Genomic DNA, 119,202 nt, shown 5'->3' with positions numbered 1-119,202 from the left:
CGTTTGGTTCGCCGAATGTAACATTATGACTCGTGATGTTACATTCCAAAATGAGATTATAGTGTTTAGATTTCAACATCCTGACATCCCCTAATCTCACATTACAATCATCTCATAATATAGGGTGTAATCTTATTACGGCTCATTCCTTAGATAATCTTAGATTACAGACGTAATCTTAAAATTTGGACCAATTTTCTATTTTTTATATTATTCTAATCAATTTAAGTTTTTTTTTCCTTAAATAAAGTTTAAGACTAATTAAAAACATATATATATTCTTAATAGTGAGCTAGTAGATATCATACATTCAATTGTAATCATTATATTTTATTTAATAAACTATTTATTAATATATTAATTATTATTAAAACTATAATTATGGTTATTGCTGCAATCATTTTCATTAATTATTATAATTATGATTTATATCCCTCAACGACTTGACTAATGATTAAACTCGCTTCAGTAAAATCCCTATTGTGATGAGCATTTTTTGCTGCAGAATAAACCAATTTTAAAATGGGATAACATGCTCGATAAGGCATGAGTTCTAATATCATAAGTGTTTCTTCGTAGGAACGTCCACGAATCTAATCAATTATTCTTCGTGCTTTGTGAGCAGACAGACATATATATTGACCTAAAGCGTATACTTCGTCTGAAGTTGTATATGAGAATTTATTTCAACACAATATATTTACTTATTAATATATAAATTGTAATAAAAAGTAATGATTGTAATAATTTATCATAATTTTAACGAAATTGAAACTAAAAAATATTAAAGAAACTAAATTTGTTAAAAAAATTTCAAACAAGTACAATTGAGTAAAATGTGCTTCTAGGTAACCTTACACCAAACATCTGAATCTTACATTTCGACCAAATGAATCAAATAAAGTAATATCACATTCCACCTGTAATCTTACCTTCACGTAATCCTATTATGGAACACAATCTACGATTCGATGAATCAAACGCCCCTTATTGAATTAGAGTTAAAATTTTAAGTTATATATAGATATAATTAAATAAAAAGCCAAGAATAATGTTTTTACTCGGTAAAATTTTTTTGGGGATCAACCCGTATAAACAATGAACAAGAAAAGTAGAGAAGAAATTAAAAAGATCGAATACAAATATTTTACGTAAAAAACCCTCAAAGAAAGAAAAACCACAGGCAAAAAAGGCTTCAGCTTTTCACTAAAAGATTAAACAAACAAGAGTACAACATGGAGAAAATAAACCTAAATGTACATTACCCAAAATCCCAAATACAAAACTCAAAATCCCCAAGAGCAAACCAGTAAATAAAACCCTAAATCTTCATAATACACTCACAAAACTCTTACCAAAACTCATATGCGACTACATCTTATTGCCCCCAAAGAAAAACCATTTTTCTGATTGGCATCACAAAACAATGATACAAGATTCCTTTAAATAAGCTAAGATTGGGAGAAGACCCCACACAGCTTATTTTTTAAAAGTTGTTTCTTTTTTCTTTGAAAGCAAATATTTGAACTAATTTAAAATTGAAACTAATAATTCTATAAAAATAGATACAAGTAACAACATTTTCTAGTAGAATTACTAAAAAAAAATATGAATTTCTTTAAAATGTAATTAATTAATTAATTAAATCTATAAAAACATCATTCCATCTGGTAAAAGAGACAGATTTAGTTACTACTCAAAAGCAAGTTCTGTTGGATATTAGTTATTGTTAAGTCTATATAACATATTATTTATTATAAAATAAATTTCAATTGCGGAATAAAAATATTTCTATACTATTTTTGTAACAAATATATTTTATATTATCTTTATTTCATTAAAAACAAGTTTTAAAAAGTGATTTTAGAAAAATTTGCTAAACAACTTAAAATATTACACATAAAATTATCTAAATACCAAAAGATATAAATTTAAAAAAACCAATAAATTTTCAACCATTATTTTCAGAAGAAACAAATACAATTAATATCAACTTTATTTTAGACACACAACCACAATGTAAAATAAGAGGGGTAAACTTATAATATTCAGGGAATGTAATTAAAGCTTTGCAATGGTAAATAGATATATTTTATTGCCAAAAGTGCTTTTGAGTTCAAATACAAAAACAAGTTGTTTTAGCAGTCAAATGCCTTCATTTATAATCTAATGTATTTTATGTCATACTTAAATTATATTTACAATTATTTTCTTATCATATGGTTAAAAAGTGCAATCACATTTTTACCCTTATCAAAACTGTCTCAGAAAATGTTAATGAAAACATATGATGATGTCTTAAAAAGCATAACATTTAAAAGAAATATTCAATCTAAGAATGTTATTTGGTATTTAATGTGTGATTCTATCATTCAAATTTGACGGCTGAACCGTACAATGAGTAATGAAAAAGAAAGGTTAATTAACAAATGACCACACCAAGTTCAACATGCATTTTTTATTTTATCATAAAAGTATAGTAGAAGTAATTGTATTAGGAGTACACTTTTAATGGTTACGTTTGGAATTTAAGAAAGTTTGATTTAAAAAATAAATTTAGATAAAAAAATAAATTAAAATCGTTTAATCAATCCAACTCGTTTTTAAGTTATTAATGTTTTATTTTATTTATTTTTATATATTATGTACTTTATAACATATAAAATATTAAATCTATATAATAATGTAAACATTAAAAAATGTTAAGATCACTATATATAAAAATTTAATAAATATTAAATATTAAATTAAAAATAAATAATATGGACTGGCCTAAAACAAACTTGGATTAGCCATTTACAAATATGGACGGACTTGTGCAAAATTTCAGGCTATATTTTGGGCCAAGCCAGGCTTGAACAAGTATAAAGTGTGTTAATATCATGTATAGGCCCAACCCGAACTCGGCCTAACTCAGCCCATGAACACCTCTAATTAGGAGTTGGATTGCATTTTATCCATTTACTTAAAAAAATAAGAAAATTAATATTTCCAGTCGAATTGAATTTGAAAAGAATGATAGTGTCTACCAAAATGGCACGTTTCTGTCTGCTCTAGCTAGCACATCTCTTTGTTTTGTTTAGGGTTTTTTTCCAAGTTTTTTGTGTTTTTTGGTCGTTATAGGGTTTTTCCCAAGTCTTTTTAGTTTTTCCTTCTGGGGGGTTTACAATGGAAAGGGAGATGGTAGGGCTACGCATAACGGAGGGTGAAGATGAAGCGTGGGAATTTCAAGATGGTGTTGGGGAACAAAAGCAAATGTTCAATCTTTATTTAGTGGGTTGTTTTCTTACGATAAGTGTGATACACTTACCGTGTAATGCCCCAATTTTTACGGGTATAAGGTTTGGTGAATAGTCCTAAGGTATTATGACTATCAGAGTGGTACTCGCCCAGGTACATTTTGGGCGTATAGAGTAAGCTGATACAGTTATGTGTTTTAGTTAATGAAAATGTTATGTTAGATGGCTATGTCAATTGGAATAAGTTAGTGACCAAGCGGAAGGGTATTGAGAGTGTGAGTTCACGTCAAAAGAATAGTGTGCTTTAATCGTGGTATAGTGCAAGTTATGTTGCAAGGTAAGCCAGTTAGGAACCAACTGAATGTGAATCAGAATAGTTAAAAGATAAATGGATACTCAAGTAGGTTTCTTGGAAGTTGTGGACTTTTGGATAAGGCAATACAGTAGAATGTGACACATGTCAAGTTCCAATAGACACTTAGATTATATTAATAGATATTCAGGATTTGGGATAAATGAGTTCTCTTCTTCCTTCTTCTAGAATATTGTTATCTGGGGCTTAAGAAGCAAAAAAGTATTTCTTTGAGTTGAAGATAAAATCTTGAATTATATGGATGATTCTCCATGTCAAAGTAAGTTTTATGGCTTCGTATGTTATGGAAGATTAGGCTTTTAAAAATGTATGAACCGTAAGATGAAAAAGTAAGGCTTTTTATGTGGGTTATCTAGGTTATCTGGGTTAAAGATGATAACCAAGTTATTTGAAATGAGTTCTAATAGTGATTTTTTATTTTATAAGGTAGTGGTTGTTGCAATCCTTGATTAGATGCTAGATCTAAGGTTCAAGCTGCTATCCGTGGTTGTCAGGTGAGTCTCTAAGCTAACTCTTGTTTGCATATTGTTCATGTGAGAGCTTCTGTGAAAGTTAATTTATCTATGAGATCAAATGTAGAAAAGTATGGCATGATGATTATACTATTGCATAAATGTTTGAGGGACTTACATGTGTAGTTTGTATGAAACCTAACAAGTTTAAGTAAGTGATAGGAATCCTGAAGTTAAAGTATAGGAATCCTGAAGTTAAAGTATGGTTGTATGGGCATGTTTAGAAATAGCTTGAGTGTCTATATGAATCAAGCGTTGAGTCTTGAATGATGTCAGTGTATGAAGAGTCTGTGTCTGTTCATTGCGGTAGAGTCTAAAGGGGTTCATTGGGACTAAAAACACGATATTTGATGTGAATCTCTAGAAGGAAAAGTCCATGGCCATGACACCATATTGTGTAAGATCATAGTTGGGCTATGACATCATATTGAAAGGAACTAAAGAAAGGTGATTACTCAAAATGGGTTCTCTATGTGACCTAGGACGATAAGGGCAAAGCTCACGAAATGTAAGTCTAGGTGAATCTCTATCGTAAACACGCTAGAAAAAAAATCTTTGTGGCAATCTATGAAGGGAAATCCTTTGTGGTGCACCCTAAAGAATGACTTTTGTGGCAACCGTCCGAAGGAAACGCCTCTGTGGCGGACTCTGAGGGAAAGAAATGACATTAATGGCAAACTCTGAAGGAACGATAGTTGTAATGAACTCAGAAGGAAAATCCCTTGTGGTGTATCATGTTACATCTTCAATGAGATATTCTAATGAACTTCCTTTGTGACGAGCTTCGTATGAAATGTTATGGCATATCTGCATGGTCTTAAGACAAGAACAGAGAAATTATAATGTCTTAGAGCATGTGATGAATTCAAAGTATGGATTAATTAGGCTTGAAGATCAAATCTAAGTAAGGGTTATGTCTAGTAAATTGAAAAGGTTATATGTTTGTAAGTATTAGAAGAAAATTGGTATTCTCCAGAAAGGATCAAGTCATATAATTAAAGAATGTATCTTCTATCTAAGATGAACTTATTCATGGATTTCAAAGAAACAATGACTTAGAGTATGTATGCAAGAAAAATAGTATTTTGTCTGTATGGGCCTTTGGAATGGGTACAGTTAAGGAATCACGAAGGTGCAAAATAAATAACGTAAAGTAGTGTATCAAATATGCAGAAAGTAAGGCATGAGTTTAGAGTCAGGGGTGACATCTATGATACGAAGAATGACATTCTGGGAATGTATTCACTAGAGACAAGTTGAAGAACAAAGAACAATGAAATGGTGAATTGAATTAATAAATGCGAAATACAAAAATGATTCAAGTAAATGGGTGTTTATCTCACTAAGTTCTCATGAATTTATATTCAAGATTTGAATATGATGAACCATTTATCCGTGTTCATTTTAGTTGGTTTTCCAAATAATCATTAAAAAAATAAAAATTTATTCAAGAATTATAAGAAAATATAAAAATATAAAAATAAAAAATTTAAAATTAAACTTAATTTAAATTAAATAATCAAAATTAAAATAACTCTCACCAAACAACAAATCCTAAATAATAGAATCCATAACTTTTTATTTTTCGAATAGCAATATTTATATATCATGCTATTTACTTTGATCATACTTCCTTAAATGTTTCTTTTCCCAAATTTGTAACATATTTTCTCATTTTCATCCACTTAGTAGTAGACAAAATGCAGAGCAAACAACTACTTCAAACAAGGGCTTTTACTTACATTAAATTTTACATTAATTTTCTTTTTATTCGTCATTTCAATTTTTTTTAAAGTGATTTCAATTTTGTTTATATTTATAGTAATTCGAATATTTTTTATTAATTTTAATATATTTTTATAATTATTTGAAAACCACATCCTAAATAATTGTTTGTGGATGTGGTTTTTGAAACAATAATTTTAAAATTTTAAGATTTTATTATTATTTTTAAATATTTGCTAGCGTGTCAAAATATCGAGTTAGTATGAAATACATGTTGATGCTTAGCCACGTTAGAAATAAATAGAATTGTTAAAAGAATAAATTATGAAAGCAAATCAGAATGAAAATACTGGCTATTGATGTAAACTAGTTCATATGTCAACGGATTGGGTTGTTAGTTTAAATGCGAAGATTAATTGATACTGAAATTAAAAAAGTAGTGACATGAATCATCTGAAAATGTCATTCTATAAATAATTTGTGGACTTTAATGCTCATCGTAGGTGGAGATTAAGATAATAACTTAGAATTAATCAAACCACAACTGGTCACAATAAACAAATATCTACTATATTGAAGCTGTATGCGCACCAATGAAATGAGTTGCGTATACATTTATGAAAACACAAATACGGCTTATAACGTCAAAATAGATTCCTTGTACCTCATCATCTTCTAAAACCTAATATTTTACAAATCTGGATGCCACGACTTATAATCATGGTTTCAAACAAGTATTGGGTTAAGATATGATCAGATTTTCCATATCAGCCATTTGATTATGAGATTACAATCTCTCCACCAAATTTGACTTTCAAAAATATAAATATTTGTTTTTGGTTACTAATTCTTCAACCAAAGTAGTTACCTAATTACTTGTGAAGAAGGTAGTAGAGTCAAGCTGTTGGCAAGATTCTTAGATTTTCTCTACCGTTGGGATGTCTTGGAGAGCACAGTTTGAAGGCTTAGATACGGATATTGTTAAGAATTCTGCTTCTTAACCTTTCTCTAAAATATAAGTGTCTTTGCCTCTCTCTCCTTGTTGATCAATCCGTGTACTCACAATTAAGTTTGCAAGTAGCACTCTCCTTGCTAAAATGAGATATATGAGAGTAACTTCCACTAAATTACCATTATATCCATTATTTTCATAACTTCTCTCTCATTACTCATTACAAGTAACATAAATGCGATTTCATTCACTCTCATTACCCAATAATTCATAACATGTTCTTGTGAACTAACCCATATCTCTCCCACGTTCTATAAAATATGTCACTTTGTTTCATATCTATTCTTTGGGATAACTACTTTGGAAAGGCTATAAATAGAATATCCAAAGTTCCATTTAGGGGACTCTTTTTTTTTTAATCTTTTGGGCAAACTTCTCTCTGCAACTTTATTTTTACAATCACAACAACTACCGTAGCTCACATCTTTTTCAGCCCCTTATTGCATCCAATGCCACCACTTACCACAACACTTGTTTTCCAAAAGACTGCTCTAATCTTCCTCTCCACCATCTTTCCACGACACCTCATTTTCTTAAATTGTAACGTATCCTCATCTTGCCAAAAGAACCTTTTACATTTTGGCAATTCCACTGCAGAGGAGCGATTGTTGGATCTAGTGCCTTAAGTGTAGTATATTCATTTTGTATACTTGTAATTTTTTGAACAAATTGGTTTAATAAAATATTCATTGATTACATTAATAGTCTTTTCATGTTTTCCTTAATGTTTTTGCACGTACTGGCTCATTGATTTTCTAATGCTTAACTCATACTAAGCGATATTACGTGGTCAGATCATAATACAGAAAGATAGCTTTTGTAGTAGAAAAACCTAAACATGTCTTTAGCTTAATCGAAAATGAGCAAATCGGCTGAAAGACTAATATGTCGTCTTTTAAGTTCAATTTGGGAGATGCTTTGTCTTGAACATCGAAGCGAATGACTCCCAGAAGTTAAGAATATAGATGTGATTGATTAGACTTATAGAACATCAGACAGGACCTAAGTAGGATGGATCCTAGATCTGTTTATGGATTTATTCACTTATGACATTCATAGTGTGACATACATTAATCTTAAGTGGATGATAGACTATGTATATGTGACTCATATATATACTTTGATGTAAGTAAAAGCCCGAGTTCAAATAGATGAGAAACCGAAAGTTGATGCATTGAGCATACGACTTTTACAGTATGTAGAATCATTTACAATAGTGAAATTCATAACCTAACTAATGGGTAAATGACATCATCTTATCGACATTACAAAATAGATGAAAAGCAAACACAACCATGAGTAGTTTGTCTTTATGATAAATGACTTAATTACTATCTTATAGTAATTGACTTTTCATGAAGGAAAATATAATTGTTATCATAAGATAAAATAGGATCATATTGGGACAACAAAGTTATCCCAAAGAGATTAAGAATATCTTATGAGGGTAACGCACTTATGACAGTGTCATTAGATGAACACTTATTAAGTAGTTTTGTAATGGTATGTAATTATAGAGAGCTCAATCACGATACTATAGTAGAATGACTTCATAACTAAATAAGTTTATAATTAATAGGCAAAAGGCTGAAACATAATTATGAATTATTTGAGCCCTAATTATATATGTCCAATTGGTCCCTTCGCTGGCTCGTTGAATCCAGAAATGAATTGCATGTAGAACCAAATGACAAAAATGAATGAAAATAATGAAGTTAGAGAAATAAATCGCATTCACGAACATGTTTTCTCACAAGTATAGAAACGAATTGAGAATTAATTTAAAGTTTTTAAATTATTATTTAATCAATTATGTATAAAGTTCGAATCGTTGAGTAAGGAAATTAAATTATAAAGTTCTAGATCAAATGCGCGATAAACATATATAATTGGACCATTCTTTGAGATAATTAATTTGCAAAGACTATAAATAGAAATAGAAGATCCAAAGTTGCACTTAAGAGACTTTTTCTGATTTTTTGAGCAAACTGAATATGCTAAACCTTTCTTTTTTACAATCAAAATAACCATGTAACTCTCATTTTTTTAGCCCCTCCATCACCAATACATGACACAACACTTATTTTCCAAAATCTACTCTAATTTTCCTCTCTATCACCACATCTCGTTTTATTATATTGTAACATCTCCTTAACTAAACAAAAGAACGCTTTATACAAAGAAAATTGTTAAAAAAGTAGCGAGTACAATGAATTGAGCTCAGTTCTTGGAATCGTTTCCATTGAATTATCATTCTGTAACACTTCAAAAGTATAGTACAACTGTCATTTATCCAATGACTTGTAAGACAGCAAGTCGTTAAATTTTTAATTACCTGGGAGTCCTTCCTTGACATCTTGTCTATTTGACATGCAAGTACGAGTTCTCTAAGGGAAATCCTTTGATGCTTTTCTGCATATGAAGGCAATGCACTTGTAAAGCACGTAGGCCAACTACCAAATGCTAAATTATTGAAACTTAGAAAAAGACCAATATCTTCAGTCCAGGCTATGTACAAACAAGTGTGTAATGACACTGTCGAGGAAACAAACCTTCAACCCAACTCGCTGCTGCATATGGGTGGAGGAAATATGATGCAAAGCTGCAATTGGTGTACAGAAAACTATTGTGAAGTATAATACAGATAGGAATCTTGATCTTCAACCCTGCATCTATAGAATTCATGATAAAAGTATTATTACAGTAGACGAAGATGATATTATCATCCCATTCATGCGGACATTACTCTTATTTTAGAAAGTTCCATCTTTCATCTTCAATTTTTATGAAAGCATAAGGACTAAGGAGTACATGAAAAACATGTCAATGCAGTATTGAATTGAGTTAGTCTTTTTAAACGCATAGCAAACAGTTCATGCCTGCAAACCATAATCTAAGTTGCTTCTTTGATTCTCTTCTTTTCTAAACCGTAATCAGCTTCATCAATCTCTCCAAGGGAAAGAAAACTTGCCTTCATTATAATCAACGAGGTAGCATAAACAATGACACAACTGAACACATAGAAATTAAAACTCTCTCTTGTGGTTTCTCCTCTTTGAAAATGGAAGAAATTCTTCTTGTCGCTGTTATTTGCGAGGCCAGACATGTTTGCAGAGCTCTAGTTTCGGCTGCTGAAAAAACGGTAACAGAAGAGCACTTTGCGTAGTTTTAAGGTTTTGGTTCTTTTCTGCAAGTCGTTTTGTCCTATACGCTGTGCCGTTTCACACTATTTTCGCCTCTATTTTTTTGTGGCTTTTATTTAGAGCTAATAATTTCACCGCCACACATTGATGACTGATGATTCACATCAATCGCCCACCAAAATCCAGAAACCCCCAAAGCCTCAATCCCATAAATAGCCTCCAAAATCCATCCTTCTCTCAATCTCGAATGCCTTCATTTCTCTCCAAATCCTTCCTCCGCTTGCCCCCCAAATCCCTTCTTTTTCCCATGTCCACTGTCGCAGCAGCCAAATCCCGCCTCCGCGGCGTCGTTTTCGATATGGATGGCACCCTCACCGTCCCTGTCATCGACTTCGCCGCAATGTACAAGGCTGTCCTCGGAGACGTCGAGTACAAGCGAATCAAAGCTGAAAACCCCTCTGGGATTGATATCTTGCACCACATTGAGAGTTGGAGTCCCGAAAAGCAGCAAGAAGCTTACAAGATTATTGCTGATTTCGAAAAACAGGGCCTTGATCGCCTCCAAATCATGCCTGGTTAGTTTTTGGTGGCTATTAAAGTGAAAGGGAAATGTCAGGGTCATGTTAATTATTATTTGATTTTGTTTGATGATTTGGTTCTGTCACTTTCAAGTTCAATTTTCAAGTTATATACTTGAATAGGATTAAAATGCAAGGATACCCTTTTGAAGAGGAAATCTGCTTCTTTCGTACATACTCGAATACACACAAATATACACAATTTTGTTAATATATAATATTTTTTTTGAACATATGGAAGCATTTAAAAAGTAAACAAGAATACCCATTTTTATTTTGAACTCATCCTTGTTTGACAATCAATCTGAGTCCATGTAATATGGATATGCAGTGTGGTTTCTTGTTTTGTGTTTCATTGAATTAGTTGGTATCAATTATAGAACATGAAAATCTGTCCATTATTATTTGGAAAATGTACTTATGTTTGTGGGGTTTAAGGTAAAATTAGCTGATGGATTGTTCAGTTGCAGAGTGTTGAAATTCATGTATCCTTCAAGAAGATTAAAGAAGATTGAAAGAATGTCAATGGAGAGAATTGTACTCTGAATTTTATTGATGAAATCTGAAAAACTTGCTTTTCTTTTCATCACTCAATGTATTTGTGAACACAACAATTAAAATAACTGTGAAAAACTTGGGTTTAAGAATATCATTAGCTAGCAACTTCATATGCTTTGTTTTTGGGCAAATGTAGATATCTTTCATAGTTTCCCAATAGTTACAAGGTAGCAAACATTTGGGAGTATTTTCATATGAGGTTTCCATTGATTTATTTTCATTTGATGTTTGTCTTGGATTTTGCCTTTGTGCTTGCTGGGGCTCTCTCCTTTTAAGTTGAGATTTAGCAACCGCAGTTCTCTATCTTTCAGCTGAAGAGCTTCATTTATTTTCCATTTTACATGCTAACCAATTTAAGCTTGTGATATTTGGTTGATAATGTTGTAGGTGCAGCTCAACTCTGTGGGTTTCTTGATGCAAAGAAAATACGGTCAATTTTTGCTCCTACAATTATCTATTTTTCATATTGAGATACCTATTGGTATTATAGTTATTGCCTCGCACCAGATCACTGAGCTTCCATGTATGCTCCATGTGGCTTGACTGTTGGGCTCCCTATTATTTGGACTTAGGTACGAGTGCCCGATACAAGTATGTATCCAACATGGGTATATTCTTTTTTTTTAAGATCCTCTTTGTGTTTGGAGGATTCTTAGAGATAATCGTATCTCCATATCCATGTCCAAGCACAAGTACTTAAAGAAAATTGAAGAGTTGAAACACAATAGGTTGGACCAACCACTATAGCTATAAATAGCATTTTGGTTTGCTGTGTTTAATTTTTCTGTAGTACTTAGGATTTTAATCTGTCAACCTTTCTTTTTTTCATGGTGGTGTTTTTAGATGCTAACCTTAGTTGCTTCCATTTTTTTCAGAAGGGGACTAATCACTCGCAATGTCAAAGATGCAGTTGATCTGTTTCATCAACGATTCGGAGTAAGTTATCTGAAGCATGAAACTGAACCATTCTGAGCTTTTTTTTGGTTAGATTGGGAGACAAATGAATGTTAATCTAACATTCATAGTTTTCAGATGATGTTTTCTCCGGCTCTAAGCCGAGAGTTTCGTCCTTATAAACCGAGCCCTGCTCCTCTGCTTCATATATGTTCGACTTGGGACGTTCAACCAAATGAAGTCATGATGGTTGGTGATAGTCTTAAAGATGATGTGAGTGTCCTCTTCAAAAGCAAGGATACTAAATAATGAAGAAAAAACTGATTATCCATCTCATTTATCATCTTCATACGACATGTATTTGCAGGTGGCTTGTGGGAAAAATGCAGGAGCATTAACATGTTTGCTTGATGAAAAGGGGAGATATGGCTCTCAAGACTTCGCCAACTTGGATCTAACACCAGATTTCAAAGTGTCTTCCCTGATTGAAGTTCATTCTCTTCTGAAATCTAACTTTGACTTAACACCCTGATTTCCCGGTAAAGGTCCTACACTAGATTTATCTGATAGCCTTTTTTACCTTAAGAAAGAAAGATTTTAACAGTTGAGGAACACTTGAAAAGTGGAAAACAGTAGTGGTAATTAAGGAACTGAACTTTGGTATAAGATGCTGCTTTGTTTATCTGTAGGGAGCAAAAAGAGAGATCTTTTGTAGCTGGATAACCAAGGGGTTTTGTGTGTTGTTGAACAAGGAGCATGCTGGTATGTATTTTATTCTTGGTACCTTTGTTGTTCATGTAGATGTTCTACTGTAAAGAAATATTAGGCAGAAAGTCCCTCTTTGTTAATCTTTTTTTCATTGGTGAATTCAATTATGTTAAAGAAGGAATATCTTTGTGAAATACCCATTACCCTCAAATGCTGATCCCCAACCAGAAAATTAGGAGTGTGAAAGCTGAATAAACCGAATAGACTTAATTTAGGTATTTATAGTTTTATTTTCTTTAATTTGTATTTTTCTTAAATTTGGTTTACTTTTAATTTTGTTTTATATTAAATTCTTTATAAAAAATTATTAAAAAATTTAAATCAAGTAATGTTTAATGAACTCAAAAAGGTACCTACCAAGATATATTTTCCATGGTCGCCATATATGATCATATTTTTTACTGCTCTTGACGAGTATATGTTTATTTAGATGTTTTATATATATTAATTATTAAAATATTGATGAATATTGTGGATTTAGACTTTTAATAAGATTAAGTTTTAATAATAAATATTTAAGTGTATGAAAATGGGTTGTGCAATTTATTCGGTCTGATTCACTTCGGTCGGGTTTTAGAATATCTTTTTTCACACCCCTACAGAAAATGCTGCCAAGTCTCATATTACAGGAGTTCTACACTCTCTCATCTACTTTCTAACCTGAATCATTAAGCAATACACACAACAGATACAAAGCAGCGAATAGCAACAAATATAGAAGGAACTTCAAAGAGTTCACAAAGCAAAACTACATTTTAAAAAAGGCAAGTTCCAGTTCAACACTATGGTACTTCAAACCCTAGACCCTGTTACAGCAGGGCCGCCCTTAGGCACCGGCTGGCCCTCATATTCGGTGTCTAGATACCCTGGTCCATACCTACTGCCAAATAGACCAGCATGGATCAAACAAACGTACAAGAGTTCGGTTAATGTGAGAATTATTATGAGAGCTTCAATTACTCTCAATCTCCACCCTCTCCACCCTCCTATATTTATATGCTTGCAAGCAAACCTGTCAAGGGAAAACAGTTGTTTTCAAAAATGAAAAATGGAGTAATTGGTCGAGTTCGATAAATACATAAAATGGGTAAAATGCGAAGTTCACCCAAAGGCTAATGCAGTCAAGGCCCAAGCTATTAACGAAGATGAACCAGCTTCAGCCAAACTATCACTTCTCCAAGACCTAATATGACCCCCTCCTGCTAACTTTGAAACTATGCCGGCTACAGCAGCCAAGATTGAGATTGTCAAGAAGAAACCGGTGGCTCCATTTCCACCCATACCTGAAACACTTCCCTCGGGTTAAAACCAAGCAACACAATGTTTTCTTTTAAACGTAACAATAGGGTTATCACTTACTTGGGTGAGCAGTTTGGCCATCGATAAACCTATTAAAACACCAGCTAGCGAATCCGAGCACAATGAAATACATGATCAAGTTGAGAAACAGCAATGGAGCTGCTATATTCCTTCCAACTGTAGCCATAGTTAAGTCAGATAGAACAGTTGAAGAAGCAGACAACCCAAGCAAATTTGCTGACTTGAGCCTAAAGATTTTGAGCAATGACAAGAGACTATGGCTATGGATGGTTAATCTAGGGGAAGTTATAAGGTGGATGGGATCTACGTGTAAAGCAGTGAGGCAATGCATGCAAACGCAGGGGAGTGGATACAGGTGGAAGGACACCTGTCGAAAATGGTGTTTACGTCTTACAGTGATCCTTGTCTTCTGGAATCTGGAAGCTTTAGAAATTCTGCTGACGGTGTTCATATCCAGTGTTTCTGAGAATGTATTATTAGTTTATTACCCAGCGTTTAATTTCCTCGGTTTCAAATTTCTTATTGTTCTATTAACCCAATGGGTGCATTTTCTAGAATTCCTAAATTTGTTTAAAAATTTAACTCTCTATATTTAATTACGTTAATATTATTATTTCAACTCAAATTAAATATTATTATTTATGAAATATTTGAATTTGAAAAATTTTCGTTGCATATTCAAATCAGTAAAAAATTTAATAAAATAATTAAATAACAATTCAAACAACTATACTTAACAATTTAAATATAAGGATTACAATTGACTGAGCCTTAACTCGATTGACATTGATATTTTTATTGTCGAAATCATTTTTTTGTATGGGCCGACCTTTATATTTAAAATGAAAACGGAAGTCGCCACCAATCTTTTTTTTATGAGGTGTAATCGGGTCACCTCGTAATTTGGTTATTTTAATAAAATATTTCGATTCATCAAAATAACGATTTTAGTCTACGGAATTCAAGAAAACGGGTTCGAGAGTCGGTTATGTGCGAGGAAGGATTAGCACCCTCGTCACGCCCAAAATTTGTACCTAATTGATTAATTAATGTCTTAAATGTCAAAAATTGAAAACTTCGAAAGAATTTGAAATACGATCCCTCCCTTTTATTAACGTTAATTTTAAAAAAAACGTTTGAATGAAGTTGAAACGAGCATCAATGGCCCACTCGTCCCGCGATAACAATATGTCACATCTCGTAAGTTAGGATGCGACACTTGAACCATTGAGAATAAACTTGCCTTTAATTTTTATTCAAAACTTAGGTATTTTAAATTTAGAAGGATGTTTAGTTGTTTAGATTGAACGAGAAAATCGAAACCCCGTAAGTTAGGGTACGACTTCTCGAATTTTTAAAAACGAAACATAGTCTTATTTTAAAATTTTCTTTTTTTGAATAATAGCGATTACAAAACCTAAACGATGTGTGCTATTTAGTTGAAATATAATAAAATAGCCCATTATGGATAAAGAAAAAAAAATTAAACGCGACCTTTGAAGTGGTTTTAATGATATGTGATGGAGTAATAATATACAACATGGAGTAATAATTTACGAATAAAATGTACACTAATGAATCACAATAACATGAAAATACGAATAAACGAATTATAATACACATAATGACAATAATCACACCACATGTCACTTTAATAACAATATTAACAATTAAAGAAAACGAAACAAAAAATATATAGAACAATTTGAAGTAAATAGTATAAAACAATTTAAAGTAACTAATATGTAAAACAAATTAAAATAAATAATAGACAAAGCAATTTAAAATAAATAACATATAAGACAATTTAAAATAATATATAAAAAGTTTAAAATAAATAATATGTAAAAAGAAGTTTAAAATAAATAATGTACTAAAAAGTTTTTTAAAAAATAAATGATATATATAAAAAACAATTCAAAATAAATAATATATATGACAGTTTAAAAATAAATAATATATAAAAAATTTAAAATGGATAATAGTTTGAAATAGTTTAAAATACATTATATGTGGAAAACTTAAAATAAATAATAAAAAAATAATTTAAAATAAATAATATATGAGAAAAAGGTTTAAAATAAATAAATAAATAACAAATTTGTGAAAATAAATTGAAATCAAACAGATTTGGGACTAAATCAGGACAAAAATGAAATTAAAGGTAAAAACTATAATAAAATAAATAAAGAAGGACCAAAATGAAAGGGCACGAAAGGGCAGAGGGCCAAATGGGTAAAAAAAACAACCCCTGGACACATGTCCATTTTCCAGCGCGTCAGTGGGCCCGGGACCCGATTGAAAAACAAACAAAATTCTGTGGTCAAATTAAAATAGAAAATAAGAAAAAAACCAAAGGGACTAAATTAAAAAAAATAGAAATGCGGAAGGGCTAGGGGTGTAAATAACCCATTGAACAAAAACACGCGGATCCCCCTTGGAGTGGGTTGGGTCACATGCGGATAGGCCCTAAATGGCGTCATTTGGGCATCTGTGGTTTGAGCCCAAAACGGCGCCGTTTTATATCCTTATAAAAATAAAATTGTTTTCCTTTTACTCATTTCTCCACTATTTTAAAAGAAATAAAATTCAAAGGGTTCCTCCTTTCTCTCAACCCTCTTTTTTATGCGCCCAAAGGCTGGCCATGAGGCCACCGCGCCTCCGCCGCGTCTCTACCGTAGACGGTGACTGGGGCTACCAAAAGTTTGGTTTTTCAATCTTTCTCAAACTCTTTTTTATTTGTTTTTTTAAAAACTTTTTGAAAACTAGATCTATGTTTTAAAATAAAACACACAACAAAAAAGGAATAGATCACGAAGGGTTGCCGGAGCTCTCCTCAGTGGTGAGGAAAAATGAATCGATGGTAAGCTCTTTCTTTTTATTCTATGTTTCTTTTATTAAAATAGATTCGTAAAAAAATAAAAAGGATAAATAGAAAACGAAAAACAAGAAAAGAATAAAAAGCAAACACCTTTTTAACTTCAATTCTGTTTCTTTTTTGATTTTCTATTGTGTGTTCGTAAAAAAATACAAAGAAATCGTCTTGGCTTTTATAGCCAATATTAAAACTTTTTACTTTTTTTTATCTTTTTGCGTTTGTTTTTACTGCTTGTTGGCGTGCCTTTTCTGTTGTTGCATTCAATTTCTCCAGGTGTCAGATGAGTGTGGTGATGGCGTGCGGTAGTAGTGGTGAGCGTGAGGAGGTTGGCGTGCATGGGAGGAGCGGCAGTTGAAGAGGGTTAGGGAGGCTAGGGTTTTCTTGTTTAGTTTAGGTGTTGGGCTGATTTGGGCTAGAGTTAAAATTGGGCTAGGGTTTTGGTAAAAACTTGGACTATAATGGACATGTAATTTTGGACTGTTTATTTATTGGTTTGGGTTTTTGTTTTATTTTGGTAATTTGGGCCCTGGCCAAAATTGGCCTATTACAATTATTAATGCAGGAGGATGTGGGTTTAAGTGCACTGAAATGCATTATTCTTCTATTTAAGGGTTGGAGATGAATTATAGATAATTTTAGACATAAAAAAATGATAACAACTAGTGTTTAATTTTTATAAACCACTCAAATGAAAATGTTATATTTCTGAAGCATTAAAATGGATCACCTCCAAACCATTCAACACACATTTACAAGTTTAAAAATCCAGTAATTCTTTGAAAAGAAAATTTTTGTAGACTTGAAGCTCCCTCCAAAATCTCGAAATTTTTTTGAAGAAATCCTGAAGAACACCGTATTAGTTTTGAAGAAAGTTTCCTTCTAATCTTGTTCAACTAACAAAAAATAGGCTAAACTTGTTTATTCAAGATCAAACCTAAAAGTCCCTTGAAGCGGAATCATCCATCTATAGGATTAAGTCTAGAAGACCCTTCGATCAAACCTCTTTCAAATTCAGTTGCATCAACACTAGAGATATAAAAATTATTTTAAAAATCATGTCTCGACAACCCTTAAAGTGGACTCGACCATCCAAGATAAAGTCTCAAAGACCCTTTGTAATGACTCGATTTCCAGTGTTATTGAAAAATACAGTTTCGGGATCCATTTTCGTAAATTGAGTCCATAAATATTAAATAGTGATATTTACAGAGTTAATATTTAGACAAATTGAAATTTAAATTGTCAATTTAGCCGAAATTTTGTTTAATTTAGGCCTTGAGACTAAATTATAAAAGTTGAATCGCTATAGATTTTTAATTAGGAAATGGTTTGGGGACTTAAATTGCAATTATCTAAAGGGACAAAATGGTTAATAAATCATTTTTAAACATTCTTTATTGGATGGTGAGAGTATTATTGATTTAATAAGTAAAATTAAGATTAATTATAACTAAAACATAATTAAATAAAGTTAATTAAGTCATAATCCAAGTATAAAAATGAAAATTTGGTGGATGGAGAGATAAATTTTATCTCCTCCAACCAACTATTAGAAAAATAAAAATAAAAAAAGAAGAAGAAGCTTGACGACATTTTAGGTTTTTGAAGCTTTTGGTCCTTAATTCAACTAAGTTCTTACCAATTTTTTTTATTTGTATAATTTTTTTAGCTTGGAAGCTTGAATAAGCTAACCCAAGGATCAATTTGATCAATTGGTGAAGTTTTGATAAGATTTCGTTTTTGAGAATTGAATGATTTAGGTGCTAAATTGATAGAAATTAAGCATAGTTTAAGAACATAACTTAATTGTAAATTTTAATTGTTAGTTTCGTACATTAGGGACCAAATTGAATAAAATATAAAATTATTATGAAATTTTGATAGGAATAGAAAGTAGAAGGTCCCTAATGAACATATGTGAAATTGGATTTTAACCCGAAGTTCTAGATCAAAAGTTATGCTTGTACTAGTTTAGGGACAAAATTGAATAAATTACAAAATATATGACTTTATATTTGAATATGGTTTGATATGAAATTTGATTTTGTGTACTATTGGATTATTATTCTTAGCTAAAGATTACGCGGGGTCGTTGAGAGTAAAAAGGAAGATGAGAGCTGACGACAAGTAAACCGAATCTTCAATTTGTATTTCTATGATTCGAATCACTATAATTGTTGCATATTTATATTTTTTTTGCATAGTGTGATATTGAAGTAAGTAAAAAATGATTATTTGAATTGAATTGATATGATTGTTGTAACACCCCTAACCCGAATCCGTCGCCGGAACAGGATTACGGAGCATTACCAGAGTTTACAAATTAGTTATCAGACATTTCATTTCATCTAGCATTCATATTTGAAACCAATCAAAATTAAAACATTAATGAGCCAATGTTGGCCAAATTAACTTATACATGTCATTATAACCAAAATCAAATCATCCAAAATTACAGATAGAACCAATGGATAGTGTGATATATGTAATAGCCCGATTTTAGGCTTAGTCGGAACAGTGGTTTCGGGACCACAAATCCGACGAAAAAAAAAATGTAATGGCTTGAATTTTCAGAGGTGTCGGAACGGTGATTCGAGATCACTAAATTCGACAAATGGGTAGAAAATATTATTAATTTAGCAAGTATAAGTTAAATATGAAGTTAGGAAAATTTTTTAAATAGTGAATAGTGCACTAGAAATAAATATTAAAATAATTAGAATCGAAATGAGGTATCAAGACCTCGGGGATTTTAAACTGAGCCATAAATATTTTTATAAATATTTATGGAGTGTTAAAAAGTTAGTATTAAAGTTTCGTTAAGAAATTTTAAAGTTCCGATAATTAATTGAACAAAAAGGACTAAATTGTAACAAATGCAAAATTTTGGGAAATGATTAAATAGCTTAAATGATAAAAGGAAGAGGGCTTAAAAGAAAATAGACCCAAGGTCTATTTGGGCTGGACGGCAGAGGCATGAAATCAGCAAGAAAGTAAGGAGAATTAAGGGCAAAATTGGAAAATTGCAAAATTTGCTTAATAAAGTTAGGACCCAAGTGGAATTATCTAGATTTCTCTTCATTTTTCTGAATTCTCATCAGCTAAAACACCATGGAAGGGCTTCTTCAAGCTGGTTCTTCATATTTTTATTACAAGTAAGTTCAATTCTTGACTATTTCTTGAAATTTTTGTATTTTTATGACTTTTACAACTAGGCCCACTTGTTAAATTCATTAGTTTTTGATTTTATGAAAGAAGTTGAAAGTTGATATGAATATGTGCTGGAAGTATATGATGATTTGAAATTAGAGCTTTAAATTGTTCATATGCTGATTTTATTGAAAGAATTGAATAGAAAGTGAATGTTTGGGACCTAATAGTAAAAGAGTTTGAAGATAGAGTTATATGTGGCAATTCTGAATTTCAATAGTTGTGTAACAACTTATAATGTCTAGTAAAGTACTAATTGAGAAAATTAGATTAATTGAGGGGTTAATTGAGAAAGGACCGAATTGTATAAACTGTGAAATTTGGGGCAAAATGGAAATCAACATTTTGCACTAAAGCAGTTTTGGACAGCAGCAGTAGTGTAACTTTGAAAAATCACCAAAAATTGTAGAGATTGAATTAGAGGATGAATAAAATATGAAATTAAAGCTTATTGAGTCTAGTTTCTTATAAAAGAAATGATGTGAGCAATGGAATTGTAAATCATGAGATATAATAGATTTTGTGAGACAAGGTCAGAATGAATTCGGGTTCCCCTGTTCTGACTTTGGAAAATCATTAAAAATTGTACAGAAATGATTATGAGTTATAGTTTATATGGTTAGAATCCTTAATGAGTCTATTTTTAGAAGAAACAAGCTAAAACATCATCCGAATTCTGTACAATGAGATAATTAATTTTTAGTGAAGAGTGGTCGGAACTGTCAGACAGCGAAACAGGGGAAACTTTAAAGAATAAACTGTACTATTTGGCTGAACCAAAAATTATGAAAATTTTATGGTATGAAGATATGTGAGTCTAGTTTGAGGGAAAATTAACGGATCTTAATTTGGATCTCTGTAGCTCCGGATAAAAATAATTTAGTGACTCTGACTCGGATAAACAGCTTTGAATATACATGTTAGTGAATATTGAAATTATGGTTAATGTTGTTTAAGTGTGTTATACACATTAAGGATGTGGAATGGAGAGGAGGAGGAGGAAAATTGGGAAATATATGAATGATTCGTGTATAAATGGTCATATGTTTGATTATAACTCATAAACGATGAAATATGAATGATGCTTATTTTTGTGCATTATTGGTCATGGTTTAAGCTCATGTGTGAAAATAAAGTTTCATAGTATGTGTGTATGGTATATTCAGTATATGATTTGGCATGAAATAATACCATGAATGGTTTATGAATTAACACATGTTGGTAAGCCTGATATATGAATAAATGATCAAATTGAGCGGAACGCCGGATTTGAGTACTTCTGATCAAGTGACAAAGTGATAAGTGATAGCTTCAGCTACACTTATCTGATCAAGTGACAAGTGGAAAGTGATAAGTGATAGCTTCGGCTACACTTATCTGATCAAGTGACAAGTGAAAAGTGAGAAGTGATAGCTTCGGCTATACTTATCTGATCAAGAGACAAAGTGATAAGTGATAGCTTTAGCTACACTTATCTGATCAAGAGACAAAGTGATAGGTGGCTACACTTATCTGATCAAGAAACAAAGTGATAAGTTGCTACACTTATCTGATCAAGGGACAAGTGATAAGTGATCATACGTAAGACCATAGTTATACTATGGCAAAGTGAAAGTGAAGTACTCAATTTTCCGTGACCGTTCCCTAATTTGATTAAGGATGGTAAGTGACAAATGGGCCCAAAAGAATTAAAGTAAATGGATAAGTGGTAGTGTATTTATATCAGGACGATGTTGTTATTCAAACTAAAGTGATATTTTCATTGCTAAATTGAGAATTTCATAAATGTGTTATTGAATGGTATAATCAATAAACATTGAGTTAAATGGTAAATACGTATTAGTTTTGAATTTGATGTCATTGAATTGTACGTGAATTAAATGGAAATTTCTAGTGATATGATTTAAATTATGAGCATGAGAAATTGCGAATTGAATGAAATGGAAATGAAGCATTAAATTGCATGAGTATGTATCGGGTCTCGCAGGCCCTAATTATTATGATTATAATATTTTGAGGATATATTGTGAAAAGTTATAGAAACATGTTAATTATTTTTGAAAGTTTTAATTTTGATGAAATTTTATAACTCGGTTAAATACGTTTACAAGTGTATGTGTTTTGGTAATGCCTCGTACCCTATTCCGGTGTTGGATACGGGTAAGGGGTGTTACAATATATCTCCAACAAGCTTCCAACCCAATCGAGATTTCGATAATCTGTAGTGTAAATAAAAACAAATACGTAAGCAATGAATGTTTAGTAAGCTCGTGTAGTCTTTAATCATATTAGTTCATTTAAAATACGAGATTCGGATGATGTTCCATTTATTTCTATTGAAAATAGACTCATTAATAATTTTAAACATATAAATTATAACCCATAATTATTTTTATACAATTTTTAATGATTTTCCAAAGTCAGAACAAGGGATTCCAAAATTACTCTGACCCTACCTCATAAAAATTCAAATATCTCATAATATGAAATTCTCTTGCTTACACTATTTCTTTTATGTAAAACTAGACTAAATAAGCTTTAATTATTCAACCTCTAATTCAATTTCTACGATTTTTGGTGAATTTTCAAAGTTAGACTACTACTGCTGTCCAAAACTATTTTAGTGTAAAATGTTGATAACCAAATTTATAACACCCTCCTTTCCTTTCTCTACAATATTTCCCATCACTTCCTCTTATTTCCCTTCGCTAACATATCAAGAACATAGAACCTTATATAAATAAACTTTACTTTAACATCAATTTCATACTTTTTGAATAATATCAAACTCATAAATATATTGAAATCTTAATGTTCTTACCTTGTCCTATTGATTTCAATCTTTAACTTGATTTTCTCTCTCCTCCAGCTTCTATTTCTTGAATCTAACTTAATATTCTAGTCTCCTTATCAATTTTCTCTCTTGGTGGCTATGGAAATTTTTTTGATTTCTAAGTGAAAATGGTGGATTTTTGGTGAAAGGACCAAATTGTAAAGAAAAGAAATTTTCTTTCTTTATTTTTCTTCTCACGTTGGAGGCATGAAAAGATGAAAAATTCTCTTCATCTTTCCTCCCTTTTATATTAATCATTTAATAATAAAATAATAGTAAAAATTTTAATAAAATATTAATTAAATAATATTTATCTAATTAATTAATTAAAAATATCACCAACATCATCATTACCTTCTAGAGTTCTCTCTCTTTCTAATTAACCATTTTGCCCTTTATGATATTTTACAATTCCATCATTGAGTCATTACTTGATTTGGTAAAATTGCGATTTAGTCTATCATAATTCTTCACCTATTCAATTTGGTCTTAATTCATCTATTTTCTTTAGTTTCTAGATCATTCCACCCTTAAAATATTTGCACATTGGTCCTTCAACTTTTTCATATTTATACTTTAACCCCTCAAATTTTGAGTATTTACTCTTGGGCAATAAAACTTTTCTCACTTTTGTGATTTAATCATTTCTTGCATTAATATGTCATAATATACTTCTCAATGTTGACATAACTCAAAATTTCCCTTATTGTTACTTTATTTCCTTATTTTACTATATCAAGGATGCTATCTTACTTTCTTACTGTAGTAATTTTCGGGGTATTACAATTGTGATTGGTTATCGAGATAGAGAACTAAATTGAATAGAATGAAAAGTAGCATAGCTTAATGGTTTATGGTGTTTAATATGAAATTGAGTTGAAATATGTTATATTATAAAATGATGAATTGGATTATGAATTGAAAATGATAAAATGTAAATCAAGCTATATAATGAGATTGGATTATTGGTTACCCTATAACTATTTGGGCAGAATTGGATGTAGTTGGCATGTCATAGGATAGATTAAGTACAGGTTACTTCAACTATATGTTGATGAGCACTAGCACATTTTCCTTCGGACGTTTCCTGCTAAACCAAATTCTAGAGTGTTGAATGTTATAAAAATTGGTGCCACAACATTGGAAGAACCAATGGCTTCTCTTGCAAAAGCTATGGGATCTATTACAACAAGCATTAAAGGAATGGATGACAAATATGTTTTCACGATGGCTCAAATTGAACATTTAAGTAGAAACAACCAAACTCCTACCAACAAAATTCAACATCAAACTCTGTAAGTGAAACTAAAGTCATTGAAGGACTTCAAAATGTTTATTTAGGTCAACCTGAAGGAGCTCATCAATAAGGTCATCAAAGATTAAGTTGAAAATGTTGCTCTGCATTGATAAACACACTTAAATCTTTACACTCAGAAGATTAATCATTTGAAAATGCCTAAAATTGATCAATCTCCAAAATTCCAATAGTTTAATGGCAAAGAAAATCTACATCAACATGGACACTTGTAATAGTGCTAATATTGATAGAGATCTCATGGCGAAATGATTGATTTGGTTAGTAAAAGGAAATGTCTTGGATTGGTACACTATTCTTAAGCTTGGAATGATTTACAACTGAGAAGAACTTGAGTGACAATTCCTCAATCGATTGTATAACACTTGTCACATTGTCAGCATGATCAAGCTCACAAGCTCATAAAAATTGAAAATACAAGCCAAACATAGATTGCATTCAGTGTTGGAAGAATCTAAGTTTAAATTGCAAAGAGAAATTATCAACGTCCTCTACTAATAAAGTGGGCTTTGAACAAATATCATTTTAAAGTTGCTAAAACCCAAGCTTAAAATCTGATTGAATTGCAATACAAAAAAGGATTCAAAATTGAACTTAGGGATGACTATATTCTTGGGTTTCAAACTGGAAAATTGGGCTTGAATCAAACTCAAAAGTCAAAGTACAAATAAATCCAATTTAACTCATAAATCAACCCAAATTTTAAAACCCAATTGCAATTTAACTTAACTTTAAAATCAAACATTAAAGTTAATTTAACTCGAAAAGCCTACTCAATAGGGATAAATCTCAAAATTATACATGATTTTTTATTTAGTATGCAATTGTGTACATGAACTTTAATTTGGTGCAATTGTACACATGAAACTTTATTTGTGGTTCAAATATATACTTGAAACTTTAGTTTTGATTTAATCATGCACATTTAAAGAAATAAATACATCAATTTATTTTTATATTGGATAAATAACAGAATTAATATATACTATTTAAAGAAATATATACTATTTAAAAATATCAATTAATAAATAACAGAATTAATATTTTTAAATTTTTTATGGTTCTGCAAATGTAATCTTTTGTTTAAAATTAAGTTGTAATTGAAAAAAAAAATTTCAAGACATTATTTTATACAATAAATGCTAAATTTAAATTTTTTTAATTTTTTTAATAGTGTAGTGAAGGAAAAAAATTTGGTTGTATCTACATGTATACAAGTAGTATTATTATAAACTACATTAATTCCCCAATAATTGATGAAATCTTACCCCAATGCTTTTGACACATAAAATGGAGGTTAAGCTTGAGCATTTTTCTCCGGCTCGTTCAATCTTCCCCTTTCGCCATTCTTCAAGAGTTGCAAAATCCATAACCATTAGTCGAATCGCAACGAAAAAGTTACTGTGACTTGTTTCTTTAGCAACAAACTAATTAAAATGGAAGAAGCTTTCCCTCAAACTAAATTCATATAAGAAATGTGTTTTATGATTGAGAAATAGGTCACCTTTAAAGTTGGTGATGTCAAGATACTGTCCTTTTTAATAATTGATTATCTTTTCCGAATGATGTTTGGAAGCTATACAAATAAAAATAGGCATATGTTAGAGTTGTGTGACCCAAATTCTAAGAGATTGCTTGCAAGTCAAGTTAAACAAAATATATATTCTTTCTAGAAGATTTAGTATTTATGAGTATAATATATTTAGCATTTATTAGTATAATATATTTGACTTTGATTAGAATTAGGTTTTTTTAACCTATAAATAGATGTAGTCGAAACTCCTGTTGTAATCATTCGAATTTGACATAGTGAATTTTCTTCTCCTTTCCTCGTGGTTTTTTTTCGAAAAGGTTTCCACGTAAAAATCTGTGTTCTTTATTTTTATTTCTCTTTTCTTTGTGATATATTGTAATTACCAAAGTTCTATTTTTACAAATTGGTATCAGAGCTTCTGGGTTGTTCACCTCGATCACAGTAATGGCGTATTTGAAGTATGAAATTTCGTTATTGGTACACCAGATTTGTGTTGTGGCAGATTAAGATGCAAGTAGTTCTTGCGTAGATGGATCTGGAGAATGCCCTGCTAGTGATAGATAAGATGCCTTCGACATTAACAGATGAAGAGAAGAAGCGTAAGGATCAAAAGGCATTAACACAATTACATCTGCATTTGTCTAACGAAATTTTACAGGATGTGATGAAGGAGAAGATCACCGCTGCATTATGGAAGAGGCTAGAACAAATATGTATGTCGAAAATTCTAACCAGCAAGTTGCATATGAAGCAGCATCTTTATGCTCATCGTTTCGAGGAAGGTGCGTCTGTGCACGAACACTTAACAGTATTTAAAGAAATTCTCTCAAACTTGGAGGCCATGGAGGTTCAGCATGATAAGGAAGATTTAGGGTTGATTCTACTTTGTTTATTGCCCCCGTCTTATTCAACCTTTAGAGACACTATTTTATATAGCCGCAAATCTCTCAAAATTGATGAGGTTTATGATTTTTTGACCTCGTATGATAAGATAAAGCATCTTGTGGTTAAACCCGCTCTAAGGGAAAGAGTCTCATTGTTCGTTGGAGACAAGAACGGAATGCTGATGATGATCGTGGAAGGACATAGGAACGGAATCTTTGCGGTAAATCTAAGGGTAGATCGAAGTGTTCAAACAGAGGTAAAACTTGTAACTTCTGCTAGAAGAAAGGACACATTAAGTCTGAGTGTTATAAGCTACAGAACAAGATCACAAGGGAGGTTGCGAATCAAAAGGGAAAACAACCAAAAAATCCTGGTGAAGCTGATGTTGTAAAAAACTACAGCGATGGTGAACTTCTAGTCGCTTCTGTCAACAATTCTAAAGTGAGCGAGGAGTGAATCTTTGATTCGAGCTACACCTTCCACATGAGTCCCAATCGAGATTGGTTTACAACTTACAAAACAGTGTCTAAATGTGTTGTTTTAATGGGAAATAATGTTTCGTATAAAATTGTAGGTGTTGGAACGATTAAAGTTAAGATGTTTGACGGAGTTGTCAGAACACTTAGTGACATGCGGTATGTTTCAGAATTGAAGAGAAATTTAATTTCGTTGAGTACTCTTAATTCAAAAGGGTACAGATACATAGCTGAAAGTGGGGTTTTGAAGATTTCCAAAGGTTTCCTTGTTGTGATGAAAGGGCAGAGAAAGGCTGCCAAGTTATATGTTTTGCAGGGTTTTACTGTTACTGGTGATGCAGCTGTCACTTCCTCTTCCTTGTCAGATGATTATATTACTAAACTTTGGCATATACGCCTGGGGCATATGAGTGAGAATGGAATGGAAGAATTGAGCAAAAGAGGACGTCTTGATGGGCTAAGAATTTGCAAAAGAGAGTTCGATTCACTAGAGGAATCCATAACACGAAAGGAACGTTGGAATATATTCACTCTAATCTGTGGGGGCCATCTAGAGTGCCTTTGAGAGGTGGAGCTAATTATATGCTAACTTTTATTGATGATTTTTTCTAGAAAAGTTTGGGCGTTCTTCCTAAAGCAGAAAAGTGATGTGTTTTCTGCATTTAAGTCTTGGAAAACTATGATTGAAAAACAGATGGAAAAATAAATAAAATACCTCCGCACAGACAATGGCTTAGAGTTATGTTTTGATGAGTTTAATAAACTGTGCAAGTCAGAAGGTATCGTGAGACACTTGATAGTTTGTCATACTCCACAACAAAATGGCATTACAGAACGAATTGACAGAACGATTTTGGAGAAGGTTCGATGTATGTTGTCAAATGCCAAATTACCAAATTCGTTTTGGGATGAAGCAGCCTCTACTGCATATTTTTTGATCAACCGATCTCCATCCGTTGCCATTGAGAAAAAGACTCCACAAAAGGTATGGTCTGGTAATCCTGCTGACTATTCTAATTTAAAGATCTTTGGGTTTCCTGCGTATGCTCATGTTGATAATGGAAAATTGGAGCCAAGATCCATTAAATGTGTTTTTTTATAAAGCTGGTGTAAAAGGGTATAAGTTATGGTGTCCTGAAAATAGAAAAGTTGTGGTTAGCAAATATGTTGTTTTTTATGAAACTGCTATGCTACCTAATTTATCTCTTAAAGACTCTTCCAATAAAGAAAATCAAAAGTAGGTGGAGCATCAGATTAATCTAGAATCTACAATAGAGTCAACTCCTCAAGCCAGTACAAAAATTCAGAATAGAGTTGCTTCTTTACCACAATAATCTATCACCAAAAACAAAACTAGAAGAGAAATTAAACCTCCAAAGAAGTATGTCGAGGCTGATTTAGTTGCTTATGCTTTAAATGTGGCTGAAGATATAGATGCAAACCAAGAGCCATCTAATTATTCTGAGGCGGTTAGCTGTGAAGACTCGGAAAAGTGGATGTTTGCCATGCAAGAGGAGATGAAATCACTCCACAAAACAAAACATGGGATCTTGTGAAACTTCCTAAAGGTAAAAATGTTCATTGCAAATGGGTGTTTAAAAAGAAAGAAGGGACTCCAGGTGTTGAAGAACCCAGATATAAAGCAAGGCATGTTGCAAAGGGTTATAGTCAAATTCCAGGAGTGGACTTTACAGATGTGTTCTCCCCAGTTGTAAAACATAGTTTGATTCGAGCTTTTCTTGGTATTGTGGCCATGCATGATTTGGAGCTTGAGCAGTTAGATGTAAAAACTGCATTTTTGCATGGAGAACTTGAGAAGGATATTTACATGTAACAACCAGAGGGTTTTACAGTCTCAAAAAAAGAGGATTATGTTTGCTTGCTGAAAAGTTCCTTTATGGTTTGAAACAGTCACCAAGATAGTGGTACAAGAGGTTTGATTCATTTATGACTTCTCATGATTTCAAAAGAAGTAGTTTTGACAGTTGTGTTTACTTTAAGAAAAACAATTATGGTTCTTTTGTGTATCTGCTCCTTTATGTTGATAACATGTTGATAGCAGTAAAAGATAAATGAGAGATAAGAAAGATCAAAGCCCAACTAAATGAAGAATTTGAGATGAAAGATTTGGGACCAGCAAAGAAGATACTTGGTATGGAGATTCTTAGAGATAGAAAAGCAAGTAAATTGTACCTAAGTCAGAAGGGGTACATTGAGAAAGTTCCTTGCAGGTTCAATATGCAGAGTGCTAAGCCTGTTAGTACTTCTTAAGCAACCCATTTCAGACTTTCGTCGGCTTTGTCTCCACAATTAGATAATGAGATTGAGTACATGTCACATGTTCCATACTCTAGTGCAGTGGGATCTCTCATATATGCTATAGTTTGTTCACGTCTAGATTTATCATATGCAATCAGTGCAGTTAGCAGATACATGGAGAATCCTGGTAAAGAGCATTGGAAAGCAGTTCAGTAGATTTTAAGATACTTACGAGGTACTACTGATGTTTGCTTATAGTTTGGAAGAACTAGAGATGGAATCATTGGGTATGTTGATGCTGATTTTTTTCCCGAAAGGGTTTTCACGTAAAAATCTGTGTGTTGTTTATTTTTATTTCTCTTTTCTTTACGATATATTGTCATTACTAGCATTCTATTTTTATAGCATACAAAAACTACTTTTTGAATGCATGTGTATAAACCCTAATTTAGCTTTCCAAAACCCCTAAACGATCTCAAATCATGAACAAAATCTCCCACCCTCACCTCTATACCATGTCTCAATATCCAACAACTTTAATCTCATTCAAAGAACATACCATTAAACCTCATTTGGGTTGGTTCCTGGAACGAGAAGAAAGAAACCATGAAAGCAAGAAGAGAGTAGCTATGAGATTGAATATATTCAAAGCTATGGTCGTCGCATTCTGGAAAGATAATCTCACTCTCCATTTGCTTTGCTTCCAGCTTTATTGTTCCATATTTTTTATAATTTAATTATATTATAAAACCATATAACTCCTGCACAAACAAATTTGTTCCATTTTTTTTAGGAAAGAGACCCAACTGTTTTTCTTATTTTGGGAAATAAAAATAAAAGCTTGTAATATTGCTATACTTTCATCATTTTAATCATTCTCATTACTTATACCCATTTTAATAATCTAACTTTATTACTTAATTTTTTAAAATTAATTTTATTTTTTCAAAAAAATACTGAAATTTAAAAATTAATTAAATTATTCAACTAGTAATATAAACTCCACTCTTTCACTTATAATTATATTCCATCAAAATATTCAAGTTTTTCCTCAAGTAATTCCTATAAAATCTCAGATTTTTTTCCTTTTAATAAGAAAACTATATTAATTATAAAAAGAAAAATTTTAAAAGATATTTTTCTCTACAATTTTCTTTCTCTCATACCAAAATAAACTAAAACTATTTTTTTAAAAAAATAAAGGAAATAAAAAAGATAATTTTTTTAAACTCAAATTTTTTCTATAAAATCTCAAAATTGTCCTTCTATATTATCCAGAACAAATTGAAATTAATTCTAAAAAAGTAAAAAAAAAATTCTAACTTAAAAATTCGGCTAAATTAACCATATATGATGGTTCTTTTTTAATTAGGTTTATGAGCCGTTTTTTTTAATTTCGGGAAATATACTGTTTTTGGAGTGAGAAACAGAAAGCGCGTCTAATTCCATTTCTCTCTCCTAGGGTTAGGGTATTTAATATTTCTAGGTTTAAAATTTTTAAAATTTAGGTTTTTTAATATTTTTAAATTTAGAGTTTTTGACTGAAATCAGAGAATTTCAAATGTAGTTTTGAGGAGTCAAGGATGTAATAATGCACCTCGTAACACATACATTTAAAAAAAACAATAATATATCTTCAAATTGATATAACTAAATATTATGGGTAAAATATAATTAAAAAAAATGAGATAGGGAAGATGAAGTGGATAAGCAATCTTTTAAACAAATAAAAGAAGATGTAATTATTCAAAACCTTTGGATTTCAGCTGTATTATTTTCTATAACCAAAGAAACAGTAAGTAACTAGTTATAATAATTCTGATAAAAAAAAACCCTTACTACTACTTGGTATTACATATCAATCATGGATGACAAGCTTCTTGTACTCTCCACCAGCAATGGCGAATTCCATTACCTGCTCAGGGTTCACAATTCCCCCCTCGTCCAAGAACAATTTCAGCAAATTCTTGGAATAACCACTCACCAACGCCACTCCATCTTGAGTAGCAACCACCAGAGTTGAAGACGAGTTCCTCAGGTTCCAAAATACAATCTCCGGGACCCTTTTGTGTACCCACACTTATGAAACTTCTCTTTTATAACTTCATAATCTGTCTTCCATATCTCACCCCCCACTCTTTCATCTTCTCTCTTATGACTTCATAATCCGGTTCCTCGTCATCATCATTATACACACTTTCCATATTCATATATTCAGAATAATTCCCACAGGCATCATCAAATTCTATATCACTAAACACGAATAGCCTCCTTATGAGTTTTTCCTCACTGAGTTTTCCTTCCATCACAACTGCTAATATCTCATCGAACACTTTCCTGAAAATCTATGTTAAAACCCACCTCCATTTTACGCACAAACTCAGTCTTGGCATTAAGACTGTCTCTATAGCGACCCAATAGTCAGGGGTGACAGAAAGTGCATTCTCGAGACTCCGTTCTCGTAAATTGGACTCGTAAATATTATTAAAAATATTTACGAAGCTAGTTGTGTAGTTAATTAGGTATAAGGACTAAATTACATATAAAGTGAAAGTTGAATTATAAATTAAAGAAAAATTAAAGGGACTAAAGAAGCAATTATGCTATTATTCTTTAGTGAGGCCGCATAAGGTCAGATATTTATAAATTTAGTATATATTATAATAAAATAAATTTACTTAATATTTAAGTATATATATTATTATAATAATAAACTAATGTATAATAAAATAAAATAAGTAAATGAATGAAAAAAAGAATAGAAAGCCAAAGCCAAACCAAAACAGAAAGGAAAGAAAGAAAAAGAATAAGAGAAAGAAAGACGCAAGGTTTAGGAATTTTTAGGGTTTAAAGCTCAATTGGTTCAGTTATTTTTCTTATAATTTTTATATTTTTGAAATCCCGGTGTTAAGTACTACCCGAGTTATGTCGAAATTTTAGAAATTATTGAGTTTTTAACTGTTGTTAATGTTGAATAATTTTAGTATTAGGGATTAAATTGATAGATTTTTAAGTTAGAAATGAAAAATGATTAAATTGTAGAATGAATTATAAATTTTGAGTAATAGGGACTAAATTGTAAAAATTTCAAAATTTAGGAATTTAAGTGAAAAATTGAGAGTTAAATTTAGTTTAAAGTGGAAATTGTATGAAAATATAGAATTAATTGTGAAGAATAAAAATTAGTCTCGGTTTAGGGACTAAATTGGAATTTAGGAAAATATTGAATAAAAATTAAAATATTAAATATGAAATTGAATTGTGTTATATTGAGGAATTTTAATTGTTTTAATTCCGTAGCTAACATCGTACCAGAATCCTCGACTAAAAAAGGGAAAGATAAAGTCGACATCGAATAGCTCGAAATTTCTTATTTGTATTTCTATAATCTGAACCTAGTTGTTAATTGTTGTATTTTAAATTAATGTATATGATAAGTGGTTAAGGTTAGTATATGGCACTTTGATTATTGAATTGATTTAAAGTTTATTGAATTGGATTGAATTGAAATGAATATATGTGTGTTAATGTGAAATTTGGATATTGAATATTAGTTGTATTTGGAAAGTGAAATTAAACCATATTAAATGTATCGGGATGAGTCAGATATAGATGGCATGCCATAGGATTGGAAGAGTTCAGGGATTTCCTCGACTTCAAGTCGATGAGGCACTGGGTGCCAATTTGCTTCGGTTTAACCGATGAGACACTGGGTGTCAAATTTATATAGCGTTGGGGCACAGTTATTACTTTGGATTTATCTAATGAGGCACTAAGTGCCAAATTGGTGTGTTGGTTGGATCCGTGTATCCGTCCGAGTCTGAGTCGTGTTAATAGGGGTAATTAAATAAAATTGTACTATGATTGATACTGGATGATATTGTATGTGAATTGAAAATGGAATAGTGAATTGAAACATGAAAATGAAACACATGAATTGTGTATTCATGAATTGAATATTATTATTGTTTCAAATGATTTGTGGATCAAATTGTGAAAAGCTATTATATAGCTAGTGATGAGAATTGACTATGGTATAAAATGGTTTAATTATGATTTGAGTATTGAATGGTTAATGCTATTATATAAATAAATATGGATTTTAAATATTCAATTGTGCCTATTACGTTATTTTGTCTTTAAATATTCAGATTATAGAAATACCACTAAGTTTTACTCAGCGTATGGTTTTGTTTTCCGTGCGCAAGTTAGGTACTTCACTTTTTTATCACCGATTCAGCATCCAACAACGATCCTGAACTCAAATGTGGTGATGTTTATCTTTTGTGTCGGCATGTACCTAGGGTGTCTAAATAATAGTCATTTTGTGGATTGAATGTAAATGAGATTATAAGTTTAATATTGGTTCGTTTTATACATATAAATATGTGTTTGTTTTTGAAGCCATATTATAGGATGGTAAAATTAACTAAATCTAGATAGATGCATGTGAATTTAATTCTATGTTTAAGTACTCATGAACTAGGCAACTTGTATGCAACCTAAGTGAAAGTGTAATATGTGTTGTTTCTCTACTGCAAGGAGAAGCATATACCTAGTGACAGTCATTGACACGTCATGTACCCCCAGATCAGGTAAATTGAGAATTCTTCCAAAAGGAATTTGAAAAGAAATATATGGGTGAATTGTATATTGAAGACAGAAAACAAGAGTTTTTGATATTGAAACAAGGTGAAATGTCTGTGGTTGATTATGAACGAGAATTTTCGCGACTTAGTAGGTATGCTATTGAATTTGCGCCGACTGAAATTGACAGTTACAAGCGATTTCTGCGTAGTTTACGCGATGAGTTGCGAGTACAGTTGGTATCACACAGAATTACTGAGTTTGTAGATTTAGTTGAACGGGCAAGAATGGTAGAGCAAGTCTTAGGTTTCGACAAAAAGATTACGAATACTCGTATTTTCAGAAAACGTCCTAGAACTGCAAGTTCCAACCCACAACCGAAGAGATCAAAAGAGTTTTGTGGTAGTTGGAGATCAAATTTTAAGTTAGATAGAACTGATAAAAATTGTGATAGACAATCGACTGTATCTACAGGTAGTGTGTGAGGTCCATCCAAGGATACTGATATTTCGAATTGTGAGCATTGTGGGAAAAAGCACCGTGGTGAATGCTGGAAGTTAACTCGAGGCTATTTTCGCTGTGGATCTATGGAACTTCTTGTTAAAAAGTGTCCAAAGAATGAAAATGCTACACCTGTTACTTCTCAAAGATTTATGCCTACTTCTAGGGGTTGCGAGTTGAGTCAAAGTTGTTCATTTTCGAAAGGTGGTGCTAGAAAAGGAAATGATGTTGTTACTCAACAGTCGGAGGCCAGAACGCCAGATCGAGCTTATGTTGTGCGGACTTGTGAGGATGGTGATGCTAATGATGTTTTGATATGTATATTTTTATTACATTCAGAAATTGTTTATGCTTTGATAGATCCGGGATCTTCGTATTCATATGCTAATACTAATTGGTTAAGTTGGGAAGTTTAAAATCTGAGACGTTTTGGGTATCAATAGTGGTGTCTAATCCATTAGGACAATCTGTGTCAGTGGATCAAGTGTGTAGGAGATGTTCGTTAGTGATACAAAATATAACCTTCCCTGTTGATTTATTGATAATGCCATTTGGCGATTTTGATATGATTTTGGGTATGGATTGGCTTATGGAGCACGGGGTGATTCTGGATTGCTGTAAAAAGAAGTTTATTGTTCAAAGTGAAAACGGTAATATGATTGAGGTGAATGGTATTCGAGCAAGTGGTTCAACTTGTATCATTTCAACAATTCGAGCTAATAAACTTCTTAATCAAGGTTGTGAAGCTTTTCTAGCCTATGTTATCAATTTGAATTCTGTTGATAGCTAGTGCACTAAAATTTGAACTGTTTGTGAATTCCCTGATGTGTTTCTCAAGGAATTATCGGGATTACCACCAGATCGAGAGGTTGAGTTTGCAATTAAAGTGTTTCTTAGTATGGCTCCGGTGTGTCAATGTCCCCCTATCGTATGTCACCCACGAAGCTGAAAGAATTAAAGGTACAATTGTAAGACTTATTGGATCGTTGTTTTATATGCCTTAGTATATCGCCTTGGGGAGCTCTAGTACTTTTTGTTAAAAAGAAAGATGGTTCGATGCGGCTTTGTATTGACTGTCGACAATTGAATAAGTTAACGATTAAGAATCGATATCCTCTACTCCGTATTGTTGACTTATTGGATCAACTAAAATGAGTTTTTGTCTTTTCAAATATCGATTTGAGATCGAGTTACTATCAGTTGAAAGTGAAAGAAAGTGATGTACCGAAGACAGCATTTTTTACACGATATGGTCATTATGAATTCTTAGTGATGCCTTTTGGATTGACGAATGCTCCGGCAGCATTTATGGATCTCATGAACTGTATTTTCCAACCGTAATTGGATCATTGTGGTAGTTTTTATTGATGATATTTTGGTCTATTCGAAATTCGAATCCGAGTATAAGCAACACCTCAGAATTGTTTTGCAAGTGTTACGAGAGAAACAGTTATACAGAAATATTAGTAAGTGTGAATTCTGGTTATCAAGGGTTGTATTTTTGGGTCATGTTATCTTAGCAGATGGAATTAATGTTGATTTGAAAAAGATAGAGGCTATTGTTTAATGGAAAGCACCGAAGAATATGTCAGAGGTTCGTAGTTTTCTTGGATTAGCTAGTTAATTATAAATAGATTTTTGAAGATAGCCTAGCCGATGACAAAGTTATTGCATAAGAATGTTCAGTTTGTTTGGGATGATCAGTGTTAAGAAAGTTTTGAGAAATTGAAATAGATGTTGACTGAAGTGCCAGTTTTGACTCTACCAGAATCGGGAAAGGATTTTGTTGTTTATAGTGATGCTTCCTTGAGTAGTCTTTATTGTGTTTTGATGGAAGATGGGAAAGTGATTGCTTATGCATCTTGTTAGCTAAAAATGCATGAACGAAATTATCCGACGCATGATTTAGAGCTAGCTACTGTGGTTTTTGCTTTAAAGATCTGAACACACTATTTGTTCGACGAAAAATGTTATATTTATACCGATCATAAGAGTCTCAAATACCTTCTATCTCAAAAGGAGTTGAATTTGAGATAGCGTCGTTGGATAGAGCTTCTAAAATATTTTGATTGTGTTATTGATTACCACCGTGGTAAAGATAATGTTGTAGTTGATGCATTGAGTAGAAAAGCAGCAATTGAATTGCGAGTAATGTTTGCTTGGCTCAGTATCAATGACGATGAAAGTATATTGGATGAACTAAAAATCAAATCGATGATGTTTGATCGGATCAAGTCAGTGTAGTTAAAAGATGACAAGTTGGCGAAGAAAAGATAAATGGTTCAGAATGGTGTATTAGAAAATTTCAGCATTGATAATTGTGGTTGCTTGAGATTTCATAACAGAATTTGCGTTCCGAATGTTTCTAAATTAAAAAAGTTGATGCTTCCCGAAGCTCATGATAGTTCTTTTGCTTTGCATCCTGGAGGAACAAAAATGTATCGCGGTCTGCGAGAATCTTATTGGTGGCCAAGAATGAAAAGAGATGTGGTCGAGTATGTGGCTAAATGTTTAACTTGTCAGCGAGTTAAGGCAGAACATCAGGTTCCCACCGGATTACTTCAGCCTATTTCTATTCCTAAATGCAAATAAGATTGCATCACTGTGGATTTTGTAACAGGGTTACCTTTATCGGCAAGTAAGAAAAATGCTATTTGGGTGATTGTTGATTGACTTATGAAATCGACTCATTTCATTGTGGTCAAGACTGATTGGTCACTTCAAAAGCTTGCTGAAGTTTATATTCAAGAAATAGTAAGATTGCACGGTGTCCTTATGTCGATAATTTCTAATCGAGATCCGCGGTTTACTTCGAGATTTTGGAAACAGTTGCAGAAATCTCTTGGTACGTGACTTAATTTTAGCACAACTTTTCACCCGCAGATTGACGGACAATCTGAGCATGTTATTCAGATTTTGGAAGACATGCTTCGTACTTGTGTTATTGATTTTGAATCAGGTTGGGAGCGTTACTTACCTTTGGCCAAATTTGTATACAACAATAGTTTTCAATCAAGTATTCAAATGGTTCCGTATGAAGCCTTATATGGTTGTAGGTGTCGATCACCTATTTTTTGGATGGAATTGAGTGAAAGAAGAATGATCGGGTCGAAATTAATTAAAGAAATGAAAGACATTGTTAAGAAAATTTGAGATGGATTGAAGACGGCTTTTGACAGGCAGAAATCATATGCAGATTTAAAACGTCGAGATAATAAATATTTTGTTGGTGATAAAGTATTTTTTAAAGTTTTTCCTTGGAAGAAAATTTTGAGATTTGGCCGAAAAGGCAAACTGAGTCATCATTTTATTGGACCGTATGAAATCACGGAAAGAGTGAGACCAGTTGCGTATCATTTAACTTTGTCTGCAGAACTACAAAAAATTCATGATGTTTTTCATATTTCAATACTTAGAAGATATCGATCGGATCCATCTCATGTTATGTTGATAGAAGATATTGAAATTCAACCTGATTTGTTATACGAAGAAGAACCGGTTGAGATTTTGGCACGTGAGGTGAAAGAATTTCGTAATAAGCGAGTTCCATTAGTGAAAGTGTTGTGCCATAGTCATAGTGTTAAAGAAGCGACTTGGGAACCGGAAGAAACTATGAGATCTCAGTACCCCAACCTCTTTTCAGGTAAATTTTGTGGACGAAATTTAATTAGGGGGAGAATTGTAACGACTCGATAGTCAGGGGTGTCAGAAAGTGCATTCTCGAGACTCCGTCCCCGTAAATTAGACTCGTAAATATTTAACAACCCAATAGTCAGGGGTGTTGGAAAGTACATTCCTGAGACTCTATTCCCGTAAATTGGACTCTTAAATATTTATTAAATATATTTACGAAGCTAGTTGTGTAGTTAATTAGGTATATGGACTAAATTGCATATAGGGTGAAAGTTGAATTATAGATTAAAGAAAATTAAAGGGACTAAAGAAGCAATTGTGCCATTGTTCTTGAATGAGACGGCATAAGGTAAGATATTTATAAATTTAATATATCTATATATATTATAATAAAATAAGTTTACTTAATATTTAAGTTTATATATTCTAATAACAATAAAATAATGTATAATAAAATAAGTAAATGAATAAAAAAAAGAATAGAAAGCCAAAGCCAGACGGAAACAAAAAGGAAAGAAAGAAAAAGAAAAAGAGAAAGAAAGACGTAAGGCTTAGGGACTTCTAGGGTTTAAAGCTCAATTGGTTAGTCAATTTAGTCCTTTTTCTTGTAATTTTTATGTTTTTGAAATCCCGGTGTTAAGTACTACTCGAGCCATGTCGAAATTTTAGAAATTTTAAAAATTTTTAGAAATTTTAGAAATTATTGTAAATTTTGATTAATAGGGAATAAATTGTGAAAAATTCAAAATTTAAGGATTTAAGTGAAAATAGGGAGTGAAATTTAGGTTAAAGTGGAAATTGTATGAAAATATAGAATTAATTGTGAACAATAAAAATTAGTCTTGGTTTAGGGGCTAAATTGGAATTTAGGAAAATATTGAATAAAAATTGAAATATTCAATATGAAATTGAATTGTGTTGTATTGATGAATTTTAATTATTTTAATTCCGTAGCTAACATTGTACCAGAATCCTCGACTAAAAAGGGGAAAGATAAAGTCGACATCGAATAGCTCTGAATTTCCAGTTTGTATTTCTATAATCCGAACCTAGTGTTAATTGTTGTATTTTAAATTAATGTATATGGTAAGTGGTTAAGGTGAGTATATGACACTTTGATTATTGAATTGATTTAAAGTTGATTGAATTGAATTGAAATGAAATTAATATATGTGTTAATGTGAAATTTGGATATTGAATATTGGTTGTATTTGGAAAGTGAAATTATACCCTATTAACTGTATCGGGCTGAGTTAGATATAGATGGCATGCCATAGGATTGGAAGAGTTCAGGGATTTCTTCGACTTCGAGTCGATGAGGCACTGGGTGCCAATTTGCTTCGGTTTAACTGATGAGACACTGGGTGTCAAATTTATATAGCGCTGGGTGCAGTTATTACTTTAGATTTATCTGATAAGGCACTGGGTGCCAAACTGTGTGTTGGTTGGATCCGTGTATCTGTCCCAGCCTGAGTCATGTTAATAGGGGTAATTAAATAAAATTGTACTATGAATGATATTGGATGATATTGTATGTGAATTACACATGAATTATGTGTTCATGAATTGGATATTATTATTGTTTCAAATGATTTGTGGATCAAATTGTGAAAAGCTATTATTTAGCAAGTGATGAGAATTGAGTATGGTATAAAATGATTTAATTATGATTTGAGTATTGAATGGTTCATGCTATTATATAAATAAATGTGGATTTTAAATATTCAATTGTGCTTAATATTTAATTGTGTCTATTATATTATTTTGTCTTTAAATATTCGGATTATAGAAGTACCACTGAGTTTTACTCAATGTACGATTTTGTTTTCTGTGCGTAGGTTAAGTACTTACATTTTGATTGCCGATTCAACATCCAACAATGATCTCGGACTCAAATGTTGTGATGTCTATATTTTGTGTCGGCATGTACCTAGGGTGTCTAAATAATAGTCATTTTTGTGGATTGAATATAAATGAGATTATAAGTTTAATATTGGTTGGTTTTATACATATAAATATGTGTTTGTTTTTGAAGTCATATTATGGCATGGTAAATTGAACTAAATCTAGATAGGTGCATGTGAATTTAATTATATGTTTAAGTGCTCATGAACTAGGAAAATTTATTTGGATTTGGTATTTTTATAATTTGATTAAAATGATACTTTGATGACTTGTTTTGATGATATGATATGGTTGAGAATTCTGACTGTTTTCTCGATAAACTTTGGTAATGCTTCGAAACCCTATTTTGGCGACGAATATGGGTTAGGGGTGTTACAGCCTGCCTTAACCAAATGCAGCTGGGGATTTACACTAAAAGTAATCACTTTCCCCTTCCAAGGCTCTTCACTCAGCTCTGAAACCAACAATTCCAGGGCCACCGCAACATCCATAGGTATCCCAAACATACTCCCCGAAACATCACAAACTACGATACAGTTCGTTAGCTTTCTTTTCTTCCCCACATCCTCCACCATTTTCTTCTACTATAGCTCAGCCACTTCCCGTCCATCTTCTTCTTCTAGTGACACGATTATTTCATGGGGAAGCAACACTCCAGTAGCAATCTTCGCCCTCCCGGTCTTCACCTGCTTAAGTTACTCCCTAAACATTTCCTTATCATGCTTTTTGAACAACTCCTTGTAAGTCTTCATTGCAATAGATGGCACCCTATTGTAAGGAAGGGAATTCCATTTATTTGCACTCATGTACACCTTCGGAAACTCCAGCGCGTTATGCATCAAAACAAGCACTTGTTTCCTCAAACTATCCCGAACCCTGTATACATAATGCGCTTCCTCCAATCCCTCAGACTCTTTCTCGCTCTTATGAGGGAAAACCCTTCGAGCAATCGCCTCGCATATCAAAGTAGCCTTATCATAAGATGAATCAATTAAAGGACACCATTTTGCAGCTAAAGTGATATCAAAAAATTTCCTATCATTCAACTTCTTAATATTAGATTTTGTTACGGGTTAGATTAGCAGTAGGAATAATAAAAAGAGAGAATTGTTTTTAATTATTGAAAAACGGGGAGTTTTGGGGTTTGAGTGGGACGGTGTATTTTGATGTAACTAAAAGAAGCCACGTCACTGTTGGTTATGCTTTCTTTCCCTTAAAATATGCATGTGCTGCATGGAAGCAAATTATCGTCGAATTCAAGAAGCAATTGAGTAATCGTTTCTCATCTCTTTCTCCCTTATCTTCTTCTTCCTTTTCTCTAAAATTTTCTACTCGAATTTTAGTCATTAACAAAGGTATCAGAGCTCAGTCGATCCTTCAATGGCGGGTGATGGGGTGTCGACTCATCTGCAGAAAGAGGTTGCCAGCATGCAACAGGAAATTTCTAAAATCTAGGAAGAAATCGGTCACTTGGAAACGAAAATGGAAAACCGTTTGAAGGAGTTCAAAGAGGAATTTCGCTGTGATTTGCAAGCTGTGTTGGGTCAGTACTTTGGACCACCACCGAAGAGCTCATCAACAAATGCTACAGTAGACAAAGGGAAAGGGGTGTTAGGGGCTCCTCCGGGGTTTACACCTAAGGGCCCTGAACCGCAACACACTCAGATCGATCCATTTCCTATGGATGGAGGAAGAGTCCACGTGAGGGAGCAACCTTTAGCATCGAACGGTTTGATGAAGAGTAGCAAGTTGGACTGCCCAAAGTTTGATGGTATCGATTTCAGGGGATGGTGGACCAAATTAGAGCAATTTTTCGAAGCGGAGGCTACTCCGGATGCGAGTAAGGTTCGGGTGGTGATGATGAATCTGGAAGGAAGGGCGTTAGAGTGGCACCATTTTTATTCGCAGAGAAACGGAGGGTTGCACATGCTGTCGTGGCCAGCATATTTGAAGAGTTTACAGGACAGGTTCGGGTTCGGGTAGTTTGGGAATTCGATGAGAGAGCTGGTCAACCTGAAGCAGCAAGGTACGGTTGAGCAATACCAGGATACGTTTGTGGGATTATTAAACCAATTGCACCTGCCTGAAAATTATGCTCTTAGTATTTTTATCAATAATCTGAAGGCTGAAATAGGTCACTATTTAGACCTGTTTGAACCTCCTTCTCTAATGGAAGCTTTTCAGTTAGCTAGGAAAATTGAAGTGCTGATCTCACATGCGGGCAAGGGGCACACCACTTGGGGGGCTAGTTCGCCTAGAACCATGACCACTACATTAACCGTTTCTAGATACTCTCCTTCTTCCACGAGGGCTATTACAGGAACACAACCTACCAGCAATATGGGTTCCAGCAAAGGTGGCTCTCATACTATATCTCCAGCGTTGATGGCTGAAAGGAAACAAAAAGGGCTCTGTTTTTGGTGTGGGGCTAAATGCCAAGTGGGGCATAAATGTGTGAAGTCTCAGTTGTATCAATTCTTGCTGGAGCCAGCTTTGGATAGTGAGGCGGAGGAATTTTTGGAGTGTCCCGAGAAATTAGAAGAGGTTGGAGTAGAAGAAGAAGGTTCCAAATCTCCTACTATTTCGTTACATGCTTTGACAGAACTACAGGGACAAAATACTATGAGAGTGGCTGCTAAAGTTGGGTCGTGTACAACTATCATCTTAGTTGATTCTGGCAGTACCCACAACTTTATTGACATTAGACTAGTTAACAGACTGTGGTTACCGGTGTCCAACCATGAGCAACTTAAAGTTTCAGTGGCGAATGGTAGTTGCTTGTTCACAAAGGGGTTGTGCAAGAACGTTCTATGGGAGGTTCAGAATCACCAGTTCGAGACGGATTTCTTAGTATTGTCATTAAAGGGGTGTGACATGGTTTTGGGGGTACAATGGCTGTTAGCCCTAGGGGACATTATATGGAATTTTGGTTCCTTAACGATGCAATTCTAGCTCCGAGGGCAAACTTGTACTATTCAAGGTATTGTTCCGGGTGCACTGGCAGCCCGAGAGATGGATTCAAAATGTCTTACGCTGGTGGGGCAGTCATTAGGACCGTATTCTGCAGTTTTGAGTTCACCAGAGCAAGTCACGCTTTCCTTCATGGGGGTCGAGGTGTCTGAGGCTCAACTCCAAAAACTGTTGAGGGAGTTTGAGGATGTCTTTCAGGTTCCACAGCGCTTGCCTCCTCGAAGAGTACACGACCACAGAATACCTTTAAAGGATGAGAATGCTGTGATCAAAATACGCCCTTATCGATATCCAGCTTTTCAGAAAACAGAAATGGAGAAGCTCATTAAGGAAATGCTCCAAGCTTGTACAATTCACGATAGTACAAGCTCATTTGCGTCCCCCATTGTCATGGTTAAGAAGAAGGACAGAAGTTGGAGGTTATGTGTAGACTATCGACAACTGAATCAGCACACGATTAAGGACAAATTTCCTATTCCGATCATAGAGGAATTATTGGACGAGTTAGGGGAAGCAAGAGTTTTCTCTAAGCTGGATTTACGTGCGGGTTATCATCAGATCCGCATGTGGGAACCAGACGTGCACAGGATGGTGTTTCGAACACATGAAGGGCCCTACGAATTCCTCGTAATGCCATTTGGTCTTACAAACGCCCCTTCGAGCTTCCAAGCCCTTATGAATTCTATTTTTAAACCGTGGTTACGGAAATTTGTGTTGGTTTTTTTTGACGATATTCTTGTGTATTCAACATCATGGGCTGAACATATGCAGCAATTGAGATCAGTGCTTCTTACACTTCGAGAATATCAGCTGTACGCCAAGAAATCGAAATGCAGTTTTGGCTCCTCTCAAATTCATTATTTGGGGCATGTCCTGTATGAAGGAACGGTTGCAATGGACTCCACTAAGATTGAGTGTGTTGTTTCATGGCCTACCGCAATCGACTAAGGAATTACGCAGCTTCCTAGGTCTTACGGGCTACTACAGAAGATGTATCAAAGGCTATGGGGTGGTTGCTAAGCCTCTAACAAATTTGCTCAAAAAAAATAGGTGGTGTTGGTCTGACCAAGCCACTGAGGCTTTTCAAGCATTGAAATCGGCATTGGGTGCTGCACCGGTATTGAGGCTTCCTAATTTCTACCTAGAATTCACAGTTGACACGGATGCAAGTGGTATAGGTATTGGAGCAGTGTTGCAACAGCAAGGGCACCCGATAGCTTTTTCAGTAAAGCTCTTGGTGTCCGTCATCAGGCGTTATCGATATATGAGAAGGAGATGCTACCAGTCTTACTTGCAGTTGAAAAATGGCACACTTATTTGGTGGGTGGACATTTCAAAATAAGAACGGATTATCAGAGTCTTCGATTTCTTTCAGACCAAATAGTCGTTACTCTCTTTCAACAACGTTAGGTGGCCAAGATGCTTGGGTATGATTTTGAGGTGGTATATAGAAAAGGAATCAACAACCGCGCTGCTGATGCTCTATCGCGTCATCCCCAGCTGGAACATGGTCAGCATTTTCAACTCTCAGTCAGTTCTGTGATTTCAAGCCTTTTGGAAAGGGTGCAACAATCGTATGTTTTAGATGATAAACTGCAGAGGCGCATTCAGGCTATCCTGCAACAACAGAACCAAGATCAGAAATACTCTTGGGATGGTCGATTCCTGTATCGGAAAGGGAAAATTATGGTGGACGAGTTTCTCAGTTGAGGCAAGAGTTGTTTGTTCATTTCCATGCAAGTGCCATGGGAGGTCACTCTGGGGTTCATGCCACTAGGAAGAGAATTTCAAGATTATTATTTTGGAAGGGACTCACTACCGATGTACGAAAATGGGTGCGAGAGTGTACCATTTGCCAGAAGTGTAAGGGTGAAACAGTTGCATCTCCTGGGCTGTTGCAACCTCTGCCAATTCCTGATTGTGCTTGGTCAGTCATTAGTATGGACTTTGTAGAATGATTGCCGACTTCAAACAAAAAGAACTACATTTTGGTGGTGGTTGATCACCTCACCAAATATGGATATTTCTTGGCTTTGTCCCATCCTTATACGGTGAAAGAGGTGGCTTACGAATATTTGACTCAAGTGTATAAGCTCCATGGAATACCGGAGTCCATCATATCGGATAGGGATAAAATCTTTATCAGCAGCTTCTGGCAAGAACTCTTCCGGCACTCGGGTACTAAGCTTCTGTTATCTACAGCTTATCACCCCCAAACGGATGGTCAAACGGAAGTCCTCAATCGATGTTTGGAAGGATACTTGAGATGTGTGACGGGGGAGACACCTGCTCTTTGGCTTCAATGGTTGCCCCTTGCTGAATGGTGGTACAATTCTTCATTCCACTCGGCCATTCAACTCACCCCATATGAGGCTTTATATGGCCAACCACCCCGTCGCATATGCCGTATTTAGCGGGAGCTTCTTCTGTAGCTACTGTTGACCGCAGCCTACAAGCTCGCGAGGCCACCAGGAAGCTGCTTCAGTTTTGTCTCAAGAAGGCTCAAACCCGTATGAAGCACTTTGCTGACAAACATCGCACTGAGAGAAGTTTCCAAATTGGTGATATGGTCTATTTGAGGTTGCAGCCTTATAGGCAACACTCTCTTAGGAGGGTCTCCAATCAGAAGTTGTCTCCAAAGTTTTATGGGCCTTTCCCTGTTATTGCAAAAGTAGGAGCAGTAGCTTATACCCTTCAGCTTCCGTAACACTCCCGCATACATCCTACATTTCATGTTTCCCAACTGAAGAAACACGTTAGTTCGGCTCCAACTGAAGCTCAGCTACCTTTGGTGGATGATCTCGGGGCTTTGCCAAAAGTACCCACCCGTGTCTTAGATAGAAGGATGGTCAAGAGAGGGAACCAAGCTACAACAGAAGTGCTGGTCGAATGGTCAAATTCTTTTCCGAAAGATGCAACATGGGAGTCCTTATCTGCTCTTCAATCCAAATTTCCTCATTCTCATACTTGAGGTCAAAGATGTAATCGTGGGGGGGAGTATTATTACAGGTTAGATTAGCAGCAGGAATAATAAAAAGAGAGAATTGTTTTTAATTACTGAAAAACAGAGAGTTTTGGGGTTTTAGTGGGACGGTGCATTTTGATGTAACTGAAAGAAGCCACGTCACTATTAGTTATGCTTTCTTTCCCTTAAAATATGCATGTGCTGCATGGAAGCAAATTATCGTCGAATTCAAGAAGCAATTGAGTAACCGTTTCTCCTCTCTTTCTCCCTTATCTTCTTCTTCCTTTTCTCTAAAATTTTCTACTCAAATTTTAGTCCTTAACAGATTTCAAGTAATTAGCGAAGAATTCAGCAACACAATCAAACAAAAGCCTATAATTTGAATCAGAATTATACTTATCGAATGCCTTTTTCGCTTTTGCTTTCTCCTCTCTTTCCTCAAAGCTCTAGCTTTCTCTTTATCGATTCCCCTATTCATTTCCTCCACGTTCTCTAAAACACAATTTCTTTTTCTAAAGCCTCTACTTTCTCATTACTTTCTTGCTTGAATTTTCCCCGATTCTTAATTTTCTTTGAGGACCTTTTTCCCCCTCTCTTTCTATCTGTCCACTTCATTCTCTGGATCTTTCGCGATTCAGGTCCCTCAAGGATTCGATAAAGAATCTCCGGAAAATCCTTAAAATACCCAAATTCAGCAATCGCCTTAATATTAAAAGCAAGGGTTTTGGGATGCTTACTGAAAAACCAAAGTACAGTCATATAAAACCTTTCTTTTTACAGATTTCCCTGTCCCTCTTACACCCTTGAGATTACAGATAAACTTCAGAGCAGTTAAAGAATCATGAGCCCAAGCCAATTCCAACGTTCGATTAGCTCATGAGACGGAGTATCGGGAACCACATGGAAGAAAAAGTCTAAACAGGGATTGCCAATTGAAAGAAAAGTGGCAGAGTTATTTTTCGTTCTGCCCCTTGGTGGTTCTCCTGTGGGTTTGCAGTCCCCAACTTGGATGGCTAGAGATTCCACATCAATTACGACAGTAGAGGGCGGGTTTAAGGTGTGTATTGTCGGCTGCCCAACAATTGTAGAAATCATTTTGGTTTTCAAGAAAGAAAATACACTCTGCCAACTTCCCTTCGAGAACTAACATGTATTTTTTTTACCTTTCCCCCTTAATTTTATAAGAAATTTTTTATTTTAAATTTTTTATAATAATTTTGTTTACTATTTAATTTATTATCAATTAATTCAGTTTTACACATTTCAAATGTAGAAAAATTTTAAATATGGATGATTAAAGTGTAAACTATCAAAATAGTTACTTTTATTTTCCTCTAGTTACATTTTAGTCACTTATATTTGAAATGTTACATTTTTAGTCACATATGTTATCGTGTTGTAACATTTTAGTCACTAAGCGGCGATTGCCATTAATAGTGTAAGGATAAGCTGATGTGACACGTTAAATCATCATTTCAAATGAAAATTTTAGGTTAAATTATACAATTGGACCCTATATTTTTTTCGTTTTAAGCAATTTAATTTTTTTTCTTTTACGTTAAAAGAGATTGAGAAGGGAGGAAAATAGAGGGAGAAGAAGAAGAGGATGGAAAAAAAAGAAAGTTAAAAGAACATAAAAGAAAAAAATAAATTGCTCAAAACGAAAAAATATGGGGACCAATTGAATAATTTAAGCTAAAATTTTTGTTTGAAATGATGTTTGAACGTGTTACATCAGTTTACAGTAACACCATTAACAATAATTAACAGCATAGTGACTAAAATGATACAACATATTAATGTAAGTAACTAAAATGTAACATTTCAAACATAAGTGACTAAAATATAATTTGAGTGACTAAAATATTATAACATGTTAACGTAAGTGGCTAAAACGTAACATTTCAAACAAAAGTAATTAAAATGTAATTTGAGGGAAACAAAAGTGGCTATTTTAATAATTTCTTCGATGATTAATTTATTTACTGAATTCACTTAATTTTAAGTCAAATTTATATCCTGCTTCTGCGAAGAAATGGGATTACTCGGGTTTCTTTTTTTTAGTTTTTTTTTCCAGCCATTTTCATGTAAGTAACCTAATTTTGATGATTTATGTATTTTTGCAAGTATAGTTGATTTTGTTAATTTCATATCTAAGAATTGGGGTTGGATTTTTACCATATGCAATTACATATTTGTGAGTATTTTGTTTTATTGTACAATATTATAAATGTTTGGGTTTTAATTGGACCATTTTCGATTCTTTATTTGTTTGTGATTATAATAGTTTTATTTTATTTTATAATTTGGTTGGATATATATTTGACATAATAAATTTTTTTACCCTTAAATTTTATTAAAAAAATCATTTTATCCCTCATTTAATTTTTCATATCTTTTAGTAGTTGAAATTATATTTTTTTGAACCATTCAAACTTAAATTTGATAATTTTAATCCATTTAAGTTAGGTTATACGTAATTATAATAGTTCTAATAACGTAACTTAAATTTATGCACTTAAAAGATTAAAACTTTATTAATAATTTTAATAAAATAACCTCCAACTTTCTATTGATTCAAGGTTTTTAAAACCAAATTGGTGGTCAAATCGATTAATCATTAGTTTGTTGATTCAATCGGTCTGATAGATCTATCCAATTCGATTAATTAAATCATTAAAAATTTATAAAAATATTAAAATTATGTTTAATCAAAATTTACCCGCCCATATTAGTTCAATGCTTTTCTGAATCGTTACCCTAACCAGTTCTCAACCTAACTGATTCAACCAACCAATCTAATCCAATTCAAACAACCTTGAATATACTTCAATATTTTTAAATCTAAATGAAATACTAAATATTAAAATTTTGTAACATCTCAAAAACCGGGTAAGAAGAAATTGGGTTTTGAAACCAAGAGTGGTCATCCCTCAACTTTGAGTTTAGATTTTGGAAAATTTTAACAAGTGATTAGACATGGTTTAGTGGTTAAGTGTTTTGATTATATGTGTAAGGTTTTAGGTTCGAATCCTATCTCTTGAAATTTTGCTACTTTTGATTAAGTCTCTATCTTTAGGCACATGGGTTATAAGTTAAATTCAGCTAATTAATTATAAGAATGAACTTGTTGGTTCAGTGGTTAAACTTTTGTGTACTTTTTGGTCTGGTGTTCGAATATCTTAGGAAGTAATAAGGAATATTTTATTTTTGAAATTCTTTGTCTGGTAGTTAGTTTCAGGTGGTTAAGTAAACTTCCCAAAACCTCCTGAGTTGATAATATTGCTTTATTTTCGTTTTACTTTCCATTTATGTTTTTACCATTCCTCCATTCTTTCTTTATTTTTACTTTATTTCTTTATTCTTTCTTTATTTCTTTATTTTCGTTTTACTTTCCATTCTTCGTTTGATTCTTCTCTTCAAACTACATTTCTTTTTGCTATGTTATGTCGAACTGATTTTATACGGGGTCTGACTTCTCCTTTTTAGTTCAATTCGTTGACTGGTAAGTTGATTTAAATTTTTGGTATCGAAAGTTCTTCGACATAACTTCTTTGATGTAACTTCAATTCTGGAATGTTAGTTTTTAGCGATTTGACTACGAATTAATCGTTTGTTGGGCAATTGCTTGTCATTTAGGGACGAGAATTCATCTTTATTGCTCCTGCATCAATCTATATTAGGTGGTATTAGAAACCCCTTCTTCTTCGAATTTTAGTTGTCACAAAACAATACTTTCAATGCCACACGAACGTGTAACTTACTACTCATGAAAATTGGAGGCATACGGGCTAAGCACACGGGCGTGTGCCCAGGTTGTGTACGGTTATGTGTTATGCAGGGTTCACATATGCCAATGACACGGGCGTCTGTCTAGGCCGTGTAACTCACTAATTGCGGATTGGGACCACATGGGTAGGTGACACGGGTGTGTGGAACACACGGGTGTGTGGAACACATGGGTGTAGGCTAAACCATGTGGAGGCACAAGGGCCAGTTGCCCAGGCCGTATGAAACCACACGAGTGTGTGGACTAATGTTTGGATTTTTTCCCTCGAGCCACAAGCATTGTTAAAACAAACGCAAGCCTACTGTAGGGTCCATATGGTTTGAATTAGGCTATATAACTTGATATCTGATGATATGATGATGAACAACGTGTGATCTATACGCGTGTCTACTATGTTTGAACCTAAGTATGTAGGATCTGTCAAAATGTAATGTGCTATTGTCTAATGTGTGCAAATTATCCAAAGTACGATATGTATTTTGTTAAGTTTGTTGGAACGCATTTATGTGACTTTTTTGCTTAAGAACATGTGATATCCGAATATGTTGAATTGATTGGTATTTATTCTGATTTATAACCATGCATGTAACTTCATGGCAAATTTGATATTATTTGTTAAGTTTTGATAAATCTGCTTTATAACGCATGGCTTTCCAGGCTGTGTGAAACCACACGATCTAGCACACACCCGTGTGTCCCACACGGCATGACACGCGCCCATGTCACTTGCCCGTGTGGTCCTAATTTGCAAACAGTGAGTTAGACGACCTAGACACATGGCGATGTCCTTGTCCGTGTGGCTCACACGGCCTGGGCACACACCCATATCCTTGGCTGTGTGGCTTACACGGCCTGGGCACACGCCCATGCCTCTGGTCGTATGGTTGTAACTTATAAACAGTAAGTTACACGGCTTAGACACACGTCCGTGTGAACCTTGCACTAACATGGCCCCTTGCCCATGTGGCTCAAATTCGATGAATAGTGAGTTACACAGCCAACTGCACAGCTTGGCACACGACTGTGTGGCTCATACGGCCTAGGCACATGCCTATGTCAAAATTTTAATAAGTTTAGAAATTTTTAATAAAATTTAGTTTTTATTTTATTTTTCAAAATTTTCATAACATTTTTAATTTAAAAAAAGTATTATCGAGCTATTTTTTTATTCTTTGAGATTTTCTTGATTTTTTTAGGTTTTTTTTTAAATTTTTTTAAATTTTAATTTTTTTATTTATTTTAAAAAAATCTCTGTCCACTTAATTTTATAAGTTGATGTGAGGATGAATGTGGTTATTTGTAGTTATTTCAGTATGCGTATGGAATGTTTTAATGCAGGCAAACTAGTTGTGCTCAAAATGTAAAAGTTATATGGTACTCTTGAAATAGGTACCTAATGGCTCAAATTTTTCCAAAAACAGAGTCCACGTCCCGACGAGCAATCTGGATGGAACAATTCCAACTATGAGGAGAGTGTGAGTGCTATTAATTTGAACCCGCAACCGAAGAATTGTAACGACCTTATAGTTAGGGGTGTCGAAAAGTGCATTCCTGGAACTCTGTTCCCATAAATCAGATTCGTAAATATTTTAAAAAAATATTTACGAAGCTAGTTGTGTAGTTAATTAGGTTCCGGTTAAACGAATTTACTTGAATCAAGAGTTATTAAAGTATAAGGACTAAATTGCATAAGTATTAGAAGTATAATTATATATTAAAGTTATTAGAGGGACTAAAATGGTAAATATATATTTACCTTGTTCTGGTGGACGGCACTAATGGTATATATAATATATATAAACTTATTATATTTATATTATATTGGTTAATAAATAAAAGTTAAAAAATATAGTATAATAAAATGAAATAGAAAAGAAAATGAAATAAAATAATAATAAAACTAGTAGTGGCATGCAAATTAAGAAATAAAAAAAAAAGATAGAAAAAGAAAAGAAAGGGAGAAAGGAATTCACGCACGGCTTAGGTACTTCTAAGGTTCAAACTTTAATTGGTTAGTTAATTTAGTCTTTTTTGTTGTAATTTTTATATTTTTAGAATCTCGGTACCTAGGGCTACCCGAATCATGTTGTAATTTTAGCATTGATTAAGATTTTAAATGTTGTTATTATTAAATAGTTTTAGTATTAGAGATTAAATTGATATATTTTTAAGCTAGAAATGAAAAAGGATTAAATTGTAGAACAAATTGTAAATTTTCGGTAATAGAGACTAAATTGTGAATAACTCAAAATTTAGGATTTTAATTGAAAATAGGGAGTTAAATTTAGTTTAATGTGAAATTTGTATGAAAATATAGAATTAAATGTGAGAATAAAAATTAGTCTCGATTTAGGGACTAAATTGGAATTTAAGAAAATATTGAGTAAAAATTTAAAATATTCAATATGAAATTAAATTGTGTTGTATTGATGTATTTTAATTGTTTTAATTCTGTAGCTAACGTCGTACCGGAATCCTCGACTAAAAAGGGGAAGGATAAAATCAACGTCGAATAACTTGGAATCTACGGTTTGTATTTCTATAATTTAAACCTAGTTACTAATTGTTATATTTTGATTTAATGCATATGGTAAGTGGTTGAGGTGAGTATTTTGGCACTTTGATATTGAATTGAAATTATAGTTGATTGAAATAGATTTAATTGGTATATATATTATGAATGTATTGATTATTTGAATCGAAATAAATATGTGTAAATGTGATAATGTGCAATTATGATAATTGGATATTGGTTGTATTTGGAAAGTGAATTGAACCCTATTAACTGTATCTGGCTAAGTCAGATATAGATGGCATACCATAGGATAAGAAGAGTTCAGAGATTTCTTCGACTTCGAGTCGATGAGGCATTGGGTGCCAATTTACTTCGGTTTAACTGATGAGACACTGGGTGTCAATTTATATAGCACTGGGCGCAGTTATTACTTCGGATTTATCCGATGAGGCACTGGGTGCCAAACTGGTGTGTTGGTTGGATCCGTGTATCCGTCCGAGTCCGAGTCGTGTTAATAGGAGTAATCAAATAATAAAATTCTGTAATCGATATTGAATGATATTGTATGTGAATTGAAAATGAGATAGTGATTTGAAATATGAAAAATGAGATATGTTGTGATTAAATGAGACACATGAGTTATGTACTCATGAATCGAATATTGAATGAATAATGCCATTGTATAAACAAACGTGGATTGATATGTGAAAAGCTATTTATATATTATGCATATTCAAATTCATATAATGATGAATTTGACCAAGGACTAACAGAATGTGATAAATAGCATATGTTAAATATTAAAAAGAGAATAACCCAACAAATATGCATTAAAACAATTAAATAAAATTGCATATTATGTTTACTTTTCATGTCATTTTTATTAGTATTCGTATTATCAACTACATTTTTAAACTAACATAATACATATGATGAGTTGATTGATTCTGAATTTTTGTTACTTGTTTAAAAGTTATTTTTATCTGACTAATAAATTTTTTATAGTAATTAGTATTTAATAAATATATATATGTAACTATATAATTACAGTTTGTACTGTCAAACATGACATAGGAAATTTGATGTAATTACGGTTTGTCAACTAAACAAGTCTAGAAAATTATAATTATTTGTAATTACACTTTCACTCAAATTTTTTTGTGTTGGTACAAACATATCCTAACTATAATTTTTACAAATCATATAATTTATACAACTTTCCTTTTCTTTATTGAATCCCCTGAAATTTCAAAAAACTTGTTTTGGTTGAGAAATAGGAAACATTTTTCTCTCAAATTCCTAACATCTATTGAAGTTTATGCTATCAAATTATATATTTTTTGAATTATGTATATTTTAGATTTTTTTATCAATTTTAAATAATTTTATAATTGTTTTGAATTTTTATCACCATTTTTATTTTTTAAACGTTTTTATACTTTTTTTACAATTTACATTTATTATAATTTCTTAATAAGAAAAACGTGAGCGGCAGGATTCAAACCTGCGCGGGCAGAGCCCACATGATTTCTAGTCATGCCCGATAACCACTCCGGCACGCCCACTACTCTGCTTTTCGTTTCAAAAGTTTTATATATCACTTTTTTTTTGTTTTTTGGTAGTTTTGGGCCGGGACTCGGGATTCAGTTCACGGCTTGATGTTGATGTCTGTTGAGAGGCTGTTCACTGTTAGGTTCAACAGTGTGGAGTTCCCTTGTTGCTCAAACAAGTAAGCTGGAACTACCCTTTGAATTTTTAGTCTTTCAAATCGTAAATGCCTGTCTTTTATTTGTTTCAAGGTTCTGTTCTGTTTTCTTTTCAATGTTTGCCTGCTTTATGTAAGCAAATAGATAAATGAATAACCCATATGTCGTTTATTTGCCACTTTCACTTGTAATTTCTTCTGTACTATACATAAAAATTCCTTTCTTCTTAATGGGTGGGTACACCTTCAAAATCATTCATTTTTCAATTTTTGCACTAAAACTCCTACTTGGCATTGCCATTTATAATGTAAAATAAATCTATGTCCTAATTGATTTTTATTTGTTTAAAGCATGATACTCAAATTAGTATTCAACAAGTTTTATCTTTCATTCATTAGGCCTTTTTCTTTTTTCAAACTCTTAAGCTTGATATTAGCCTTTTCTTTTGCTTTTCCTCGATTTCTTTACCTTTTACGCCGTAGATTGGACCTTGCTGATGACCTGTTTGATGTTTTGCTGGAGTGAAAGAGAGAAAGTGTCCCAAAAAAAACCCAAGTTTTGTCTTGTATTTGTGTTGGATTTTGATAGCCCTGGTTCTTCTTTGAGTATTTTTCCAGCAGGATTATTGATGCTTTCATGGCAACCCATGAGTTGGATGAATTTCCTTCCATTCTGGGTATTTTCCAATTTCTCACTGTTAGCTTTTTTTATTATTTATTTAATTTTATCTGTTTTGCATTGGTAGATTGTGAGATTCGAAATGGCTGCTGGACTAGTTAAGAAGTTCTTTATTGCATCAATGTTGATGTGGATGGCTCCTCTTGCAGTTCACTAAGGTTTTAACCATAATTTACTACCCGGTAAGACCCAAGATGATTTTATTTTATTTTTTAACATAGAAAAGAGTTGTTAGATTTTTGTTTTATGTTATTCTTACTGATTTTTACTATGTTAGGTTGCTTCAATCTTTTCATTTATTTATTTTAAATTTTGGTGGCTGTTTTTTACTCTGTTTAGCTGATTGTTATCTAGTCATGAATAGTACATCTCTTTACTATGAGCTTTTGTAGTATAAATAAAACCTAAATTGTGACATATAGGTGTAATATCACCCTTATTCGGTTTATGTACGAACCATACAAATAGCTCCAATTTTGTTTTAGTATGTCAATGCATGCAAAATCACCAGAAAAGAATAATAGTTGGAAAAACACTTTGAAATGTTTGTCCTTTATGTTGCTGCAACAGCATTCAATTGTAGCAGCAAATAACCAATTTTCATGGAGGATTTCATCTTGTATGCTATAGAATCAAGTTGATTGAACAACAAGTTAACTTGTTTGGAACAGGTTTAACGAATTTATCTCCCCATGCTATGACATTGTTGAGTGGATTCGTTGCTGTAATATCGGTCAATATAGTTATTGCATTCCTCATTTATATGGCAATGAAGGAACCTTCCAATACGCATCAGCCTGACCCCAAGTTTCTCACCCACGCAAAAGCTAGTGTATACCAGCCAACAGGTGAACCTATTGAATCCCTAAAGAAACAAGAATAGAATAGCTGAAGCCCTAGAGAAGTAACCATAGTGGGGAGAATGGAACAATGAGGTTTTGAGTATTTTGTTGTATATTTAGTTTCATTGCTTTTGAATCTTTTCATATTATTCTTGAGTTTTGATTCTGGTTTTCGGATTTCCTTTGTTGTTAACTTGTTTTGACCTGCATTTGTTGCGATTATACTAATCATTTGCAACATTAACTTCTCTAGCTTAGCATTTACAGCATCCTTATTCTCTAGAACCTATAATTTTGAACACCAAGATTACATGATATGAAAATAAAATAAAGAGTTAAACTAATACTAGTGTAACACCCCTAACTCATATCTATCGCCGGAACAGGGTTACGGAGCATTACCAGAATATACAGATCAAATACAGACATTTCATATTATTTAACATTCATATAAAAAATGTATCATAAAGTCCCTTATATAAGCCCTTTAAGCCCAAAATACACACTAGAAACAAGTCGGGATTAAACCGGGTTCTCAGAAAACTTTTCAGAAAATATTAAATTTCTCAAAAGCGCAAGGGACACACGCCTGTGTGGCCAAACCGTGTGTCTCATGCCGTGTGGACTTTCGAAATAGGGGCACACGACCATGTCCCAGCCCGTGTCCCAACCCGTGTCCCAGCTTGTGTGCTAGGCCGTGTGAGCATACTGACTTGTAATAAATAGGTGCAGGGGTCATACGGCCAAGTCATATGCTCGTGTGCTAGGCCGTGTGAGAATATCTGAGCATTGTGTTTTGAAATTTTCAAGATGCAAGGGACACACGACCAAACCACACGCTCATGTGTTAGGTCGTGTGTCACACACGGTTGAGACACACACCCGTGTCTCTGCCCGTGTGGACGAAATAAGGTTATTTCCAAGCCATATTTTGCTCCCAATTTGTCATTCACCTTAATCAACATTTTAGACATTAACAAGCCACAACAAAGCAATCAAGGCAAGCCAAAATCATGTTTTTAAACATGATATATGACTACATATACTCAAATATTCATACTTACCAAATTGACCAAATATGTTATCTTAAATCCATCCTCAACATGCTTATTAGATACCCATCATTTAACCATTTCAAACACATATATACATATAATAACATGTCCACTACAAGTCGTTCCAATGGCTAGTTACAACTAAAACATTTATATGCCAACATTGGCTAATTAACCTATACATGCCATTATAACCAAAATTAATTTTCTATTTATACCGAAATGAGCTAATGGATAGTGTGAGATATCTCCGCCAAGCTTCCAATCCAATGAGCTTCCGAATTACTATAAAATAGGGAAAATAAAACAGAGTAAGCTTTAAAGCTTAGTAAGTTTGTAATGAAATCTAACTTACCATTTATCATTTAAGGTAAGCAAACTAAATATACAAACTAATTTGGCCAATTGCCTAACACATATCCTCATCAACCATGTTAGTCATGTTTTTAATAGAAATATCAAGAAACATATATGAGCTTAATAATAATCAAATTGTCATATACATAAATTTTCTACATCATGTGTCCATATAACATGTACAAATTATTTCCATATATTTTAGATATATTCGGGTAACAGTTCATTTCGAATTCATGTTATCTCATATTAGAACTTTGCTAGTTGGACTCTTTTAAAATATCGATGTCAATTCATATTGGGAAGCTCATGTGAGCCAATATCGGGTAGCTCCGGAGAGCAATTAATCAGGAAGCTCGTGTGAGCCATATATCGGGACGCTCATAAGAGCTGCGATGTGTCCGCAACAGATACTGGATCACAACCAAATTGGAATGCTCATAAGAGCTATTAACGGGAAGCTCGTGAGAGTCATATATGAGGTAACTTAAGAAAGCCAATATCGGAATGCTCATGGGAGCTAATAACGGGATGCTCTTGCAAGCTGTGGTGTGTCCGCAACATATGCAGGACCATAACCAATTCAAGGACTTTGTATCCAGCGAATTTCATTTGTTCAAACGGAACTTAGCACTTGTCGGACATTATCGGATATGTGATCCATTCTTATACATGAAAACATTATACATTTCACATACATAACATTCAATTCAAACATATAAATATACAATTTAATTATATGAACATATAAATTTATGCCCCTATAATCTTCATATATTCCTTTGTTGTTAACTTGTTTTGACCTGCATTTGTTGCGATTATACTAATCATTTGCAACATTAACTTCGCTAGCTTAGCATTTACAACATCCTTATTCTCTAGAACCTATAATTTTGAACACCAAGATTACATGATATGAAAATAAAATAAAGAGTTAAACTAATACTAGTGTAACACCCCTAACTCGTATATGTCGCCAGAACAGGGTTATGAAGCATTACCGAAATATACAGATCAAATACAGACATTTCATATTATTTAACATTCATATAAAAAAATGTATCATAAAGTCCCTTATATAAGCCCTCTAAGCCCAAAACGCACACTAGAAACAAGTTGGGATTAAATCGGGTTCTCAGAAAACTTTTCAGAAAATATCAAAATTTCTCAAAAGTGTAGGGGACACACGCCTGTGTGGCCAGACCGTGTGTCTCACACGGTCAAGAGACACGCCCGTGTCTCAGGCCATGTAGACTTTCGAAATAGGGGCACACAACTATGTCCCAACCCATGTCCCAGCCTGTGTGTTAGGCCGTGTGAGCATACTGACTTGTAATAAATAGGTGCAGGGGTCATACGGCCAAGTCACATGCCCGTGTGCTAGGTCGTGTGAGAATATCTGAGCATTCTGTTTTGAAATTTTCAAGATGCAAGGGACACACGACCAAACTACACGCTCATATGCTAGGCCGTGTGTCACACGCGACTAAGACACACACTCGTGTCTCTGCCCGTGTGGACAAAATAAGGTCATTTCCAAGCCATATTTTGCACCCAATTTTTCATTCACCTAAATCAACATTTTAGACATTAACAAGCCACTACAAAGTAATCAAGGCAAGCCAAAATCATGTTTTTAAACATGATATATGACCACATATACTCAAATATTCATACTTACCAAATTGACCAAATATGTTATCTCAAATCCATCCTCAACATGCTTATTAGATACCCATCATTTAACCGTTTCAAACACATATATACATATAATAACATGTCCACTACAAGCCGTTCCAATGGCTAGTTACAACTAAAACATTTGTATGCCAACATTGGCTAATTAACCTATACATGCCATTATAACCAAAATTAATTTTCTATTTATACTGAAATGAGCTAATGGATAGTGTGAGATATCTCCGCCAAGCTTCCAATCCAACGAGCTTCCGAATTACTATAAAATAGGAAAAATAAAACAGAGTAAGCTTTAAAACTTAGTAAGTTTGTATAACATGAAATCTAACTTATCATTTATCATTTAAAGTAAGCAAACTAAATATACTCAAACTAATTTGGCCAATTGCCTAACACATATCCTCATCAACCATGTAAGTCATGTATTTCATAGAAATATCAAGAGACATATATGAGCTTAAGAATAATCAAATTGCCATATACATAAATTTTCCACATCATGTGTCCATATAACATGTACAAATCATTTCCATGTATTTCAGATCTATTCGGGTAACAGTTCATTTCGAATTCATGTTATCTCATATTAGAACTTTGCCTGTTGGACTCTTTTAAAATATCGATGTCAATTCATATTCGGGAATGCTCATAAGAGCACATAAACGAGAAGCTCTTCCGAGCCATATAACGGGAAGCTCATGTGAGTCATGTAACAGGAAGCTCATGTGAGCCAATATCGGGTAGCTCCGGAGAGCAATTAATCAGGAAGCTCGTGCGAGCCATATATAGGGATGCTCATAAGAGCTACGGTGTGTTCGCAACACATGCAGGATCACAACCAAGTTGGAATGCTCATAAGAGCTATTAACGGGAAGCTCGTGAAAGCCATATATCGGGTAGCTCAAGAAAGCCAATATCAGAATGCTCATGGGAGCTAATAACAGGACGCTCTTGCGAGCTGTGGTGTGTTTGCAACATATGCAGGATCATAACCAATTCAAGGACTTTGTATCCATCGAATTTCATTTGTTCAAACTGAATTTAGCACTTGTCAGACATTATCGAATATGTGATCCATTCTTATACATGAAAACTTTATACATTTCACATACATAACATTCAATTTAAACATATAAATATACAATTTAATTATATGAACTTACCTCGACAAGTGTTCGTGTACGCAAAATCTACTAATCCGACACTTTTTCTTTTCCACGATCTAACTTCTTATTTGGTCTATCCGGATCTATACGAGTAAATTTAGCTTAATTTAATACAGTTCATATTCAATTCAATCCAATTCACATCTTATGAAAAATTACCATTTCCCCTATATTTTTGATTAATTACAATTTTGTCCCTAGGCTCAAAAAATGAAATTCATTCAATTTAATCCTTATTCCAAGCCTAACCGATTTTTACATGTAACAATAAAAACCCATGCATTTCATAAAATTTAGAATTTTTTCCATGAATTTTACATATTTTCAATTTAGTCTCTAAATCATAATTTCATCAAAATTCACTTTACAAAAGTTGTTTGTCTATCAACAACCTTTCATTTTCTACCATAAAAATTCATAATTCATGCATATTCATCCATGGAAAAACCCTAATACTTTGATAATTTTGCAAATTAATCCCCGTGATAGCTAGATTAAGTTATTACGATATCAGAAACATAAAAATTATTAAAAACAGGACAATAATGTTTACCCAATTAAGCCAAATAAGCTTGCTAACTTCAAGCTCTCCAAACTAGGGTTTCCATGTTTTTATTTGGGAAAGATGATATAAAATGATGGTATTTTGTTTTATTTTATTATTTATCATCTTTAATTATTTCATCTTTCCAATTTCATCCTTTTCTTTATTAAATTTTTCAATGATGAATCATCATACTTATCTACTAACTCCTCTAAATGGTCTAGTTGCCATATAAGGACCTCCAATTTTGAATTCCATAGCTATTTGATCCCTTTAGCTACTAGAATTCAACTTTTGCACTTTATGCAATTTGGTCCTTTTTATCAAATTAAACATGTAATTAGTAAAATTTCTTTACGAAATTTTCATACGATATTTAAATTTTAATGCAGACCATGAAATAATATTAAAATAATTTTTTCTTTTGGACTCAGATTTGTGGTCCCGAAACCACTGTTCCAATTTCACTGAAAACGGGCTGTTACAACTAGATTATGAAACACCCATTATGTGGATAAAGAAAATTTATGTAATTAACATAACAAATAAATGAGGCTTTAGTTGAAATAGTAAAGTTAAGATATTAAATATTATAATTTTTTGGGTTCAAATTCCATCATATGCATTTCTCTAGATTTTACATAAAATATAAAATAGTAAAAATATCATCTTAGTTAGTAATGCTTGTTATTTAATAAAAAGAATGAGTTTTCAGTAATTTTATAATTGAGTTGAGACCCGATTGATGGTATATAAATATAGATAAAAGAATAACACGAACTTGATATGATCAAAGATGGCGAATGTCCAAATATAGAAACTTAAATTAAAGAATAAAAAAAAGGGAGAGGAAGAAAGAAGATTCTACCCCATAGCCACTCCCTAATCTTTAAATAGAAGGATAATGCACTTTAACGCACTCAAACTCACTTCTTCCTGCACTAGCAACAATGCCAATGTCAATCGAACTAACAACTTATTATGTTGTAATTATACGATTAATCTTTTATGTAAAATCTCATATGTCTGCTAAGATTTTGGATGTTATAAAGATATGGTTGTTATACATCTATATTTGTGTTTAAAATTTAGATTTAGATTATGTTTGAATTTTTTAAAATTTTAAATTTAAAAACTATAATATATTCAAATCGGATTCTTTTAGATTAGTAATTCGTTCATTTATTGATTTGTTCACAACACAAATCATATTTCATTTTTCCAATAAAACTTTGTAAGGCTGTGTTTCCCTTAAGTTTCAAAAGTGATTTTCAAGCCAAACAATTTTTCAAGCCAAAAGCAATTATAAATAGAAAACTTTTCAAATCAAACCAATTTTTTAAGTTAACTTTTCAAATTAAGCCAAAAAGCTAAAAATTTTAGTTTTTGACTTTTCAAAAGACAGTTTGGGTGACTAATTATAAATTTGCCCCATCATTTATATAAAATATAAATAAAATTTATATATTCACATTGAATTTTACAATTAATTTATATTAATTATTTAAAAAGCATTTAAAATTTATATTTCATATATCACAATATTAATAATGGGTTAACATAAATTATTTTATTATATTTGCACTATAATCTAAGTTGAATATTTTGTTAATACCAAGAACCTCATGTGATGGTCGGATGGTTAAGGGTGTTCACTGCTCTAGGTGTGGCCTGAGTTTGAGTCGCGCTAGTTACGTTAATTGTTTGAGTTTTGCCCTGTTATTGTAATTAACCAAAAAAAATATTTGTTAATACCAAATTAATAATAACTTGGCATCGTGGCAACAATAACTCATGAAAAGAAATTAAAAATGAACAATAACTCATGGTAACAATAACGGTAATTAATGCTAAGTGACTAAAATGTTACAACATGACAACGTAATTGACTAAAACGTAACATTTCAAACATAAATGACTAAAATGTAACTATTTTGGTAGTTTACCCTAAAATGTATTATTACATTACGTAATACTATATCGCATACTATAATAGTAATACCTAATATATTAATTATTATATATTATTGCTTATTATTATATTGATTGAAATAAGCTCTAATTCTTTATACTCTTTGTACATTTAAAAGTTAGCTCTTGTACTATATTATACAATGTTATATCATATCATATAGTATATAATATATTAATAGTTTATATATATGCATTAATGATTAAACATTATAATATTATGTAATATTAGATCTTTTATTATATTTTTATAATATAATAATAGTTATATATATGTATTAATAGTTTTAGTAATAGTTATATATTACGGGAAGGGGTCCACTTACATCGGTGTAAAATTAAACTAGTTTTACACCATTCATGTCTCTTTGTATGATTAATGTTTTTGCAATCTAGTCATCACATTTTATATTTTATTCTTATAGATCATGCATGCCAAATTTGATGTAAATTAAAAAATTTCAACTATTTAACTATTTGTTTTATGTAAAAAAACTTTCAACTATTCAATAAATTTTAATAAATATATATAGTATTTTAGATCAATATGATAGAAATATCAGATCGGTTCGAAAATTTACATGCCTGACAAGTACAATTATATCAATACATTCAAAGGTTGGATTGTTAAAATATTAATAATACGAAGAGATACAAAATGGTGTAACTGGATCCCTCCCATATACTATATTATTATATTATGTAATAGTATATAATCTATTATAGTTAGCTATTAAAACAGATTTAACTGACCAAATTGAGCCAATTCAAGCAAATCAATTGATAAATTCAATTTTGATTTTGGACCAATTAATAGTTATATATATGTATTGATAGTTTTAAAATATATATTACATTAGGTAATAGTATAGCACATGTTGTAATAGTAACACATAATATATTTATTATCATTATATATTATTGTTTATTAATGTTGATTTAAATATGCTTCAAGTCTCTATACTCTTTGTACATTTGAAAGTTAGCCTTACTACTATATTATATAATGTTGTATTGTATCGTATATATATGCATAAATGATTAAACATTATAATATTATGTAATATTATATTTTTATTATAATCTATAATATAATAATAGTTACATTATATGTATTAAAAATTTAGTAATACATACTATATTATTATATTATGTAATAGTATATCATCTATTATAGTTAGCGATAAAAACCAACTTAAATAATAAAATCGAGCCAATTCAAGCAAATCAGATGGTAAATTCGATTTTGATTTTGGACCAATTAATAGTTATATATGTGTATTAATAGTTTTAAAATATATTATTACATAATGTAACACTATATTACATACTATAATAGTGGTATATAATGTATTAATTATTATATATTATTGTTTATTATTATACTAGTTGAAATAAGCTTTATGCCCCTATAATCTTCATATATTCGAAAGCTAGCTCTCCTACTATATTATATAATGCTATATCATATCATATATAATATATTAATGGTTTACACATATGCATTAAGGTTGGTTAGGTAACCGGTTGATTTAATGTTGTCAGTTCGGTTTCGATTTTGAAATCCAAAACCATTTAAATCAAGTTAACCGACTTTACACCTATTAAATATAATTTATATTTAAATATAAACTCTAACCCAATACCAACCAAACCCAAACCCAAACCCAAGTCTTATTTGAACTTTATTAAAAACCCAACCTAAATATATATATATATATATATATAAAAACTCATTCTAAATTAAAAGGTTATTATAAAGATAATAATATTAATAAAAAATTAAACATTAATCGATAAAAAAATAAAACCTAAATTACCAAATCATAAAAGGAAAAAGAAAAACTAAAACCTAAATTCTTAAACCTTTAAAATTAAATCGTTATTAATATTTCATAATTTATCATTTGTGATAAGTATAACACTATTTATTATATTATTAAATTAATATATTATCACGTTATATATTTTATATTATCTTTAAATTTAAAATTTATAGAGTTTAATAATTATTAATTTTATATATTTATTATACATATATAATTATATTATTAAAATAAATTTATATTCAACTAATATTTATAAAAAATATTTCACTTTATATTTAACATAAAAAATTATTATAATTACTTTTTTTATTAATAAAATTTTAATATGAATTTGTAATTCTTATCAACATATTTTCATAAAATAAATAATTATCATTTACTTTTATTTTAAGTAATATTATAAAATTATATTAATTATTAATGCATATTACGACTATTGAACTATAAATTCATGCTTTTTCGGGTTTTAGGTTAGATTTATCTCAAGCTCGGGTCAAATCAGTCTCAAACTTGAATTCTTATAGACTCGGACTTTTTTGAACTCGGGTTTTTTGAACTCAGGTTTTCTTGAACTTGGATTGTTACGGGCTCCAATTGACATGAGCAAACTTTCGAACACAAGATTGTTTTGCCAGCTTTACTCATATACAATTAAAATTGTAATTGAAATATTAGTTTTGGTCCCTATACGTGCGTAATATTAATCACCCTATTGTAAATTAAAAAATATATTTTTCTTGGTTGATTGAGTCTTATCTCAATTGACATGGGCATTGTTGTCAATACAAAAGGACGTGGAGGTTCGAGTGCATTGAAGCATATTATCCTCCTATTTATGGGTTGGAGAAAGACTATAAATAAATTTAAATATTGTGACAAAAAGAGTAATATAGTTTGAACTTATGATGAAACATGTATATTTTCTTATGTTAATGATGCGGTACTTTAACAAATAGTTAAAGAAAATTGTATATAAAATATTTTTTGTTTCTCCTTCTGTATTACAAAGAAAACATTTAAGAGAAAGTATAAGTAGTCTTATTTAGTAGAGAGTTAATTATTTGTTATTTTTGTATAAAGAAGCAAAACATATAGGGTTGTTATTTTAGTCATTGTTATATGACATAATAATTTCTTTAAATTGAAAGCACGATATGGATGGAGATATTATAATTTTTTAATATAATGTGGATAACAAATTATAAAATATTACAACGGATAGATATTATAATTTATAATGTCATTTTATTACTTGTGAAATATTTAAATTTATTAATTGTAATTAAGTAATAAAAAATTATGTTTTTTAATAAATTTCTAAAATATTTAAAATTGCTGGTGAGGAAGACGTTCAGAATAGTGGCAAAGGGATAAATAGCTTCGATACACGATATAATTTGGGATTCATTAACCATACTTTAGGGTTTAATTTGGAGGGTAAGAAGAGGCAAGAAAAAGGAAAAGGGATAATATGTTTAAGTGAGGAGGATAAGGAGGATATGGATGAGAATAATGAAGAGATATCATTAGAGAATGGTGAAGGGAAGAAGAGACATAGGTCGAGTTGTCAAGTACAAGGTCAATGTTTGCATGTAAGGGAGGTTGGATAAGGAGAACAGAGAGGAACAATTTGAAAAAAAATAGATATCAGTGACTGCCAACAGGCAAGCCGATCGAACGCAATGAAAATCTTAAATTAGAACGTCCGTCGATTGGGGAGTCCACAGGGCATTAAAAGACTTCAGGACATGCGGAAGCTGTATAATCCTCAGGTTTCTTCTTTATGGAGACTAAATGAGACAACTTTCGGATGGAAAGAGTTAGACGACGATGTGGGTTTCATTGTGGGATAGATGTAGTGACAATTGGAACAAGAGGTGGGTTAAGCCTTGGATAGAAAAGCGAGGTATCGGTAAGCTTGAAGAGTTTTTCAAATAATCACATTGATGTTAATATTGAGGATAGTTAAGTTAGATCAACTTGGTGTCTGACTTGATTTTATGGAGCACTAGAGGCTTGTGGAAGAAGTGGCATGAAACATATTAAAGAGATTGGGTAGAGAATAAGTTACACCATGGTTGGTTTGTGGCGATTTTAATGAGATTCTATTTTCTTTTGAAAAGGAAGGGGGTTTGCCAAAGGATGAATGACATATGAAAGAATTTAGGATAGCTCTAAATGATTATCGACTGGAGGATGTGGGATATGTTGGTAGGTGGTTTACGTGGAACGAGGTAACCTTCCTGAAATAGATATTAAAGAATGACTTGACAGAGGGGTTGAAAATAGAGAATGAATCGATTTATTTCCTGAATATACAATTTGACATTTGTCTTATTCTTTTTTTGACCATTGTCATTTGTTTTTTCAAACTAAACAAGAGGAGATGAGCAAAAGAAGGGAAGGCTTTAGATTTGAAGCATTGTGGACCATGGAGACATCTTGTGAGGAGGAAGTGAAAAGGTTATGGGTGATGAGTAGAGGAAGGGTAATGGAGAAATTAGAAGTAGTAGGGAAAGGATTACAAAGATGGGAAATGGGAATAAAAAAATTATAGAGAGGACTGTCTAGAAAGTTACTTGTTCCAATTGAGGAACGGGATGGAATGGAAAGGACGAATGAGAATTTGGAAGAATTAATTGATGCTAAAATTTATTTAAATATGGATATTGAGAAAGAAAAAAGGTATTGGGAGCAACGAGCAAGGACGAATTGGTTAAAAGGAGATAAAAATATTTTTTTTTCACAATTGTGTATCCTATTGAAGAAGAGCAAATCATGTAGAGGAGCATGAGAATGAACGGGGACAAATAACTACAAACAAAAGAGCAATGGCGGAGGTGGCAAAGAGATATTTGGAAAACTTGTCTTCATCAGGAGGAGTTGGTAATCCTGAGTACATATTATGTGGAATTAAGGCATGCATTTCGAATAGTATGAATAAAGACCTAACCAAAGATTTACTAAGGAAGAAATTATTCTTGCTCTTAAAAGCATAGGACCAATCAAAGCTTCTAGGTGTGATGGATTCCCAACACTATTTTTCTAAAAGTATTGTCATGTTGTTGAGCAAGAGATTAGAGATTTTTGTCTCAACAATTTAAATAACGAAGATATGGTTGATGAGATTAATTTGACGAATACTATTCTCCTACTTAAAGTAGCAAGTCCAACCCACCTCAAGAATTTTCGCCCTATTAGCCTATGTACAGCAATTTACAAGTTTATATCAAAGATGGTAGCTAATCGACTCCAAAGAGTATTGAACGTATGTATCGATAAAGCCCAAAACGCTTTTGCGCAAGGTAGACTAATTACGGATAATGTTCTATTAGTATATGAATTAATGCATTCTCTAAAATAAAAAAGAATACGACAACATGGAAGTTTACCTCTAAAACTGGACATGAGCAAGGCGTATGATAGGGTGGAGTGGTCTTTTTTAGAAAAAAAAAGTTATGCAGAAGATGGGATTCACAGAAGCCTTTGTGTCCTTAATTATGCGGTGTGTAACATCAGCAAATTATTTGGTATGTTTGAATGGTGAGATAGGCGAGAGTTCCAAACCAATGAGGGGCTTGTGTTAAGGTGATCCCTTAAGCCCCTATTTATTCTGATACGAGTCACAAAGGCCTTAGGATGCGTACACGAAAGAAATAGAAAATCAAGATTCACTTTCTTGTTTTCAAGAAAATCAAGAAACTGAATCTTGGCCCAATCTTGCTGTTTGGAGCGATTTCAAGAATCAAGAAAATCAATATTTCAAATCTTGGAAATCTTGGTCCAAGAAACCAAATCTTACAGCCAAAGCGCATTGGATCTCTGTTACGAGCATCAACGAACCAATTTCGGTAGAAGATAGAATATAAGCCCAAGTTCTTGAAGGCAAGGCCCAATAAGATGATCCCAAGCCCAAACAAGAAGACAAACCATACTTACTTGAAAATCAGGCCAAATTTTTAAAGTGGCCCAATTTGTAAAGTTTTATTTTTTTAAATACTTAGTTTAAATTTTTATGTAGATATTCAGTCCAAGAGGCCTAATTAAAAGCCCTTGGCTGAATTTCCATTTAAATATTAAAATAATTAGGAGTTTTTTTAATTTTTAGTTTTCTAATTAGATTAGGAAAACACTTGAGAGGCCTATATAAAGGCTTGGCCGGCCATCTTGTAATTCACTTCTCAATTAGATCAAAAATTTCAGATTTGTTTAAGTGCAGAATTCTCTTTGAGTTTTTCTCCAAGAATTCTCTCTTGAGTTTTCTTTAGAAGTTGTTTTAATAATCTTTTGATTATGGGAGCCATCTTCAACCTTCTTCTTGCCATAGATATTCTTTGGAAGGGAGATTAGAGCCGTTTGAAGGGGGTTGTGAAATCTTTTGGGATTTCAAGGCTTCTTAGGACTTTTAATTTAATTTCTTGCAGTTCAATTTCTCTTCTTTATATCTACTTGTGCCAAATCTTTATCTAATTTATTTGCTATTCTTTTTGTGTTTCCAGCCCTCTTCCATCTTAAAGAGTTGAATAATACTCCTCTTGTGGCAGCAAAGAATCGGTCAAAATCCCCAATTTCTAGGGTTCTTGCCGATTCATCTTTAATCTTCTTGGGTGCATTCGATTGCTGTAATTTGGGGAAAACTTTCTTGTTGTTCAATTGGGCAGATCGCAATCTTCTTTGGGGTTTCAAAGAGCCGTCTTATTCCATCAAGTTCTCTCTTTTCTTCTTATCGCAACAGCCCTTAGAATTCTATTAAAATTTGACCGTTTAATTTGCTTGCTGTTTTGGTTGTTTCTTGACAGATTCGGCTTGCTGAGAAGCAATCTTGGAGATTGTTTTCGTGTTCTTGGTTTCAAGAAACCCCTTTCATAAGTGTTTCAATTCTTGATTATCTCTTGCTGTTTTAGGGTTCTTATTTCAGATCTGGAAATTTTTAAGTTTTAATTTTCTGCCTCTCTTCAGATCTGATTGTCTAAAGCTTTTCGTAGGAGTTCCTCGTGACTTGGCAACTCGATCTTGGTCCGCGCGCAACCCTCAATCATATTCTTAATTTGTAGTGAAGGCTTGTCATCATTAATGAGGTTAGTAGCACAAGAAAGTACTATTAAAGTGGCAAAGGTATGTCGTAAGGCCCTACTATTACGCATCTTCTTTTCGCGTATGATTGCATTTTATTTGGGGATGCCATAGAAAGGGGAGCCCATAACCTTAAGACCATTTTACAAGAATATGAAATTTGTTTCAGCCAATGCATAAACTTTGATAAGTCACTAGCATACTTTAGCTCAAACATTTCAGAGCAAACAATGGAGCAAATAGCAAGCATTTTGGAAGTCCGAACCTCAAGAAATCCAGAAAAATATTTGGGACTTCCAAACATGGTAAGGAGGGATAAAAAAACAACTTTCCAACTCCTAAAAGATAGGATAAATAGAAAAGTTAAAGGGTGGAGTACAAGATTCTTATCAATTGGGGGTAAGAAAGTGTTCATAAAAGCAGTATTAGAGGCAATTCCTACTACTCTATGGCATGTTTTTTGTCACTGAAATTGTTTTGTGAGGAATTAGAAAACATTATGAGTCGATTTTGGTGGCAAAAATGACATGATAAATGTGGAATCCATTGGTGTGATTGAAGGAAGCTTGGGGAGTTAAAAGAAGATGGAGGAATGGGATTTAGATGTTTATCAAAGTTTAATGTGGCATTGTTAGCAAAACAAGGTTGGCGTTTAATTTCTTACCCATATTTGTTGTTAGCAATGTCAATTAAGCTAAATACTATCCAAATTCAGGCTTCATGCAAGCAAGGTTGGGGAACTTACAAAAATTTAATACAAACTAATAGATCAACAAATTTACAACCAAACCAAAATTATTACAAAACCATGTACAAAAAGCTATGAATGGTTGAATTGCCTTCAAAAACAAAAATCCTGGTATGGAAAACTCTAAATAATTTTCTTTCTACTTTCTCTAATCTATATCAATGCAGACTAAGGAATGCAGCAAACTGTTCGAGATGCTTCAACAGTACTGAAACCACTAATCATGTGTTTCGAGACTGCCCATTTGCAGTTGATGTTTGGTACATGTTGGGTATCAGGTGGACCCTGGAGCAAGATCAATTACATTATAAGGATTGGATGCAGGTTTTATTCAAAAAAGAATCTAATCATCAAATTAAAACAATAGTGTGTGCAATTTGGGGATTATGGACGACCATAAATAAAGTGGTTCATGAAAATAAGATACAATCAGAGGCAAGTTTGGTGCAATTCATTATAGAATATTTGCGGGAGATAGAAGGAGTTAACAAGAAAGCATCTGTCAACATAGTGGCAAAGGAACACTAGAATCCTCTAGAGGGCACGAATGTTAAAATCAACTTTGATGCTGCATTTGATAAACAAAATAAAAAGTCATGTACAAGAATCATCATTAGAAATTATTTTAGTCATGTTTTAAAAGTAAAATCTTACAATAATGGTCACATACCAACGATGTTTGCAGCAGAGGCACTTGTATACGTCTAGGCGGTTAGATTCGGAGCAGAGTCAGACTTTTTAAGAGTTGAAGTTGAAGGTGACGCGTTAGCTATTATTAAAAAAATACTAAGTGAGGAAGATGATAGATTTGAAATCAGGGCTTATATTTCAGATGCTAAGCAACTTTGTTATTTTTAGATTTGAGCATGCAGGGAGACAAACAAATAAAGTGGCTCATATACTTACAAATGAAGGTTTAATTGAGTGCGTGAATACTTATTTGGCTTCTAGCCTTTCCAGTTCGATAGGTAGGGCCGTTGAGGTTGACAGACAAGGTGGAAGGGGAGGTAATTGAAGGGATTGTTGTAAAATCCAAGGAACTTTACAGAGTTGAATACAAGGAAACAATATATCTGAGAGGTTGAAGAAAGAGTATTTCAGTTTTTTAAGAGAAGAAAATGACAGAGAAATGGAAAGGTATTTAAGATCCAAAGTTGCTTTAGTAAAAGAGCAACCAAGATAGCGAGTAAAATCGTTTATTTCAGAGATACCTTGGATCAGATGAGAGTTCGACATGGTTTACGGTTATCTTTCGGAGCTTGAAGAGATAAATTTTTTAAGAAGATGAGGGATAGTTAGAAATGGAGACTGATGTAGGGTAGTTTCTTTAGGGTTTTATTTAAAATAGATGTTTTTTAGGGTTTGGGATTGTTTAGGCTTTAGGATTTTAGAGCGGACTAGGTTTTTTAATAGGTCATTATTTCTAGTTTAGGTTTTGTTTTACTTTGTTATTTTTCTTTTTTTCTTATTTGAATAAAACTACAAGCCAGGTTTTTTTTCAAAACAAAATTAACGCTTTTTATTGAGTATAAATTGTAATTAATAAATATTATTGAAATTTAACTTTTCTTTATATACGCATTTCAAATTTTAATAGTTGAAATTAATATTTTTTATTGACATAATTTCTTGTTTAATGAATTTTATTTGTATTAAGAATTTAAAAATAATATATCTTTGTACTTATTTTGCCACAAATCTTAGGAAATTTAGAATTTAAAAAATATATGAAGTCTTGCGTTTTTAATAATAATTTATTTAAAGGAAAAAAAAGAAAAAGATAGCTATAATTGTTATGGTACTTCTCATTACCGAACTAAAACCTGAATATAATCTGAAATGTTGACCCGCGACCCAAGCCTGGGCCCTACAAGGTGGATACATTAAGGGCTCGTAAGCAGGGCTCATGGGGAGGGCTCACAAGCCAAGTTCGCATGTTCTTGGGTGTTTGTAGGTAAAGGATGCAAAGTCAAGCAAATTGACTGGTGAACACGTGTTAGGTCTGGGACAATACGTGTTAGGTAAAGGATGCATGAAGCCTACCTAGGACGTCATCTCGATTAACAGTAATTGTATCTTATAAATACTCGATTCCTCCCATCATTAGAACACATCAAAATACTCAACAATTTGGTACAGTGAACGTGGACAGACTTCTGACCATTATATTTACTTTTAGTTTGTAATAACCACAATGGCTCACCTTGATGAAAATTTCCTCGTTAACTTTTCATCAGGACAACCTGGAGCTTCAAGTGCAGGTGGCCAACCTATTGAGATAGATCTGTTTGTCGGATGGTTTACTAACCAACCGAAAATTTTGGGTAACACAGCCCACACAAGGGTCTCGAACTCCTTTGACCTAAATTTTCCTTCTGGCCAGGGGTTACCATTCTTTTCTGGTCAAGAAGCATCACTGCAATAGTTTCTCACTCTTTAGGAGCAAATGAGATTGATGAAGGAGCAAATGGCTATACAGAACGTGAGGTTCGAGCAGAAATAAATGTTCCATCAAGAACTCTTAAAATTGAATGAGGAGCTCAGAAGAAAGGTACAGTTCGACAACTTCGATATTTATGACAATGCAGCCATGAAGGAGGAAGGTACTCAATTTTGGGAATATATTTTTTTGAAAATATAGATATATTAGGGAATTAAAGAGGATTCAACAGGCTTTGAAACAGTGTGACTTGATGTGTCTTCGAAATAGGGAAGTTGAGGTCCGTTTGGAAATCGAAAACATCCTTAATCAATAAGAAATGTTTTGGTTTCAAAAGTCTAAAAGTGAATGGCTTGCTAGTGGCGATAAGAATACAAAGTTTTTTTTTTACTCTCGAACTTTGAAGTGGTGAAAGCAAAACAATATTGATGCACTAAAAATTGAGAATTATAGGTGGTGCTATGATGAGGAAATTCATAAAAGACATGCAGTTGAGTAGTTTCCTAATTTATATACTATGGATCGATACTCGATTGGGTGTTTTCCTATAAAGGGACGATTCCCAAAGCTGCAAGATAGATGCATAAATGCTCTGACTATCGAGGTTACAATGGATGAAGTTAGACATTCGGTATTTAGTATGGCACCTCTTAAGGCTCTTGCAGTAGATGATTTTCATGCAAAGTTTTATCAAGCTAATTGGAATATTGTGGCGGATGATGTTTATAAAATGGTTAAGTGTTTATGGGAGGTCCGTTGGACCAAAATCTTAGCAGGACACTCTTGGTTCTCATCCCAAAAAGTAGGGCTTTTGAGTTTATTAATTAGTACATACCTATTAGTCTTTACTCTGTTCTTTACAAGATTATTACTAAAACGATCATCATCCGATTGCAACATGTGATGCAAATATTGGTTAAGCAGAATCATTCAAGTTTCGTAGCTTCCAGAAGTATTACGGACAATATCATAATTGCTCAAGAGGTAGTTCATTTAATGAAACAAACAAAAAGTGACATATGTTGGATGGCAATTAAGATAGATTTGGAGAAAGCATGTGACCGTGTTCGTTGGGATTTTCTGCGAGATACTTTGTATGATGTTGGTTTTTCAGAATCTCTAGTCCAAATTATCATGAATTTTGTTTCATCACCATCTATACAAGTCATGTATAATAGGGTGTTGTCGAAAACATCTTTCCCAACTAGAGGGGTTAGACAAGGAGATCCTCTTTCTCCCTATCTCTTAGTGTTGGATATGGAACAATTAAGTCATTTGATTGAAGTTACTATTTCTGAGGGAACTTGGGAACCTTTGATGCTATCTCGTAAAGGTCCACCTCTATCTCACCTTTTCTTCGCCACATTTGATTATCTTTTTCAGAGCTAACAATAAAAGAGCAAACTGCCTTAAATAAGTCTTACATACTTTCCGTCATTTCTCTGGACATCGAGTTAAAAAACAAAGACACTGGTATTTTTTTCAAGTAATGTTTCTGAGGAGGTTTTAACAAGTATTTGTGCTAAACTTGGCTTTACCAAGGTGAATAATCTTGGAAAGTACCTTGGAGTACCTCTTTTTCATGATAAAGTTGGGTTATCTGCATTCCAGTTCATGTTAGATAGATTTTGTAGTTGGGTTAAATGGTTGGGATGCTCGGAAGTTGTCTCTAGCGGATCGACTTACTTTAGTTAAGTTAGTGCTACTAACAATACTAAACTTTTTTGTGGCCATGTCTCGTATTCCTTTAACAATCTGCAAGGAAATTGAAAAGCAAGCTAGAATGGTTTTGTAGGTATTGTCACCTTCAAGCAGGAAACTATCTCTTGTGAATTGGGATGCATGTTGTAAACCTATGGTTAATGGAGGTCTCGAGATTAGGCTCTTATAAGATCAAGACAAGTTATTTGTTCTAAAGTTGGGGTCTAATTTGATTAACAAGACTGAGGTGATGTGGGTTCAAGTATTGAAGAATAAATATAATATCCATGGAATTCTTCTATTTAGCATTATTCGGAGCAATTGTTCGTACATTTGGAGATTTATTGCGAACATTTGGGAGGATGTTAAAAAAGGTCTTATTTGGTCCGTCCTTGATGGAAGTGTGTTAAATTTCTAGAATGACCCATTGTTAGAAAATTCAATCATTTTGAAACATTATTACATTAGTCAAGAACCTCTAGTGGAATTGACACGTATTTTTGATACAATAAGTGAAGATGGTTCGTGGAATTATCAGTGGTTATCATCGGTTTTTCTCAAAGGATGGTGGATCATATTTTAGCACTCAACACTCTTTTTAGGTAAGTTGGCTCCGATTGTTTAACATGGCAGTGACTTTCAAGCGAAAAATTCTCTTTCACCAAATTGTATAATTTCATAAGCTAGACTCAAATTAAGGGAAAATTTCTAGTAAATCATTGAGATTTATTTTTGTGTTTCATAAATTCCATGGGTTATTAGAATTTTCTGCTGCATGTAAGTTCTTTAAATGAACTTTGTAGAATTTTTAAGTTTAAGATATATATATTTCATGCAGGTGATATTCGGCTTTAGACTGTTTAGCAATTTTAGTAGCCTGAAAAAAAATTAAATTTTTACCGAAGTGTTGCTATTAAAAGTGAGAAAAAACTTGAACAATTGCGTAAGTTACGGATGAAATTGTTGTTTGAATGCTTGTCATTTTAGCATGGAAACTTTATTTGATTGTACGGTAATGTGTGGCAAAATTAGTCTACAGTTGTTGTTCAAAATAAAGAAAATTGTTGCAGTCTGAATGTCAATTAAATTGTTGTTTTATTTTTTTAAGCAAGTAGTTGCTGGTGCCATATGATGTGGTATTTAGGCTACTATTGCTATTAAAATAAAGGAAGTATTGGTTATTAATTGGAATGGTTAATTGATGTCCGAATGCTGAAATTTCATTATTTAATTCCTTTTTTTTAAAATGTTTAACCTTATCATAAATTTACCTTGTTGAATTAAATGTTTGTGATGCAATTGTATGGTTACATGAGGATTTAAATCCTGAAATTTTTTATGTTAAATTTAGACATATTAAATGTTAAGGGAGAATTAAGGTTCTAAATAGCAAATTCTTGGTTGGTTGTATTTATGTTGTCTAAATTTTGAACAAATTTAATGTATAATTGCATGGATGATTCCATGTGTTAAATGCTATCCTAATGTAGATATAATGAAGGTAAATTAAAGCAGAGCTTTTAACTTCATTGATTTCTTGTGTCTAAAGTTTTGTTGTTGTCCAAATTGAAACGGCTTGATTGATATCCAAGTTGAGAAATTTTCGTTGCTATTTGATTTGATGCAACCCCTTTTATTTTTCTATTAAAGGGCATAATGTTACATTTTATTTGTCTGAATGTAAATGGATCAAGGCTGGTTAGTTTGGTTAAGATGATTTTGTCATCACTTGAAAACTATTGGTATAATGTCAGTTTCATTTCTGTCCAAAACAGGACATGTTTACCATGTTTTACCGAATTAGAAGGGCTTGTCTTGTTAAAGATTTAAAGTTGACCAAAGCTTGGTTAATTATGTACAAAAATAGAATTATGGCCACTATAATATGTCGATTTTTTATGCTTGTATTATAGGTGCATAAATGCTTGTTCAAAACTACTTACACACCTAAATTTTTTCATGTTGATTCAATGCTCCATTTAATTTGTCTGTGATATTTTATTGTCAATGAGAAGATTTATGTGTTGTCATTTATGATGTTTTATTTGGTTAATTAAGCTTTCAAATGTGTCGATTTCACTGTCCAATTGTGATGTTGCTATGTTGTCATATTGTGTTAATTAGGTTGTCCGGATGGGGCTAATAAACGATCTGAATATGATAATATTAAGCTGATTTAATGTCTTGTAATGTTGAAGATTTGTTGTTGTCTAAAGCATAATTTAAGTTTTACAAAATTAAACTGTATAAGTTTTAGCCGAATTGAATGCTGGAAATTCAACACATTTATTCTCTTATTTTAAATGTTATGAGCTTCTGTGTTAGATGAAGGAAAATATTGATTCTGTTTGTAAGGGATTTTTGCGGTCCAAAATGCTGGAAAGTGCAACATTTAATTTCCTACAACAATTAATTCCTTGCTTAAATTTAGATTTTAAGCCTGATTTCTGTTTGCAAAGCATGATGTATGTGAATGTAAGCAATTATTCGATGTTTGATTGAATTTCAGAGTTTGCAAGTCAGCAATTTGAAGACGAATATGTGACAACCAGTCAGTATGACTATAAATGCGATATTAAAGGATTATGTTCTTATAATATAATGTAACATATTAAACTGCTGATGACCCTTTGATTTTTATTTTATTTATGTCCTTGCATAATTTATATCATGTTATAATATTAGTTATAGAATGCCACTGATTTGATTACTTAGTGTTCAATTTCTTTTTTCCATGCACAGGTTAGGTTCAATTGTGTGCACTCGTGGTTACCAGTATTTAGCTGAAAATCCCGTACTCGTCGAGTTGGTGAACCTTTTTTTTTTGGTCGGCATTTACCTATAAGATTTTATGTTATATTAAGCTTAGTTGGAGATTGATTCTAACATTCGAGATCTGTAATAAATAGGTTTATATGTTAGTTGATAATGGCTCGTACTATGTATATGTCTGGTGTTGATGCTACTATGTGAGTATTCAAATAAGGTTATAATGCTCTGAATGTGAACCAATATATATATAGTTGGAATAGATGATGCATGAAATGAAATGAATAAATAAGTTAATAGTTTAGATATTGGTCTATTAATCATGACATGGCTATGGGTCTAAATGTATGATTTAAATTTATTATGGAATGAGTGATTTCAATTGCTCCAGCAATGAATGTGATATTTCGTTGTTCAGACTCGACGATTGGGTTGGGTAATGGGGTGTTACACAAAGATTTTGGGTTTTTCCTTTGGTTACTTGCTCGTGATCGACTATTGACTAATAAAGAAAGATCAATGAGAGGTATGACCTTGTTTCCCTTTTGTGAACGGTGCAGTTGAGAGGTAGAATCTACAATACATACTGTAAGGGATTGTAAATTTGCTCAAATTGTGTGGACATCAGTAGTACCTATGGACATATGGTATTCTTTTTTTAGTCTACCTCTTGAAAGATGGATCATATGAAATATTAGGGATGAAGGTAACATAGGTTTTCTTGAGGACAAATGGGCTACTTTCTATGCCATTATTAGCTGGTTCCTTTGGAAGAATCGTAACAATTTAATTTTCAACTACTCAAGCTAACCAAAGGATCATGGACAAAGTCGTGAAAAGTCAAGGATCATGTTAATAAATGGGCTTGCACATCCATAATGAAGGAACATTTGCAAGCACTATATACTGAATGGGTCAAAATTAATGTGGATGGGTCGGTGCTAATGAGTAATTTGAGGGCGACCATTGGTGGAGTAATAAAAGGTCCAATTGGAGGCTGGATGGTGGGTTTCAAAATGGTGACGGACATTTTTCAGATCGAGGCATTGGCAATGTTGGAAGGATTGAAATTAACTTGGTCATGGGGTTTTCAAAAGTTAGAGATTGAAAGTGATAATGCTCTGCTAATTGACACCTTGTGCAATGGATCAACAATAGTCAGTAATATAGCTGAAGTTAGAATGATTCATGAATGGTTCTACAAGGATTGGGAGGTTAAACGTTGACTTATTTTAAGAGATAACAACAAAATTTTTGATTGCTTAGCTAATAAGCCAGGAGGTAGGATGAACCAGTTGGTTATTTTTTATGACCCGCCACAGAATGTGAGAAATATATTGGAAGAGGATCCAACATGTGCTACATGTTAGAATCATAAATTAAGATATGATATAAAAATTAATAAATTATAAATTAGTATTTGTCATGTCAAATCATCAAGAACAAAACAAAAATAAAACTAGATGCGGAAGCGTACTTGAATCCATGAATTCCTTCAAGTTTCTTTTTCCGGATCTTGGGGATTTTATCTTCCAAATTAGCATACAAGAAATTCAGAGAATATTTTCTCTGTTTCCTAAGGATGAGATATTAGGGAAGATATCTTGTATGTAATTTGGGGACCATAACCCTAATATTTATAACTTTGGCATATTAGCCTTAATTCCTAATTAGCCCATCATTAATTAGAATTTGATTAGAACTTAATTACTAGAGTATTTACACATATTTGGTCCATACTTTATTTAATAATTAAAGCCCAATAAAACTTTAATCAAATTAGATCACTTTTAATTTGGGCTAACCTATCATGATAGTAAATAATAACTTGTAATTACCCTTATTATATATGTGATGTCCATATTTTCCAACAATCTCCCACTTGGACCACACATATATATACTAATTACTTTATAATTACATGTCACTATATAACCTTATGAGCTAAAAAATGTTACTATCATATCCAAAAGGTATTCTGAACAATTTCGTCCATTAATTATGCTAACATAGAACCAATGCGACTTTTGTTACATATATCGTAACTAAATTCATCCCTGATCACTTATATTAACACAAACAAATGACATAGATCAAGTACGGATGTGTAGCATGAAAATTACAGGTAATATGATCTAAATATTTCTATTTCCAACTGGTCCTCTTGAAACTTAAGTGAGGTCAGTATCAAAACAACAAACAGAATGAATAAACTGAATACTTCATTTTTAAGCAGAAAATAACCAAATACATAAATATCTGAAAACAAACATAAATCAAATAAAATATAAACTCTCACTAAATCGTGATATCCTCTAACAATGTAACATCCATGTAAGCAGTGTGCTCATAAAAGACCTTGGGTGGTAAACCTTTTAAGAGCGAATCCACTATCATGGAGTTTGAACCAATGTGCTTTATGGATATTTGACCATTTTGCACTCTTTCTTTCACAACTAGGAACTTTATGTCAATATGCTTTGACTTAGATGAACTCTTGTTGTTATTAGAATACAACACTGCTGATTTATTGTCACAAAATAATTTGAGTGGTCTTTTTGCATTCTCTAAAATGTATAGCCTAATGAAAAAGTGTCACAAACTCTGTTGCCATAGTGAATGAAGCTACAAGTGTCTGTTTGACACTTTTCCAGGATATAGATCCTCTAGCTAACAGTTAAATATAGCCTGATGTAGATTTCCTACTATTTTGGCACCTAGCGAAATCAGAATCAAAATACCCTACGACCTTAAAAAGATCTGATCTTTCATAAGTAAGCATGTAACCTTTTGTTCTCTTAAGATATCTCATAACCCTTTTAACTACTATCCAATGGTCTATACTAGGGTTGCTTAAATATCTGCCTAACATCCTAACAATGTACATAATATTCGGATGCGTATATACTTGAGCATACATTAAACTCCTAACAGCTGATGCATAAGGAATCTTTTGCATTTCCTAAATTTCAAGGTTACTTTTAGGGCATTGAGTAAGACTAAATTTGTCTCCTTTAGTGACAGGGGTGTCACTGGTCTACAACTTTGCATGTCAAACCTTTTGAGTACTTTATCGATATAGCTCTTTTGTGATAATCCAAGAATACCTCTAGATCGGTCTCGATGTATCTGAATTCCTAAAACAAAAGAGGTGTCCCAAGATCTTTCATCTCAAAATGCTTAGATAAAAACCTCTTGGTTTCATGCAATAAGCCTATATCATTAGTGGCAAGCAAAATGTCATCGACATATAGAACTAGAAATATGTACTTACTCCCATTGAATTTGTGATACATACAATCATCAATAATATTCATCTCAAAACCGAATGAAACAATTATTTGATGAAACTTATGGTATCATTGATGGGAAGCTTGTTTGAGTCCATAGATGGATTTTGTCAATTTGCAAACCATATTCTTTGAGTCTTCCGACTCAAAATTTTCTTGTTGCACCATATAAATTGTTTCTTCAATGTCGCCATTAAGAAACGCAGTCTTAACATCCATCTAATGTAACTCAAGATCAAAATGAGCAACAAGCACCATGATTATCCTGAAAGAGTTTTTCGATGAAACTGGAGAGAAAGTCTCTGTAAAATTAATGCATTCTTTCTAAGTATATCTTTTAGCTACAAGGCGCGCCTTATGCCTCTCCACATTAGCATTTGCATCCCTCTTGGTTTTAAATATTCATTTACAACCAATTGGTTTTGCACCTTCAGATAATGGGACAAGTTCTCAAACTTTATTATCTTGCATAGACTTATACTCATCTTTCATGGCATCAATTCACTTTTGAGAATTAGAACTTTTCATGGCATGATGAAAGTTAATTGGATCATCTTCCATCGTTTCATTATCATCCTCATGTTCTTGGAGAAATACAACATAATCATCTGGAATAGCATTTCTCCTTTCTCTTGTGGATCTCCCTAATGACACTTGTTCTTGAAGTTGTTGAGTTTGTTCTTCTGGAACAGTTACCTCATCTTGAATGGAGAGTTGTTCAATATTATCTTTTTGAGGTTCTGGATTCACTTCTTGGTCAATGATAGGTATGAGAACCTGAACATCGTCAAAAATGATAGTAAGAACTGAGTTAGAATCCAATTCCTCGTCAAAAGCAATGTCTCTAACCTTATTTCTCCCCCCAAACTCAACATCCTTAAAAAATGTAGTTCCCGTCTAAAAAATATTTCTCATTATGGGATCATAAAACTTATAGCCCCTAGATCGCCCAAAATAACCAATAAAGCAGTTGCTCACTGTTTTAGAGTCAAATTTCTTTTTATGTGGCCTATCAGGCCTTGCCTCAACTGGACATCCCTAAATGTGAAAGTACTTTAAACTAGGCTTTTGACCTATTAAAGCTCATAAGGTGTTTTTGCAACTGCTTTATTGGATACTCTATTCAGAATGTAAGCTACTATTTTTAATGTTTCTCCTCAGAGGGACTCAAGTAGGGTACAATGAGCAATCATGCTCTTTACCATATCCTTAAGGGCACGTTTGGTTCGCTGTAATGGAATAGAACTGTAATTGAATAGAGCTGTAATGAAATAGAGGTGTAATGGAATAGAACTGTAATAGTAATTCAATTGTTTGGTTGAATGGAATGGAATAGAACTGTAATAGTATTCTTGTGTTTGGTTGAATGGAATGATGTTGTAATAGCATAAGGAAAAAAACTAAAATGACTAGAATACCCTTAGTAGAATTTTTTTAGGTAGATGATTATTGTTATTGTTATTAAATTTTAATAATATTATTAATATAAATAATAAATAATTTAATCATATTTTAACATAATTATTATTAAATATAATTTAATAAATATATAATTTAATAAAATTCTTAATATAATTATTCTTATATGAATTTACTAAAATCATAATATATAATACTATAAAAATAATATATAATCTATTTTATTATTTTTAAACTGCAATACATATTTAATGTGCTAAAATATCATTAGTGAAACAAATAATTTTATTATTCTACAATAAAAAACAAAAATAATAGAAGTAATAAATAACTTGAGAATTATATTTTACATCCAAACATAATATTCATATATTAACAAAAAGTTACATAATTTCATTAGTTTATATGTCATAATATCCAAACATAATATTCATATATTCATATATTAACAAACATAATATTCATACATTAATAAAAAGACTAATTTACTTTTTGATTTAATGTATAATGAGTAATTTACTCATTTTTCCAGTGGAGAGGGCAAAATACAATGCAACTCCTCATATAATGACTTCTATAGTACTTTTACCGTTTTGTTTATTTTTCAAGTATTCCGAAGGAATTGGATTGCTTTTAGCATGGAGCAGAGACCCATTACTATGCAACTTATCAAATGGAGAATTGGAAAGTTGTTTTTTGGTAACTTTGATGTGCAACAATTTGATTATAATTTCTTTTGCAGAAATGATCATATGAACGAATTTCTTCTTCTATTTTTTTGTTCCTTATAACTTGAGAGAGATTTCTCATAGACAGGATGGCTGTTAGAATAAAGCCTCATGGTGAATTCTATATTATATATTGGGATGCCTGCACATAGATCGGCCAAGTGCTAAGAAAAGCCATGTAAACCGCAAGGAGAGTTAAACTATACTTCATTTTCTGTCAAATTAAGACTATCTCAAATATGCACAAGGACTTTGACAAATGTTGGTGAGGCAAATTCATCTTTTGCACAAGGTAACTTAATGACATTTACTCGAGCAGAATCAGAATATAAAATTGGTGAATTCACTCAAGGGTATGTCAAGTACATACATATATCTAACGCTCATCAATTAATCCAGTTATAGATGTGGAGTATCTTTGCTTTTCTAAACTCAAAATCAATACTTGATAATGAAGTTGCTTAAAAAATGTAAATAGTAATAATGTCTATCAGAAGATCAGCAACAACAATAAGTAGAAAGGTTTGAGAGAAAAATCCATGAAAAGAATTAATATGGTCATTTCATGTGCCAAAGAAGTCCTACAAAGTGCATTTATATGAAATAGAAACATTGGAAAATCAGCCTGTTTGCTGCTGGAATTAATGTAAATTTCTCCAAAAAAGGGGAGATACATAGTTGATACAAAGTTTAGAAAGTCGTTCAAATAAGAGGTACATACAATTTCAATTTTAACATCCCTACCTTGTGCATTTTCAAAAGCTCCAATAAACCAGTTATTAGTAACAATCAAATAAAGCAATAGAGATTAGGAACTAGTGAAAACCAGCATATGACAATAAGAAAGGTTATTTTTGTAAAACAGCCTCTTACAATATTAGTAACCCCTTGCTGATTCTCAAGAATTCTAGCATAGAAAAAATTATCAAAAAGGAATATGGAACCGGGTTATTACAATTAGCAGATAAAAGGCTCCCTCCCCAATTGAAAACAGAAAGGAAAGGCCATTAGAGCAGAGAAAGAGGTATACCGTCCCAGTGGGTCACGACTAATCCATTTATAGTGCAACATTTACATCACAATGGCTATGGGAAACAACTTGCAAGTTTACTCTAATTATTATTTCTGTGGGAAACAACTGTTTCTATAATTTCAATTCTCGTGCTACCTTCCAATCTTATTATTTCCCAGAGACTATCTGAAATCTTGCCCATCACTTTGTTCCTAATCATTATAAAAAATTCAAGTGTCACATTAACATCTACATTATTGACTACATGGAAACAACCAACAAGAACTTATAGCTGGTGAAGCATATGTGAAGATTAAGTGAAAAATCTAACATACTCTTGAATAGCTTCGGGAACTCTGAGTTGATATTATTCTCACAAACTTCTCCCAATTTATACTTATATCCATATCTTATTATTCCCAATGCTGAAATTTTTAATAACTAGATTTCGCATAAATAAAACACACCATAAAGAAATATGCAAGAATTTTATTCGGGAACACGCATTATTTCAACTAAGAAATCCAGTATGTATTCTTAATTTTCACTCTTATATGCATATATACACATATAAATGAAGTTCTTAAGTTTAAAGTCCTAAATAACTTTGACAACAAGGTCCACTTACCCAACCTCATCATGTATGGCATCTGATAGTTCCCTTACTTTCATGTTTTCAGAGCCAAGACAGTTAAGTGCTGCCGACTGCTTCACAGCTAAAATGATGTTGTTGCGTAATTCTAAGGTAAATTTATTACTTTATTCAGAACATATTATAAAGGGACACTGTAAGAATGCCGCTATTTACTTTATATTCATTTAAAGTAATAAATATACGAAGGTTGCATTCGGCGTGTTCTTGAGTTGACAGAGTCATTCTTTGAATCCATTAGGAAAGAAAGCAAGTATAAAATACATAGCTCGAGCTGAACAACTGCTTTTATCTAAACAAGTTGAATCAAGCTATTTGGCTTGTTTTCGAAAAGCATAGGCTGATAATCGATATACAATAATCACATTTGTCAACAATCTATAGCAGCAAAGCAGCTTAATCAAACATGGCCTTGAATTTGAAATTAATAAATTTTACCCAGATATAATAATCAAATTAAATTCCATGAAAATACCCAAAACTCAAAATCAAGACAAAACTCATTCAAGCAAACAATCACAGACAACAAGCATCCATGATTTCCAGGTTACCCTAAAGTTCAGCATTCTAAAACTTTTACCTTAATCCTAGAAAAAATATATAAAAGCTAAAAAAAGTAGATAATATTGGTGATTAAAAAAAGAAGAAGAAAGAACATACGTTGTCCTTAAGCTTGCGGACGATTTTGAGACGGAGCTTGTCGAAGTCACCATCGTCCTTGAGCTTTGCAATTACCTCTTCTTTCATAATCTTCTTGTTTTCTTCTCCCATCGGTTCCTTTGCATTCAATCTGTTGGAAAAAAATACCTTTCTCTTTTATGTTTCTATTAACAGGAAAAGGGGAAGAACATAAGAAGGAAATATCATAAAGTTTCTTTTATGTTTCATTTTAGTTCCTGATAAAATGAAGAAAAGAAATGTAGGAGAAGATAAAGCTGAGGGCAGAAAAGTTTCTAACTACCCAAACGTAAGAAGGAAAAATCATAAAAAAGGAAAAAAAAAAATTACCTCTGCAATTTGGAAAAGAAAGAAATGTAGGAGAAGATGAAGTTGAGGGCAGAAAATGAAAAATAGGAAAGAAACAGTGGATGAAATCCCTACTCAGCGTTGAAGGGAATGAACGGCTATTATAGTCGATGGGTGTAATAGGGCCTGAATGGAATCAGGCTGTAATGATATTACAGCCAACCAAACTAACGTTTGGTGGTGGGTAATTGAATAGGCAAGGAATGGAATGGCTATTCATGCCAACCAAACATGTTGTAAAAGTCCTGTTTCGTATTTCAGCTACACCATTCATACTCGGTGATCATGGCATGGTGTATTGTGGGACAATACTGCATTCCTTTAGGAATTTCGCAAATGGTCCTGAACATTGTTCACCTAAGCCATCATATCTACCGTAGTACTCACCACCATGATCAGATCTGACGTTTTTAATCCTTTTGTTAAGTTGATTCTCAACTTCAGCTTTATAAGCTTTGAACACGTCTAGAGATTGAGATTTCTCATTAATTAGATATAGGTACCCTTAATGTGAGTAATCATCTATGAATGTTATGAAATATTGTTGACCATTCTAGGATGCCGTAGGGAATAGCTTAAAAATATCTGTATGAATTAAATCTAAGACGTCCGAAGATCTGTTGGCACCCAATCTCTTGGTTTTGGTTTGTTTTCCCTTAATGCAATTGACACAAACATCAAAATTTGTGAAGTCAAGGGACTCTAAAATACCATCAGACACAAGGCGTTCAACTCTAACTTTTGAGATATGACCTAAGCGCTTATGCCATAATGATGTTGAATTTTCCTTTTTTAATTTATGTTTAATACCACGTGATTTTACATGCAAGGTTTCATTTTATGATGAAATTGTTTCTAGCAAATAAAGGTTGTTATAAGTATTTAAATAACCAGTTCCAACAACATTCAAATCTAAAGACAAACTAAATTGATTGTTTTCGAATGAACAATAATATACAAATTTGTCCAACGAAGAAACATAAACTAAATTCCGTCTAAATGACGGTACAATAAAAGTGTCTTTTAAATCCAAATAAAAACTAGTTCCTAATAACAACCTAAAATGGCCAATCACTTCCACTTCAACCGATTTTCCATCGCCCACGAAGATGTGTCTTTCACCATCACTTGGCTTTCAGTAACTCAAGTAACCCTGCATAGCAACACTTATGTAAAGCTAAATTAACCTCAAAACAGACCAAATTAAGAATTATACCTTTCTTTGCACGCCAGGCATGATATTTGGTACAATCTTTCTTCACGTGTCCAGACTTGTTACAAAAGAAACAACTCTCTATAGCTTGTTGTCGTTTCTTTTGAGCTGGACCCTTAGCAGCTTCATTATGATATTTTCTTTTCTTTCCCTTTTCTTTAGGGGCATTGGCCAAATGGGCACTTTTAGATTTATCACGCTTCAACCTTTCTTCCTCTTACACACAATTATAAATGAGCTCGTTTAGAGTCCATTTCTTCTTTTGACAGTTGTAACTAATTTTAAATTGATTAAATTGCGCAAGAAGCGATACCAAAACCATAAGAACAAGCAATTCCTCAGAAAGCTCGATTTTAAGTGCCTTAAGTCTTGAAGTAGTATGAAACATCTCCATAATGTACTCCCTTACATTTCCTTGACCTTTATACTTCATAGACATCAAAGAAGTCAAAAGTGATGTCATCTCAACCTTATCGTTTTTAGCAAAACGTTTCTCAATTTCATCAAGGAAACTTTTGGCCTAAGTAATCTCTTCAGATTTTGTGCCCCTAAAGGCTTCTGGAATGCTGTGTTTCATGATCATTAGACTCATGCAATTTGAATTATCCCACCTCTCAAAATCCCTCTTATTATCAGGGGTGCTTTCCGTAGTGAGAGGTGCAGGTTGTTCTTCCCTTAGTGCAAGGTCTATGTCCATACAGCCAAGCACTGTAAGTAGGTGCCTTTTCCATTTCTTAAAATTAGTCCCATTAAGTATGGGTATAGCATTTATATTAGTAGATATTGTGGCAGTATAAGATGAACTAGCTGAATATAGAACAAATAAAAAACAAGCTCAAACCAATATTCATAAATAAACAATAAATTCAAGATAATGGCTAATCTCATCTAAAGATACCAAACACAACATTAATATCAAGTCTTTAGACAGTAATATTAACAGTAAGCAATACTCTTCTTGTAGCAATCAATCATTGACAATAAATTATGTCAAACAATTAATTAATCTTTGGACTAACTTATTGCTCACATAAAATACCTTATAATTATCACACATTTATCACCACAGATGGCGTTGAAATTCTGCCAAATATTAACTTACCTTTGGGTCAATCAATAAACGCATGAATCATAAAAACATATAATCATCTTAATATTTCAAATAAACTAATCTACATAAAAGAGATCACTTTGGCGGCATTTTGTTTCAACTAATCTATTTAAAATATTAGACCTCCTTAATTAAAAGTCAAAATTTAAATTTATTTATCTCAAAATATTTACCTTAATCTTATATTTCAATCAAATTAAAAGATAATTGTGTATATATATATGTATTTATATACTTTTCCAAAACAACATGCATATATTATATATGTATATAATCAAAATATATATATGAATTAAGTATGCATCTCATACAATATTGAATCAATCATAACATGCATATATTATATATTTATATATAAACGAAACATCAATTTCTATGCTGTGAACTTTCTTTTATTTTTTAATTAACTAAATGTCGTGTAGGTTTTTATTTTAATAGAAATTGAAACACAGCCAAGCAATAAAAATCTTGAATTTAATATCATCATTCGCTAAAGTAATATTATATAAGTATTTTAAATTTTATAATTAAATTCATCAATTCGAAAATCGCCCAAATTAAAAATTAAGATAAAACTCTAATATTTTAATATGAATTCAAGATAATCAAGATCTAAAAAAAATATTTTAATATAAACATTCAAAGGTCGGTATATATATCTGAAATATAAAACTCATGAAATTTCATGAATCAATCATTCAAATGAAAAACCTTAATCAATTCCCAATGATTCAATATGACGAGGCCCGGATGTCGTTTGTTTGAATCATAAATTAATATATTATATAAAACTTAAGAAATTATAAATCTGGATCTATATGTCAAATCATCAAGAACAAAACAAGAATAAAACTAGATGCGGAAGCGTACCTCAATCCATGAATTCCTTGAAATTTTTTTTCCGGATCTTAGGAATTTGATCTTCCAAATTAACACACAAGAAATTCAGAGAATATTTGCTCTCTCTTTCTTAAGGATGAGATATTAGAAAAGATATCTTATATGTAGTAATTTGGAGACCATAACCCTAATATTTATAACTTTGGGATGTTAGCCCTAATTCCTAATTAGCTCATCATTAATTAAAATTTGATTAGAACTTGATCCATACTTTATTTAATAATTAAAGCTCAATAAAACTTTAACGAAATTAGATCACTTTTAATTTGGGCTAACCTATCATGATAGTAAATAATAACATGTAATTATCCTTATCATATATGTGATGTCCATATTAGATAAGGAAGCATGAGGTAAGATGAATTAGTTGGTTATTATTAATGACTCGCCATAAAATATGAGAAATATATAAAAAGAGGATCCAACATGTGTAACATTCAGAAGCAAAATATGTTGAAGCTTGATAATTTTAGTTAATTGCTTATGCTTTATTTTCTAAAAAAAAAAATAAAGCAAACAATTTATTATCAAATGTAATAAAACTATAAATTACATTGTGAACTAAAATGGAATAGAAAATTCGATAGGAAATAAAGATATAAGTCATTTTCTATTAATTATTTTAGGTTTTTTTTTTCGTTTTAAAATTTAAGATAACTTTACTTCTAACTTTTGGGTTTTAATTGGGATAGTAAATTATTATATTTTAGGAGATTTAAATTTTTAATCCTTATTTTCAATTTTGATGCTATTTCAATTTTTAATTTGAAAAATATGTATAATTTAGTTAATTTGATTATATTGTGCATGATTTCTAATTTTATTTTTAATTGTCATATGTGAATTTTAAATAGAGTATTTACTAAATATTATAAAATATAGAAGAAAATCAAATAATGACTGAATAAAAAATATTATAAGGCAAATAAACACAACATCAACGATGGTGAACACAATTTGGGAACGGTAGATTAAATGGAAATCTTAAAGAAACCTTTTTATTCAATTTCAATTAAAAATAATATTGTTTTATAAAATTAAAAATATTGTCAAATATGTTTGAAAAAAATCTAATTATATTTAATAAAATAAAAATAAAAATGGAGACTAATATTTTATCCTAAATCTATATTGTTAAGGCAGTTGTCTAAATACTAATTGAGTTTTAGCTCGATCGACATTGACATTATTGTTAGTGCAGGAGGTCGTGGGTTCGAGTACATTAAAGTGCATTATCATTCTATTTAAGGGTTAGGGAGTAACTATGAATAGTTTTAGGCATTCTATAAAAAATATTTACATATTTTAAAACTACTAATTATCCATGCGACCGGATAAGAAAACTAATTATATATAGATTTACAATTAGTAATTAACACATAAGTAGATACATTTTTTCTTGTGATTTGTTAAAAAATAATATAAAAATTAAAAGGTTTTAACAATAATGTGAAAGACTATTTTATCCATATGCGTTCTAAGAATCTTAATATATATATATATATATATAAATCTAAAAGATCATTTTACCCTTATTGATTTCAAAAGGATGCAAAATATATTATAAATATTGATACAAATATAATATATAACAAGTTGAATCTAGTTATTGAAATAAATATATATTAAAAATTTGTAAATAAAAAAAGAAAATATTTTTATTTTAAAGAAAAGTGAAAGGTTTAGTTTGACTCTAATTATTCCAAAGTTTAAAATATATTTTATGTATTTTTCTTAAATTTGGAATAAATGCATATATTCACTTTAGTTTGTTGGATAATATATACATTCAAACCATTTTACTTTTTTAAATTTTTATTTAAAACTTTTTAAATTACTAAATTCTAATATTTATAATATTAAAAAATCTGATGAATAATTGATTTGGGTTTGAATTATAATAATAATAATAATCATATTTAATATGGATGATAATAAATGAATGATGGAGGCAGGCAATGGCATTTATGATTTGTCCCACAAAATTGGACAAAAATTATATTGTTCACCATAAACAGAAGATGCAGCAGAATGATATAACATAAACATTCACTATTCAGACTGCATAATTATGAATACTATCTTTTCTTTTCTTTTCTTTTCTATTAAGGCCAATGAAAAGCTTCCTAGGTTACCATCAATATTATTTCATCCATTGCATGCTCCGTACAAACGTGCCTAACAGGCTTGAAATTTGTAGAGAATGTCAATATTTGGGGCAAAGAATGTCAATATCAAAGGTAATAGAATCAAAACAAAGTAGGCAGACTCGCTGTGAGCTGTAATAGTACTTGTAACCCATGTATAAATAGCTTAACATTCCTACCAATAAAACACGAGAAAATATTATATATAAAAAAAATACAAACACATAATAAAATTTGAACTTAAAGCACTAATTTTCAACATCTGAATTTTACCATTACAAAACTTTATTAATTTCATATTTTTTATAAATATTTGTGATTGCATACAAAATAAAGAGGAAAAAGTAGGTGTTAGATTTAAAGCATGAAAAAGAAGGGAAGGAGAAGGATAAGGATACTTTTGTTGATAAATACAAAGGTTTGGTTTGAGAAAAGGTTGCAGTGAGAGTTAAAGAAAAAGCATGGAATGGAAGGGATAGTAGACAACAGTTGTATTTCACAATCAATTAAAAGAAAGTAATTATGGAGAATGGGAGAAGCAGCATCATTACCAGTTGCCTGCTAATCTTCACAGTCAATTTCATTATCATTGCATAATCTCAAGCTGGTTGCAACTGCAGCACTCACTAACTTTAGGCAATGATGCTCGTAAAGACTAATGCAAGCATTATTATTATATCCACTCACCAAGTTTTGCACTTCACTTTCCTACCCTACCAAAGTGTTATCCAAACTTTTTTATTTTTCCCGACATTCATGTCCAACACTTACACAAAAAGATTAAATTATAATTATAACAAATCACTCAACAACTTCAGATTTAAAGGAAAACATAAACCAACCAAGAGTATGAGAACACTTGTAAATCAGCATCACACAGCATTTCTTCTATGATCACAAAATATAAAAAAACTTGAGCTGCAATTTATAGCAGCAAAACTCAAAAACACTCTAGATTTTGATACGAGTCACAAAAGCCCAAATTCTTGAAGGCGAGGCCCAATAAGCAAATTCCCAGCCCAATCAAGAAATTCATCCATACTTAGTTGAAAATCAGGCCAAATTGTCAAAGTGGCCCAAGTTGTAAAGTTTTATTTTTATTTTTATTTATTTATTTACTTAATTTAAATTTTTATGTCAATATTCAGTCCAAGAGTCCCAGATAAAATGACCTTTGACCGAATTTCCATATTAAAATAATTAGGAGTTTTTTTTATTTTAGTTTTCTAATTAGATTAGGACTAGTTATAAGGCCTATTTAAAGGCATGGCTGTCCACCTTGTTAAACACTTATCATTATTATTAAAATTTCAGATTTGTTGAGAGCAGAATTTTCTTTGAGTTTTCTCCAAGATTTTTCTCTTGAGTTTTCTTTAGAAGTTGTTTTAACAATCTTGTGATTGTGGGAGCCATCTTCAACCTTCTTCTTGCCATTGATATTCTTTGGAGGGGAGATTAGAGCCGTTTGAAGGGAGTTGTGAGATCTTTCGAGATTTCAAGGCTTCTTAGGACTTATCTTTTAATTTCTTACTGTCAATTCTTTCTTTATTTCTACTTGTGCTGAATCATTATCTAATCTATTTTCTGTTCTTATTGTGTTTTCAGCCTTTTTCTATCTTAAGGAATCAGCCCAAAAATCCCCAATTTCTAGGGTTTTTCCATACTCTTTTTGGGTGAAATTAGATTGTCGAAATTTGGGGAAAACTATCTTGGTGTTCAATTGGGCAGAATCACAATCTCCTTGAGGGTTTCAAGAACCCTAACACTTATTTCTATTCTCAATTTGATTCTTTGCTGATTTGGGGATTTTATTTCAGATCTGAAAATTCAAAAATCTAATCTTTTAATTTTCTGTTTTGTTTCAGATCTAATTGTTTAGGGTTTTCGTAGGAGTTTTCTCGTGACTTGGCAACTCAATCTTGGTCCGCGCGCAACCCCGTATCATTTGGTATCAGATTTTGGGCGTTTTGGGTGTTCTTGGTTGATTTCTAAACTGATCTCTATTTTTTAAATTACAAACAGCAGTGTTACCCAGAAAAATTTTCGAAAAAAATTCATTTGAGTGGGTAAATGTTTTCTGATTGATCTGAAATTTTACATACATATTTTTGGCACTGTTATTGAATATACAAAAATATTTCCCGCAAAAAAATAAGTCGAAAAAGTCAAAAAATTGAAAAAAGACGAAATCCAATAAAAAATTAAAAAAATATTCAGCGGGTTGAATTTGGTGCCCAAATTTTCCAGATCAAAAATTCAATATTTGAAGACATTCCAGATTTAATTTTGTGATTTTTTGAGATCGGGAACACCTCAAACGAAGTTGTCAAGTTACTCGCAGTTTTTCGGGTTTTCTGTTTTCAACAATTTTTATTGATTCTTAGCTGTAGGTTTTCATTTGTTTGCTTTTTATTCTCCCTTTACAATATCTAACACCTTCTTGTTTTTTGTGTTAGTAGGATTTAAACGTGTGCCCAATTCTTCCTCGGTGCAACACGAATCAATTGGTGTCTCGTCAGTTTTTGGCATCCTAGTGCACATTAGGATTCTTTGGTAGATCGGTTCATCCACTCTCTAATTGGTTGATATAAACTTTGATAAAGAACTCACAAGATTGAATTCGACCTCATTGAGAATTTGATTTTTTCTTTTTGAGTGATTAACAGTGAGGTTTGATAACTTTTATTTTTGAGTGTTGAGTGTTTTGCAGGTTTTAAAAAAAAATGTCTACAGGTGATAATACTAGTGACATATTTAAAAAATTCCAACAACAGTTGGACGAACAGGCTGCTGCACTTCGAGCGTTGACTGCTACTATCAATAAGGTGCGGTTGAATCAAGAGCCTCAATATCGAGATCAAATTAAAGACGATGTGGATAACCAGCCTCCTGCTCATAGGCGCGCTCCTCGGCGTGTCCCTAGAACTGATTATGATCTTCATGATCGTGGACAACCCTCTTTAGCAAAACCAAAGAGCGAGCAGCAACGAGAACATCTCTTTCATACTCGCTGCCATGTACAAGGTAAGCTTTGTAGAGTTATTATTGATGGTGAAAGTTGCTCGAACGTAGCCAGCACGACGATGGTGGAAAAGCTTTGCTTAACCACTACCAAGCATCCACGACCTTATCAACTACAAGGGCTTAGCAACGAAAGCCAATTTAAGGTCACTCAACAAGTGCGCATCGCCTTTTCTATCGGTAAATATCAAGACGAAGTCGTGTGCGACGTAGTACCTATTCAAGCCTGCCATTTATTGCTAGGAGAACCATGGCAACTGGATCGAAAAGTCACTCACGATGGTCGTACCAATAGGTATTCCTTCAAGCATCAAGGAAAGAAACTTACCTTAGTGCCGCTCACTCCGGAACAAGTCCATGAGGACCAAATCAAACTGAGAAATTCTGTTAAAACAAGTGAGGAAAAAGAAAAAAAGAATGAAAAAGAGCAAAAAGAGATTGAGAGTGAAAAGAAATGTGAAACAGAAAAGAAATTTGAAAAAGAAGTTGAAGAAAGAATAGAAAATGAGTTAGAAAAAGAAACAAAAGAAAAAGACGAGGAAAGGCTAGTGAGGAATGTTTCCACTAACCAAGATATGAATTTTTCTTGTATTGCTACTTTTCAGGTTCCTGAAAGATCGAAAGATAACTTTCAACTTCAATACCTCTCAAATGAAAGACGCTTTCATACGGTCAACTTAGGCAAAGATGAAATCACACTACATGATCCCGAAGGTAAGCGAGGTAAGGAAATTTTAGAAACCGAGTCCAGTGCAGATTTGAAAATTATTGATAAAACTTTTGGTGACTTAGTTCTTAAAAGATTCCATCATTTTGATCCGATTAATTGTTACTCTTCGATTGTGGTTGATAAAGTCATTACGAAAAGAAGCGTGATTTGTTATTCTCTTGATTTACCTTGTGTAAAATCCTCGAATTTGTCCAAATCTGTTTTGGAGAATAAGGTAACGAAATTTTCCAAATTTGTTTTCAATTTATATTCGTGCCTTAAACAGTTTATGTGGTTGTACATGAAGTTTGAGTTCCATTTGACAAAGGTTAACTCAACAACGGAGATTCGACTACACTATGCCCCCGATGAGCGAAGGTTTGTTTTAAATGACAAAGGTAAAATCGACCCTTATTCTTCTGCTTATCGAGGTAAGATGCTTGAAACCTTTGAAACACTTTTGTACTCCTCGGATAGTGATAAAGATCGTGTTGATGAACACTTAGATCGAAACGTGCTTGACTGTCCTATTTTATTTATTGATGATCTATCTGTTTTGATGGTTGATAAAAAGATTCTTGTTTTTGATAATGCATGTGTGAGTGAATCTATAGACCGTCGATTAATGCATGGTATGATTATGCAACTCTGTGAACCATGTGAATCTTTTCAAATACGTACTTGTGACGATTATGTTTACCATTTGATTTATTACTCGCAATTTATTCATGGTTTGTGGGAACAATGTGAGACGACTGAATGCCTTAAAACATGTCCATCTTTGTTTCAAATATTTGACGAGGCAGTGGTGAGTAAATTAGATTGTTTGCATGGTAATCTGAATCTGTCCATTCACATGCGTTATACCTGTTCTGTTATGCTTATGATTGGACTACAAGCTTGTTTCCGTTGCTATTTACTATCTCATGGCTATTCTTTTCAGTGGACTCAATTGCCATTAGTCCCGTTCGATAGAGGAAAGTCGAGTTCATTTGATTTTTCAGATTCGAGGACGAATCTTTTTGAGGAAGGGGGGAATGATACGAGTCACAAAAGCCCAAATTCTTGAAGGCGAGGCCCAATAAGCAAATTCCCAGCCCAATCAAGAAATTCATCCATACTTAGTTGAAAATCAGGCCAAATTGTCAAAGTGGCCCAAGTTGTAAAGTTTTATTTTTATTTTTATTTATTTATTTACTTAGTTTAAATTTTTATGTCAATATTCAGTCCAAGAGTCCCAGATAAAATGACCTTTGACCGAATTTCCATATTAAAATAATTAGGAGTTTTTTTTATTTTAGTTTTCTAATTAGATTAGGACTAGTTATAAGGCCTATTTAAAGGCATGGCTGTCCACCTTGTTAAACACTTATCATTATTATTAAAATTTCAGATTTGTTGAGAGCAGACTGTTTTGGAGAATAAGGTAACGAAATTTTCCAAATTTGTTTTCAATTTATATTCGTGCCTTAAACAGTTTATGTGGTTGTACATGAAGTTTGAGTTCCATTTGACAAAGGTTAACTCAACAACGGAGATTCGACTACACTATGCCCCCGATGAGCGAAGGTTTGTTTTAAATGACAAAGGTAAAATCGACCCTTATTCTTCTGCTTATCGAGGTAAGATGCTTGAAACCTTTGAAACACTTTTGTACTCCTCGGATAGTGATAAAGATCGTGTTGATGAACACTTAGATCGAAACGTGCTTGACTGTCCTATTTTATTTATTGATGATCTATCTGTTTTGATGGTTGATAAAAAGATTCTTGTTTTTGATAATGCATGTGTGAGTGAATCTATAGACCGTCGATTAATGCATGGTATGATTATGCAACTCTGTGAACCATGTGAATCTTTTCAAATACGTACTTGTGACGATTATGTTTACCATTTGATTTATTACTCGCAATTTATTCATGGTTTGTGGGAACAATGTGAGACGACTGAATGCCTTAAAACATGTCCATCTTTGTTTCAAATATTTGACGAGGCAGTGGTGAGTAAATTAGATTGTTTGCATGGTAATCTGAATCTGTCCATTCACATGCGTTATACCTGTTCTGTTATGCTTATGATTGGACTACAAGCTTGTTTCCGTTGCTATTTACTATCTCATGGCTATTCTTTTCAGTGGACTCAATTGCCATTAGTCCCGTTCGATAGAGGAAAGTCGAGTTCATTTGATTTTTCAGATTCGAGGACGAATCTTTTTGAGGAAGGGGGGAATGATACGAGTCACAAAAGCCCAAATTCTTGAAGGCGAGGCCCAATAAGCAAATTCCCAGCCCAATCAAGAAATTCATCCATACTTAGTTGAAAATCAGGCCAAATTGTCAAAGTGGCCCAAGTTGTAAAGTTTTATTTTTATTTTTATTTATTTATTTACTTAGTTTAAATTTTTATGTCAATATTCAGTCCAAGAGTCCCAGATAAAATGACCTTTGACCGAATTTCCATATTAAAATAATTAGGAGTTTTTTTTATTTTAGTTTTCTAATTAGATTAGGACTAGTTATAAGGCCTATTTAAAGGCATGGCTGTCCACCTTGTTAAACACTTATCATTATTATTAAAATTTCAGATTTGTTGAGAGCAGAATTTTCTTTGAGTTTTCTCCAAGATTTTTCTCTTGAGTTTTCTTTAGAAGTTGTTTTAACAATCTTGTGATTGTGGAAGCCATCTTCAACCTTCTTCTTGCCATTGATATTCTTTGGAGGGGAGATTAGAGCCGTTTGAAGGGAGTTGTGAGATCTTTCGAGATTTCAAGGCTTCTTAGGACTTATCTTTTAATTTCTTACTGTCAATTCTTTCTTTATTTCTACTTGTGCTGAATCATTATCTAATCTATTTTCTGTTCTTATTGTGTTTTCAGCCTTTTTCTATCTTAAGGAATCAGCCCAAAAATCCCCAATTTCTAGGGTTTTTCCATACTCTTTTTGGGTGAAATTAGATTGTCAAAATTTGGGAAAAATTATCTTGGTGTTCAATTGGGCAGAATCACAATCTCCTTGAGGGTTTCAAGAACCCTAACACTTATTTCTATTCTCAATTTGATTCTTTGCTGATTTGGGGATTTTATTTCAGATCTGAAAATTCAAAAATCTAATCTTTTAATTTTCTGTTTTGTTTCAGATCTAATTGTTTAGGGTTTTCGTAGGAGTTTTCTCGTGACTTGGCAACTCGATCTTGGTCCGCGCGCAACCCCGTATCAGATTTCTTGATAGTCCCATATTTACAGTATGACAAAACAGCATTCAGTCAAAGGTTGCTGGATTGTATATATGATCATGGCACTGTATAAGAGCGAAAAACTAGATTGAATTTCACCTAACAAAACAAAACCAACAAAAATAAAACAACAGCAACGAGAATCATATGATGATTCGAGGATGACGACTCTAACAAGCGGTGAGAAACCAATCTCTGGTGCGGTATCAATATTCATCAACTTCTCTAATTTGCTTTAGCTTCTGTGTTCAACCTGTGGATTCTTTTTTTGTACTAGTCTTCTTTAAGGAATTTAAATGACTCATGGCGTTGATGTGCCTAAATGGGCTTGCTTCTTTGCCTTTCATTGCTATCATGGAATCTTGGGGCTGCAACAAATGAATAACAAGATTCAGAAACCGAAAACGAAAAACAAGAGTGGTTTGCCATGCTTTTCTTATGTATACCAAGTCCATTAGCCTCAGAGGTCCTCATGATTCGGAGCCTTCGGACCGAGCTCACAAACATCCTGAAACATGACGAGAAACAAAAGCATACTATAAGCATCACAAGCATGAATCAAACTAGTTTGATTTTGGTTACTGCTGTTGCTTTTGGGACTTGATTAGATTTAATGGTCATTTACAAGTCTCAAATGTCATACCTCCATGGGACATCTCCAACAAGCATCCAGTCTCCCTCTTTGTCTTCATAAGTCAAAACAAATTCAGATGATCCATCCAAAAGCTTAGAAGCCTTGGTTAATTGTTCCTTCTCTGCACCTATAAAAAAAGGGGGGGGTTAATTGCATTAACATCACCACACAAAGCACAGAAGGAGGAATAGAACACAAGTAAAGAGGAATTACCAACTGAGTTAGTAGATCTGAGGAACATATCCTCAAGTGCTTGAGCCAAACTCTGATAGCAAGAATGAGCATTCAAATCAACTTTCCTTCCTATTGGGGTTCCATCCATATTCACCTTAACAAACCCAAGATGTCCTTTTTCATTAACAGTAGTTGTTGAACTGATTTTGTTACCATTGTAATTAAGTTTCTTCTTCAAAGCATCTTTGGGTTTATCTTTTTCACCAATTCCACTGTCTCCTTCATCAGCTCTTTGAGACTTTGCTTGGTTCACCAAGCTGTTCATCCTATAAGCTCTTATGGGTGGCCATCCCACAACTTGACTGCTTCCACTAATAAAGCATTAAAATGAATAAATTGAATACAACACAGAAGAGAAGAAGGTTTAATAAAGTGTTGAAGAAATAAACCTGACACCAGTAGGGGATCCACCCTCATGGGAGACAGATTCAGCAGCTCTTTTGGTCCCAGAAACAGAAACAGAAGGACCGCCATTTTTGGTTCTATGAGAAACCACAGAAGGGAAGTCCTTTGCAGTCAAGATTCTACCACACTCACCCCATGAAGAAGTGGCAGTGGCAGGCTTAGTTTTCCCTGTAGCACCACCAAGGCTCAGCCCCAGACCTAACTCCAACTCACTCTCAGCTGGGTATGAACATGCCTCAGAAACAACCTCCCCTTTAGACAACACTGCTGATTCATTTGTAGAAACCCCAGAAGAACCACAGCCGCCGCCACCACCACCACCGCCAAGTAAAACTAACTCACCTTCCATCACCAAACAAGGAAAGAAACTCAAAGATCAAGACGTGTTACAAGTGGAAGGGGGGAAATAAACAAGGCTTTTCTTTTGGGGGGGGGGAAGCGGGGAGGTATAGGGGAGGGCAAAAAGGGAGAAGGTAGGTTAGAGAAGGTGGTGGAGGAAGTGATGATGATGGGACCCATATGTCTGCTAGTGCGCCTAGCACTCTCACCGGTCACCACTCTCTTTACTTAAAAAAAACAACATTTTTTTCCCTAGACATGATCATGTCTCTTTAGAATCTGGCTTTTCTTCTGTTTGTTGGAAATATATATGTTATAAAAAAAAATATGAAATCCAAAAAGAGAAAAATAAAAAAAGGAACTGTAAATCTGCAGACAAGAGTCAGGGTATATAAAACTAGGAAGTTAAGGAAGTAGGAGTTAACGTCTGATGTCTTGGGTCTAATTGTCGACATTCCAAAGTCTTTGTCGTTGTGAATGTGAGCTGTGGTTTAACTTCAAAGTATGTTATATTTATTCTACTTTTTCACCACATTTTCTTCATTTATTTATTTATTTGTAAGAATTTGATTGGGCGATTGAATTAGTCAAAATTGGTTCAATTTATTTAATAATGCTTAAATAAAAAAAATCATAAAAATTCTAGAATTTATACAATAAATATGAGCCAATTAGCCAAACTTAAAATAAATAAATACCCAAAACAAATTTTAAAATAAGTTCCATATTGGAATGGTTTGTTACTCCTTTTTTTCATAATAATTTGTTCTGATTATTTGAAATCAATTGAATCAAAAATTTCAATTCAATTAATCAGTTTAATCCAAACTTCATAACACCAATTTTACCATCTCAAAAATTATTTATATATACAAAAAGTATATGAACTTGAAACATCGCGAGTGTCCGATTTCAAATCTTGTCTTGCATAAATTATATGCGGGCTTTATACAAATTTATGTATAGTTTAAATGACGTCATTTACGAAGAGAGTCCCGAATTATTTTAATTTAAGATAAATTAAATTATGTCTGTTTAATTCAATATATAATAATAAAAAATATATAAATTGATAAGTAGAATTTCCATAAAAAAATAACACATAATTTAACCTAGAAAAGTGAGATGTATAGACGTTATAATTATAATGATAAATAGGTAAATTCTACTTAATTATTATAATGATAAATTCTACTTAAAGTCAATAAATTAAATTAATTAAGATTAAACCCATAGTGAAATTTCGAAACCCTTATATAAAATTATAAATGATGAGACTCGACTGGATTAAATTTTCAAAATGCTGTATTTAATATAATTTTGATGTATTTACCTTTAGTTGGCTTTAAGTTGTATAATAAAAATGGGTTTACATGAGAAATAGACATTGATTGCTTTTACTCAAGGTTGGCCATAAATGTATAGAAGTGAATTAATTATTTATACCAACAGATATTGGAGAGTTAAACTTTTTGAAAGGCTCTCCTTAAAAAAAGGTGCCTTTGGTTTGGTCTTTGGATTGATAAAAGAAGTCTTCTTCTTTTTTTTTTTATTCTCTAAACAAAGCTGTCTCAAGTAAAATAGTAATTTGTTCATCATGCTTTGAGACCTAAAACACATACATGATGATTAATGTAGGGAAAGATGGGTTTAAGATACCTCATTTTATATTCTTAAATGATAATCAAGGCTTTAACTAAAGATGATTACAGGTATATCACTTCTTTTCTCTTCTAACTTTATAAAAATAATTATTTCATTTTCCTATTTATTTTTTTCGTAACTTTCGTTCTCAATCACCATTAAATAGATAGAAAAGTTAATGTTTGTTAATTTTGCTGGTGGCATACATATAGATGTCATGTCAACAATTAATTATTTATTTAAATTTAAAAAATTCAAAACCATTCTAAAAATTAGGGTAAATTACATTAACAATCATTTAACTTTGGGATAGCTGACAAAATAATCATTCAACTTTCAAAAAAAAAAAAAACAAAACAGTCTCCACTAACCATTTTCCGTTACCATCCCTCTTCCCCACCATCCCCCCAATCACAAGTCCGCAGACCTTTCCACCATGTTGATAGCCAAAACAACTATATCCTGCTTTCAAAATTTTAAAATTAAGAATATATATAGAAACTGTCCTAGCTCCACAAGAAGGTACTCGTGAACTATTTTTATCATGTCATTTAAAGGTTGCTTTTGTTGAAGCTCATCAACCCACTGAGGCTTCTTAGGAGAAGCTTTACCATGCTCAGAAGAATTCCAGTATCGCAATGAGAAATGGTGAGCACCGTATGTTGGAGTTTCGTATAATATAACCTAAACTTGTTCAGACAAAGAGCCATGGATTAATCACCATTGACAAATACAACTCAAATGATAAACCAAACAATAGAAGCAATCTGAATTTCGTACATGGACATCGCATTGAGACACTATTTCCTTCTTCCAATGAAGATGATGCAATTTAGGAACCCAATGAATTCCCCAGGCTTGAAGACGAAGAGATTCATAGGCCAGCTTAATCCAGTATTTACTTTCCATACATACCTGTCTACACTGGCCTAAAAACCCATCAAATTTAAGGCATCGACAGCTCCATTGTCCATAGCATTCACAAACTCCATCTACACCGTGAGTAGTGCAGGTTTTTCTCAGATCATCCTCTTCTACTCCATTTTGACCATAGTTAATACAAGCTTCATACTGACCCAACAAAGAAAATTTTGATTTATCTTGAAGAGATTCATGCATATTTCCATTGATAGAATGGAGGAACTCCTGTTTACAAGGAAAAAAAATCCAAACATTTTGAAATGAACTCCCAATAATTAAAACCATGCCCAAATGTCAAACAAGTTCAGCAAGATTACTGTTCCAGAACACAATAATAAAATTCTTTAATTTGAAAGTACCGTTTATCCTAAGCAATTATAATCATACATAAACTTCTAAAAAAATGGGAAAAAAAGTACTTTACCTAAGCTTTACAAACTCAGCGAGAAATAACTTCAAAAACACAACTAATATTCATTTCTTAAAATGTCTAAATGACCATTTTCATTTCATAAAAAAACTGTTATAGAAAATGAAAATCAGAATTAGTGCATTACCTGGAGGCAAGATTGCAAATTCGAAGAAGACTCCCGATTGGAATAGGGGGAAGAGAGGGAGAGGGCAATGGTGGAGAGGTCTGCAAAAAAGTAAAGGGACTAGTGATAATTTCTGTTAAGTTGATAACGGGAACCATAGCTCCGTTACTAACGGAAAATGGTTAGTGGTGACTCTTTTGTTATTTTTTAAAAGTTGAGTGACTAAATTAAAACTTGAGTGATTGTTTTGTTAACTACCCTAAAATTGAATGACTGTTGATGTAATTTAACCTAAAAATTACTTTTAAAAAATATAATTTTTTTATATTTTAAAAAACTAATTAATTGGTGATGTGACATCCACGTGGCAATTCACATGTATGTCACGTCAATAAAGTTAATAAAAATTAACTTTTTTATCTATTTTAAAGTGATTTGACAAACAATACATATTAAGGACTGAAAAAATTAAAAATTAAATAAAAACTAAAATAATTTTTATATAAAATTAGAGAACCAAATAAATCATAATATCATAATTAAACCTGTTAAATTATTTATTCGTTGGATCTGCACATACTAAAGGTGAGTTTGGATGAGCGATGGGGTGTAGTGCGGTGTATTTAGCTTACTTTTTGTCTCACACTACAGTATCACTACAATATCTAATCTCACCGTTACTATTATTTTTAAACTAACGCCGTCCATCTAAACCCACCCTAGATATTATTAAACTCGAGTTGACTACATTTATCCCTCACTGAAAATAAATAACAAAAATCTTATAAAATAAGAACAAGATAATGAACAAACGGATCTGAAAAAAATAGAATAAAATAAATAAAGCAAGGAGTTAAAGTATAAAGGTGTTGAGTGTTTTTACAAGTCCAAAAAAGAAGGGTATATTCTAATTATCACAACTTATTTCTTTTTTCTTCCCTAAATATTTTGGTGTCTACAATTTCAAGGACAAACTGCACAAAACTTTGTTCTATAAAGTTGCGACCTAAGCATATACATTTGCAAGTGGGCGGTGGCCTTAATAAACAACTCAATTTTATATTAGATTAGGCCACACAATATGAATAAAATATTTATCCATACTTTATATTATAAATGAATCCAATTTTAGTTGAAGAAATGGTCATTTTCCCTTTTCTAATATTGTACAATAAAAAATAAATAATAATTTTTTGAACTTCAATTTTTAAACGTTTTATTTATTTAAAATAGTCTTTGTTAGTGTTAAACCAAACTTTATATGGAATTTATTTTGACTAAATTTCTTAAAAAATGTCATTTTTTAAAAAAAAAATTAATAGATTAAACTTTTTTTTTTGAAAAATTACAAGATTAAGCCAAATTTAAAAAAACGCTTCCAACTAAAAGCATTTTCAGGTGATTTGAAGGAAATGCTCTAGCTAGAAGCGTTTTCTGCCCAATATTTTTTTTTAATTTTTTTTGGTGCCACTTCTTATGAAAACAAAACTTACAAAAACAAGTCTTTATATAGACCCTAGGTCCCATTTCCTTTGTTTTCTTAAGCAATGTGGGATGTGGGATATGAGTATATATTGACTCATTATCCATTTACAGCTTGTTCCTAGATAATGTGGGATTGCTTACTCTTTTAACTAACAACATAAGATTAAAGGCTACACTTAATTTTTAAAAATTAAAGACAAAACTTTGTACAACATTAAACTCTAACAAAATAAAACATTTTAAACTCTTAATGGGCGAACAACCCAACCCTTGGAATATACTACAGCCCCAAGTGGTGAAGAACAGACATTGAGGTGCCAACCTTCCGTCGATGTGAGCTCTTGGGGAAGATCAGCCTGTTATCCCTAAAGTAACTTTTATCCGTTGAGTGACGACCCATCCACTCGGCACTGTCAGATCACTAAGGCTGACTTTCTCCCCTGCTTGACGAGTGGTTCTTGCAATCAAGCTCCCTTCTGCCTTTGTACTCAAGGGCCAATCTCCGTCTGGCCCGAGGAAACCTTTGCACGCATCCGTTACCTTTCGGGAAGCCTACACCCCATAGAAACTGTCTACTTAAGACTGTCCCTTGGCTCGTAGGTCCTGAAAAATGGTTATAAATCTAGCTCTTTTAGAGTCGTATCTCAGTGATGGCTCGAGCCCCCTGGAAGGAGGCCTTCTTCGCCTTCTACGTAAGCTGTGTCGGAAAAGCTCAAAGCCAATCCCAAGGAACAGTGAAGCTTCATAGGGTCTTTCTGTCCACTGCGAGTAGTCTGCATCTTCATAAACATGTTTAGTTCACTAAGCCTCTCTTCGAGACAGTGCCTAGATCGTTACGCCTTTCGTGCGGGTCAGAACTTACCCGACAAGAAATTTCGCTACCTTAGGATCGTTATAGTTACGACTGTTGTTCACCAAGACTTTGGTCACCGGCTCCCTGTCATCAGGTCACTTACTTCATTGACCTTCCAGTACTGGGTAGGCGTAAGCCCCCATACATGGTCTTACGACTTCCTAGAGACTTGTGTTTTTGGTAAACAGTTGCCCAAGCCTGGTCACTATGACCCCTTTTGTGAGGAGGTACCCTTTCTCCCAAAGTTACAGGGCTATTTTGTCAAGTTCCTTAGAGAGAGTTATCTCGCGCCCTTAGGTATTCTCTACCTACCCACCTATGTCAGTTTTGGGTACATGTAACCTTTTGTTGAAGGTCGTTTGAGCTTTTTCTAGGAGTATAGCATGGGTTACTTCAACGCCGTAACACTTGGTACTTGAACATTGGCTCAGGGCATTTTCTCTACCCCTTCTTACCTTGAAAAAGTAGGGGCATCTTGCATCCTTGAATCGATAACCATCTTTCGGCTAACCTAGCCTTCTCCATCCCTCGGGACCAACAAGGGGTAGTATAGAAATATTCACCTGTTGTCCATCAACTACGCCTTTCAACATGATATTTGGCCCTGACTCACCTTCCATGGACGAACGTTGAGAAAGAAACCTTGGGTTTTCGGGGCATTGAATTCTCACCAATGTTTGCATTACTCAATCCAACATTCTTACTTCCGCTTCGTCTACTTTCGCTCATGCACCCCTACCTCTTTTATTATTGAGCAGTCATTTAGAGGCCTTAGCTGGTGATCGGGGTTGTTTCCCTCTCGACGATGAAGCTTATCCCCCACCGTCTCATTGGCCGACCTCGACCTCTATTATTTTGAGGTCATATCTAGTATTCAGAGTTTGCCTCAATTTGGTCCCGCTCTCGTTGTAGCACCCCAAACCCGACCTAAACGTTATGGCCGAATCTGACGATGTCACATTGTAACACCCCTTACCCGTATTCGACGCCGAAATAGGGTACAAGGCATTACTATAAAATTTTTAGAATTTTTGGCTTAGCCAATAAGTACAGTTTATTCTTTAAATTTTCCCCTATTTCATTGCTCATCTCTTCACTAAAAATTAATTATCTCATTGTACAGAATTTGGATGGTACTTACGTTTATTTCACTTAAAAATAGACTCATTCAGGGTTCTAAAAATATAAAGTTTATCCCGTAATTATTTTTGTACAATTTTTAACAATTTTCCAAAGTTAGAACATGATATTCCAAATTCATTCTGACTCTATCTCACTAAACTTAAAATATCTCAAAATATATAACTCTTTTGCTTACTCTGTTTCTTTTATGTAAAAATAGACTCATTAGCCTTTCATTTCATATTTTATTCACTCTCTAATTCGATTTCCACCATTTGTGGTGATTTTTCAAAGTCATGTAATTGTTTCTGTCCAAAAATATTTTGCTGTTAATTCTACTATTTCATAATTTCACTTTTTCACTTTTGATCACTATTCAATTCAATTCCACACATATATTCACCATTCAATTATACTTAGTCATTACATAATCTCATATATTTTCACTTAGTCAATTTCCCGTTGAGCACTCGAAATATACACGGATACGTAGAGAATTAGCACATAAGTGCCACACTGATACGTAGCCGAAGCTACCACTGATACGTAGCCGTAGCTACTACTGATCAATAACACTGGAAATGTCCACGGGCTTGCTCACACAAGCTGTCAGGTGTCTACAACACATGCTAGATCACCCAGCACCTGGGACTCACTGTAACACTATAACACTGGTCTCTAGTGACATGTCACTTGTATCCACTTCTATTCCTAAGTTCAACCGGGAATTTACACTTAACACTTTATTTTAAGTACTTTATCACTTGAATAATTCATGAAAAATTTTCCTTCCACATTCAATAATAATTCACATATCAAACATAATTCACAATTTATAAAAATATATTGCTATTATTTACACATAACTTACTTTGGTACAACAATATAAAAATATAATTCATAATCTTTTCTTTTCCCCGATCAAGGTCGATTCCACTTCTTTCTTGATTTATAATAACACATTTGACTTATTTAATACTCACATTTATCAAAACAACCCTTGACTCAAACTTTGGAAAAATTATAATTTTGCCCCTAAACTTTCGCATATTTACACTTTTTCCCCAAAGCTCATAAATCAAATTTCATCCATTATTCTTATGTATTATGACATGATGAACATTTTTCCCTTCTATGGAAATATCAAATTCTCACTCTAACACTTACTTATGAACATTAGATATTTTTATCGATTATGTCGTTTTACTCGTTTTCACTTAAAATCACTTAGCAAAAATTGTTTAACATAATTTCAAGCTTCATATTCTATCATAAAACATCAAAATAAACACATTTCACCTATGGGTATTTTTCCAAATATAAACCCTAGGTTAAATTATTGCTAGAATAAGCTAAATCAAGTTACCAGGACTCTAAAATCATAAAGAACATTAAAAACGGGGCTTAGAATCACTTACTATGGTTCTTGGAAGCTTGAAAACCCTAACTATGGCTTCCCCCTTGCTATTTTCGTTCATCATGGAGAAGATAAGCACATTTTACCATCTTTTTCCCTTTTTAATTCTTTTTATTACTAAATTACCAAATTACCCCTAACTTAAAAATTTCCTATTTTACTTATCTCATGTCTATTTTTGTCCATAACTTAACCAATGGTATAATTACCATATAAAGACCTCCAATTTAAAGTTTCATAACAATTGGAAACCTCTAACATGTAGAACTCAACTTTTGCACTTTTTACAATTTAGTCCTTTTGACTAAATTGAGTGCCTAAACGTCAAAATTTTTGAACGAATTTTTTATAAAATTATTTTGTGGAATCGTATACCATAAAAATAAATTTTTTTCTCGTCGAATTTATGGTCCCGAAACCACTATTTTGGCTAGGCCCAAAATCGGGATATTACAACTCTCCCCCCTTTAGGGATTTTCGTCCCCGAAAATCTTACCAGATAGTAGATTAATGATTTTCTTTCACACAGTACATTTCAAATTCACACATGGCTTTAGATTTTCGTATCTCTTTAATCTCGCAACAAAGATCCTGATCTGTGCCCCGATATTAATAAAACATTTGAACACGGAGAAAATCAAATATAATTTGATCAACAATCGATGTAGAAGTACAACTTATATAACCCTGGTAACGGTACTGTAGTACTCCCAAATTTCAGAACAGAAATTATAATTATAATAGATATAGCCATTTCCGTCAAATAGATATCTCTTACAGATAATCACATAGAATCATAAGAAAACTAGGGTAGCGATATTTCAACATCTGAAGCTATACAAAATATCGAAAAATTATAACCCATGTAGAATGATATCAATTTCGATGATATCCCAGAAAATATTTAGAAAGATCAATGTCACTCATAAATACTGGAATCTAAAGTAACAGAGGCAATATAATCTTCACGTATATTCAACAGAACTATAGTTAGTAGGAACAAAATATTAGCCTCATACAGATTTTACCATCGATTTTCATATTCACTCAAAGGAATAAATACCAGAAAAGACATGACAATGTCGAACATAACCCAAACAGACCAACAATACTTTCATCTATTAATAAGTTTAGCAAATGTTCTCATACGATAAGAATTCTTTCTAAACCTAAATGGTCACATATACCTCTGAAGATAATTGTACACATAGAATGTCCAAAAGGAATCATATTAATTGCCCGACTATAACCACTACACTCAGCCATCCATACAATAAAAACATTATTCAATTGTCTAATTCTGTCATCAGAATTTTTTTTTACATTATCTCTTCACTAACAGAAATCAATTCAGAAAAGCTTCTAGTTAATACTTTCTTTAGAAATCATACCTGATTGAGTCGATTAACCAAGACTAAGTTTTTCTTTGTACGTGACATTGCATAATCTGTATAATCTTTAAAACATTCTGATATTCTCCCCAAAACTATTTCCACTTTCCAAACTATTCTCATCTCTGTATGCATTACTAATTATTTCACCACTAAACTCTTTAGTTTCACACTTATGAGCTCATTCAATATAAATCTCATAACTCTTATGGCATATAGATTTATTGTTAAGGGGGTAAGGTCGTAAAGCCTCTAACTCGACTCTCATGATTAAACACATATGACTTAACACCCATCATTAACATAATATCATCACAATCATATAATTCACTTCTGGAAAATTTACATACATATTTACATCACACGAACTTACTAGTTGCATTTATTCCAACAAGTGTACATAAACACACATTCCTTCAATTTTAAATAAGATCACTTATCACATTCACTTAATCAAACAAGTTAGGCACAAAACAGCATATGCATGCCAAACAAACATGAATGGGCTTATCACCATATAAACTTTCATTTCATTCCACTTTTTACATTTCTCAACTTGTGGTTATCTCATTTCGTACATTAAAACATACATATCGTGAACTTCAATTCATACCTTTCCGAATTTCGACACATCATAAGCACATTTCAATCATTTCAATATCATTATCAGCATTATCAAAAATAGCTCGGTTGGAAGTGATCTCTGTCTTAACAAAATAATTTTGTCAAAGTCGGGAGATATCACACTATCAAAATAATTTGGTCATATGCCTGATTATATTTGATAAACGTTGAATTAGAAATGACATAATGTTTCATTTCAATTAGTTATTATGAATTGAATTGTAAATTCATATGGCTGAAACCAAACAATTATTTGTTAGTATTATACATGACATAATGTATTATTCTATATACATATTCATGGTTGAATTATGATTGTTGAGAAAGATAGATAAATTGGAATGAAAGTTCAACATGAGTAGAACGCATGGTTGAGTACTTTTGTTTAGTGATAAAGACAAATTGACAGAAAATACCATGGATGGACCATGGTAATAAGTGATATGTGATTCCGTGTAAGACCATAGCTGGGCTATGGCATCGATATATGTTATGTGATTACGTGTAAGACCATAGCTGGGCTATGACATCAGTATATGTTATGTGATTACGTGTAAGACCATAGTTGGACTATGGCATCGAGAAAATAAGTACTCAATTTCGTAAGACGTTCACTAATTTGACAAAGCTGGTAAGTGTTACATGGACTCATATTCAAGTGATAGATTTATTGTGATTGTTGAAGTTGAATTCAACTAAGTGATTTCACCAATTGGATATTGTATATGGCAAGATGTGTTAGTGAATTACATATTTATGAAATGATATATGAAGTTCAGTAAATGATACATGAAATTAATATGAAAAGATTTATGATTGTTATTAGTATTGTTTCTGACATAATGTGGATTCTTCGATGTTGAAATAATTTAATGGATTTATTGAGCATATGAATGAGTATGAGACTCATACGAGTTAGTATAGATATGTACATGTGTTTTATAAGCTTTGAAATGATAAGACTTGTGAATTGCGAATTAATCTGTGTGAAAGTATATGGGATAGATTAGCGAATCTTTACGAGATATTGAATATTTAATATATTACAATGGTGGTAGCTATAAGGCTTGGATTGAATGAGTATATATTAGGCATCGTAAGCCCTAATTAGCGATTCGAAGACAATAATTTAAAAGTTTTAATCTGTATAAAATTTTATAACTCGGTTTAATACGTTTATAAGTGTATATGTTCTGGTAATGCCTCGTACCCTATTTCAGCGTCGAATACTGGTAAGGGGTGTTACAATGTAACATCTCCAGATTCGGCCATAACGTTTAGGTCGGGTTTGGGGTGTTACACTCGTGGCCTGCACCAAATAGGCTTTACCCCTAAAAGTCCAGTCAACTGCTGCGCCTCAACGCATTTCGGGGAGAACAAGATAGCTCTGGGTTCAAGTGGCATTTCACCCTTAACCTCAAATCATCTGTTGATTCTTCAACATCGTTGGTTTAGACCTCCACTTAGTTTCACCTAAGCTTCATCCTGGTCATGGATAGATCAACCAAGTTTGGGTCCATAAGTAGTGACAATTGCCCTATGAAGACTCAATTTCGCATCGCTCCGATGGGTTTCTTTAACCAAGCCACTACTTATGAGTCACCGGCTCATTCTTCAACAGACACGCAGTCAGAGCCCTGGGCTCCTCTCACTGCTTAGGAGCTTACGATTTCATGTTTTATTTCACTCCTCGACTAGATATTACTTCGCTATTAGTCACCCAGGAGTATTTAGCCTTGCAAGGTGGTCCTTATTGATTCACACAGGATTTCACATGTGTAACACTGCTAACCCGTATCCGTCGCTGGATTAGGGTTACGAGGCATTACCTAACACAACACAGTTTAACACAGTTATTTATTACAATTCATGTCTACTAATCATATCTCCTATACAAACCATACATCTTTTCCGTGTAAACTAATTTTACAATACAAATCATACTCTGAAATTTAACCAAGTCATAACCATTCTAGTATTCAAATACAATATAAATCATACATCGAATCATATTACATTATAACAAAACACAACCACCAACTAAATCATTACTCAAGCCGAATCTTATAACCAAACATTATTATACATATATACCTCGAAACCTAATTCCCAAAAGAGATTATAACATGACCGAATATACATAATAATTAGTATCTCTAACAAGCCATTTCGCATGGCAACTTATATAAAATTAAAAATTTGCCATAGTTTATACATGCCATATGTCATAATATCAAGCTTTCAAGATACCAAAATGGCAATTGATAGTGTGACGATAATCCTTGATGATCCCCGAGCTCGAGCTAGCTTTATATATCTATAAAACAATGGAAGGATGCTCAAAGTAAGCTTTGGAAGCTTAGTAAGCCATAAGCAAATAAATCATCTCAATGATATTTATAATTCAATTCAACTAGGTCGAGTTCAAATAAATCTCAAACACATATACATTTAACGAACTCATATAAATTCATATTATCACATTAAGTACTAAACTTATCTTAATATTTTATGAACATATAACTTCACACATACCTGAACCATTTAGCTCAAATTCACATTTGGAATTGTTAAGAACACACAGAAATCATATAAAGCTCGTACAATGCCATATCCCGGATATGGTTTTACATGGTAACGCATATCGATACCACAGTCCCAGACAGGGTCTTATACGAATCATATACGATGCCAATGTCCAAGACATGGTCTTGTATGAAATCACACCTCGGAAGTCCTAATATCATGACACCAATATCCAATACATTTCCTAAGGTTCATTCAGAGCTTTCAACTTCGTAATTAAATCAATTCATGCACGAAACTAGTCATCCAATGCTCAAATCGGCAATATATATACATATACAAATCAATTCGACAATACATATACATATACAAATCAATTCGGTAATGTATATCTATATACAAATTAATTCGGCAATGTATATACATATACAAATCAATCCGGCAATGTATATCCATATACAAATCAATTCGGTAATGTATATCCATATACAAATCAATTCAGCAATGTATATCCATATACGAATCAATTCGGCTATAAATATATATAAATCAATTCGGCAATAAATATATCTATATACAAATCAATTTGGCAATATATAAAACATGTACATTTGAATTCAAAAACATTTATTTACTTATGAACTTACCTCGTACAGAAACAAACGGATTGGATCAACTACTCGTCAACTTTTGATTTCCCCCGATCTAAATCTGATTTCTTTCTTTCTTGATATTAATCAAGCTATGTGTGTGCTGAACCCTAAGTGTTCATCAATGGTGTCTTTCTTCTTCAATATTCGGCCTAGAAAGAAAAGATGGACAAAATTTTAGCTTTGGTTTTATTTATTTTATCATTAATTTACTTATTTACTATTTTACCATTAAAAACATTAGTAATTACACCACATGCCACTCCACTATCATCCACTAACTCATAAATGACCTATTTACCACTTAAGGACCTTTACTATAATGTTCTATAGTTATTAGACACCTTTAGCTTATAGAATAAAACTTTTACGCTTTACGCCATTTAGTCATTTTTACCAAATTAAGCATTCAAATAGTAAAATTTCTTTAAGAAACTTTCACACATATATAATCACATGCTGTACATACCAAAAATAATATTAAAATAATTTTTTGACCTCAAATTTATGGTTCCAAAACCATTGTACTGATTTAACTAAAATCGGGTTGTTACAACGTGCCCCATGTACTCAGGTCAAAATGTAAGCTAGTGATGTCAGGCCCTAGTTTTTATTTATTAAATTGTGCTAGTTTGTATCACAAGGTAATTAGTAGTCAAGTGGTTAAGAGTGGTAATTAAATCTTAGAGGTCCTATGTTCGAATCCCCCTACACTCCATTTTATTTATTTTGCTCATCCTAGCCACAATTATTGACCATTCTAGAAGGTCAATACTCCCTCTTATCGTCCAAGTCTTTCCATAAAGGGGGAGATTTTCCTTTCTTTTGTTTGAGTCAAAATTTCGTTCCAAAGCCCGCTTTTCAATCCCATTTTTGATCATGATCCACTTTTCACTCCCTTTGTCCCTAAACTTACCCAAAGTAAGCCTTTGAGTACTCATGGTCGGCCCAAGCACTCTCATAACCTTATTTTTCATTTTGATACACTTATTTTTCCTCTTTTCCTCTCTCTTACCTTTTACCACATTTCCTCTACTGATTTTTGGTTTTTCTTGTTTTTTTTCAACACTTTTGAAGTCAATTCTCTTTCCATCCTCCACCATACATGGTTTTCACACCACCTCCTACCTCTACCATCGCCATCGTCAACCACTGTCGATTTTCTTTTCTTTTCTTCTCCTCTTTCTGAAAATCCTCTCGTAAACTCTTGAATCTGAGTTTTAAATATTAAAGATAATATTTCATATTATTATCTCTAAATTTTTCTATTTTTCGTTTATAGTGCCTAATCCCCCTCTTTAATTGGCTTTTTGGGATTTTGTTGCTGAGCCTTTTACTCTCCGTTTAATCATAAGTTTGAAGAACTATTGTTCTCATTACACTTTCATAATATTATTTTTTTATTTAGCAAGGTTCTAACTATTCGATTTCATGCATTATTGAAGAGTATTCAAAAATCCTGGAATTCGCGCATCAACTATAGAAAGGGTGATAGTTGATGATGTTTTTGCTTAAATAGTGCCGGATCAGTGTTGTTTTTATTAAGGGGTTGTTATTTATTCATTATATTGGTACTAACATGTATATTTGATTAAACATAGTGACTCAAGAAATTGGATTCATCCCTTTCGAAGTAGAATCAAGATCTATTCAACCGGATCTAAGGTGTGGGGACTTATTCTTGATAATAATTAATAACATTGATTAAATAATAAATAATAGTGATATTTTAAATGTACTATTTTTTATTATATGATTCTTGAAATATAAGTATGTGTGAATTCAAGTGTATTCATAGAGGTCAGTAAAAATCGATAAATGAGGATATCAAGTAAGTAAAATCCCGAAACTCTGAGATCTGTGATGTGATTGGTTTATTGGATGATTCTGTGATATATGTTATTATGTGATTTCCATCAGTCATGTCATGTGATTCATGGTTCATAAAAATATGATATTTTGGTTATATGAAAATAATATATGTTACTAAATCTAATCTATGGATTTGCATGGTTAAGTATGCCCTACTATGATATTCTGATTTACATATTAAAGCATGCCATAGTGAAAATATGTGTAAAATTATGAGATTTGATCCACACTTTGAGCATGTCATATTCTGATATTTTGATTTGTATGTAAAGCATGCTTCTGAATATTTGTTCTGTTGCCATATCATATGCATGGGGTAGGAAAAACGTATGGAGGAAATATCTAGCAGTAAATCTACAAATATATGGTGGTTCAACCACACTATTCTATTTCTGGTAGTACGACTACATTACCTGGTGGCTAGACTACATTATTGGTGTGATATTGGATGGACGAGTTCTGGGGAAACTTTCATTGCTGTGTAGTGGAGTTGGGTAGGATCTGTTTTCAAAATCTGCACTGTTTTCTGAAAAGCGTTACATTGATATCGTCGTTATGCTTTTTGCCATATTTGATTCTATGAATGAATAATTTATATATGTTCTGATCTGTTTAATAAATAATGTTGGTATGAGTTATTTTGTGATTATTATTAGAAACCCACACTGAGTTTTTAAAGCTCACCCATTCAAATTCTGATTTTCAGATAATTGAGGTTAGGATGGGCTTGGCTACAGAGGCACTTTCGATCATTTTCAAAAAACTTTATTAATAATGGTATTTGATATATTGGGGTGTGTTTATTCACTACGGACTTTAATTTTGGGGACTCTGGTGTTTTTTTTGGTTTTGAGACTTGGATTTGATTTGGGAATTTTTCTACATGATTTGGATTTAAAAACTATCATTTAAATGGTTTGAGAAATTAATAATTTACGATGGATTTTCATAATTATGACGAAACTTAAGCTCAATAAGGATGATTTTCAAAAATCAATTATGTTTTCAAAATTCAATGCATCCATTTACGAGACTACTATTTTTACTAGTTATATGATTAGTTTATGTCTTCAAAATAAATAATGAATTTCTAATTTAGAAAATTGTCCACTGTAATGTCTTAGATAAATTACGACGTTTTCAATGAACAATCACAATACTTAAGTTTTTCCAAAGATAAGATATCAACTAAGTTCAGTTTTACTTAAAACAAGAACTAAAAGTGATTTTGCAAGGAAATTTTAAAGAGAAAATCTTCTAAATATTTTACTGCACCATTGATATGGCCAATGTGATTTCGAGATTCGGCTATAACGTCTAGGCCGGATCTAGGGGGTTACAAGTGATGCTTTTAGTTACTGGACTATCACCATCTAGGGTTCAGCACTTCACTACTTCGCCTAGCAGCACAATGCTTTTATTTCTCTCCCACAACCCTGTTTTCATGGTTTAGGCTACTTCTATTTCTCTTGTCGCTACTGCAGGAATTACTTTTGCTTTTTTTTCTTCGGACCACTAAGATGTTTCAGTTCGCCAGGTTGTCTCTTGTCTGCCTATTCATTTAACAGCAATTTGAAAGGTTGGCCTAGTTGGGAATCTCTGGATCTACGCTTATTTTCAACTCCTCAAAGCATTTTGTCGCTTGCTACGCCTTTCCTCATCTCTGGGTACCTAGGTATCCACAGTAAGCCTTTCCTCGTTTGAACCTCGCCCTTAAGTTTACTTGATTTTAATTTAAGGCTATGCAATCCTAAGGTGCTGCTAAATGAAATAGAAGGATCTTATCAACGTTCATGAATTATAAATCATAGATCGAACTAACTACCAAATTGAAAAAATTGAGTACTATCATATAGCTTTGTTTCAGCTAAGTTCACGAGTTGAAGATAAGCGAAATTGAACAGCTGACATCCGCCACATGGTAAACCACCGCCTCTCAGGCCCTCGAATGATTCTACCATAGAGGCCAACGATAGAAAATAACTCCCCCCGAACACAACTTACAACTTTCATCGTATTGTGCTCTCTAAAGAGCATCTCTTCTCAAAATCTCAAAAGGTGTTGAGTTGGAATCCCATTCTAACTAAGGATTCTTGTGGTTCTAAAGGATCCTACTACAAGAGAACCAGGAATGGCAGAGAGCTTTCCCTCCTCAACTCTTTGGTTAAGAGTTTATAATGTTTTAATTTGTTAGAGTTTAATGTTATACAAAGTTTTGTCTTTAATTTTTAAAAATTAAGTGTACCATTGAATCTTGGTAGTTAAAAGAGTAAGCAATCCCACATTGTCTAGGAACAAGCAGCAAATGGATTATGAGTCTATATATACCCATATCCCATATCCTGCATCACACATCCCACATCGCTTAAGAAAACAAGGGAAATGAGATTATGGGTCTATATAAAGACCTGTTTTGTAATTTTTATTTTCATAAGAAGTGGCACAAAAAAAAGATATTGGGACAAAAAGCGTTTATAGCTAAAAATGCTTTCACCTGGAAGCGTTTTTATATAAATCACCTGAAAACGCTTCCAGTTGGAAGCATTTTCGTAAAATCGGCCTAGTCTTATAATTTTTCAAAAAATGTCTAATTTGGTAATTTTTTAAAAAATGGTAATTTTTTTAGCAATTTAGTCATTTATTTTGATATAAAAAATTTAATTTTTTTTGAATAAAAATCATGTCTAAGGAAACAACTTCAAAACAAAAATTTTGAAACACTTAGAAATTATTTTTACAAGAGCAAGTTATGCTAAGATACTCAAACAAACACTCTAAAATTTTCAAACAAGTTGGAATTGCTCCAAGCCAATAAGCATCAATACTTTTTTGGTAAGTATCTATAACACCTTAGAAGTCGCTACAATCATGAAAGTAGTGAAAAATTGAGATCATGCCCTCGATAAAGTGAAAGAAAGGAAAAATAAGGAAATAAAAGTGATAAAAAGGGAGAGAAGTTGAGTTATATCAATTAAAAATTTGATTAAGAAGTATATTATAATGTATTGATTCAAGTAAGGACTAAATTGTAAATGTGAGAAAAGTTTTGTGGCTTAAGAGTAAATACTCAAATTTTGAAGGGTTAAAGTGTAAATATGGAAAAGTTAAAGGGCCAATAGTGAAAATATTTTAAGGGTGGAAGGATCTAGAAACTAAGGAAAATGGATGAATTAGGACCAAATTGAATAAGTGGAAAAAGTATAAGGGGTTAAATTGTAATTTTACTAAAATGAGTGATGATTCAATGGGGGAACTTTGAAGGATCATAAGAGGCAGAATGGTCATTAGCATATCACCCATGCTTCCAACGTGAGAAGAAGAAGAAAGAAAGAAATTTTCTTTTCTTTACAATTTGGTCCTTTCACAAAAAATCCACCATTTTCACTTAGAAATCAAAAAAATTCTCATAGCCACCAAGAGAGAAAAATGATAAGGAGAATATGATGAGCTAGAATATCAAATTAGGTTCAAGAAAACATAAGTTGGAGGAGAGAGAAAGTTAAGTTAAAATTTGGTTTCAAGAGAATAAGGTATGGATGTTAAGGTTTTATGTTATTTTTAAGTTTAGTAGTGATAGAAAAGCATAAATATGGTGTTAAAGTAAAGATTTATCATGAGAAAATATTGTTTTTTTTTGACATGTTGATGAAGAGAGAAATTGAGAAAGTGAATCAAGTGGTAGGAGAAGAGAAAAACAAGAGATTTTGATAGAAAATAGGTAAGTACCCATGAACTTCCTTGTTATTTAAGAATTAAAATGTGAAATTTGTAAACTAAGTGGTAATTAAGTAAAATATAGAGTGGAATGATTTAGTATATGAAGTAGGAAATTATTATAAAAGCATAATAGTTGAGTTATGTGATAGTGAAAAGTACACAAAGTATTGAATAAATGGAATTATGGAAAAATATAATTTTTTATGGAAATATGGATTAAATTGAAAGACTTGAGAAAAATATGTGGGGGAAATAATACAAGTAAAATACATAGAAATTTGATATTTAAACAAGAAATGGAATTAATTATGTGAATTAAGTGAGATGAGAAAGAAATTTTATTTAATATTAAATAGGGGATTTTTCTGTCGAAAAGTGATTAAATTGGAAAGTTATAAAAGTTTACAAGAAAATATTGAAAAGTAAAGCATATAGTGAAAAATATAAGAATATATGAATATTGTAGTCCAAACTACAATTATTTTATAAATTGTGAAAATTAGAGGCTACATTGTGAATTTGGGAAATTTATGTTTGAAATAGTAAAAGGGAAATGCATAACACTTAATATGTGAAAATAGATATTGTGGAAAATTATGGAAATATTAATAAGTATTGAGATATGCTATATGTGTTATTGAAAGGAAAAAATATTGTTACATGAAATATTATGATGAGGACTAAATTGTAAAGTATGTATAAGTGTTATGTGAAATGTATAATAAGAATTATTAGTGAGTTATGAAAGATTATTAAGTATGGAGACAAGTTACATGTGTTATTGAGAGTGGAAGATATAATTATATTAAATATTATTACAAGGAATAAATTGTGAATGATATAATTTTCCCAAGTAGACAAGATTAGAACTATTGGGATATAGATGGCATGCCATTAAGGAAATTTTAGTGCGCTTACCGCCTTGCGCTTTAGCGCTTACTATTTCACACTTCGGTGCTTATCGTTCTGCACTTTGGTGCCTACTGTTCTATTAGTGCACTTTAGTGCACCTTTGTATCAGTTCCATATATCTTAAGTGTTCTATTTAGTCTACTAGGTCTCTGTTAATAAGGTAAATAATTTTCATTATAAAGCAGAAGTCTATCATTGATTGAGGATTGAAATATTGGATCTGAAAAGTAAAAATATATAAGTAAATCGAATATGTCTGAGGTAATATGAGGACGACAAAGAAAGGAAGATAAATGTGTAAAAGTATTTTGTAAAATAAAGGATAAAGATTTGTGATGAAATGATGGAAATTTATATCAAATGTTAAAATATGATGCGTGTATTAAAAGAGTAGTAAATTCTATGGGTTGAATTGAGGACTTAAGAACTAAATTGTGAAATACGTAAAAAGTGACAAATGAATATGATAATAAGAAATTGAGATGTAATATGATAGTTAAACAAAG

The 119,202-nt window shown here is 32.4% G+C and overlaps 5 protein-coding genes, 3 long non-coding RNA genes, 1 other non-coding gene and 1 pseudogene across 19 annotated transcripts; 3 read left to right on the top strand and 7 right to left on the bottom strand.

Moving 5' to 3' along the window:
* Window positions 1-9,085: 9,085 nt before the first annotated feature.
* On the bottom strand, window positions 9,086-9,554 carry LOC107914947 (uncharacterized). The gene is made up of 2 exons (XR_001689103.2): window positions 9,414-9,554; window positions 9,086-9,273 (listed from the first exon to the last, which is right to left on the bottom strand). It is a non-coding gene; the product is annotated as an uncharacterized lncRNA (long non-coding RNA).
* LOC107914945 (haloacid dehalogenase-like hydrolase domain-containing protein At2g33255) lies at window positions 9,272-13,042 on the top strand. 2 transcript variants are annotated; one of them, XM_016844015.2, is made up of 6 exons: window positions 9,272-10,579; window positions 11,534-11,570; window positions 12,016-12,076; window positions 12,173-12,307; window positions 12,402-12,573; window positions 12,724-13,042. In XM_016844015.2, exons 1-5 carry the CDS (start codon window positions 10,159-10,161, stop codon window positions 12,564-12,566), a joined length of 819 nt encoding a protein of 272 aa, XP_016699504.1. In that variant the 5' UTR covers window positions 9,272-10,158; the 3' UTR covers window positions 12,567-12,573; window positions 12,724-13,042. The 2 variants fall into 2 exon arrangements, with proteins under 2 accessions (XP_016699504.1, XP_016699503.1); XM_016844014.2 differs by having other exon boundaries at window positions 11,528-11,570.
* A 494-nt stretch (window positions 13,043-13,536) lies between these two features.
* On the bottom strand, window positions 13,537-14,379 carry LOC107914946 (membrane protein PM19L). Its single transcript, XM_016844016.2, has 3 exons — window positions 14,162-14,379; window positions 13,908-14,085; window positions 13,537-13,814 (listed from the first exon to the last, which is right to left on the bottom strand). The coding sequence occupies exons 1-3, from the start codon at window positions 14,286-14,288 to the stop codon at window positions 13,595-13,597; spliced, it is 525 nt and encodes a 174-aa protein (XP_016699505.2). The 5' UTR covers window positions 14,289-14,379; the 3' UTR covers window positions 13,537-13,594.
* A 2,332-nt stretch (window positions 14,380-16,711) lies between these two features.
* On the top strand, window positions 16,712-17,484 carry LOC121222232 (uncharacterized). The gene is made up of 2 exons (XR_005919412.1): window positions 16,712-16,985; window positions 17,274-17,484. It is a non-coding gene; the product is annotated as an uncharacterized lncRNA (long non-coding RNA).
* Window positions 17,485-31,370: 13,886 nt separating this feature from the next.
* On the bottom strand, window positions 31,371-47,168 carry LOC107915487 (uncharacterized; annotated as a pseudogene).
* A 6,663-nt stretch (window positions 47,169-53,831) lies between these two features.
* Window positions 53,832-55,848, top strand: LOC107915018 (uncharacterized). Its single transcript, XR_001689153.2, has 3 exons — window positions 53,832-54,107; window positions 54,830-54,944; window positions 55,434-55,848. It is a non-coding gene; the product is annotated as an uncharacterized lncRNA (long non-coding RNA).
* TRNAS-AGA (transfer RNA serine (anticodon AGA)) lies at window positions 53,862-53,943 on the bottom strand. The gene has a single exon. It is a non-coding gene; the product is annotated as a tRNA-Ser (tRNA).
* Window positions 55,849-70,107: 14,259 nt separating the features above from the next.
* On the bottom strand, window positions 70,108-85,268 carry LOC107914943 (uncharacterized). 9 transcript variants are annotated; one of them, XR_001689101.2, is made up of 3 exons: window positions 85,065-85,250; window positions 84,717-84,846; window positions 70,108-70,330 (listed from the first exon to the last, which is right to left on the bottom strand). XR_001689101.2 is itself a non-coding variant. In XM_016844010.2 (3 exons), the coding sequence occupies exons 2-3, from the start codon at window positions 84,825-84,827 to the stop codon at window positions 80,747-80,749; spliced, it is 387 nt and encodes a 128-aa protein (XP_016699499.1). In that variant the 5' UTR covers window positions 84,828-84,880; window positions 85,065-85,268; the 3' UTR covers window positions 80,249-80,746. The 9 variants fall into 9 exon arrangements, 3 of the variants coding, with proteins under 3 accessions (XP_016699500.1, XP_016699499.1, XP_016699498.1); XM_016844010.2 differs by lacking the exon at window positions 70,108-70,330 and adding an exon at window positions 80,249-81,022 and having other exon boundaries at window positions 84,717-84,880; window positions 85,065-85,268; XM_016844009.2 differs by lacking the exon at window positions 70,108-70,330 and adding an exon at window positions 80,290-81,022 and having other exon boundaries at window positions 85,065-85,261.
* Window positions 85,269-97,486: 12,218 nt separating this feature from the next.
* On the bottom strand, window positions 97,487-99,383 carry LOC107914955 (auxin-responsive protein IAA13). 2 transcript variants are annotated; one of them, XM_016844027.2, is made up of 5 exons: window positions 98,672-99,383; window positions 98,262-98,584; window positions 98,058-98,175; window positions 97,861-97,922; window positions 97,487-97,782 (listed from the first exon to the last, which is right to left on the bottom strand). In XM_016844027.2, exons 1-5 carry the CDS (start codon window positions 99,034-99,036, stop codon window positions 97,733-97,735), a joined length of 918 nt encoding a protein of 305 aa, XP_016699516.1. In that variant the 5' UTR covers window positions 99,037-99,383; the 3' UTR covers window positions 97,487-97,732. The 2 variants fall into 2 exon arrangements, with proteins under 2 accessions (XP_016699516.1, XP_016699515.1); XM_016844026.2 differs by having other exon boundaries at window positions 98,262-98,593; window positions 98,672-99,323.
* Window positions 99,384-100,887: 1,504 nt separating this feature from the next.
* On the bottom strand, window positions 100,888-102,230 carry LOC107915488 (uncharacterized). The gene is made up of 3 exons (XM_016844643.2): window positions 102,149-102,230; window positions 101,451-101,816; window positions 100,888-101,354 (listed from the first exon to the last, which is right to left on the bottom strand). The coding sequence occupies exons 2-3, from the start codon at window positions 101,787-101,789 to the stop codon at window positions 101,139-101,141; spliced, it is 555 nt and encodes a 184-aa protein (XP_016700132.2). The 5' UTR covers window positions 101,790-101,816; window positions 102,149-102,230; the 3' UTR covers window positions 100,888-101,138.
* Between the last annotated feature and the right edge of the window lie 16,972 nt (window positions 102,231-119,202).

Source organism: Gossypium hirsutum, chromosome D10, assembly GCF_007990345.1.
Source record: "Gossypium hirsutum isolate 1008001.06 chromosome D10, Gossypium_hirsutum_v2.1, whole genome shotgun sequence".
Classification (NCBI taxonomy): domain Eukaryota; kingdom Viridiplantae; phylum Streptophyta; class Magnoliopsida; order Malvales; family Malvaceae; genus Gossypium; species Gossypium hirsutum.
The sequence above is the reverse complement of the archived record's forward strand: the minus strand, read 5'-3'. Positions and strand labels throughout refer to the sequence as shown.

Bases quoted from the DNA above. Each gene is read 5' to 3' on its own strand.
- LOC107914945 (XM_016844014.2), top strand. From the start codon at position 10,159: ATGATTCACATCAATCGCCCACCAAAATCCAGAAACCCCCAAAGCCTC. The intron at 11,571-12,015 runs GTCAATTTTTGC...CATTTTTTTCAG, and splicing joins CTTGATGCAAAGAAAATACG to AAGGGGACTAATCACTCGCA. The intron at 12,308-12,401 runs GTGAGTGTCCTC...ATGTATTTGCAG, and splicing joins GTGATAGTCTTAAAGATGAT to GTGGCTTGTGGGAAAAATGC.
- LOC107914946 (XM_016844016.2), bottom strand. From the start codon at position 14,288: ATGGCTACAGTTGGAAGGAATATAGCAGCTCCATTGCTGTTTCTCAAC. The intron at 14,086-14,161 runs GTAAGTGATAAC...GAAGTGTTTCAG, and splicing joins TGGCCAAACTGCTCACCCAA to GTATGGGTGGAAATGGAGCC. The intron at 13,815-13,907 runs GTGAACTTCGCA...TTCCCTTGACAG, and splicing joins TTGACTGCATTAGCCTTTGG to GTTTGCTTGCAAGCATATAA.
- LOC107914943 (XM_016844010.2), bottom strand. From the start codon at position 84,827: ATGGGAGAAGAAAACAAGAAGATTATGAAAGAAGAGGTAATTGCAAAG. The intron at 81,023-84,716 runs GTATGTTCTTTC...GACGATGTTCAG, and splicing joins TCCGCAAGCTTAAGGACAAC to GTTCTCATACCTATCATTGA.
- LOC107914955 (XM_016844026.2), bottom strand. From the start codon at position 99,036: ATGGAAGGTGAGTTAGTTTTACTTGGCGGTGGTGGTGGTGGCGGCGGC. The intron at 98,594-98,671 runs GTTTATTTCTTC...ATGCTTTATTAG, and splicing joins GGATCCCCTACTGGTGTCAG to TGGAAGCAGTCAAGTTGTGG. The intron at 97,923-98,057 runs GTATGACATTTG...GTCATGTTTCAG, and splicing joins GTTGGAGATGTCCCATGGAG to GATGTTTGTGAGCTCGGTCC.
- LOC107915488 (XM_016844643.2), bottom strand. From the start codon at position 101,789: ATGCATGAATCTCTTCAAGATAAATCAAAATTTTCTTTGTTGGGTCAG. The intron at 101,355-101,450 runs GTACGAAATTCA...GAACAAGTTTAG, and splicing joins TGTCTCAATGCGATGTCCAT to GTTATATTATACGAAACTCC.